Below are 121,896 nucleotides of genomic sequence, written 5' to 3'. Positions count from 1 at the left end.
ACCCTGTTATTGAAAGGAAATTGAATTACTGGGAAGTCCAGACTTTGTGATGAGCACTGACATTTAACTTTTCTTCCATTGTGACCAAATAACATTACCAACACTACAGTATATTAGATTTCAGGCACATCTGTCTGAAAGTGGAAATGCTACATGAATTGTTCTAATATGAGCAAGTATCTCAGGCAAAAAGATACTCTGAATAGCCACAATGTCTGCTCAAGTTAAAGTTTAAAAAATAATAATTTAAATTGGCAATACTGTCAGTGAAAAATAATAAGATAACAAACACTTAGCTCGACATATTTATTTTTCAAGGGCAATAAATAAATGTAAATACACAAATTTGGAAAAAATCTTAGTAACAGAATGTTTTTAAACAACATTCTGGCTTAAAGTCTTTGTTATTGACACTATTGAAATATTTTCTGATTTGATTAAGGTAGACAAGTCGTTATGTTGGTGATCCTCCATCACATTAGTTTGAAGAAGTTAGGCTGCTGCAAAGGAAAAAAGAGGTCAACCTTTGCTTTGACACAGAAAGTTAACTAAACTGCATACGTTAAATGTTAAAATGACTTTTCTGGGCGTGACTTTACTAAAGAATATAGAGAAATCTTTACATTTACAATTTGCATATTAGATAACTACCATTCATAACTTTGTTATTATTAAAAAAAAGTGTAACAAAATTGAAAAACAAAAGAAAAAAATGTCATGGAAGAAAAAGGTGATATAAACTGGCCCTTCAGTTAATAAGACATTCTTCCTTTACAAGTCTAACTTTCCTTCTAGGTTCGTAACAGATTTTATGTAATTACTGGTTGCCATCACCACAGCAGGTCTGCCTGAAATAACTGCAAAGCAGCTTTTTACCTGTGGACTTGTGTTTAAACACCCACTGTCTTACAGACATTCTTCAAACACCGGAAACCAGGAATGTCATATTCTATCCAGCTGCCTTAGCTGTCCTAGACTATTGTATACTAATGCACTTACCCAGGCCTAGAGCATGAATCGTAACTTGTCCAGGAGAAGCAGCCTTTTTCAAAAGTATCTACAAATTGTGAAATACAAATCTTATCAAAAAGGTTCAGCAAGAAGGTAATTCCTATTGACTTAATGGAAATGGAGGAGGATTTGCGGTTCCCTCATAATTCAGTAAATATTCTGTTTCTGTACGCTATAAATACTATAAGATGCAACACGTTTATTTGGTTCCCATAAATTAGAAAATTGTTTCCAAAAATTCTAAATTAGTGATTTAAAACACAAAATATTACACCTGACCACCTTTCTAGACAATCTCAGAGAGCAGCCTAGCTTTTCTCTCACCCTTCGGAAGTGTGCTTTTTAAAGATATATCATCTAGAAACAAAAAAGTGTTTTTAATTACAGTCCACTTGCTTAAATATGCAAGTGGACATGTTAATGTTAAAGGTACTTCTGGGAAAAAGAGGCAGATAGTTATTTTAACTCTGCATTCTTAGAATAAGGATTATTATAGATCTTAGTTTCCTCTCATCATTCGCCTATCATATAGAGAGGTCAATAAATAAGAAATTATCTGGTCCAGTTTACCTACAAGAGGAAAAAATTACTAAAAGAAAAAGAAGTTACCTATAAAATCACTTGTTTAACCCTGATAACATCTGAGTTGCCATACCCAGTTTATAACTGCAAGAAAAGCAAACAATATTCATCTTGCTCATTAATAAATGCCCCATTTTCTATGACAATTTTTGTATAATCAAGTCATATATTCTTGGGGCAAGAAAGCTGGCCAGGGGTGCAACAACAGCACTAACAGTATAAATCTGGGTTCAAAAAAATAATAATAAATGTACTAAATCCAGAAGCGAGGATATCTGGACACATTGAGGAGGCAGTGCCCATCTGTTATTTGGGCTCTTGTGTTACAGAGACTATACCCAACCTAAGATATAGTTTCTCATCATTAAAGTAACATAGGATTCTGTTGTGCTAGTGTACAGACTTCAGGAAAAAAGTCTTACACAAAACCAATTACCTCCTTTGTTTAGAGTAGAAGATAAAATAGCTTACTAACTGATGTAATAAGTAATGGATGTCACTATGACACAAAACTCGCCATGATCTGTGTGTTCAGCTACAAGGTGCAGTATAACTTATGACTAACTCAAAGCACAGCCGCATCCAACTGTGATTTGGAATTCCATCTCAAGCAGGACACGCGCTATGACTTTGAAGAAAGTCTGCATGATTGTAACAAAGTCACCCATCCTCTCCTGAAACATGAACAAAATCCGTGGGGTAATCAGGCACAGGCGGCATGTAACGGGTTTGTCTTCCTTTTTACTCCTTGCTTTTGCTTCTGAGGACATGCACTTGGCTCCAGAATAAATCCATTTTCTGTTACAAGAGAACACAGCTATTCTTCTCTTTTTCTCTCTCTTTCTCTCGAGGCTCTTTACGTTTGCGTTCATTGCTCCCAGATTGTCTTCCACTTGCTACAGAAGGAGCACCTTGCACCTGCTATGTAAAAAAAAAAATAGCATTTTGAATAAAACAAGCAGAAGCTATTGTATATGTAAAAAATGGAAGTGTTATTTAGTTTAAAGTATACAGAAGTTCATCTTTAACGCAACAGCAGAATTCAGGTAGAAGGTCTTTCAGTGAAAACTTTCCAAAACCTCCATGCAAACTTATTTCTGAAAAAACAAAATATATTTAAAGTCCTATGAGTCTCTTCTATTGTGTTCACGTATTTTATTATTGAAGCAACTGATTTGAATTTGTCTTCAAACATTTTCTGGCACATCTATATTTACTTGACTGTTTTTTTTCCAATTTCTTTTTATAAGAATATAATCCACATTTCAGAAGTTGTGAGTGAAAGTATGTTTTTTGACAGCTGAAATGTGGTAAAGCAGATGTTTTTTCTGACTAGGAAGTAGTTAAGAATTTGGTGAGTTGTAGACAGAAGGCAACAGAAGGTTTGCACATTCACCATCTTTTCTGGCTACTATTCATTCATAGCTGCAAAAGAGGATACTGTTAAGTCTTGTTAAGCAGGTTCCTCAGTTCTTTCCAACTTTTTGCAACCAGCAGAAATTAAATCCCCTTTCACTCTGTTTACATCTTTGTCTTAGAAGTAGTTACTGATGATTGTATATAAGCAATAAGCAGCAGAAATCACAGAATTTGGAACCATCAAAATTTATTGTTTCACATTTAACAGCTGTGTCCATTAAGGGTTCTGAACTGACACAGGCAATCCAAAGACTTGGCCTTCAAACAGATTGCTTTTATTTACAAATATGTGGAGTGTGTGTGTGTTTTGAAAATCTCCAGCAGGAAAGAACCCCCTGAATCCAGGACAACTTAAATATTGCCTCTGGCATGCAAAAAATCAGTTATATGGCCACTTCTTATATAGATGTGCATGAATCACATTTTCCACACATTCTGAACACAACTGCTTTTTAAGGGGGAGCAGAGAAGGCATACCAGCAGTAGCTGTTAATTTCAGGATGAACAGGACAAAATAGATTCACAAAGTATCATGACTAAAACATGTAGAAAGGTAAAACCATGAATTTCCTCAACACAACACAAAGACAATTTTGACTACTGTTGAAAAGCTCCTATTTGAATGCTATTTTGCAATTAATGTAAAATATTTTTAATGCAATCTTTGCAACCTTTAGTAGTAACTCATCCCATCATTCCAACTTAAACAGTATGAATGAAACTTTGATTTAGGTTAGACATGCTTTGAATATTTAAGTACCAGCAACTGTCATATCTGCATGCACACTGCGAAAGTTGTAGTGCTATTTGTTAAGATTCCTATATTCATCTTGTTACTTGCTGTTTACAATGTAAACAGCATCAGTCTTAACTGTCTGAAACATTTACAAAGGTAGATGTGTGTGTGTTAAGTATTAAGTTAATACTCACTAAAACTGGTGATCATATTCTGTAATGTTTTCTTACCTGGACCTGAGCAGCTGCTTGTTCTTGTTCTTGATAGTACTGAGAAGCTCGCCTGTCCTCCTCTTCCTGAAGCTTCTTTGCTAGCTCTAGATCGCTAATTCCTTCTGGTATCTGTTCCCAGTTAATTTCTTGATTTTGCTGCTCTTGTTGTAGAGACAAAGCCATCAGATAATCCTAAAGAGTAAACTTGCTTATTAACGCTCTTTCATGCAGAAAAGAGCCAAGTACATAACATAGTACATTTTTCAGCAAGGGCAGCTACACAGTATCATCCCTTTTCCCCTAGCCTCCATCTTCAAATCCATCCACCTCACAGAAACAAGCAGAAATTCTGTTTCAGAACATGTTCAAAATCTGAGCCACAGAAAGGCCGAAAACTCTACTTCGGCTTTTTTCCCTTCACTGTACTTATGTCACAGCACACAAAACACAAAAGCTAGTTAAAAGAATGGCTTTCAGTTTTAAATTCCCTTACTTGGACAGCAGCAAACGAAAGATAATGCCCAGCTCATACCCGTTTAAGGTAGAGATAACAATTTTGATGCTGTCTCATTGTTATTTGCTATTTCTAAGTAAAAATGGGATTTATGCTCATTAGAGCATCTGTTCCCACTGTACTGAGCTGCACTGACACCAAATCAATGAGGAACACTGACTCCTAAACCAAGGAGAAGATAATCAAGATAGTTTGGGATATATCCAAACAGACAGACAGCAGTAGCAGCTCAAGATTTTACCAGTTGTTATCTCTACCACGTTATCTACTAAAAGAGATGTACAGTGCCTAAGATGTTCGTTTTTTTTTTTTTTTTTAAGCATCTGCTTACTCTCTCTCTCTCTCTCTCTCGCTATATATATATAAAATATTAAAAAATGACAGTGATTATAAAGATAAATCTTACATTCTAAACAAGCAGAATTTCCAAGTGGTCTTGCTACACGCTTATGCATTAACACAAATAGTTCTTGTCTCCAATAGGACTTCCAGAAACTATTACTTATAGTTAGGAATAACATTACCACCATCACATGCATTCTACTATAGCCCTAGTCTTATATTCAGCAAAGTTGGCATCTGAACACAAAATTCCATTTTGACAATCAACGTGCTGAAATGAATTTATAAAATGAGGAGAAGTTTCATGGTACTGTTCTTGTTTCCATATACAAAGTAGATGTGACATTTCACCTGAGTAAATTCTTTGGAGACAGGGATGCTCAAAGATTAAAATCAGACCTTTTAAACTATTCAGGATTGGTCTTAGTCTTCTCCTCCCTTAAAGTTGTGATAGTATTTCAAAGGAGCACTTTTGAAAATCTCAATGTAGGTATCTAAAGATTTTTTTTTCTAGTCATTTTTGTATGAGTACACATATACACACATCTGTATGACTAATATGACACATATGACTAAAAATAAACAGTATTTACTACATATAGTCACCAGTGAACACAAAAATACAAGAGAGGCAGAAATCCAGTACTTGATCTATTTGATCCTGCTGCCCTCTGTAGACAGTTTCAGGGTCTGATGGAGGCCGTAGGTGGAATTCAGAATCACAGAAATTTCCATCACCATCCACATTGTGTAAGCTTTCCCAAACAACTTTCTCTTCTGTAAGAAAACCCTGGTCTGTCACCAGCAAGTAAAGTTGACCCTATGGAATAAAGAAAACCTGTAAAATTATGAAAATGCTTTATCACAGTCTGATATATAGTTATGATAAATGAGCCCCTAGCAACTGTTGCCTTCCAGTAAAACATTCATTTAGATTTTTTGGTGAGTTTTAAATTTAAACAAATCTACATATAGCATTAGAAGACCAGATATTAGTATGTAACTAGCCTCAGAACAAGTAGTTTAAAGGCATTATTTTTAATCACTTCATCTCCTCATGAAATTAACACAGGAAAAGGAGGCCTTGTAACAAGTAGTATCACCTGCAGCCTACATCTATTAGTATTTTAGAAGGTTTTTTGTGCAAACCAGAAGAACTGAGTTGTTCTGTAGAATGATTTCGCTTTAACTATGGCAAACTCAGACATCTTTTTCCTTGGGAAAAAAAATGCAGGTTTTGCTATGAAATACATTTTCTAGTTGAACTAAAGCCCATGTGGAGTATCAAAACAGAAATCCCACATTTATTTATAAATCTAGAGAGCATCATTGCAATATGCATACTCAAAAATTAAATCCCTTGTCACTTTTCAGGTAAAAAACTGCTAGGTTGTATCACAGGCACATCAGCGGGAAAAACTTTCCAACTGAACTAAGACATTCTTAAACTGATTCCTTCTTTACAGTTCTGTTTTTCCTTGATCTATGTAATTATCATTTGACATATTTAGTAGCTGTATAATGAAAAGCAAAGGCAAAAAGAAAACAACAGCCTTTAACTGCTGAAAATGATTACTGTATAATCACAAAAGCCAAGACTATTAATATCCAATTAAAGAGACAGGAAATAGACTAAATGAGTACTTGGGCAAATGGATAAATTGGATGCTTATTCCCTTTTGTTGTTATAACTGAACTACCATTAACACCTTCCATACTTTGCTATTTTTGCTTTTATCTTACATGAAATCATGGATATTTTTTTAAATGCCACAATTTTATATCAAAATAGTGCTTGAACTTTTCCAAATGAGAAATGACAACTTCATATTGTATCATGCAGTTATCATTCAACTCTTCAAAGAGCAATAGTGAAGTATTAATTATTCAAGACTACATTAAATAACTAAAGTGGATAAATGGACTGATGCTGTATTCTAAAATAGGATCTGTGAATCTTCAGTTACATTGTAATATCAACTCAGTAGCTTTACAAATAGGAAACTGAAGTCTTCAGAGGAAGATTTCTTCAAAACTTTTAATATTAATTTCTGAAAGAATGCACTGCTACCATTCTATTATTGCTACTTTATTACTCAACTTCCATCATTTAAGTTAATGATGCATCTAAAATTGAAAAACTATTAGATGCACCCTTTCTATTTGACACTCCTTGAATGAGGAATTAAAAAAAAAGCCAATTAAAAATCACATTACCTGCCTGAAGATTAACATTTTAGAGGTGTCTATATGTTTCATTGAACAGGAATATTTCAAAATAAATATTTTTAATAAAGCAGCAGACCAAATTAAAAAGTTTTCTTCCTTTCACTCATTCTCTTGTTTGTAAGTCAAACATTCTTTTTAAAATAACAAAAATTTTAAAAAGCATTCACATACAAACAACTTCTCACCTATTGTCTATGTCAAAGCCCAAAGTATTTTCATTCCCATAACTAGCATAGAATTACCTTTTACAGATCAGCTATCAGTGTTAATAATTTTTTTTTGAGTTAATAAATTGTTTTACAGTATGAAACAACACTGATACTTTCCTAATCTATGGCAGGTATTCAAAATAGTTATTATGAACATACAAACGTTACATTTCTGATGTTTCAAGAAGCACTTAATATTAAAAAATAGAAAGAATTTCAAACCTATATTGTTACTGTTAAGTTAGTAATAACGCAAAAAAAAAAGTTTGCAAGGAGTCACTCCACTTCCCTTCCTTACACGGAACAAATTCTTTTACTATACATGCAAAAACTATGGAATTCGGAGTACTGGACTGTTTCTCCATGTTTTCACATAACTCATTTCAGTAACATAGCCCTTTAAAGTAAGTAATCCAATAGCAAGGTAGACATCCTTCAGTCTGACAGCGCAATGCTCCTCTAAACTCAGTATATAATTGGGTAAAGTATTGGCAGTGTTGGTGAATCTGTTTTTAAATTGATAATGTGTAAAATAATGACAAATATTGCAAATTCTTTGAACTGAACATGTAAGAACTAGGAAGCTCTGATTATTTGCAGAAAGGATGTTACCAGTGTCTACAACTCCCCAGTTAAAACATCTGCAATACAATATCCCTGTATTAAAATATCTGCAAGATAATACCTTGTTGAGCAGTTATAGATAAATGTATATTATATCATAATAAATTTAAAGACAGAAAACATTAATTACCTCTAAAACAATCTAACCAGATAGGATGTGGAAAAAACTAATGCGCAACTTAAAAAAAAATTTGCTCAACCCAGCACCACAAATAATAAGAATTGCTCAATCACAATCATGTAATTGTTATGTGGCACCAGTACAGAGCAGAAGAAAGCCTATTTGTTCCTACCCTAAAGTTTTATGTCTTCATCTTTTTTGACATATGTTGCATCTTCAGTTCTCATAATTGATGGGCATTTCTCCATAACACAGCTACTGCTGACTACTGCTAGAACTCTGAAATAAAAGCAAACCCATTAAAAATCTACAGAGCTAACATTAAATCTAATAAAATAGTAAAGCAGTTGAGAAATCTCAACTCTGACAACAATGTATTTAGCACTCATGAGTATCCTGGAGTACAAAGATTTCAGATAGCTAATCTTGGCTAAAAGCCCAAGTCAAATCTGTTTCTGACTTCCTTGATCATCAAGAATATAGTTAGTCATACAGCTGCTGCAAATAACTAGGAAATAGATGGAAAGATTACTGCTAACTTTTTAAAATAATGAAGAATTTGTCTTGATTAAGACAGTTTCTTGATATCTTATATCTTGTAACATTATGTCCATGGAATTAGTCTTTTTTTTTTTTTTTTTTTTTTTTTTAAAAAAAAAAAGCTAACCAACACATAATTTCAATAGTTGTATACAAATTTAAGAACTCACTATACTTTCATTTGAGAGAAATATCTAACTACATGTAAGATTTTTATATCATAATCCTAGGAAAAATCTACTTCAAAATGCATGATTTTATCACTGAAAAGAAGGGAATGATTAAATCTTAGGAGGCAGCTTTATTGCAACCTGTTCTGCCTAACACTCAGATATGTAGAAATACACAATCACCTTAGAGGCAAAGTTGTGTTAAGAACAAAGATGCTCCATAAGTGACTATAAACTTGCCTGAGCCAGATTTTACAGTCCATGGAAAAAGGAGTATCAGAAACATTCAAGTTGTCGCCTGCTTTTAACATTCTGCAGTACTCTTTTCACAGTTCTCACCATTTTGTCTCCTTATCTTCAGACTCAATTGCCTCTCTAACAAAGGGAACAGATATTATGGCTCATCTCAACTTCCCCAGATACTTGGTATTCTGAACACCAGGATACATGTATAGAGCTACTCAATTCCTGGCCCAAATAAAAGAAAATCCCATATCCTCAGGAACAACAAATTAAATGAATCCATTAACCTTACCCTTGCCACTCACATACTCAAGTAAATTTAAACCACATAACAAAATCACGTCATTACACATAACCACAAAATGAGTTAACACAAGAAACAAACAGAACACAAAGGGAAAAGTTACAGTAAGATTTCAAGTGATAATGGATCCTCATATCTAAGACTGCAATCAATACATTGCAAGTAGCATTCGTGATAGACCTTACATTCATCCTTACTTAACAAGAACAAATTTATTTCTTTTTCAAGACAGAAAAATCAAGATTTGCTTTGAAATGCAAACAAAACCCACCAAATTAAAAACAATGAAAACACTGAATATACCTTGTATTTGGTCATAGTGCTAAAATGGTTATTCCTGAAGAACACGCAGAGCTCTCCTTCCTGGACAGCTGAAGTCAATTCACACAGCCCATGGTATGTCAACTGTGTAGCTGTGTTATTTAGAAATTGCTCAGCTACAAATCCTACAAAAGCAATACATACTGTTATGGGTCTGTTACATACTTCAAAGCATATAAATACCTGGTAATCTTCCCTGCCCCACTTTATGTCAAGTAAGCAAAAATATTTGCTGTGATGACACTAACAGAAAAAAGAGAGTGAAAACCCTACAAATTCATTTTTATCTGTTTTGTCTTGCTAAGGTTGAGTTAAAAACAAGTTTAACCTAAGCTTAACCTAGAGACCCAGGGTTATAACTACTGGTAGTGGAATGTGGACACTGCTCATTATATACAGTTGGTCTAATGCCAAGATATACAGGAAAAAAAAAAGGGGGCTGTGTTTTGTCCTCACCACAGTACTGTAAGACTGCTAACTCTCTGCCCTGGATAAGCAGGTGGTTCTGAACGTTGAGACTGCATTCACTACTCAATAACTAACCTCCGTAAAAGTGGGCCAAACAAAAAATAATGCAAGAGATATCGTTAGGATAATATGCCAAGCAAATATAACCCTAAGAATTCTTCCAAAACCCAAGACTAAACCAAGACAAAAACTACTCCTTTAACTATAGAGTAACAATAAAAGGGGATATCCTCTTCTTTGATTTCTAAAGACCTGCAATCACCTATTTTCACCAAATTTACACCTATGTGCAAATTTGAATGCAACAATTAAATTATTCTCACCCCCCCCCCCCCCCCCCCAATTTCCTCCCTACGAAAGTGCCCCCTTACTACAACAAATATAAGGGACCACATTCAGATTGAAGAAAACAAATAGATTAAAAAACCTGAGCATTGTAAATAACCCTCTCATATTTAAAAGTGCTGTATCCACTTCTGGTATCACTGAGTTTTTGCTTCTCATTGTGTAGTGTATAATTATATAATTATAGGAGATGATACGTTGCCAAGTTGAAATCTGAATGTTGCCCATATTACGTTTTTATAAAAGGAAGTTATATTCATCTTTTAAAAAGGCACATTTCATATATTGAGAGAACAAGGTTGATCCTTGTTTTAGAAATTGCATCAGAAAAGTTAAGATGAGCACAGTTCTGTTTGTCTACCCAGGGGAAGTAGATACCACGCAGCTACACACCTATATTGCTACATACCATGACCCACACTCAAAGTAAGAAGTTAAGAGTCAGTAGGGCAGATAATTAGATAAAGAACAGAAAAAAGTTACTCACCTTCACTAACCAGTTCGCTGTTGTCAGACTGTTTACAAGAAATTATCTTCTCCACTAGCTGATTGTAACTGCAGTTACCAACTGCTTTTACTATATCAGCAACCTGGAGCAGGAGACAACAGGAGAACTCATCTTTGTGAAGAACGGAACAAAACTGTAAGCTTAGACTAATTATTCTTAAGATATATATATCTATATATATCTATATCTATACCTATCTATATATATATATATTTTTTTTTTTTTCTTAAGTTTCAACAAATAGAGAACGTTATACTCCTAAGAATATTAGGCCAAAAAGATTTACATCAGACTGTTAAACATCTTGCAGTCTCACATCCCATTTTGGATCCCTGAAGATAACACTTAATATCAAAAGCTGTTGCTAACCTGGATAGAAGAGAGTATGGGATGCAGTTTGTTACAGAGATATTCTCCCTTCCAGTTACTTCTCCATTATGGTGTTCACAGCTCACGTTACAGAACCCCCTAGCATTCAGGTAAATGCTAACATCTTGAATATATGTTATACACATCAACATTGTTTTCTTTGTAAGCATTATACTTCATTAGAAAAATGGGTACTTCTAAAAATCAGTTTTTATAGGATTTCACCTCATGAACAGACACACAAAAATGTAAATAACTATAATTACAGTGAGCTTATTATCTTTGCAAAAAAGAACAGCCATCATTTAGGAATCCCAGTGGATCTTAATATAAAGCATCATTAAAAGACACTGTTGATACACTGCATTTTAGAACTACAGTTACAAATTGTGATCTGCTATGGTATAAGCCACGTAGGTCACATCAAAATCATGCATCCTGGGACAGAGTCCATTTGCCTATAACGATCTCTTCTTGATAGGCACCATTATGCTAAATTATAATAAAGCCATTTTCCAATAAAGAAAGGGGAATAAGAGAATAGTAGCTTTCATGAACAAGGTGTGAGAGAAAAAAAATAAAAATCTCAGAGGCGGATTATTCCAGACAAACTCCTCAGTTTCACCTTAAGTAAGCAGTATCATTTTTACTGTTTATTTAAATAATACCTGAATATCATGAAAAAATTTTTTTTAAAAGTTTTACTTTTGTGAAAGATGCAGTTCTCCTTAATTGGTTCTAAAGTCCTCAGTTCTCAAAAGCTGGTACTGGTAGATGTAAATCAAACGTAAACTGGAGAGGAAAGTAACCTTGCATTCCTTCCAAGTGCTCTCTCTTGAGCTTTCAAAAACACTAACTGGTACATTGTATCTGGCAACTTCTTATGTCTCTCAGAACAAAAAACTCTCATTTACACTGCTGTGATTTTAGTTTAGTGGGTTTGGAATGTTACCTTCAAAAAATACCTAACCTCTGCAAAGTTACTGTAGAAAAAAAACAAGTACCGTCTAGATTCACTCCTCTAAGGAAAATACTTTTTTTTTTTAAAAAAAAAAAAAACTAGATTTAAGAATATCCATTACCATATTCATTATTATTGACTGCAGTTAAAATTCTGAAACATCTCTCCTACCCCAATAAAATTTGGGTAATTTATTTTCTCTTGGAGTTATATGGAAAAAGGAAAAAAAAAAAAAAGTTACCTGGGGATCCACTAACCATCCATGGTACAAAGGGATATCAAGAAGATCAAACACTATGCATTCAGGTGTGTATTCAAATACTCGTACACCTGTAAATTTCACGTTGACATCCAGGCCTGTCTGTAGTTTATGTAGAATTGCCATTGCATCACTCATATTCTGACAACAGAAAGAAAAGGAAACAGGTGACCAACTAGAGCTTTGTACACTTGGTAGTTACCCTTGTAATCACATAGTTCTCAGCAACTCAGTGGTTCTTAAAAAAAATTAGAAAAGGAGAAATTAGCTTCAACACATTCACATTATTCATGCCACTGCCAAGTGCACACTTAAATGCAAGTTTGTCCAATTGGATTTGTATATAAAATGCTTATTTGAAAGGAAGCAGTGTTGCTGTTTGTATCATCACGGTACATAGCATCTCTCTGGTCACAGACTAAAACACTGCAATTTTGGTGTCTAAATGATGAAGTTCACACTTGCTAAGCCACACATGCCACAAGGACAAAAAAAGACATAGCTTAGAAGCCTGCAGTATTTTCTACCAAGTGAGAAGAATCCACAAAGAATATCTTCAGAAAGTACTTCAGTGTTTGCAAGAGATTCAGGGAAACAGAGTTTTTATGTTTGCTTGGTTTTGCAACATTTGTTGCTTAAGAGGAATTCAGGATTGCAACAATGGTTAAAAAGGCACAACAAAAATAGAGAAATACAGATCAGAAATGAAACAGAGACAAGATTCACAGACTAAGCCCACTGGTCATGAAAGACAGTTGCCTCTGTCTTCTTTTAATAAGACAGTTAATGGCAAAACAACAACTAATGGGCTCAATAAGGGAAGATAACGAGGAAACTATTAAAGAGCTAGATAGGCTAACAAGGTGTAAGTGGGGTACGTAGAGATGACATTTCATCACTCCAGAAGCAATTTGCTGAATTTGAAATAACTGGCTTCATGAAACAGTAACATAATCAATACATTGATAGGAACACTTGTTTCGGCAGCATATTAAAAGACAAATTAATAGATTGATAATTAATAGGGCAGGATGCCAACACAACACATGCCTGTACATTAGAACATAAGGCAGATCTTAGTATTTTTAAGAAGTCACTCCATGCATCTTGTAACTTGGTATTCTAAAGAATATACAAATTTCTTCAATGTTGTAAGAAAAAAACATATTGTTTTAGGCAGAGTGTTAACTGTGTGACATGATAAAAACAAAACTATGAGTAACACCAAGACTAGTTGCAATGCTTCTGAAATGTAATAATTTTATAAGACTCAGTTACCTAATTCCTTTTTCCCTCTCATGTAGTATCACAAGTGCATCTACAGGTATGTTTGAATGGAATGTAGAATACTCCTAGAACGGGAGGTTTCTTTAAAATTGTACAGTTACATATCTACCAAAAAGATTTGTGACATTTACTTAGTAAATACATATATTTAGCACAAGAAAGCCGCAGGGGTTGTAGTTTTACCAGGTATATAATTTTCTTCAACCTCCTGTAACTTGATTACTGCTATAATCTTTAACAGCGTAGCATTTTGTGGGGAAAAAAAAATATAGCTAACTCAGTTATCGCAAGGAGAATTCATGTAACTTGATATAAGCCATATTTTGGAAGGTTCTTAAAAGAATCCATTCAATCTTCATTCTAATTTAAATCATCCCAAGATATTTCGGTTTTCAACACTGAACATTAGCAAGAAAAGACAACCTAACAATAAAGAGAACTAGCTTGAAATACTTAAATTCAAATCATTTTTTACCCCACAAGTAATCAAAACGAAACAGCTGTGATCACAGAGCTTGAAACATTTGCTCCAAGATACATATATACATCAATATTTTTGGAAAAGAATAACATTTTCTTTTAATGTAGAAAGACTTCTGTGATAAAACAGTGGTCAGTGTAAATAATATTGCCTTGTATAATATGGAATCAACCTCTTTTTGTCCATCAACACTTAAAACCAGATCTCATTTCATCTGTTATCATCAGTGAAAGACTAGCAGAGACCACAGAGTGGAGCATGCTGAAGAATGCAAAATAGAAGACTTCAAAGAGCAGCCACCCTGTTACACACTTCCATGTGTATCCCCTGTTATTCCCTGTTATTCTTCCTCAATACGAAAAATATTTTTTGTTACACTCATTGCAAGAAGAAAAGCAGTAGTTTCTCATGTTAACGGGTAAGAAATTTTTCTTTGCTAATAAGAAATACTTACAAATAATATTCTACATCAAGCCTAGAGAAAAGGGAAGACTACTAATAACAGTTAATATGCCTCTGGTTCTTAACAAATCAGTAAACCTTAAGTGAGGAAAAAAATAGTACCTTTTAGTATCTTACATAAGCAATTGTATTTTAGGAGCAGCTTCTTACCTGCTCATAATTTAGACGCTGAATTTCAGATATCTCTTTTGGTTTTGCATCAAGAATATAATCTCCTAAAAAAAGCAAAAATATAGTTTATTCAACATTTCTTTGAACACTTCTGACTGAAGCTAACTGATCATAAATATAACAATTTAAGCTTTCTGTTAAATGAGATGCCATTGTTTTATAGCCTGAATTATAAGTACAAAGTAAAAAAAAAAATATTTTAAATATTCAGGTCATATATTCAGAAGTGAAATTCAAATGTCATTACTAAAACAGCATTCCATAATCACTTAGAGTATCATGCCAGTCTCTTAATTATTTACCTTCCCTCTTTGCCTTGATTCATAAAAAGTCCAAACTGTTCACAATAAAACATGTAATTGCATAACACAATTTAAGAATTGCAACTGCTCATCCTGACTGACACTATGGACATTTCTCAATATGTTTTCATACACTAATAATTATGAATGGCCTGTATTCCATCTGTGTCTGCAACATAAAGGTTATTAATCAGTTAATCAAGGTATAGGGGTTCAAGATTTGCAAAAACTTTGGTGACCAAAAATTGTAGTCTCCATAACCTGCCTCACCCAGAATTTTCAATTTTATTTCTATGCTTTTCATTTTTATTCCCTTGTTTCATTTCTAAAAACTATGTTTCTACACAAGGAAGTTCTATAGATTTAATAAAAGCATCATCATAGGTTTCTTATTTTATCACCTCTTCAAATTGTTCAGTATGGTTGAGGGGCTTTTCTATTTTTTTTTTTCCCCTCAAAGTTCTTTTCAAGCTGTAGGAGAACAATTTGGCAACTGCTAATCCTGTTGACTAAATAGGAATCTACACGATCTAAGAAAACGATTTTGAGATTCAATTTAATAAAATAATTCCAGAAAGTGATATGTCTTGAAGACAGAAGACACTTCAAGGCACATGTTTAGCCAACTGTGATTTCAGATAGCATTGTTCTATCAATACAATTAGAAAAGAGTGTTTAGGCACAGGAAATTAGAGTTCTTAAAAGATGTTGGTGTCTCTTTTTTTTTTTTTTTTTCCCAAGTTAAGTCATTAACTACTTTTTCAGCTATTGGAATATTCATCAGTAGGCTTTTGAGAAGCTTTCTTTACAAACAAAAAGAAAGAATATAGTAAGTTTTTCTTCTGTTTCAGAATACCAAAGCTAGTTAGTATATTAAGCTTAAATGTTTTACATTTGTTAGGCTACAAAGGCAAGGATCTGTGGTGCATATAGCTTAAGAACTAGGGCAAATGCACTTGTAACATCTGGATCACTCTGAGCTGTTGAAGTTAGACTTGTCAGATAGAAACAGCTGCAGTTTTGCCGAAGACTGAATCTGGTAATGGAACAGTGCCCACAAATGAGACCCCAGTCACCATGACAACTAAATTCATTTTTCATGTTATTTTAATTGGGTCAAGGATTATAGTTACTGCTGACAATTAAAGTTCAACTGACTTGTTCCATTCTGTGGACTGTAACAAAACATTAAAAGACGTGAATAAGTTTAAATCTACCGACACACTGGCATACTAAACTGCATCAACTGCATCATTAGGCTAACAACTTAGGAAAACAGTACAGAAGACTTAAAAACTGTTGAGAAAAAACGTGTTACTGAATACCATGAGTAATTTTCTTGAAATATGCATTCAAGTAAAGCTAGATTAAAAAAAAAATGTTAGTACATAACAGTCCTATCCTTCTACTCACTAAGAAGTATAACGTAAGCAAAAACTATCTATTGTGAGTAATTACTAACCCAAATATTCCATCAGCTGTTCAGCCGTTATGATTTCCATCATCGGTGGCAGCTTAACCTGTGAAAGTAAAAGGATATTCTCTTTAAAATTTCGAAACAATGCAGATTAGGAAGTATTAATAAGGTATTTCTAGCCTGAAGTCTTCTGATCACATTTGGCTCACCAATTTGTGAGACCATTAGCCTAGCAGGGCTTCTACTAAAGAAAAGCTATGAGAAGGATAAGGTTGCACTTCAGTTTTTAGAGAAACCACATGCACACAGTACTCTTTCAGTTGCAGCTCTGTCCTAGTGCTCCCTTCTCCCATCAAAACCTCTCACCAGCATCCCCCTCAACTTCACAGGAGTTTATGCTGTTCACCATAGCTCAGCTGCAAGCATGGAGGAAGAACAGTCTGAGAAATGTAGCCACACTTAGTTTAAAAACCAAACAACAACAACAAAACTACTTCTTTATATCTCTTAACTGGTCTTAACTCAAAAGTTCCAGCGAACAGATATGAGGCTGTAGAAAATCTGGGGGCAGCTGCTGCTGAGACAGGGAAGACAAGACTCGCACAGGTTTGAAGAAATGACCTCCCAGCCTCTCATCCCATGCTCACATTTCAAGGGTTCAGTTTAACTCCTTACAGAAAGGCCAAATACACACAACTCAGTGTGAAGCTTCCATTCTCCCTGATCCATTCCTGTCACCATCACGTACTACAACTGACCACCCTGGCAGCTGTCAAGACCAAAAACTTCTTAGATTCATCTCCTCCATGCAACATCCTGGGTAAATGCTTTGGTTGCTCGCTCACATTTACATATTTCCCTGCACCAAAAGCCCAAGCACAGATTCACACAAAACCATGCTTCTGGCAGTGTCAAGGAGTAACACAGCAGTCTTCTGTTTTTTTTTATTTTTTAAACTTTCTCATCAGTTTTTCATCTCATCCTCTCTTCCACATCTTACTAGAGAAAGTCAAGAAAGTCTGGTATTTGAGTATTAGGAGATGTATATACACACACACACATATATATATATAAAATCAAACTCCTTAACACTGATCACCATTCTCCACCAGAAAGAGGCTGACAGTACGATCAGGGATCTGGGGAAGGATAAGAATAAAAGTTGAAGGCATTGGAGTTAAAGATCAGGGGGCTATAAATTGTTAGTAAAGCAGGAAATTAGTGAAGCATAAGTTTGCAAGAAAGTTTAATTAGTTCTGCTACTTCCAAAAAAACTTAAAAGTATATGAATTAAACAAGAAAAAAAAATCAGTCATGCATTCATAAGCACATACATTTTTGAAAGCATCTTTTAAACGAGCAGCGACTGATTGCAACTCTCGAAATGCCTTAAAAAGTATGGGGAACAGGTTAAGTTTCACTAACACTATGCATGCTAAATGTTTCCAGAATCTTTGATCCTGTTCACAATATTCCTATTCAGTGTGCACATAAACACAAAGTATTTTGCCACATAGGTAACAGGACTAAAGGCTTAAAAAGCTGATTCCTACACATCCAGTTCTGAGCTGGTATCATTTAAACCCGAGCAACTATTAGCTGTGCACAGCCCTGATCCTGCCTGAGCTGGGGCTGGGTCACTACTGCTGCTAAGGCACATCCAACAGCACGAAACAGAATGAATGAGACTACCTCAACCCCAAACAGTCCTGGGATTACAAACAGTACGGTTGTATCAACATCACATCAAGAAAAATTATCACGCCACTTCAACTATTAGCAGGACTAATGTTATGATTTCTTCAGGACTGAAGATAGCTTGTTTGTTTTTTAAGCATATGCATCAGCTCAGCCAGCATTACTTGGGGATTTCTGCTCTGTGTCAATTTTGAGAATCTAGAAGCATGCCTACGTTACAAACAGCAGCTATAAAGCATAATTACTTGGTTTGCCCATATTTAAACTCTGCATATTCATGGCATAAATATATTACTGTTTCAGACTTTATGAATTAAGGGATGTATTTGTGTTATTGGTTAATAAATCTCAATTTTCCCTCAAACTGCGGTGGTTAGGAATTTATTTAGTTTTTAACTGAAGAACTGAATCAAAGTAATTTTGCTCATGTCTGCAGAATCTCCCAGTCAGATATTTTAACAAGCTAAATACCAAAATTAACAGCTTAATTAAATGCTAAACAAAGATAATGGATTAGTTTACAGCGTAATTTTAGGCAGTGCATGTTTCATGAGACCTCGATCACACCTTTACAGCGGGCTAATTGGGCTCCAACAGTCATGAGTACTTCTCAACAAAACTGCCTCGATACACAGAAAACACAACATTTCCTAACTGTTTAGGGCTTCGTTGCGAGCGCTTGAACTACAGGAAAGACAACACAACAAAGAGGAAAAAGGAAAGAAAAATACCTTAAAACTAAAGTGGGGAGACAAAAATCACGCAGGACCACAGCCATGCTCCACATGAATCAACAGAAGAAAACAATGTAAGCAGTAGTAGTGAAAGCTGTTGTCCACAACACTTCTTTGGAGGGACAGAAAATTTACAAATACATGCCCGTGCTTTGTTGCTGGATTTTACATTACTTTCATGTTTTAGGAAAAATGCATTTCCTCAGCTCCCACCCAGTTCCAGCACCCTTTTACTGCTGTTTCGTTGTCTTCCTCCCTAATCTCTCCCCCAACCTTGCCTAGTTTTCATTCGAGCTTCCTTCCAACCCTCTGGAGTTGGGGGGGGGGGAAAAAAAAAAAAAAAAAAATCTTTCTTAACCAACTATGTGAGGTACAGTTGAGACATTTTTGCAGTTAAAAAACAGTTCGTAAACAAATTTTCATACTGAACAGTTTGTTTGGCAAAACCTATGCCATTTCTATGCAATAGACTACAAACTGGGAAATGAAATAATACTGACTTGAGATAATTCCAACTGTATTCTCTAACACTTCAGAAGGGCCTAAAAAAAGTAAGTAATATAGCTCTGCACTGAAACTAACACTTCTGTAAATACTATGCATAAAGAAAGGGACCATAAACATTTCTAATTGGCTTTATTCATAGTCTCAAAACATACTTATTCACAGCATGCAACTCTCTCAACTCAGTGTTCTGGAAGAGAGAAGGGTAGCTTCAGCCTGCGCCAGCAAGAGGTGATGAGTATCTCCTACAAACATATCTCTTGCCTTGCAGGAAAAGCTTCATAAACTCATAGCCTGATAGTATGTGTTATCGCCTGGTAATCTCACATCTCCCCTCTCAAGCAGGGTTCCTTCAGTCCCTTAGAGCAGGCTTCCTGTCCTGGAAAATGCACAAGTACAGGCCCATTGATCTGCAAGCTCAACTCATCTCACAGATGCAGAGGAAAGCTGCCAAGGCGCCTGCTGAGCATTCATCAGAAACTCACTGGCAACTCATCTTAGAAGCTGAGCAAGTTCATCTGAGCAATCTGTGCAAATTCTGGCCATAAGAAGGTTTAGCTCAGTAAAAAGGAAAAGCAGAACACATGTAACGAGCCAATGCCAGACCTCAAACTAGGCACTGCCACTGCAGACTCCAACAAACCAAATGGATATCAGCAGGAGCATACTGTACGCAGCTCCTCTGAGAAACAGGCCATTTTTACAAGAACTTAACGCTAAAAATTTCTAACTAGCAATTTTTTTTTTTTTTTACTCTCTCTTCGCTGCACCTCAGTTTGGATACACGTAAGCATCAGTGGTTATATAACAATAATTTACAGAACTGCTACAGTCATCTAACTAGGAGTTCATGGGGTTCTGTGTAACTAGGCATGCAGGTACTGTCGCTCTTAAAACCTTCCAGTTGTTAAGAGGGCTGTGATCTATAAAACTTTTAAAGATGATATCAGTATATACTACTAGAATTATTCTCCTATAAAAAAAACTTGAACAAGATACTCCTTATGTATTCACCTCCCAGGACTTCATTAGTATTAGTTATTTATATTTCTATTTAAATATGTTTTCCCTTAGGCTTATTTTATGTTCCAATATGATTCGTGTTCTGTGTTGCCTGTTTCAGATATGTAGTTTCTGTGCCTTCTGTTAAAGTTCACAGACTTCCTTGGAACATTTACTAAGCTTCCAGCATCCAACAATCACCATACAGTAAGTCTTAACGAGGGCTATTCCACAACCCCACACAAAACTGCAGTCTAATACAATGCCAGAAGCTATCAGAAAGCAATGAGTGGACTACGTCTAACAAATACCACAAAAGGTACTTCGAAAAGCAAGCTTCACATTGCTAGCTCAAGTACACAGCAAGCCACAGTCCTGAAGGAAAACCGAGCAGTCTGCAGTTTTAAGCAAGCTGAAAGACTGTATCCAAAGCTGCTCTGTATCAGAAAACTCATGCTTTGACATACATTTTATATGCTTATTTCTATGCTCTACTTTTGTTTTCATTTTATGATTTTCATGAAAAGTCATTTTTTCATTTTGTTTTCATTCACGATTCTATGATTTCCATCACAGAAGCCTCAATGGTTTCCACATAGTTGTGCACAACAGTTACTTTTTCAACTTGGTCTCATACTGCTTTTGTTTTCCTTTGATTTAGAGCATTTCTGTAACTTCTTTTTAACAACTCATCAGCTCTAGCTCCTAAAGGCTATACAGGCAGTCTGCAGAAACAAGAGAAAAACAATGATAATTGTAACATTTGAAAGTGCGACTCGTACAATCTGCCACCTCAGAGTTGTACATCCAGACTCCTTGCTACTATTCCGGAATTTCCAAAAACCCACATATTGCCAAGCCACTGTCTCACAGCCAAGTACGTATAGGCGCAACACTCAATTATTTTCAAGCAGTCTTTATGCTTGCATCATTAAATAAAGATCTTAAATCTAATCTCAAAAATACCTCCCCTGAGACATAGTAAAAGCTGAATAGTGACTAGGAACAGAGAAGAATCTTGCTCAAGTAACGAACAAGATTTTCAAGAACCACTAGGAAGAAATACTTTGAGTACATGACGTGTTTAAGGTACAATACCTATTAGGTCTTCCTGTATCATAGCTATTGCAATCCTTTAAGCAAATTAATATCCTACCTATTGCCCTCACTGAGTTAAGAGATGCTATCTCAAAAAAATAATAGTAATAATATGTTTTATCGGAGGGCAATTGGGACACAGACAGGAGAACACACACCTGCTAACATTTAAAATGATAATCTAGCACAGGGGTAAGAAGCTTGAACTTTGAGGCACTGAAACATCTGGAAAAAGTGAGTTCTCCTTAATATATATTTGAGGTTAAGGTACAAATAGTGCCATGATTATGGTTTACATTATTAAGAAGTAAAGGTAAATTTTCGTTCTAAACAAATTGATTGTGTGCAACTCATCACAAACAAAAATCCAAATTCAACCTTCACTTCTGCGTGTAGTACTGGATCTCAAAATTATCACTCCCATTCTGGGATAAGCAATGTCCATATAACTGGACATCCAAAGGGAAATAATTATGAAAACAAGAACTAACATTTTGACTGTAACACTTCTCAACTCTGAGAACTTCCATGCATTATCTGAGACCATATTTACCTACAGCTTGACCACAACACTCACCCTTGTCATGACAGAGTTCTAAGAAGGAAGGTTAGTGGTGGATACAGGGAAGAGGCACTAAAGTGTAACTGTTTACATCGTTATACTCTATTCAAGTTATTTCCCCTCCTCCCCATTCTCATCTCCTTTTTTTACTGCATTTTTTCCCCTGCCACATTAATTCCCTTTCATCTAACACACGCTATGGTATTCTCGCTCTGCTTTTGCCTGTTTTCAACTCTTTGTCTGCTCCCTTGTTCCCAAATCATAATTACCTGACCCAATCTAGTGTTCATCTTGGTTCAGAAGGGAGAAGAATGTGGATGTCCATCCTCAGCCTTGGTATGTAGCTGGCTACTGTCAATGATGTGCAGGTGAGCTGCCAATAAGCTTGCCACTCCAAACAATGCCAACATGGTTCTTGACTATAAACTGGGGAAAAGAAAGGCTAATTTGGAGAGGCGCTAATTAGGAGAATCAATTACAGGCAGGGGAAATACACAACCAACTAACAAGAAAACACTGAAGCATATAAATAGTCACATATTGGCAGTTTCACCTAAACTGCTGAATTGCTGTCTGTCTGCAAATCATGTAAATTCTGCTGAGGTTTTATACAAACTGATAGAATTATAGAAAACCCTTTCTGTAATGCTAGCAACAAGAAGTGTAAGGACACTCCAAAGATGCATTTTGATTTCCACCGACTCATAAAATTTGATATCACATTAATTATTGCTAACATAATATTTGATCAAAGCAGACTGTCAGATAGAATTCTGCATGGAGGACAGCAGAAGAAAGTTATTATATAATTGTGGAATGAAAGGAAGAACGCTAAGGAAGAAAACCTCTCAAAAATTAAGAGCAAACAACAAGGACAGTGCAGTCCCATTTATATTCTTTCATTAAATGGACAATTAAAAAGGTAAATCCTTAAACCAGCCACTTCTTTCAAAATCCCACCACAACTAATGATAGAGAACAAGCTCTCCAAGGCCCTGTACTCATCTCTACACATTAAAGAGGGAGCATAAGAAGAAAGCATTAAATACTGAAGTCTATAAAGACCTTCACACCCTCTTGAGGTAGGCAGGACCTACTATATAAGATGATAGTTTAAAATCACACAGCTGCCCTGTACTGCTTTCACTAATGTCTAAATATCAATATTACAGAGTCTGAGCCCACAGCATTCCTCCTGACGCATGAGCTATTCTGCTCAGGAAAGCGTACAGGGACATCAACTTAGAAAACAAAACAAAACACACACCCCATCACTAATCTTCTGAAAAATCACTTCTGAACAAATTTCTTCTTATTGTTTTAATTTTGGTCTTCTTCTTTATCACCTGTTATACCTGCGAACAGCCTCCTACTCCTCCAATACCAAATTCATTCCCCTTCATACTACAACATAAGATCTACTCTCATAAAGCTTTCCTATCCTAAAACTTCATTCTATCATCTCGTCCATCTTTTGGGGTTGAATTGTAAGTATTTTTTGAAAAGGACCCCTTCTTGTTTTGCAATACACACAGCTCACTAGCTCTTCTCCAACTGATGTTCCTTTTACCTGTAAACGCTAATAATTATATTACGCCTTACGTTCAAGTCGCCTACTTTAAATATTTAGAAGTTGCTCTAAGAGTACAGGAAGTCGCATCCACGCTGGTTATGCAGAACACAAGAACTTCCAGGTCTCAGCAGTACTTGGTCACGACCTGATTTACAATCCCTGCCACGTAACTGTGCGAGCACATCCCTATCGCAAACCTGTACTTGTTAAATCCTGCATACACCTCGCTTCAGAATTAACCCATCTTCCAAAAACATTGCCTAAGTTTTCAATGCTGTATCTAGAAACATTTCCTAAAAACCTCGACACATCTGCCAACAACACGGCGTTTAGAAAAGCACCGCCTAGGCTTTGACTTCTCCAGCGAGGCAACAACACCGTGAGCCCCGTGTGCCACCCCCGAGCAGCGGCCGGGCAGCGCCCAGAGCCCGCCCGCAGCTGCCGCTCTTCATCCCCCAGCTCTCCGCGTGCTGGGAGCGGCAGGGGCTGAGCGCAGGCTCCCGGCCGGTGCCCCCAGCCCCCAGCCCGCCCCGCCCAGCGCCCGCAGCCCCGCTACCTTCCAGGCCAGGAGCAGCACGTTCATGATGGCCAGCAAGGGGCAGGGGCCGTTCTCGTTCTGGGTGATGACGGGCGTGTTCTCCTCCTTCCAGCGGACCCACTTGATGTGGTACACCGACTGGCCCGGGAAGCGCTCCTTGGAGGCGGGCAGCAGCTGCGCGCCCGCCGCGGGCCGCTCCCCGCCGGGCTCCGGGGCCGGGCCCCCCGGGGCGGCCTCCGCCGCCGCCGCCGCCGCCTCCTCGGCGTCGCTGTTGAGCTCGGAGCTGCTGGGGCAGCCGGAGTGCAGGTTGGAGAAGGACTCCAGCGACTCCAGGCTGCGCGACTCCTCCCCCGGCGGGCTGGGAGCCCCGCTGCTCCCGGGGCCGGCCCCCGCGGGACCGCTCTCCGAGCCCGAGCCCGAGCCGGCCGCCTCCGCCTCCGCCGCCCCGGGGCTCCCGGGCTCCGCCGGCCCCGCGTCCTCCGCGGCCCGCGGGGGAGACGGCGGCCGGGGGGCCGCGGGGGCCGGCCGCGGGGAAGGGCTGCGCCGCCCGCCGCCCGCCTCAGCGGGCCCGGCCCCGCCACCGCCACCGCCCGCCGCCGCCTCCTCCAGGAGGAGCTCCCCGGCGGCGCCCCCGCCGCCCCTCTGCGGCGAGCCCGGGGGCGGCGGGGGCTGCGCCAGGCCCTCCATGCCCGGCTCCTCCGCGCTCTACCGGCGCCGCAGCGGCCGCTCCCCGGCCGGCAGCGCCCGCGACGCCATGACAGCGGCGGCGGCTCCGCCCCGACGGGACGTGGGGGCGGGCGGCGGCCGCCGGGGGCAGGCAGGGGGGAGCCCCGAGGGCGGGGCGGCAGCGGGGCGCTGAGGGGCCGTGAGGGGCGGCGGGGGGCCGGTGGGAGCCGGTGGGAGCGCCCCTCCCCGCCGCTGCGCTCGGGGTTCTGCTGGGCTCCCCGCACGTTGTTGCATCAACTTCAGCCGCCGCACCCGAGGCGCCTTGCTGGCGCGGTGCTCCCTGCGCACGGGCCTGCACAACTTTTTGGGGGAGTTTGGAGACGAAGGGCGGCTTTCCTGGGAAACCAGTGTTTTGCCCCGAATTTGTTGTTTTCCTGAGTTCCTAAAGTGGCGCGGTGCGGGAGCCGGGCTCCTGTGAGCGGGGCGCCGGCCCCAGGTGCTGGCAGAGCGGAGGAACCGCCAGGCTGGCCCCACACGGCTGCGGGACGCGCGTTTAATGAAGTAAATAAACAAAGCACCGGGGGAAGGGCTTCGGGAACCGACCGATGCCGTCAGCGGGGACTCATTGTTATACGGAGCGGACAGCGAACCGCGAGGGGCTCGGCGGGCCGGGCACGGAGCAGGGCGGCCGAGGGGGAGCGGGGAGCGGGGGGCGGCTCCGGCCCGCCCGGGGGTCGCGGCCGCCGCGCCTCAGGCGGGGCCCGCCCGGCGCTGCCCGCGGCCGCCTCCCCCCTCCCCCGCCAGGGGGCGCCGCTGAGCCAGGCTCCGGCCGCCCCGCCCCGCCCCGCCCCGCCCCGCCCCTCCCGCACGCAGGGGGCGACCCCGCGGCCCCGCCCCTCCTCCGGCGGCGGTGGCGTCGGGCGGGGGCGGGCGGAGGGAGCGGGGCGGGGGCAGCCGGGCAGGGCCGGGCCGAGCGGAGCGGAGCTGAACCCGACCCGACCCAACCCGACCCACTCGGGCTGAACGGAGCCGAGCTGAGCCGGGCCGGGCCGGGCCGCCGCTGCCAGGCGATCCGCGGGCGGCAGCGCGGCGGGGGACAAAGCGGAGCGAGGCGCGGCGCTCGCCCCTCCCTCCCCATCCCGGCGCCGACCGGGGCGGATGCGCTGTGGGTAGGCGGCGGAGGAGGAGGAGGAGGAGGAGGAGGAAGAGGAGGAGGCGGCGGGGCCTGGGCCCGGCGAAGATGGACCTGGCGGGGACGCTGCTCCTGCTCTGCTCCTGCGCGGCGGGCGCCGGAGGTGAGCAGCGGGCGGGGGCCGCGGCTCTCCCCGGTGCCCGCTCCCCTTCCTTGTTTCCTTCCCTTCCCTTCCCCTCCCCGGGGCGCCGCGCCTGGGCGCCAGGCCTCGGCCGCGCCGCTCCCGTGGCGGGGCCGCGCCCGGGCCCTTTCCCCGCAGCCCCGGCCTGGGACTTTCCCCGCTTCCCCCCCGCCCCGGCCCCGCCGGCCGCGCTTCCTCGGGACTTTCCTCGGCGTCCCGGCAGCCGCCTCCCCCCCCCCCCCATCCCCCCTTTCCTCGCCCCGGAGCTTCCCGGAGCCTCCCCGCCGCTGCCCGTCCCCGTGCCCGGCACCAGGAAGCGCGGCGGGGGGGCCCCGGAGCGGCCCGGGGGGGGCCGCCCGCTGCTAGGCCGGGGGGGGGGGGGCGGCAGCCGGGGGGCTCCCGGCCCGGCGAGCGCTGCCGGGGGGCTCGCGGCTGGGTGAGGGGCTCGCTTCGGCTTTGGCTTTGGCTCTTATCGCGGCCGGGCACGCCGACGCCTGGGGCTTGTCAAAGGGATCCGGCCCCAAACCGGGCCTGCTGCGCCTTGTCAAGAGGTAGCAGGCAGGAGGGAGCTGGGGCAGGGCGTGCGGGCGGCCGAGCTGAGGTCAGTGTGGTAAAAAGCAGCGGGGCACACGGCCGGAGCTCGCCCCGCGGTGTGCGAGCACGGGACACGCACACAGGGTTTCGCTCGTGACTTTTCCCTCGTGAACTCCAGGCAGTTATTAGGGCACCGCAGGGTAACGCTGTGGGCACGCTTCTCAAGGCCTTCTTGTTTTCTAAACTAAACTGTGCTGGCATGGAGCTCGTTCAAAGGGGAATTCATTGCCCAGTTGTGAGAGTTGTTGTCACGGTTTAATTTCAAGCAGGCAAGTACGCTTTCCAGCTCAAATCATGGTAACGTGCATGTACTCCAGATATGTAGAAACGGGTTCATGAAATGTATCTTGGAAATTCATGATTAATTTTTTCTTTGAGAGAAAAATAGACACCTTCAACGTTACCGGCAGTAGGAAGTGCTCCTCACACTAACAGAAGTACGTGACTGCCAGTGCTTAGCAATATAGATCAGTCTCTAAACAAAGCTTTAACAGTGCTTGACAGGAACCTGGGAGCGCTGGCTGGTTCGCGTCTCAGAAATAACCTGTAAAGCTCTTTCCTCTTTTTGAAAGTCTAAACGTAATTATGAAAAAAAAAATTAACTTTTGATTTAAAATCGCTTTTTAGTAATAGAATTATCGGTTAGCTTTTACTTACATTTCTAGAATTTCTTACCAACTGCAAATGTTTTTGCTGAACTATAAAGTTCTTTATTTAAACGCTTATATTCTAGGAGTACAGTATTGTCTGTGGAAAACGCAACTTCATCCTTCTTAAGTGTTACTGCAAGAACAATGCAACCTGGAAACAACTGAAAAACAGAGTCTACCTGTGCTACATTTGTGTACGGTGCCTCTTGTGCTCACTAGTTTTACAAAGATCTAGAAGCCAAATAATAATATTCTTTGAAGATGTATAGTTTTAAGCTATATACACATGAAATAGTAATAATTTTGAAAATTACATGAATTTGTATTTTATTGAATGTGCTTCTGTATGGTGACACTAAGCTTGGAACGTTCGTCTGGGATACCAGAGTAATTCTTTCAGAAGTACTTAAGGCTTTATGCCTGTGTACCCTGTCTACACTCTGTTGTGGTATTCTTGGGGTAGTGTTAAATAATGGTAGATTAACAGAACTGATTACAACTTCAGTTCACAGTTAATAACGGATGACAAAGTCAAGATTTTTGTCTATTTTAATATTAAGATCCTACACAGCTTTTATGGTTTACTTGTTTGATGGCTCATTTGAGGAGAAAACAGTTTAATGCCTAAATGAAATCTGTTTCAATTGATCGTAAATTCGTTTACATTTACATAATTAAAAAAAAAAATAAACTGGAAAAGGAACATAACCAAAAGCAATTACTAGTGTTGCTGTACAGATGAAGTGTACTGCAATGCCTGTACTTTGATGCTTTATAACCCTCTGCATGGCTTATGGTTAGAACAGAAGAGTTATCAGTGATTAACTCTGATAGGACCTGATCATGCTTGGTCAGGTTCTGATATTAGATAACTTCAAGGGCTGTTCTAGAAATTTATTTCTTTACTACCAGTGAATAAATACAACCTTCCTAAAAACATGTATTCCAGCTGGTCATTTTGAATGTAGTTTCAATTACATGAGAAGAAAAGTCATGCCAATTTTCTTTTTTTCTTTTTTTCCTTTTTATTATTATTAAGAAACTGGGGAAAGGTAGAATTTACCTTAAGTAGATACACACATCTGAAGTTTCTAGCATATAGTGCCTTGAATTTTCAGACTTCCTAAAAAAAAAAAAAAAAAAAAAAGTGAAGTGAATCTCAGTATTTTCATCGATACCTTCAGAGTTGCTTAGTTTAGGGATCTGTTCATTGACTGATGTTATGAGTAATTTTGACATTTATAAAGCAGTCCTTAGGGGCAATATTCTCCTCAACTGTTAGGAACATGCTTCATTGAATGTTATGGAAATGCATGCAAATGTATTAAACACTACATAATTATTATCATGTCCTTTGAGGAATGGAAATAACTGATAAAATATGAGGGTGATTTTAAGAAGTGTGGGTATAGTATTAGAAAATACTGAAAAGAAGCAATGAGGCCCCCAAAAAGTTTGGAATTAACAAGTGGTCATGCTTTGCCTAGGCTGATCAGATGCTGAACGTCATTGCAAATCTATGACAAATTGTTTCCTGGTAGAGCACACCCTTCGATGTTGTTGGACTTCTGAGTTGTGTCGTAGTGGCTTGTGCTGCAGGATATCAAACAACCTATTTCCCGCTGTGCATGGGAGAAATTCTGTTTTTTTCTGGACACATGGGGGAGTTGTAGGAAGGTATTTATATGAGCTATCAGTATCTGAGAGATTAAATCTGCATCCTTGCTATAGATTGAGAAGAATACTACCCTTCATTAAAATGGCACTCAGCCTCTAGCACGTATCTGGGATTTAAAATTAAAACATTTAGGACTTTATACTGCTGGATGAGGCAGTGTCTGGCAAAGGTGATTATTTCAGAAGTGTACGTGGAAATTAAATAAAATCAGGTTTTTAAATAGTAACTTTGAAATACCATCACCCAGGAACCTAAGCCAGTAGTTTATCATTGCTTTTAGAAGGCTCGAGTGGTTCAGTTCTGCGCTATGGCAGAGCCACTCTCATGAGCTGCATCGTCTTGCCCTGGCCCTGAATTCCCATCTCTCGTTCACCACCTCTTGACGAGCCAATTCAACCTGCAAATTTAAATGAAAGAAATGACTGCTTTCCTGCCAGACATATCACCTCAGTTGGTTTGTTGTGCAGACCCAGGCCCAGCAAGGAGGAAGAGTTGAGACTTGTGTGGGAATGGGGAGAAAGAAAGGGAGAAAAAAGAAAAGAAAAAAAAAAAAAGCAGACATCAGTTAGTCTGGTGGTGCTGTACTAACTGTGCCTTAGATGCAAGTTTCCAGTCAAGGGGAATGATCCTGACTTGGCCTTTGTTTGCATGTGTGTTTTTTTCACCAAAAACTAACGACCAAAAGAAAACATATATTTTTCATCCCAATTGGCTGTAGTGCCAGCACAAGGGAAGAGCAAAAATAGGATGAAAGGGGGTGGCAGGACCTGCCCTTCTTCCAGCAGTCACAAAAAGACAGCCTAGATTCATTCTTCAGTGAAATTCTTGTTGGGAGATAGATTTTAGGATTACTGGCTTTTGATGTGCTTCAGCACAGAAGTACTACATTTGAATGTTACCTATACTTTTCAACAAGTGTCCCGTGTAAAGGGAACGTTTTTTTTTTTAAAGAGAATTAACCAAAAATTCAAAACAGCTTGAAAAAATACAATGTTTTGATAATTTTATCTAAATTAAAATACTATTAATCATTCTCTTAAAGGTTTTTATCAAATGCTGGCACTTCAAATCTGCAAATCAGTGATGATGCTTGCAGTAAAGAGTTGTCCAGTAGGTTAGCTTGAGCACTGAACAATTTCTGATAGTCCAGCATGCTGTATTTTGTGTGTTTCTTTTCCACTAACAAACTTGAGTTGTATTTGAACTATTTGCCATTCTTGTGCAAGTCTTAATCTAAGCGTCTTAATATAAGCTTCACCTTTTAGAACAGTGCGTGCTGGATTTATCCACTTAAAGGACAGTTAAATGTTATCTTTTACCATGATACAGATACACATAATAGATGCTTGTGTTGCTAAATTTTAGTGCTGTTTATTACTAATCTTTGTGCATGTGGAGCGAGCTTCTATGTGAATTTCCTCCATGGTGTTTGCAGATACTGAGGTTAGTCTGACCAGCATATAGATCTCCAGGTTCTGCTTAAACACAGGCGTGATGTTTGTCTGCCAGTTGTCAGGAACCTCGCTCTCCCAAAAACCTCTCCAATGTGATAGAAAGCCTCAAAATGGTGTCAGCCAGCTCCCTCAGTGCTCTGGGATGCAGCCCTTCCAGTCCCATGGACTTCTGTACATCCTCATGGTTTACACATTCCCTAACGCATTTCCTCTGCTTGTCTCTCACAGACTGCAAAGATTTTGTCTAAGAAAAAGAGTTTTGACAATCTTTGAAAAAAATAAACACTGTGAATGAGCAGCAAAGCCATTTAGCCCAGACCACCAAACAGCAGTTATATATAGCTGCTCAAGGTGTGCCAAGAGGCTTACAGCTCAAATCCAGTGTTGGGTACGTTTCACCCTTTGTATGATGTGCGGAGCTTAGGTAGGAGCTGAGAGGGTGTGCCTGTGACACCCTGTGTCCAGTGCGGTAGTGGCTGTTCAGGAAGTACAATAAAGTTCTCAAAGGCTGCTGAAAAGCTCTAGACCCTCACACGCAAGATTTTTTACAGCGACTATCACCTTGGGACATCTACCTAAACGTTCTGCGTAGTCTGTTTAGAGTGAGTCCCTCCTTGTATTTACTTCTAATTCCCTGAAAATAAAGCTTTGTTCTTGGAGGTTTTTTCTCTTGGGAAAAGCAACATCTAGTTTAGCAAGTCCATACATCAATCTCCTGTCAGCCTCAAAAGCCATCCCACTGCTACCCTCTGGTATCTGTATCCTGTGTTCCTGTCCTCTGCCCTGGCATTTCTCCGAAGTAAAATGGTGGCTGGTTTCACTAGGTTGCCTGGAAAGGCGTTGTGCCATCTTTGATGTTTGTTTGATGGCAACACGATACACGAAATTTGTAGAACAGCTCCCTTAAACTCCACCTGGGTACAGGTGGTTCAGTATTCCTTACTTCAGGTTTTCTGGTTGTGTGCTTATTTTAATAGAAGTCTTGAAGTCTCAATTCAAAAAACGATAGTTTTTCGATGGCAACAAAATAATCACAGTAGTTCATCCCAGTTTTAGGTCTGTGTGCTTGCAGTTGTAGGAGATTCTTGGGGTGCAAGGCTCTCAGATGCTGTGATAGGCATCTTCCTTTCTGACACAGACTGCTCCAGTTAGGGGAGCTGCAGCTAGCAGCTGTACCTGCCCGGTGGGCCACAAGGAAGGGCACTGAAGTGTCTGCGGGTGCGTTTGTGATGCCTCTGGCGATGATGCTTATGTGCAGCTTAAACGCCGAGTCTGGCAAGAGAAGAATCTGAGACATCTTGTACCAGGTACTGCATGGGAAGTACAGTCATCTTTCCAGCTCAACAAACTTTTGCCGTCGGCATCCTATAAATTCGTACCTTACGGAAGCTGAGTTGCTTATTGAGCTACCTTTGTGACGAGGAGAATCACTTTTGATTACTGGCTGGTTTTATTTAAAGGAGATCACAAATCGATTCGAGACTTTGGGCGCTACTGCAGTGTTACCATCATGCGTGTTTCTGGAAATGAAAGCTAACACTCATTTGGAAACTGCTTTCAGCCCTGTCTGAAGGCCATCTTCAGAAAGGCTCTGCAATGGCATGTGCCCTGCGTGGCAGGCAGCTGCTTTGGTTTTTTAAGAGGGGAGAGTGCTTGTGGCAAGTACTTGCCATGAGGGCCTTTTAAAAGGAGGTGTGGAGTTTGGGGTTTATGTTTGCATTTTGTTTTTTAGTTTGGGGGAAAGTGTGTGTGATTGCAGAATGTGTGTAACTTTGCTTTAGCAGAAGGGCTCTCTTTGTTTTATTTTAACTTTTGCTTAGCAGAAATAACATTGTAAGGCTTTTTAGTATCAACAGTCTTTTAATCTCTTGTCACATTCGCAAACTATTCTTTACTCAGCTGAGGGCAGCCTCAGCTTTCCAGGTGACCACGAGGCCTGGAGCAGGTGCAAAGTGTTTTGGGGCCTTTCAGGAAGCTGTTCTGCTTTAAAACCTTTTTCTAGGTGCCTGATGCTGTTTAAAAAGTACCTTGCAATGCTGAAGGAAAAAAAATAGCCTATAGTAATTTAAAGAATGCGTTAGTAGTAGTTACCTACCACAGAAAAGTTGAAGATAATTTAACTTGTTAAATAGTCCTGTGTTGAGAGAGCACAGAAATGTGCACCTTTGCCGCATACAAACTCCTTGGTTTTGACGTTTTCAAAGAGTATTCATATCATATTCCAGACTTACATTCATTTTAAAATTAAAACTTCAGTTAATTATTCCAGCAATTGCGTAACTTATGCCAGCTAATTCTGAAGTTTTTCTCTTAATGTTGATGCTTTTGGCTCACATAGCTGGAACTGGAAGGCATGTACTGGCAGTCAGGTGAATGCATGTTGTTCAGCAGGCTGATCTAACAACTAGGCCCAGGCTAATTGTGGTACAGAAGTCTCATGTGCAAGGAGGTGTTTCTGGTTTGTGTTGTGGGAGTAAGCCGAAAGTGATAGGAGAGACATCAGACAGGGACAACATTCCTCACCCCCAGTATTCTTCATGCTGGTTGGTGAAACTTTGGCTTTGTAGAGTTTCTTATTGGGATTAGAACTGATGTAGACATGCTTAAATAACAAATTCTGTGACTGGCAAAGGCACTTAAGAAGCCTCTGGTAAACAAGATGAGGATGAACTTTTGAGACTAAGAGTAAGATATGTAGGCCTTCAGTACCGGGAGGAAATTTGAGTGGAGTTTATCTGCAGTATATCATTACTTGAATTTTAAAGAGAGATGGCTGCATCATGTTGTGCACGTTCCTATTAAACGCAATTGACGCATTTGGAAGTGTTCATTTATTTGGTCGTCTTCTGTATCACTCTGAGGTGCGTGGAAATCAGACATTCTAATCCCTTGAAAAGGAATAGAGATGCTGAGAAATTCATTATATTAATTTAAAGAAGACCTCGTGGTAATAAATACAGGAAAAGGTAAATTTATATTTTGCTTACAAAATTTTGCTGTCAGTACAATAACTTTTCCTTGTGCAAATGTAACTATTTGTACCGTATTACTGAGGCAAAGTTTTGGGATACGCTTCTTTCCCTGAGCATGCCTGGGCCTTGTCAGTATATGTATCTGAAGGGAAATACTGCATGGAATCTCTGAGAATTCTCTCTTTGAGGTTTATCTGACATTAACTGATTATGAGATGTACTGTGTTATATGGAATTAATGGTTCTGGAGCAAATCGGGGGTTTGACTCTTCATGTGATCTCTCAGACGCTGTACTTCATTTCTTCAGAAAAAAAAAAAAAAAAAAAAAAGATCAAGTGTAAGGTTCCTGAATCAAGCATAAACTAAAGAATTGCTGTTTTTCCTGAAGCAGGAGGTTAAGGAAGGAAGGCTTTGAAGCTAGGTGGGGAGCCAGGAACAATGGCACAAATGCATACATGCAACTAAGAACAACATTCAGTGACTAAAGTAAATACCACAGAAAATGGGAGGGGAAGAAAAAAAAAAAGAGAGAGGGAAAAAAAAAAATACAACCCTAAAGCAGAAACTGGTGCATAATGTTATTCTATTGATTTTTGGTTGCCCAAACTTCAGAACATAGTAGTAGATACTGCTATACCAATGTAGATGCTATGATATTTAAACAAGTGCTATACTTTCAATTCAGGAAAAGTTTAAAGATTACTGATTAATCCTGGAAGTGAAAAAATAGCAACTTACAAGTTCTGTGTTCTAATTTTATATTGTAGTTAAGACTGCGTTTTTATACTGTAGCTTTCAATAGACAATTCAGGTTTATGTCAGCTCAATTTCTTCATAAATGAAGTTGTTGACAACTGAAATTGTGTCCTTTTTGTGAAAGGTGATGTGCTATGACTAGTAAAAACGATGACCGTGCATTTACTGTACTCACTTTATGTTTGTAGCACCACATTACATCTCAGTGCATTGAAAGGACAGAACTGCCTTGTTTCGATAAAGACAAATAGTTCAGCAAAACACCTTCTGAAGTTTTAGAATATGCTTTAGCAAAAGGAAGAACTTGTATAGAAATTTTTACTGAACAGTTCTAAAATGTTCCTTCTAGAAATAAATTTGGCAATGTATTGTTACAGATTGCGTAAAAGAATACTTCTGCATGATAACTGCAGGCTTACCTTTGAGTGCCGTGATCCACAAAGTAGTTTCTGTAATGAATTGTTGATTTGTTCTTCAGAAACAGTTGCTTCTGTGGAGTTACAAGAGAAAAGTTGGTGTTACGTTAGTTGTATAAAGTATATAGAAGGATACTGAAGCCTTTGTTTCAAACGGGGAGAATGCTTACATGCTAACTACTGATAAAAGTTATAGATCAAAACATACAACTAGGCTTTGAATGTTTGAAACAATATATGTTGCTTGATACCTTAACTCTTTCCAGGCTTCAGTGTTTAGTATATCAAGAAATAGGATACAATGTGGGTCACATATAATCTGGTTTTGAAACCAGAACCACTGAAGCGATCTTGCTGTTGACTGTAGTAGATTCCAGATATAGGTATCTAAGTAACTTCTTATGATTGGATATTTTAATTACTGAAAGTGTTTAAAAATATTTTCAGAAAGCATGTAAAAACAACAAAAAGAAATCCTATGTGCATACCTCTGTTGTAAAGCCACAGTGATCTACTTTTTTTTTTTTTTTTTTGTTCCACATTATATTCTATTGTTTGAATTTTAACTATCTTTTTGCTCTCTGACCACATTTAATGAATCACCTCTCAGCTCCTTCCCCAAGTCTGTGTTTACTTTTGGCAAGCAATGCAATATTTTCCATGTGTGGTGTTTTAGAGCAGGCCTTTGATATGGAAGTGCAGTCAAGTGTTGTTCTTGTGAAGAGAAGCACAGCCGGATGTGCAGCAGCAGGGGATGGAGGCTTTGGTTGTTGTTGGGATATGAAAGTACACTTCGCATTGAATACATGCTGTACTGTCAATTTACTGTGCATACAGTTCTGTGATTGCATGGGCTATGTTAACTAATAAGATCGTAAAATCATTTAGGTTGGAAAAGACCTCTAAGATCATCAAGTCCAACCATGAACCTATCTTAAAAAGAAGTATCCAAAATACACTCAACTCAATGTGCGTCTTTGGTGATGGCATCTTTAACACAACTCTTCCAGTTGATAGAATGTTCCATGTAATACACAACATATTGCTAGATGGCATGATTTGCTCTTAGTTTTCCTGGTTATCTGGCATCTAGAATATAAACCTGAGCAGGTGTTTCAGTGCTGTGAGAGTAGAGTGAAAACAGAAGTATGATTCTTTTAGGGAACCAGAAGAAAGAGGCTAAGCTGTTAACACTACTCATGTCTGGATCAGGAGTGAGTTTCTGAGACGTGTCTCAAGCATTCCCAATGTAGTTTGCATTGTTGGAGTAGTTTTGATTGAAATTAATGTGGAAGATGCCCTTCAAGGTCCATCTATTGCACTCCAGCTGCAAGTGTGCATTCAGTCTGTGGGACCACAGTAGAATGAATGTGAGGTATACAAGGGGGTAAAAAAGAAAACCAAAATGTATGTTGTGTGTGGGAGTCAGGTTCTCATTGTCACCATTTTGCTCCACAGATGTGTCAAGCTTTGTAATGTGGTTGTTATCTTAATAATTTCTCAGACATGCTAAACTTTCCTTATTTCTCTTTTCAGGCCAGTATGGAAATCCTCTAAATAAATACATTAGACATTATGAAGGATTGTCTTATGATATGGATTTGTTACACCAAAAACACCAGCGTGCCAAAAGAGCAGTATCGCACGAAGATCAGTTCTTGCGCCTAGATTTTCATGCTCATGGAAGGTTAGTGGTATTTTAAACATGTACTTGTTTTTAAATATTTTAGTCTTTTTTTTTTTTTTTTTTTTTTTTGAAATATAAATGGTGAAATAAAGTCACTAGGTTTTTAACTAGAATATACTAAAATGTAATGTTTGCAGTTTCTATGGAGTGTTTGCTCTGGTTTCCAGTATAAATGTGAAATTGTTACTTGTAATCACTCATTCAAACTTCTGGTGGTAACTGTTAATGTACTTCAAAGGTTAAACAGAGACATATTGGGAACAGAGTGGCACATGATTCTGAGCTGCTAGTGCAGCCTTGGCATGTTGGTTTGCAAAAAAGATGCCAAACCTTGCCTAAGCAAATTTAATTAAAGAAAAGTACACTTTCAAATTGCATTTGAAACTACAAAATTGGCCCCCAAAGTGTTGTTTGGTGCGTAGTAAAATGGCATTTGTTTCCTGTGCAGCTGTGGAATTTAGCAGTTATTTGACATGGGAAAAACATGATTGCTGCTACAAGATTTGCTTGGCTTTATATTTAACTTCTGACTGAAACTTCTCAGGTAGAGAAGTTAGATATCCAGTGTGAGCAGCTGAAGTATAATATGAAGATGTTATCTAGGCAATTCTGAAATAGAGAGATCTTTCTTTTTTTTTCTTTCTTTCTTTTTTTTTTTTATAATTAAGAAGGAAGTGAAAGTATGTTAAAATATTTGTCTGTATCTTTGTTTCTGTGTAAACTATCCCGTGTAGCACCACTGTCTTAACATTTTTTTTTAAGGAATATGTAATGCCCTTGGTTGTTTAGTGATTTAAAACAAAATTTAAGTAATTAGCACTTGCTAAATAATTGCTGTCCATATCTAGAAACATAGGAAGCTTGACAGAGAAAAGGTAAAACCAGGTCTTCCAAGTCCATGTTTGGAGTGTTTGTTTCTTCTGTGCCAGCAAGTAATTTCTTCAGGGAATGAAGTGTTGCTACAGGAGGTGTATGTTGTAATGACTGAATTTTAGTGCATGTTCCCAAAAGGTTAGCGTTAGCATTGTATTTGCAACTGCTGTAGAACAGTAACCAAAAACCTAAATTCCTGTCCTTAAGACCACATCTTAGGGTGTGATTTTAGTCCAAGAAATTTTATTATTTAAAGGAGAGTCACACTGCTGCTGTCTCTGCTTTAGCTTCACAGGCAATCATTAGTCTTTGCTATTAAATTGTTCTTATAAACAAAACTGCAGAGTAGAATATTGCAAAGGCTCCTCATAATGTAAACCTCTCTACTTTGTAATTAAATCTCCAGGGAAGTTACAAGACAGTGAAGTTCCATTGTAATGCTGCCACTCTTAAATTAACCGTCAGCCAGCTGTTTAGGCTTACCAAAGTGGGGAACAGGCCTGACAGCATTCCCAGCATCTTCTGTGTGCTAGTACAAGTAGTCTTAGAACTATGCAAGGAATAGTATCTGGGAACTGATCGAGCTGAAAATGATTTGGCAAAAAAAAGATTGATATGACTTGAAAGGGTAATGCAGGGAGGATCAGACTTGTTCTTGCTGGGAGCAGTCCACATTTCTGTCTGCTTGAGCAGGTTCATCTTGTCGTTGGTAAAGACTCCATAATACTCTTTGTAAAACACAGCTCCTGGCGTAGCCTGTGCATTCTCTCTGTGATAATAAGGTGGGCTGAAAATCCTCAAAAGAAGTTAACAGTACTGGCAATAACGAGGTCTAAAAATTCTTTTCTTTCACTTTCAGGATCTTAGTTTCACCTGGCCATAGTCGAGCAGGTCTAAAAAGATTTTGAGAACAGCTACTGTTACTCATGAAGGAAGCGGTTGATACTTATTTTTATATGTGGAACTGTTTCTAAGTCCCTGTGCTCTGAGGGATAAATTTTCCATTAACGGAGGAAGCTGAATGGAAATATAATGTAAGGGAAACCAGTCTATATATCAGGATTTTGGTAGTTTCCTGTGATACATGCAACACTTCCTGCCAAAGAGAGAATAGTTGCCAAGATATAAACCTAGTCCACAAAGTCCTGCTAATGAATTTGAATGTGTTCTTAAAAATTGTTTTCATTTTTCTTTAAAAGTGAATTAGGAAAGATCAAATGAATTGTGTTTTAATCTGTACAGTATGTTTAGTAACTTTTGAAGAAAGTATAATGACAGTTTGGAAAAAAGTGTGAAGAGGATTGCCGCCTTTTTGTAATTGGAATTGGCGTATTGTGACAAACTATTTAAGTGATGTGTATCATCATGACAACATTAAAACCTTTCTATCAGATATTCTAATTAGTTTGCAATAAGGTAGAAAAACACTTGTGCAAAATACTTAAACCATTTTGATTTAGCCCATAGACTCTCAAAGTGTATTTTTATTTTAATACAGCCAGTGAAACTTTAAAGCATTCAGTCAGCATGAGGCTTGAGCTTCTGAAAACTCAACCTTATTTTTTTTTTTTTTAATTTTATACTAAATAGTTCATTAAGACTTTGGGCAGGTACAGTGATCTATTGGCATACAACCAGAGCACTTCTGAGACCTCAGGGTGAAGTATTTGTATGAAAAATCTTTGCTCTCTGAAACTTTGTTAGAGTACAGTCTAGAAAAATTATTAATTATCTAATTTACTAATGCTGTCCAACCTGCATCTAGTTAACTTAATAAAGATAGTAAACAGCTATTACCTATGTCAGTACCCTGATGCTAATCTCTGTTTTGAGTTGGCTTCTGAAGAACTGCTTATCTTATGTGGACAGGAAACAGTGAAGAAACTGCCCTAGTATCTACAGCAGTTCACTGCTGGAAATAGCAAATGGAGCTAGCTGCGCCACAATGGCTTTTATGCTGCATTTCAGGTACAGGTTTGAACTTTGTAAGCCTAATTTTCCCATTTGGGCTAGAAGGGCCTGTTGGTCACACTGCTGGTCAGGATAGGGAAGTGATTTGGCTGTGTGTTTATCAGCCTGCCTAATTACTCATTCAATTCACTGTGTAAGCAAACTTGTTGTTGTCAAAAAAATGGGTGCAGAAATAAGCAGATGTGATAAGAGGGATGATGCAACACTACTTTTCTCAGTGGCAGTGCTGATGTATGCCAGAATAGTATTCAGCAAACTTAAGGGTTTGTTGTCCAGAAAATGGTTGGCAGCTACAAGTATCCTCTGATTGTAGAAGTTGCATCTGTTCTTTTTCAGGTTTAAGTAGACTGTTCAGGTTTAAGAGCTCTACTTCGCAGGACTGTTTTGAAAAAGATAAAAGAGAAATAATACCAAGTGACTGCGTAACCATGGCCTTAGGAACTGTTTAATAACGTGAAATAGATACTGTAGTGATAGAACTAAACCCACAGCTATCATTCTTCACAGCAGGCTACGTAGTTCTGCAAATGGGTGTATATCACACCATTGTTTGAGAAACCCCGCCTTATTTAATCTTCATCTGAAAGTTAAATGTTACACAGTAAGTCTGTTAAGAACACATTTTTCAAACTTCTTGTTGTTGGGTGATCTAAAATACAACTTGCTATGTCAGGTTGAATGCCTGTATTAAAACATACCGACCACTATCCAATGCTAAAACACTAGCTTAATAGGTAACTTAAGATCGCTGAAAGTAAGCTACAAATTCTTTTGAATCATAACCCACGTAGTTTAGATGAGTTGATGTTGTTGCTTCACCAGTGGTGCAGAATGTGCTTATTTCTAAAAGGCTTGAAATAAGAAGGAATTTGAAGTTAAAAACAATATAGTTAGGAATCATACTATATCAAAGGTGACATTTTATAGTCAATGTTTTAGTGTGAGTTAATTTAAGGTATCCTTTGAGCACTGGCAGGATTCACACAAAATTAATGAATGCATGGCATTTCTATTAACCAATTAAGTTCCTGTTATGTTTTAGCTTTTAAAAGAAAGCACCCAAATGGGATGGATCATAGAAGAGCAATGCCTGTGGTGCCAGGATGAGATACAGTGAAGTAGTTTAATGTGATATAACTTTATTTTGCGTGTCAAGGTAATGTCAGCAATTTTGAGAATGCAGTTCTTCGCTGAAATTGACGTAGTATTTTATACTTGGCTCGGCTTACTAAACCATAAAATGTGTGCTCATTTGCATACCGAGCACAACCCTTCTCATGCAGAGAAGTTTGAAAGTTTTCTTTACTTTATCAGTATAGATGTTTGCAATATACCAATTGCAGAATATCTTAAATTGAGCTCCCATCAACTGCAGAATGTCAAACATATGCTGGATGCTTCTCTATTAGGGATTCCATTTTCAGGACAGAACTTCAAAAACTTGCCTGTCCTCTGGTGATCTCTGAACTTAGAAACTGGGAATTGCTGAGAGCCTGATACATTCAGAGCAATAAAGGAACTACAGCTATGTAGTGTTTAACTGTACTCTCAGTCGTTTTACATAATGCTTTCCTAATAACTTATGCTTTCTAATTTTTTCCTAATTTGTCCTCTTAATAACCAGTCCACACCCATGTTCACTCTTTCACCTGGATTAGTTGATGACTCTTGCTTGGTAAAGTTGCCTCTGCTACTTCAGTGAGTGAACAAGTAGAATTTTTCAAGAGGCATTCGAACCCATAACACCTTACTACTAAATTAAAGGTACACCAAGAGCTTCCTTCAGATCTTTTGCAATTTAACGACCATTTTTCTTAGGTTTTTACTTAAAATTGCAATTAAAAAAAAATCTGTAAGTTAAGTTCCAACATTGTTGCTGTTGGAACATATAGCCTCTTTGTAAGCAGTACAAATGAAAAGACCTTTCATATGGTTATGCTTGTGAACACTTTAAATTATTCACTTCTTTGATATTGGTAGATTGTTTCTATAAAACCTGAGATAGCTGAACAATATGGGCTTTGGGAATAAAAGTGCTTCTCTGTGTTTTAATTTGGGCTTACAAGTCATGCAGCTAAACCCATCCCAACATCTTCAAATCTTAAAAACTAGCTCAAAATAGGAAAAAAATGACATAAAGACTATAAGGTTTTATGTCAGTTGGTGCAACTGCATTAACCTGATCCTCAGCCTTCACCTTATGCAGCTTGTCTGGACTCAAAAGTACTTCTGCTCTGGCATCTGCTGACTATCATTTCAGATTTCAGAACACTGCATAAATGCTTGGGGAGGCTTGCTGTATGCTATGAGCTATGCAGCATTTCTGGTGCAGTTGTGAATGGCAGGAGTGGAGCACAATTTCAATCTTCCTTCCAAGTGTTAATTTTTACATGTATATTCTTGGTTCTGTAATTCGTAACCCATTTTATTGCCCTCACTATTCAGAGCTGTTAATTGTTTGTGTTTAGGACAGTTGTTGACTGAGCAGATTATAAAGAGGCAAGGAGGCTACCCACAAGGAAGCCACATCTGATTTCTTGAATCTCAAAAGTGACATTCTGAGATGCTGTCGGAAATGGCCTGCAGTAACTGAGCTAGATTCTCTTGGATTAAAGAAGACTGTTTTGTCATCTGCTGGCTTTTATTTCACATTAGCCATTCTTTTTATAGCTTTTAATTTATTTTGAAGTACTCCTGTAATTTTGCATACGATATAACTCATGAAATTAGTCTTCTACTTTCTTCGAGTCTGGTAACGAAAAGCATATTCTTAGTTACTGGGCTAATCTAAAAATTTACATTGTGTCTTTGTTTTCCAGTTCCATGTGTACTTAAAATCCCAACTAAACAGACTAATTTCTTAAGTAAGCTGTTTTAGTGGTCATCCAATAGGGCTGGCTGGCTTCTGCGATTTATTTATTTGTTTGTTTGCTTGTTTCCAAGATTCTCCTCCTACAATTCATTTTAGGCTGTCCTGAATTAAAAAGCAAAAACAACCCCAAACTGCAGCATTTTCAGCATTATTCAACGCTCTGTAGCCATTCTTTCATTATCCTGTATCTATTATCACTTCTTTTAAGTTAAATAACTTTTAAAATATCTTCCTAGTCAAGAGACCAATGAATTAGGTCTCCCTTTTTACATCCATTTTGTTGAAAAATACCTGTAGGCTAAAGATTTGTCTTACAGAGATTTGATAAGCAAGAACCTAAGTTCTTACTTATTCATGGCTTAATCTGTTTTCACTGATACTAATTAAAAAAAAAAAAAAAAAGAAAAGGATTGATCTGTGGGTTAAATGTCTTGATTTTTATGGGTTTAAATACAGTACCTTGGAGTTTGTTTAGCACTTAAGGGAAAAAAAATATTTAGCATTTCAGTCAAGTTCTCCTGGAAAATCCAAGTCTCACTCTAATGTCTCTTGGCATCAAGGTGAGCCTGCCCGGCTGCGGCGCAGAGCTTCCCGGAGTGTGAAGGCGTTAGAACTCTTTGGCCAGCAAGCTTTGGTGTACGTAGCCAAATGAAAAGCGATAGGCTTAAATGAAAGTGCTTAGGGAATGTGTTTTCTATCTACTCATGCCATGCTACCAGCTAGCAGATTTATCCTGATGTCTTTCTTTGTTTCACTAAGAAAACTTCTTTATAAACTGGTTTCTTAGTTTGAATTCATGGAGTAGCTAACATTTTTCTTCACCTGTTTTTTTGGGTTTTGTTTTGCTTTTTTTTTTCCCCTCACCTGTTTTTGAAATCTGTTAGAACCTGGCACATATTCAAACCTTATGTAAATACAGATGGGAAGGTTGTTTTGGATGAACAGGAAACCAAGTGGCATAGAGCTTGTACTTTAACTCTCCTAACTAAAAGTTTGTACTGAAAGGAAAAAAAAAAAATCAGCCCTGGATAAAGATTATCTGCTCTTAAAATCTGAGCACTGTACTCTTGAGGACAGAGAAATGCTTGACCTACTTTCTAGGAGTGTACACTGGACAACATGCAGCTACTTGTTAGCCTACTTGGATGGTTTCTGCTATCGGAGCCAGCTGATGTGTTTACAGCTCGGTATATGAAGAATAATCAGTGGCACGTTGTTTAAGGTGAAGGCTGCCTCCTCAGTTATGTGCTTGTAGAATAACGAGCTTGGCAGGTCTGACTTCTGAAGGTCAGGAAAGAAGTCTCTGAGCAATTAGAAAAGCCACTGTAGGGGTGTCAACAGCAAACAAACACGAGCTGCAAGCATTCTAGTTGGGATTGCTCAGTGCACTGATGCTGTTGAGACGGGTTTTTATGTGAATACCTACTAGAGGCTGATATTGTCTACCTGCATCTAAGTAGTCAATAGAAAGAATGCTAAACCTGGAGACCCCGTCACCTGCTGTTTCAAAGATGTATTTTCTTTAGTGCAGGTAGACGGACCTTGGGAATTGTCGGTTAAATGCTGATGGATAGTGTTTGTAAAAACAGCGTAAAGTAATAATGTCCCTAAGTGTGGATTTCACCTGTAAGTAGTTTAAACCCACTATTCAGTTATTAAGCAGTCTCCTATTTCTTACAGTTCAGGGTTGGAATGAGTCGAACAGCCTGTAAGTGTTGAACTTAGATTTTGTGATGCCTCATGTGGAGGGCAGGTAGAAAGAGGGGCTTGAATTATTTTCAGCAATAGACTCTTTCAGTTTCTCAGAGATCTTTGAATTCTTAAATGGGAAAAAGTAAGGGTAAAAGACTTGCACCTCAAGCAGAGTAGTATCTTCTGGATCCTGCCTTGTGAGGAGACTCACAGAAACACATCTGCAAAGATTTGTTGTCTATCTGATTCCTACCAAGAAGTAGAATATGAACCTAAATGGTCTTTCCTTGTCACGCTGCATATTGCTGCAAGCCCATAACCTTCTGTTTCCTTTTCTCAGGCACTTTTTCCAACTGTGGAGTAACTCCTCCATCTTCCTCTTTTCGTATATATTTTTTTATTTAACAATCTCCTCTGGTCCCTGAGTGATTTTGCACCCTTAGCCTGCCACTGGTTGCTAATGGGAATCTGGTGGAGGAAAAATAGGAAAGAAAAAGCACTGAGTACCGTTTCTGCATGCTACTGATAGTGTCTTTCTCTGCAGACTTTGTCGGTATCCTAATGTTTTGAATGCTTCATCATGGCCCTAGACTCGTACTGAAAAGAAATGGAATAATAGATTAAACATTAATTCTTGCGTTTGCACCTTTAATGTTCTATTTGTCCTGTGCTGTCAGCATATGCACACAGCTTTTTGTTTAAAACTGCTTGCTCTGTGATTAGAGCACGAGATTCAAATAACCGGAGCCCATGGGAAAACAGTGGTTTTTTAACTAAACATGTCACTATCACCTATTTTTCTTCAATTATCACCAGGTTGCTGCATTATGTATTTGCAAGTCCCTGAGGTAAACTATGGTAAAATCAAAATCTACATCTTGATAGTCTTTAGGGTACTGCTGTTAATGAGCAAACAAAGCTGACTATATAACAATGTGTACAGTTTTACTAAAAATTCTGGCTTCGGTCAAATGAGCAGCCACACAGTAACTAAATGCAGTTGCCAGGTATGTGTAAGACAGAAGCAGCAATCAGTAAGCAAGGTCAAATCTTGGTCTTAATTGATTTATGCCTATTCTAGACACTCCTGCTGCTGAGAAATGTCTTACGCAAGTTAGTAAGTGTGAAAATAAAATGAGCATTATTTTTCTGGAAATAATTACCTTCTGCCTGGTGTGTAATTAGCCTAGGAAATAGCTTAGTCTATACTGCTACAGGTGCTAGCGCAGAGAACTCTACGTGCTGCAGATATGGTAATTACAAAACAAAAACAACTTTGAAGCTTCTTGCTTATTCCATTGTGGCTGGGTTTAGAAACCATATCCATGAGTGACACAGAAAAATCAGTTGCTCTTCTCTGGAGTCTTCTGTCCTCAGAACAATTCATGATGTTACTGGATCTAACCCAGGAAGGAAAATCGAGATGCGTTCTCTTCCATATAATTTCGAGAGGGATAGAGTCTAGTGTATAGTCCCTTTAAGAAAGGGGAAGAAATACTTACTTAGAAGAAATCTATAGTAAATGTTAGATCATCTTCTATATCAGGTGAGACACCAAAATGGATTTTCTGTAGGGTCTTTGGAAATTTCTTACTGACAATTCAGATGCATTACTGAAGTTGGTGGCTGCATTCTTAATTCTCTCTTTGTAAAGTGGGATGAGCTGGATTTTTTGGGGTCCCTGCCAGCCATGCATTTGTTTGGTGCAGCCATTACAATTTGGAGTTTCCCCAGCTATAAGCTGTCATCTTTCAGTGCAATTAATTTCAGTGACACTCATAAGAAGCGCATTAACATGTCTCTGCATAGCCATAAAAATTGAATTTACTTTTCCTATTATAGCTTTCATGTAATACACGGAGTTTTATGATTATTGTTGTTTAAAGTTTGGTAATCTGTTAAAGTTGTTAACTCTTGGAAGTAGAGACTAATTGGTAGTTTATTTTTCTTTCCCTGACTGCTTATCTTCTCCCTCCATTTTTGATGGGGAAGAACTAAGGGAAGAGTAGTCGTTTCATTTTCAGAATGAGAAGGGTCAGCAGTCCAGACAGATAATCCTGTTACCATCAAGCATGTTTGAATGACCAAGAGAAGACCTATTTAAAAATAGCTCTGAAGTGTTCAGGTTATCTAATAGTTTGGCTAAATTAAGAAATCAAATGGTTGAGAATTGTCCACATGAAACACATCTGCATTATTTTGTACTTGAAAAAGTTCTCTAATCCTGCAAAGAGAGCTAATTATATTAATAATCAGATAACTGGCAGCATAACAGACTTAGCATTTGAGTTACAATTTAGTGTTGTGTACCAATGCCAAAAGGAAGAAAGAAGAAGAAATGAAAAGGAAAATAAATAAACAAATAAAGGCTTCCTAGTTTTAAACCAGTGAAACTGTATTTAATACATCTAACTTCTAACAGCCCATGCTGAAGTGACTGCGTAATAGTGATGGGAAGGGGATGCCACCCAGGAGGAAGAACAATTTCCAGCTTCTATAAACTGTGCTCAGCTTCCCCTGGCCCCTCCAAAGGGGAAGGTAGCACAGGCCATCTACTCAAAACTGACCCTAACGCATGGTTACAGGATGGTCAGCAGTGGTAGTTCAGGAGTGCAACACAAAACATTATACTAATTTGTAAGATGTTTACTTAGGTGACTTGGTGACTGAGGAGAGGATAGCTTGGATGACTTCCAATCGAGGCTTAAGGCTTGTTCATCTATCTACTTTGTTATTTCAGGCTCAAATTGATAAATGATTCACTTTGTTCTATGGTAAAGTCCAAATTTTTCCTGCTCCACTTACATATACAGGAGTTAACATATAAGAAGTATTACGTTGTGTTATAAGGTGTATTTCAAACCTACAGAGAAGTTCCTGATGCAATTGGCTATTAGAAATAACAGTTTCTCCAGTGTCTTTTTAACTGAGATTTTTCTAGTGGTATTCATATAAGTTTAATTGCAAAATAATTGTTTCATACTTCTGAGCAAATATAATTTTTTGTCTGTTTTTTTTTCTGGAAGTTTACTTTCTTCACCAGAAAAACAAACGAACATACAAAAAAACAAAAACAAAAACAAAAAACCCACAACATAATTTTAGCCATATTAGATGTTCTTGGTGTGAGATTAGGAGAAATTTTGGCTCACCACAGACAAAAATATAGAATTATTACAGTAAGAAGTCTTTATCATATGTTAGACATGGGAGGAGAGCTGCTCTAAAGTACTGAGGGTCTCTGCTCATTTAACTTCAGTTCAGATGTACTTGGAGAGAGTCTGATCCATCGTCAGTAACTGCGGGGAGCTTGGCCACAGGGGAAATTCAAACTGAAGTTCAAATCTTTCTAACACACAGAGCACAGTATTACAAAGTGAGTACTTCTTCAAGTACTTGAGAGAAAATCCTTAAGTTCTTATCATTCCTGGTCTTACTTTTTTCTGCCTGTTCATTTCCAACTTCCTTGCAGAAAAGCCACACAAAATAGTGTTGTGTCATCCACCCATAATGTCTTGTATAATTTTGGATAGGGTGCTTTCCTGCGATGCTCATTCATGTTATTTCATCATCATCATTATCCTGTTATGAAAAGACAGCTTTTTAGAGCTAGTAAAGATGCTAACAGAAAGGGGAAGAACTCTTACTGCGTCTGTCTGTGACAGTGTCAGTACTACTAGCTTTTGTAAAGCACACACGGGTGGTTACCATCCCCATGTGGGTACTGTCTGCGTGTGGATAGATAGTGACTGTTTACTGACATGCATTTTTCAGTGACTGATATTCAAGTGCATCTGTAGTGAGTTGTTTCTTCATTTTAAGAGGAGAATCTACCCAGCTATATTACGCCCATATTGAAATAATAATGCGAGCACTGGCAGGTTTGGCTGTAAGCCTGAGTGTCACAGGGAACTGCTGAAGTTTAACCTTTCACATCCATTAGCTATATCTCAGAATTTCATAACCTATAACCTCATAGGAGATAACTCTCATGCATCACCAGAGGATAGTGGTTGCTTTGAAGGTTCATTTTCACTGTGGCCACAATAATAAATAAAGACGGTTTGACTGTAGCGTAATGTATGCATTATAGAATAGCCAACATGAGTCACTATAGAGCCCTTTCAAGCATAGGCATGCCGTTTTGCTTTGATCTTGAATTTTACATTTTAGCATACAGTTGTTTCAAAATATTTATACCTATAGTTTCATTATAATAGCTAATATGCAAGCAAAAATGCAAGATATTCTGTGTTTAATTTGGATAAAGCCTAATTACTTCCTAGTGTATCTAATTGACTTTACACTGTGGTCCTTAATTCTTTTGGTTATTCTTCCGTTAGTACAAATGGACAGAAGCTTTCCCTGTGGAAAGTCTGCTCTGTCATTAGTATACAGTGTATATTGAGAAACTGGTCGTGCCCTTTTGGATGAAGACTCTGACACAGAGCTAGGCATCTTACCAAGGCTACTCTTGATGTAACAAATTGGTGACATAACTATAATATTCCTTCAAATTCAAGATTGTGCAGATCTAAGAAAATCAAGGATAGAAGTTCACTAATCCATATTTAAACAGTGTGTTGATACAGAATTTAAGAAAATAACAAGTGAAATGCTGAAATAATGGATGTCACAGGTATGAATTTATCTAAGTGTTCCTGCTCCAGCAGGGGGATTAGACTAGATGATCTTTCAAGGTCCCTTCCAATTCCTAATGTTCTGTGATTCTGTGAATTCAACCTGAGTGTATAACACTCAGGTTATGATATGTGACTCTGCTGAATCAAACTTCCGTTTTCTTACAAAGATAAGAATGTCATATATTTCATACAAAGACTGCCAGTAGGAGTTCTGTCAAAGAACTTAGTGTTGTAATTTGGACAAGATAATTAAAAGAGTGGAGTTGTTTACATAGTTACATGTGTAACTCTACCAGTTTTAGTATTTCCTTCAATACAAATGTTTCAGTTTCAGATGAAACAGTAATTAGCTCATCTACATGTCATTTACATTACACTTAAATTTTGGCAAATAAAGTAAAATAAGCTGATAGTGGTTCTTATTTATTCTGCTTCTCATCTATATCACAGAAATAATTGATTTTTCCTATAGTTAAATCTGCATCTTCTAGAGGAGTGGGAAAGTCAGCATTTTAGATGTATGCGCTTAGGTCTAACCCTGTGTTCTAGCTTAAATCTTGTAGATTTAGCTTCTTGTATCAAAAGCATCTAAATAGTCTTGTTTAAGGAAATCTTTCTAGGCTATGGTCAAATTATTGGACAGTATAAACATTTTCCATAGGTAAATTTTACAGTTTTGCAAATTGTTTGCATGGCAGTGCTGGTCAGAAGTACTTCACTGAGTGCTTTTGTAACTGAAGCTCAAAGCCAGTTTACCATCTGTTTTTATTCACTTCAGGCACTTCAACCTTCGAATGAAGAGAGATACATCTCTTTTTACTGAGGATTTTAAAGTAGAAACATCAAATCAAGTAATTGATTACGATACCTCCCATATTTACACTGGACACATTTATGGTAAGTACTATGCTTTAAAATGGATTAAAGTGCAGTCATTTTAAAACAGAATTTTTTAAAAGTACATGCAGGAAGTGAATATCAATATGATTAGGTTACCTACATTGTTAAACTTTAATAATGCATCTTAATGAAATTCCCCCTGCTTTTATTCTCAAATGAGTGATAGTTAAATGATTTTTTTTACTTGGTATTTCTTAAACATCCATGTAACATGAGGCTCAACTATGTTTGTGAACTTATTCTTTATAGAAGTCTGATGCATTACAAAAAGAAAAAGCTGTCTGCATTTAAACAACAACAAAAAAAGTAAAATCAGACACTGTTCTTAGTTTAAAGAAATTGAACGACTATAGAGCTGCCACCATTAAGGGTAAAATACCTCATTTCTGTTATTTCAGTAAATATAAAAGAAAATTGATTAAAAGGGAAGGAGAATGAAGGAATTAAAAGTAGATGAAGAGGAGGATTAAGACTTGCTCTGTCCCGCTATACAGTCTGTCTCAGATCTGAAAGAAATCTGACTGGCTCCTGAAGATCTCTATTAGTAATGTCCTGCAGTCTTAAAGTGACTGTTTTGAACTGGGGAAAAAAAAAGTATACACAGTGCTTAATATGCATCTAGGTAGACCAGCGTGCTTGTTGACTTGAGTATGCCAGATGGCTTTTGAGGTATGGGAGTTGGAAGTACAGTTTTGATAACTTGATAGTGTGATTCTGAACCCTCCTCAGTGGAGAAGTGTATAAACGTTTTTCAGTAATCTTCTATGCTTTTTACGGAGATGGCTTCTGGGGATGTTGCATGCTGTAGTAGACAGTTGTACTTATCCAGATTGTAAATGTTTCAAACAAATAATCATTTCATCCCACATTTAAACCTAGCTACAGTTTTAAGAGGGTTATGCCTGAAGAGAAACATGGGTGTCTTGCATATAGGGAAATCTTCCTCAGAAAGCTTTCAGAATTCAATATACACTCAATGATTTTTTTTTATAATTGTATGAATAGGTGCATAATGGCAGCACTAGATTATAAGATTTAATGCTCCATACGTGACAATTCTGGAATATGGAGTTGAATTCTTCATTGTATGCTTTTTAAGTCTGTCACGTATGTATCTGATTTGTGCTGAAGGCTTGGGAAGCTATTGAACTCAAGAACTAAGATTTTGGGCAAACATGTCTTACTGTTGAATATTCTTAGCCTTCAGAGTTCAGACACAAATTTGCTGCAAGAATGTTTTACTGTTATTATATTGAATCTTACTACTGTATAATTAATAGGTTTTTACCAGTTGGAAACTGCTGCACTATTAAGATAATTATGCAAGTATCATGCCTTAGCATAGTCTGATTAACATCTTGTGTAGAGTGTATTCTTGAAGTTTGCACAGGACTGAAGGCTTTTAGGAAGGTATTAAAAAAGGTACATTTTTTCCTTAACAGGTGAGCAAGGGAGTCTTAGCCATGGATCTATTATTGATGGAAGATTTGAAGGGTTCATCCAAACTCATAGTGGGACCTTTTATATTGAGCCAGCAGAGAGATACATTAAGGACAAAACTTTACCGTTCCACTCTGTCATCTATCATGAAGATGATATCAGTGAGTATTTCCATTTTGTGCTACAGATGAAATATTTTTGTTATTAAATGTCAAAAACTGTAAGCTGTTTATAAGCATCAAGTGAGACTTTGGTTTGCATGCGACAATGTGAATTGTGCTGTTCTAACGTGATTAAAACTTATGGTGTGAAAAAGATTTAGTTTTCCTTATTCTGTCATTTTAAGCGATCCTTAGCATATAAGCAGTGTATTTTCTGCTCAGTGGACACACGTTTCTTTAGAAAAATGCCTTTTTAACACTCCTTGGTCTGATTGATCTTTCCTGTGATCTGTAAAATAAAGTGTACTTAAAGTTCAAGACCCTATGCGCTTACCAACAACTAGTAACAGTGGTGTTTGTGGAAAATGAAAGCTTCACCTGCATGTATAGGTCACAACGGTCTTCAGATAGCTTTCTAAAAGATGTGGTGGCACCCAGTATGTCCTGTTTTAAACAGCTCTGATGGGAGTTCTGTCTTAAGTCTATACCTTAAAGGACCAAATGATTTGATTTTATGAAAATCAGTATTGCTGTCTTGTAGGAGTAAATTCATCACTTGAGAGCTGGATAAAGCTAACAATGAACTTGGTTCATAGTAATGTCCTATTAAACTGAATAGGAGTAGGATATATATTCAATTATTTAGTTAGTTGATAGTATGTTGGCTTACACTGGTTTTGCTCTTGAATCTAGTGCATCAGTCATCAGTTAGAAACAAAATCAGATTATCAGAGAGAATTGTCTCAATCTTTTCCAAAGAGCCACATCTAAGCAATAGTAAAATATGACTTCCAAATCACCAAATGAGTGAACATTGGAGCTTGCTCAGCATGGTTGAAAATAGCCCATCCTGAAGTTAATTCCAAGCAGCACTATTTGAAAATGCACCACTCCTGGTGTTTACAAGGCAGAGTCTGATGTGTGTGCCTGATGGTTGTACAGTTTAATGCTTTTTTCATTGGTATCGTAGACTCTTCTATGATTTCTGTGGTCTGAAATATCTTTAAGTATACAACTGCTTCTGTCGCTTTCTTAATAGTGCTTTTGAAATTATTATTTTTTTTTGCACCTCCTTTGAGCTATTTTTGAAATGAACTGCATTAAAAAAGTAGGCTTTACAGTAGCTTCAAAAATAAAAGCAAACCCTAATCTGTTACTGTATTAACTTAAGCTAATTCTTGTGAAATAGAGGCAAACTTGTAGTATCTTACACAAGACAAAGGCAACAAAAATGCTCACATAGCTAATTTAGGAGAGACCGGGGGAGGAAAAATCTTTGCTTTAATTTGATATATTTTCTGGTCACCCACATATCTGCCTTTTGAAACAATATGCTTTTTAGTGCCTTTCAGAAATCACAATGCAACATATGATTAGCATCTCAATGAGCTCTTTTTCAGTATTTAAACAAAAGTGTTTTTTGTAAATGGGGATTATATTGTCAACTTTGTAAGGCTGCTTTTGTCTGTGTTACAGTAGATGTGGTGACCAGTGGAAGGCAGCCTTCTATTCATGACTTGAAACACAAGTTGAATGATTTTAGTTTCTAAGTCACTCCTGATCAAACAATTTTATAATTTAGTGCAAGAGAGATGTAAACTACTATTTTCATTAAAATGTTTTGGAAGCTATTTTCTTTTAAGGGTTAGGATTTCACTGGAGCTGTATTTACTGTATTTAAATCCCGTATGCTGCAAATGTATCCCTGAGTTCATACAGTCAAATACAAAATCAGTTGCCTGTTTCCTCGGATCAACAGTAGACAGGAAAATCCTGTTCAGAACTTCAAGGAAATGAAAGTGGTCATTTAATCTTCCATGGCCTGGGAAGAACTCTACAACTGAAAAGTAAAGGATTTTGTAGTTTTGCAAAGTAGTATCTGCTGATTGAACTGAGCAAGGATTGCAGACTGTGTATGATTTGAGAACTTGATTTCTTGGTGTGTTTTTTTTTTTTTTTTTTTTTTTTTTTTTGTAGGGTCATTGCTAATATTGTAATGAAGGTCTACTTGGCACTTGTCACGGGAGCACAGTGTGACAGACGGCCTATAATAATAACAAAAACAAAACAAAAAATACAGCTTTAATTCTATCTACTTAAATTTGGATTTTGTTCTGACACTGTTGCTTTTGCTAGTATTGGCCAGATCTCCATGGCTGTTGAAGGACTGAATCTTCATTATTTTTAGTGGAACCTTGTCATGTCCTTTCCCCTGCTGCCTAAAGCAGTATCCATTGTGTAGTTAACCTAAATACTTAAGAGATTACACTATTTGCTGACAAAGATTCTTCATCACATTTTTTTCGTTTTGTCAGATGCAAAGGATACCTGCCAAAGGTATTTAAAGGATAAAAATTCTTTTATTTCATCTGAGTGTCTATAGTTGTATATATCATTAATAACTTCTACCTCTCTGCTATCTACCTAGAATAAGATAATGAAATGAAAATGATTTTGTTGTTTTTTAATCTGTTGCTACTTTTCTTTTCTTTTCTTTTTTTTTTTTTTTTTAACATTGTGCCAGATTGTACTAAAATGGAAACACAGACTTTCAACAATAGAGAAATCAAGTATTTATTTTACCTGAGGATTTTTCCTAGTTAGAGAATTGATCCTGTAATTAAATTCTTCTTTGATAGGCTGTGTTGGAAAATAGGCTTCTAGTGTTTTTCAATTTAACATTGACTGTAAGCAGCAGTTTTGATGGTAAAAGCACGTGTGTTCTTGTGATCGGTTCATGAGGTTGTGGTAGGGATAAGCCAAGAAGCTCGTGATCCCAAAGAGCCAGCAGGCGGCTGTACCTCTCAAAGCACTTAAAAGCATCACGAGAACATAGATCAGACCGCTGTGATGGGGGGCAAAGTTGTCCAAGTCATCTGACACCAAGTAACTCCTGTCTAGCTTCAGCACTGGAACTGCTGCAGGGGATGGTGGAAATAAATCTTGGAAGATGAACAGGGAACAGTGCCTTCACAGTTCAGGGGTAATTCATTATTTAACAAAAGAAAGCTTTGTGTGTAACTTTCTCTGTAAACAAGGCATGCTCCCAAGCTGTACTACCCACTATTACCTGCCTCCTGTTTTTAGTGGAGTGTATTCAAATCTGTTCTTGGGATTTGTTTTTCCCAGCATATGCTAAATGGTGGCAATTGTTGTTGCAGCCTGTTTAATGTACAATTTTAATGGTCATCCACTTAAAGTGTTTCTTACCAAATTACTACTTTTTGAGGTGATAAATATTTGCTTGAATTGCAGTTAGTCAATATTAGAAATGTATTAAGGGATTTCCTAACCTCTTTGGGAAACAAGATGCAGAGGGAAGACTGCTTGTTTTGTGTAATACATTGGCAGCATTTTTTTCTAGTACTGTACTGTCAATTGTCATCATGCCAAAGAATGAATAGAAGTGTGCTGATAACATAAAATGGTGTTTTGTGCTGCTGCAAAATACGCTGTGCAGTCATGTTTCCAGTTACTTTCTGCAGATTCCTGCAGTTGCCACTTGCAATTGCTTTGAAGCTATGGTGGCTTTGCACAGATGAAGTGTGCTGAAGGTGAGACAGTATTGCCCATTAGCTTCTAACTCCTGCCTTGTATAACATGCCTTTGTCACAGGGATAAATAGTGATGTGAAAGCAGGCAATGAGAATCACAGATTGAAGAAAGTAGAATTGTTCTACAATGGAAAGGGAGAAGGGAAGAGTTGTATCTATGGTTCTTTGCTCTTAATAATTTTAGTATAGTGATGGTAGCCAGGGTACCACAAAGTGCAGAAGGTAGTGACTGGACAGTGCTCTTTGTTCAGTCTTGGTTGTAGCAAAGCCAGTATTACACCAGCTTGTTAATCAAATTAGTGAAGGGATGAAGTGGCTTGTAATATGAGCATTTTGGTCTCTTCATTCCTCTGGCACTGTGCTAGGGCTAGCCATATTGGGAGGAATGTGATGAGACAACCATTCAAAAATGGTATTTGTGTGATAAAAATTGAAATATGGGAAATAAATATACAGAAAATCATTAAATAAAGTTACCTGGTTTTAATAACTACAACTCATGGACACTTGTGTGACATAGTGAAAAGGACAATACTAGTTCTTTCATAAGTGTAAGATCATTTTTTTTTCAAAATACTAATTAATGCACACTTACTAAAGTTACCACTGAGGATTATTTTTTTATTATTATTTTAATTTAAACCATAATCCTTAGTAGAATCCAAACAAATTATCTTCTGTGCAAAATCAAGTTTTTGCTAACAATCTCATTGGCAAACACTAGTCAAAAAGAAAAAAGAAAGTTGACTGAAGAAAGTGATGTATTTTCATGTATTTTCATGCTTCTATAAAGTTCAGACTTAAAATACACTTTGAAGTACAATACTGTACTTGGATATTGTTATAATAGATAAAATTAATTTGCTAGTGAGATAATGAATAACTGTTTGCATGCAATTGTAAGCTTTCAATTACTCTTTAGCTGAGATTTTATTTGCAGAGAAGCTTGATTATTAAGAGGTTCTTCCCTACTATGCAAAGTTTACAATCACAGTAAAATATTTTGTAGCTAGTAAAGGATCCAACTTGAAAAAATGATGTTAACTATGTTTAAATTAGCCTAACTAGTTATAAAAAACAAAACAAAACAAACACATGGCTTATTTAAACATTTGTAAATATACATAGTTGGGAAGAAGGAAGGTTGGAATGCTACTTTAATTGTTGATTTATTTGTCCTTTTAAGCTTATCATTGTTTCAGTTGGATGTTGTACTGTTAGTTGGTATTTTGAACCATAAACTCATATGGAATGCTTTTTTTTTCAGAGCTCCAAGGCTGCATGCCAAGGATACAATATTTTAATTCCTATTGCTATTTAATTTTCCCCAGCTTTTAATTATTGAAATTTGAAATTCAGAGCTTGATGATGTAGGGAGAACATCTGAAACAAGTTGGGCTTGTATATTGAAAGAGCTTAGCAATATCATATAGTATGAATGCAGGAAACAGACTGAGAATCAAAGATAATTAAAGGCAACTTTCAGATGAAGCTGAACCAGAATACATAACGGTGCATGTACTGTGCAGTAATGGCTAGTGGGGTTTGACTCCACAGAACCAGCCTAGCAAAATCTTCATAGCAAACTTCATAGCAAAATCCCCAGAAATACATATAATGTGGAGATCAACTTCTCAAGATCCAGCTCTTAGGCTTTAGAGTTATACTGCTCCAAGCCTGTCCTATCTTCCTGAAAGGAGGTTGTGGTGAGGTGGGGGTCGGCCTCTTCTCACAGATAACTAGTGATAGGACCAGAGGGAACGGCCTCAAGTTGCACGAGGGGAGGTTCAGGATGGAAATCCCAAGGAATTTCTTCCCAGAGAGTTTAGGCATTGGAATGGGTTGCCCAGGAAAGTGGTGGAGTCACCGTCCCTGGAGGTGTTCAAGGAAAGGTTGGACCTGGTGCTTAGGAATGGTTTAGTGGGGGATACTGGTGGTAGGGGGATGGTTGGACCAGATGCCCTTGGAGGTCTTTTCCAGCCATATCGATTCTATGATTCTATTTACTCTCTGACTTTGGATCTTTGCACTTACAACAACAACAAAAACAAGGCATCTTGGTGAAGTTTATGCATTTCTGATAAAACCTGCACCCTTTTGTGCTGATGGTAAAGAGTTTGCCCTACAGAAACTGCCTCTGTAAGTATTAGTATATGTGGATCACCATCCCATAATCTTTCCTCTATTTGTTACTGGGGCACCAATTTATGATGGATTCCAGTTCGTAGAGAAACTGAAGGGGCAAAACCTCTTCCCTTTGGCAGTTCTCACCTCTGGAAGGAGTTTCTGCAAGCACAGTGTGCTTACAGATCTTCAGTAGGTACTAACATTCAAAGTAGATAAACCCAACTGTGTGTTTCTGAAGCACATTAACGTGTGCGATGAGGTCTGCATTGGCAAGTACTGAAAGAATTGCCCTGGGTAAGCAACCAGTTGTTGTAAAATCTTCTCAGTGAGCTGATTTAAATTTCCAGCATATTTAACTTTGATGTGTACCCAGATAATACTACTGTTTTGCTATTAAAATTTAAACAGCGAGCTATAGTAAAGCAGTGATGAAAATGTTTCTTTTCAGCCTCATTTTAGTTTGCCTGTTTTAACTTTTTGTAATCTCTAATTCTGTCATTTTTAACACATTTACATGCACACAGTCTTCTCTGTTACTGTTGTTTACTTTCCAAAATGGAAACCTGTGCCATTTACTTTCCAAAATGGATATCATGCATTCACCTTGTCAACAAAATGGTTAACAAACTGATAAGAGTTTGAGAGTAGTAGAGGTGAGTTTGAAACCAAGGATCATTGGAATTTCAGTTCGAATGCATTGGCAGTTAACATGCCACTAACAACACAAAAAATTGTGAAAGATGAATTAATTGGAATAATAGAATTCTATAAGAATGTTAGCAAGATTTTGTAGTTTTAGTTTAACAAACATCCAAGCTATCTCTTATCCAAGTTGTCTTTGATGTAATTGATCTCAAATTGTCACTGGGAGTTCAGTTTTTTTTAATGTTGCTATTAGTTGAAGATAATCTGTAAAGATGCCTATATAACAACTCTCCTTCTTACATTATATGTTGCTCACTTCCTAATTTCTTTTGCTAGTCGTAAGAAAACAACTTTAAGAAGCAGTCATTGCAATTTTGGCATGTTAAACTAAGAATGTATCTTAGTAGAAATGGTGAGTGGAAAGACAGCTGCTTGAATCTGAGAATGCTGCCTCAAAAACTACATGAGCAGTATTGGACACAAACTGAGAAAGCTGCAGAGATAAAGCTATTTTTAATACAGAATTGACGTTTACACATTTGAATTTAAAACCTCAGCCTGGCTTTCCTCTTTTTAGAATATCCTCATAAATATGGACCACAAGGAGGTTGTGCAGATCATTCGGTATTTGAAAGAATGCAGAAGTACCAGATGACTGGTATAGAAGAACCAACAACAGAGGTATAAAACCAAGCTATAATGCATTTTGTTGATTAGAAATTAGTGTAATAACTGCCTGTTTCTTTTTCACTTTTGGTCATTCATCCCTCTACTTTGTGAGAGACAATCACCTAAATTATTGCTAGTTATTTCTTAAAATATTTTTTCTATTTTTTTTCATTGCTTCTACAGCATAGATACGCTAGCTCATAGTCTTGATGAATCCTACATGGTCTCAAATTTTTAGACAGAACTTCAGATGAATTTTTAAGTAAGCTTGAGATAAGGAATATATTTTATTGCAGTGGAGAAGGAAGAGTTTCAAGTTCCCATGGTATTTAAGTAATATATTGGTCCTTGAAAAGCAGTAACTGTCAGATTTTCACGATCTGTTAGCGTGACACTCGTGTAATATCTGAGTGCTTTCTGGTAAATGAAGCCAATATGAGTGCGAGGGTCTTACTAGCAATGTTGAAAGATGGAAGGGCATACTACAAATTGCCTCTGAGAGGAGGTAAGTGGTCTATGGTAGGGATTTGCTTAGCTGTTCAGATTCCTGCCTTTTTATTTTTTGTCTTCAGGGTTGCACCACTTGTCATGACATCAGATATTTTTCAGCACTTTCCAAATTGAGTTCATCTTAGTTTTAGGTCTGTTATGAACTTTTGGCATCATTTTGTGGTGTTAAGTATATGCCAACAAAAAGACACACTACAGCCAATAAAATAGCATCAGTAGCTTACCATATTTATGTTGTAACTTCAGAGATTATCCACAGTATTATTCAGCTCATTGTTGGTACTGATAACAAACTTTCCCCAAAAATTTTATGAAGAGTGTGTGCGCTATCAACCAATGAATGTCATAGTGCAAAACTATTAGCAGATACTGCTGTAAATAGTGAGCATTATTTTAACTTAATGTTTGGTGTACCTTTTGTTCTATGCTGAAGTGCTTAAGTATCCCTGTTTGCTGAGGTAGCTGACTGAGGTAATCACAGGATGAAGTAATCTGTGTTAGAGAGGATGCATTTAAATTCCACAGCACTGTTTTTTAACCTACAAGCTGTTCATTTTTGAAAAGGATTATGAGGAAGAAAAATTCCAAAGATTGCATGGATGAAAAAATCTATTTCACATTGATTGCTTTTTGTAATAAAAACATAAAATGCGCGAAAGGTTTGGCTGAGGTATCATTAAAAATAGATGGCATACTTGAAGACTGGCTATAATAGACTCAGTTTAATTCAAATTTCATGAAACTTTATAGGTCTAAAATAATAATGAGAATCTGTTTATATTATTTGAGTGTGTTTAGAAAAATCTATTGCTATTTTTAGATAATCTAGTTCAGTATGTAGACATGTAAAACTAATATATTTGTTTCTTGTGTATATATAGAAGCCTTTTGAAGAACCTAACAGCAATGGTCCACAGCTTTTAAGAAAAAAGCGTGCCACTCAGGCTGAAAAAAACACTTGTCAGCTGTATATTCAGACTGATCATCTCTTCTATAAGCATTATGGAACAAGGGAAGCAGTAATTGCACAGGTATTTCCAAGCCCTCTATTTAAATAATCTGCTTTTACTTCATTTCTGACAGATTTAATTCAATTGGGTATATTATTGTTTATTTAGCTTAGAATGCATTGCTCCATTTGTTACAATGAACCTGGCATTATTGAAACAGCTTTTCCTATTTCACTAAAAGGATGTGATACACCATTAAAAAAGTCCTGGGCATTTATGCTTCCTTTAGCTAATAATCATGGCTGTAGTTTGTTGAACACTTCTGAGTAAGACTTGTTTGGTTTTTCTCCTCTCAGTTCTTACTCAGACACGTGCTTCCTGAAGACTTTTGTTCTGTTTAACAACCTACCCAGCCTTTCTGTTAACACCCCTGTAGTCTTCCATTTGAAATTCTGACACAAATTACTGTGAGTTCATAACACAGAGTTTTCCATACCTCTAGAGTCTGCTATAGTGGAAGGTCAGAAAAGCAGCAGTAACTTAAGGCAGATGCTTTTCACAGAATCACAAAATTGAAGGGGTTGGAAGGGACCTCAAAAGATCATTGGGTCTAACTCCCCTGCCAAAGCAGGTTCCTTAGAGCAGGAACGTGCTCTTTTCATTTGTCAGCATACTGTTACCTGGAAAACATTTGTTGCTGACCATTTGTGACTGAAAATATAAGTAGCACATTTAGCATGCTAACAAATCTGATTTACACTGTTTGTTCATTGCACTATATGTATACAGTTCAGTTGAGAAACATTTTCCAAAGCTCTGAAGTCACCTTCCAAAATCAGGAGTTCAGTGAGTTAGCATTTTTATGCTCTTGGAAAAGGTAAATGAATTTTTTTTCACACTTATTTTCTAACAGAAATGAAATAATAATGCTCTAAAAAGTATTTTTTAATACAAAGCTTCAAATAAAATTTTAATTGCAGGACTATATTGAATGAGTATCGCAAATAGGTATCTGAATTTCTAGTTAATATAAATATGTAAAAGAAAGTTAACTTGACTGCAAAAGATTTTACTTTTACCTGGCATGTTAGCAATGTAAATACTAGGGTTATGAAGTGATTTATTTCCAGTACTTGCCATTAGCATTTGCTTAAGAAGGCCTGTTAGAGTTCTATGGCACAATATTTTTTATGTAAAAGTATAGACTGTGCAGTTGTTATTTAAGATTAGTTGGGCATAGTGCATAGATCTTTGAACTGTGGGTACTTTTTTTGTTTTTGACAGATATCCAGCCATGTTAAAGCAATTGACACAATTTACCAGTCAACAGATTTCTCAGGAATCCGTAACATCAGCTTTATGGTGAAACGAATAAGAGTAAGTTGTGCTGGCAATGCTTGTAGCTTCACCTTTTTGCTTGGACGTGCTATTTGTTCAAAAGACCTATTGTGTTTCCAGGGCTGTTTAGCATTACTATTTACTGATAGTAAGTATGTAGCATGACTGTCTCTTTTGCAAATGGTTCCTTACCCCCTTTACTTGATTTGGCTTTAGTCTGTATTGTCAAAGGCATGCTATGTTGTTATTAAGTTGTAGTCAACTCTTACAAGAATCAACTTAGGTTTCACTAGCACTGGCTCCAGCAAATACTGTATTGCTCTCCAAGGACTTTAAAATAGGTAACTGTTATTTAGGTAAAACTTCCTTCTAAAAGCGATGATTTAAGAGGATAAATATAAACCTATGAATGCTGACGATAAGGAAAAAAAGAGTGATTAAAGGAGTGAGGATATATTACACAAGTGCAATTCTTTATTTTTAGAACATGTTTTTTGAAATACTGGGGTTGTAATATGTCATGGCCTGTAAATCTTTAGCAGCATCTTTAACTATTAACATAATAAGGTATTGACAATAGCACGCACCTTAGCTGGCATTTACAAGTCTAGTGAAAATGAATCACTTGTAACAGTTTGTTTTAATTTACTTTTAGATTAACACAACTATAGATGAGAAGGACTCTTCAAATCCCTTCCGATTTCCTAACATTGGTGTGGAAAAGTTTCTGGAACTGAACTCAGAACAGAATCATGATGATTATTGCTTGGCCTATGTGTTTACAGACCGTGATTTTGATGATGGAGTCCTTGGTCTGGCTTGGGTTGGAGCCCCTTCAGGTAACTATATCCAAACCTTCAGCACTATGACATTAAGAAAGTATTGTAGGTACATACAAAGAAGAAAAGTAGAAACTGTCCTTTAAGTTGACAGCAAGTAGACAAAGTCTCACAGCTGAAGCCAGTCTCTAGCTGACTTCTCACAATTTTGTCTGGATGTTCTTTGATTTTTGTTGTAATAGGAATAGAGTATCATATCTCACTTCAATTAGTCGTGCTGTCTTTCTGATGAGTAGTATCTCAACAATAAGGAAAGGCATATTTCTTTTCATGGACAAAGGTCATATTGGATGGCTTTTTATTTATGACAGGTATGAGTAAATTAACAGAAGAGAAAGAAGTATTTCTGCTATATACAAACAGAGCTCAAAACTATGTAGCTTGCATTTTGTGGTAGAATAACACTGCAGAATCCTTAGTTTTTCTAGGTCGTGTTGGAAGCTATTTGCTTTATTTTTATACAGAAGTAAAACCGGTGAGATTTTGTTCTAGGAGATACCAGAACAACTGTGTAACTGTTCTTGAACTGTTTCTCATTAGTTTCAATCTAGTTGTGTATTTTGAGTTATGTTGTAAAAATAAATAAAAAAAATGAATAAAAACTAGACCAAGTAATGGTTTCCATGTGTGCAGGATCTTGAAATGTTTGTCATGGATGTATTAGTTTTATGAAACGGTATATTTAATAGTTGTTAATCTTTAAATTCAAGTAAATAATTATGATTCAGCATGAATTCAAAGTTGTGGAAACTTCACAGAAATCAAAATCAAATTCGGAATGATCAGTCTAAATTCATTCTACAGCTTAATCCTTGATTACATGGCAGTCACTTGATGGAAGAAATAAGAGAACTCTGAGACTGCATGAGCCTTGATACTTCTATGAGAACATTATGAAGAGCTTCAACAGAGTTAAAAGTCTAAACAGAGTTTGTGGAAAAAAAAATTAAGCCTTTCATGAAATTTAGATATAAATTATAACCTCCCTTTATCTACTTCTGTATTTTCCCCTGAAGCACATCAGCTAAAGAGCACTGGAGATATGTGGGGAAACAGTCTGCCTTTCATTTTAGGAGAGTAAAATGCTCAAGTGTTAGTAGAATATTTGGAGTGGAGTAGGTATATTAAGATGACTTGTGTGAACTAATTTTAGTGACTGTGGAAAAATCATAGGAAGCATGCATTTAATACACAGGTGACCCATGTAAATAAGAAACTGAGCCTGTGATGTCTAGCCTAGTACACAGAATGAATTGGAGTGAATTTTTCCATAAACTCTCTTTCCAAAAAAGGAATTTTACTGGCAAAAGTGAAATTGCTTTGATTTATTTGCATCCTTAATGCACATACTGACAAAGGTTAAATGGGATATTTCATTAAAATAAAATTTTACTCCAGAAAATAAGGAAAGGCCTTTATAGAGTGTTTTTTTTTGTTTTGTTTTTTTTTTTTTGACACCAGTTCTGGCAGTAGTAGAATAGCTGAATTTTAGGATGTTCTTAGTGGCTTAGTACAAACCTCAATTACAAAAAATTTTGGTGAAATTAAAGTCATAATTTCACAACTTTTTCAAACAGTAAGTGTGATGTACTTGGTTATTGACCTTCTAAATAAGGATCTGGATAACCCACACATCAAAACCATTTTCAGCTTTAAATTGTATGGTGGAAGAATGAGTCACTTCTGCTGACAAGGCTAAATAGCTAATCTTAGGCATTTTTTATAACTGTTCTTGCTGTGATAGATCATTTTCTGTGATTGTACTGTTCATGGGTTTGTTGTTTGTTTTTTTGTTTTTTGTTTTTTTTACTCAGTGAAATCCAATTGGTATGTAGACTGAGAACACCTGTATTGGGCATTGCACCCTGCTAGTCCTGTACTGTGGGTATGACAAAATCAAGGCTTCTGCGTGCAGTGAAAGCCCAAAATAGGTCTGTTTTAATAGCTATTCTAAAATAGCTGATTTCTTGTGTGAATGTATTCATTCAGTGCTGAGAGCAATAGTGCGGATAAACTTAATCTACTTTCAAAGTTGGGTTAGTATTAATTACCCAAAAGGAGCCCTGGTCTGTAAGGATCCAATGCGGTAGTGAGTTGTTTCTTGTTTTAACTGATAGATGAAAAGTACACAGTGTTTAAGTGACTGTTATGCTTTGGTCTAAATGCAGGGAGCTCTGGGGGAATATGTGAAAAGAGCAAACTGTATTCCGATGGTAAGAAGAAATCTTTGAACACTGGAATAATCACTGTGCAGAACTATGGCTCTCATGTTCCTCCCAAGGTTTCTCACATCACTTTTGCTCATGAGGTTGGACATAACTTTGGCTCACCTGTGAGTATTACTATTGATCTGTTATTTTCAATAATTTTGAAATGCATGGTTGGTATGATTTGTGAATGGAGTTTTTGCTATTTATACATGTAAGTAAGGAAAACGTGAATTGTTTACTTCTACTAGTTCAATGTCTTATAAATAAACTGTATTATTATTCCCTGAAACTTTCATGTGTTTTTTTTTTTTTATTGAAGACTAGGGTTGCACACATCTTTTAAATGTATTTTGGTTTATGCTAGAGTGGAGGAAGAATCAATGCAAAATTGATTAAAATGACACTTTATTCAATGAGAAAAGATGGAACTGCCCTTTTTTGTTCAATTACTTTTACTTACAGGATTACAAAAAATAAATGAAGGGGATTAAGATACCTAGAGTGGCATTTTAGAGCAAAATTCTCCCCTCATTTAGGGATATGATTTGTTTGTGACAAACCAAAACCAAAAGGCTTTTGTGATTTTGCTGGACTTGAGAACAAAGTGGAGGGCTTTTTTGTTGGGGGGGTAGGAGGCTGTTTTTTTGTTTTTAACTTAAGTATATAGGCTTTCTACTCTTGGAAGTAAAATGGTATCAAGATACAACAGAAATAATGAGTTGTTCAGAAACTGGTGCTTGCGTATGTATCCTTACTTCATGTACCTTGAGAACATCCCTAATACAGCCGCTTTGAGAGGGAACAATAGGAACAAGCTTTCCAAGTACAATTGAAAATACTAGCATGTGAAACTGAAACAGTTAGTCCTACTGAGTGAAACGTCTTTTGGATTAGTTTGTAAGATGCAATTTACAGTGAAATTAAAAGAACCATTTTATTGCAGGAAATATAGGAAAGTACACATTTGGTTCTACCAAACTGTAAGTTACACAGGTCTCACAAGTATCTTTTTAGTTTTAACATTTACCTACTACTTTTAGAGACATAGGTTACATTTCTGGAAAGTTGGATACATCAGAACTTCATCAGAGGTCCTCTGCGCAATTTATTTTTCAGTCTAATGGCTAGTATGCTAGCTTGCAGTACGTCATACTGAATATTAGGCTTGTCACTGGAGGACAGAAACCAATTTCTTCCCTAATCTAAAGTTCTCTTTGCCCCTTCCTGAAAGCAAGCAAAAAGGACTGCTGTTTCAGTTGACTCCTCCAGTTTTTCTTCCTCGTAGTAGTGCACTCTTTTCTGACTATAAAGCCATTCTTATATCAAGTTTTTTTTCAAGTCTGTTTTCATTCTGGGACGTGCATATGGGGTATATATTCCCAAGAATTCAAATAAGCTAAAACTTGAAAAAATATATGCTTGTTGCTATTGTCAGTAAAACCTTTTTCTGTTTCCTTTTTATGATCTGAAAAGATTTAAGGTATAGGATGGTGTTCTATGATTAAGACAGTGAGAATTAAAGTTTCGTAAAGTTAGCAAATCAAGTACCTTGTTCACATGTAGAAAAAGCAAGAAATTGGAGAAGATGTTGCTATATAAATATTTTTTTTAATTTTGCAGCATGATTCTGGAATGGAGTGCACTCCAGGAGAATCCAAGAACTTGGGACAGAAAGAAAATGGAAATTTTATCATGTATGCAAGAGCTACATCTGGGGACAAACTTAACAACAACAAGTTCTCTATCTGTAGTATTCGAAATATCAGCCAAGTTCTTGAGAAAAAGAGAAATAATTGCTTTGTTGGTATGTATTTAGCCACCCTGAAAGCAGAACAGCAAAGTTGTTAATAATATGCTTAATTAGAAATCTATTTTTTTTTAATTACTGAAGGATTCTGTAAATAAAGAATTGAGTTTGAGATCTGTAGTTTTGTGTCAAGTTCTGAGCTCCAATGTACAGGAAACACATGGATGTACTGGAGCAAGTCCAGCAAAGGACCACAAATATGATTAAGAGGTTGTAGCATATGACGTGAGAAGACACCGAGAGAGCTGAGATTTCAGGCTGGAGAAGAGAAGGCAGGGAATGGGGTGGCTTGTGTCTAGCTGTATAAATTCCTGGTGGGAGGGAGTAAAGAAAACCGATCCAGACTCTGCTCAGTAGTATCCAATGAAAGGACAAGAGGAAAGAGGCACAAATTAAAACACAGGAAGTCCTATTTATATGTGATGGCTTGGGTTTTTGCGTATGTTTGCTTTCTTTTCTTTTTACTGGGAGCGTGGTTGAACACTGGAGCAGGTTGCCCAGAAGGCTGTGGAACCTGTTCATCCGTGGAGATGCTCAAAACACATCTAGACTAAGCCCTGGGCAATCTGCTGTAGTTGACCCTTCTCTGAGTGAAAATTGGACTATACAACCTCCAGAAGTGCCTTTCAGCCTTATCCTATTATCACTCTGGGCTTCCTATCTACGCAAGAAACTCCCATTGTTATCAGCAGAAACCTTTTACTCAGAAGCTTAAATTGTATGAACTGTAGGAATGACTAAACTGGGTGTTGAACAAGCAGTGCAAGTTGACTTACTTGAGTTGTAGTCTGCACAAAGTTCAGCTTGAGCAGATATTTTCAGTATTACCTAGTTGGGTGCTGTTGCAAGTCAGTATTTTCTTATTTTCATATTCTTTGTACTGCTTTATACAAAATGTACTGGCATTTTTCAGAGTCTGGTCAGCCAATCTGTGGTAATGGACTGGTGGAACAAGGAGAGCAGTGTGATTGTGGATACAGCGACCAGTGTAAAGATGAATGCTGTTATGATGCAAACCAATCAGAAGATAAGAAATGCAAGTTAAAACCAGGCAAATCCTGCAGGTATTGTACATTTCTGTTGTAGTACTTTTATTTAAAATATCTCATCAAGCGAGTGAGAAGTTGATCAGCTGTATGGTATACAGTTCTTGGTGCTAATTGTAACTTGCTTTCCCTTGGTAGTCAAATGACTGTTTGCTAGTGTTTTTATAAACTTACATGATGCTGAGTTGTATCTATGCTATTATATCCTAATACTCAGCACAGACATGTGTGTTGAAACTTGGTCATCTTTGTCTGAAATGTGTTGCACAAAAGTCTTTGCAAAAGCTGCATGGTTCAGAAAAAAATGACTAGGATGTTGTTTTTAAGACAGGTTCAAGAAAACGTTAATTGCTCAAATAATAAATGGAAGGATAATCTGAAGTTGGATCCTTCCTAGTACCATTTCTACAATGTTGCCTAACTGGAAGATGATTTAAGGCTACACATGACCAAATGTTTTTCTCTTTTTATGCTTGTTCTATAGATGAAATTATGTTTTTAAGTCACGTAGTATCTTTGCAATGTTCTACACACTGATTTATAAGAGCAACTTTTAAAGATTATAAGACATTGATGCTATGGTGAAGGTGAAGTACAGGTCAACTACTATCTTTTGGTTACATAACTTAGCACAGATGTTAAGTTTTTACCTCATCTAAAAACTTAGGTGGATTTTTTCACCCATGAGCTTTTCTTCCCCTCCAGAGACAGACACAAAATATAACATCTGGTTAGCCAAAGATGAAGAGAAAGTTACAACTGAAGTCTAAAACAGCTCAAGTTTTTAATACAACATGCAGAGTTGTGTTCTAATTAATCTTTCCTGCCTTAAAATATTACCTTTGTCGTCCCATGAGTGGAAGCAGAAGTTGCATCTGCTATGAAAACGTATTTGATGCTGTAGATGTGGTAGAAGGACAATTTGTGGTCACAATAATTTTGTATGCCTTTTTTTCACCTTGCCAATTCTTGTCATTTCTCCCGGGGAGGGAGGAAAGCCTTACATTGATTTATCATTGGTTTGAAAGATTTTCTTTTATATTGCACATAGGGTGAGTGAGGAGCTGACTGCTTCTGAGTGCACCAGGTGTTGCTGCCACCTTTTCTGTCTTCTAAAAATCTTGTGTTCAGCTGACTATAGTCTAGCTTTAAGCCCTGCTGAAACAGTCTTAAATATTAGTTGCTGCATCTTTTTTTTTTTTTTTTTTTTTTTTTTTTTTTTTTTTTAGAATTTCCTTTTTCCAGTTTTATTTGAGGTAGAAAACTTTGTGGTTCGAAGATGTTTCCAAAGACTTCTGAAATAAAATCCAGATGTATGAATGGGTCACATAAATTGCATGTCAAAATATATATTTTAGGAAAATGATAGTAGCTATTGTAGTAGTGTTGTGTATCTTGAAGTCTTTTCTGTGTGAAATGAGTGATTTTTATGGCATACCATAGTTTTAAAATAGAGATCATGACCTCCAGAAAGTCTGCACGATCTTCCAATGTCCAGTGAAGGCCAGTAAGTGCATTGTGAGTGGTGTTGAGTTATAGAATAATATGAAATGAGAACCCAGGAGGCTTTGCTTTAGTCAAGTAGTTATATATATGTTATAACCCTCACTCTTGTGCCACTTGTAATGACACGTACTTGAATATAACTTCAGAAAGAAATGGTTTTCCTATGGTTGCATCAGGTAGAGTAGGATGATACGCTGGTAGGCCTTGCTACAAGACCCTCACATACCTTCATGTCAGTGCCAAAAAGTTTTGGGGAAACCTAAGCTATGTGGCTTCTTCAAAAAGTCTTTCCTTCACAAAATCTTTGTAAGCTACCTCTGATTTCTGATATAAGCTCTTCTGACCTGTCTCCTTACCTTTTCTCATTTATTTAAACAGTGTAAGTGGTATTTCTGCAGAAAGTAGGAAAAAAAAAATTGTGATTGTTACATCAGTGACAATTAAATCTTGGCTTATTGATTGTAATGAAACTGATACTGTCAAACTCATCAGTTATTCCTGAACTAATTTTGTTAACTTGCTAATTTAACATTTTGTATACACAAGATTTGAGATGCTGTCATTTTCTGTATATCTTAAATTAAGATGCATTTGTACTGTTTTTCTTATATGTTGCAAACAGTTTGATTACTGCCATGAACTGAGAAGTTGGTATTCTGCGCAGAAACCTCAAGGGCAGAAAAATATTTTTCAATTTACCTTTTACTTGGCACAAATCATAAATTACTCTGAGAAGGTTTCAAGATGAATATTTCTTCATAAAAGTTCACTTTGTCTTTATAGTCATATTTTGTTTGTTTCTAGCCCTAGTCAAGGTCCCTGCTGTACTGCACACTGCACTTTCAAACTAAAGACTGATAAGTGTCGAAATGATTCTGACTGTGCGAGAGAAGGAATGTGTAATGGTGTAAGTGCTCTCTGTCCAGCCTCTGAGCCCAAACCAAATTTCACGGATTGCAACAGACGTACACAAGTTTGCCTAAATGGGGTATGTTTTTATTTGTTTGTTTACAATTATATGTAACTGCAGTTGTTTATTGCAAGGCACTAAACATTGTGCCTTGCAGTGATATGGTTTCAATATTTAATGGAGAACAATGTAAGAAAAATCTTCTTTTAATAGGAATGTTTTATTTATAGATTTCCGTCAAGATAACTGTGAAAGTACAACAAATATTAAGCAGCAGCTACTGTCAAGCAGTTCTTCCCTCCCTGCCATGTGCATGTAACACACGTGCAGGGATATGGAATTACTGTGAACTGCCATTAGTTTCCTGGGTTATACAGTCCATGGCAGTTACTATTAAAAATAGATGGGAAATATTTTGTAAGTTGGTCTACGCTTACTTGAAAGGAGAAACAAGCAAAAGTCATCCTTTTAAAGAACTGTAGCTACTGTTGCTCTAACTCTTCATTTTTCAAAGTTCACTTTTAAATGAAATAATTAGCTAAAAATCTATTAAAAATTTAAGAGTCATTGTGAAGATAGAGGAATTGGCTGTATAGAGTTACTTGATTTTGAAACAAGTTTGTAAATAAACTGATTTTTTAATTTGAGTTTATTTGAAGAGTCATCCCACAGTAATTGAATACACAATATTTCCTGCCATAAATTTTTTATTCTTATTTTCTGTGGGAAAGTATTTTTGAAGACATGCTCTTGATTTGTTTTATGAATCACGGTTTTGAGTAATCATGTTTGAATGTGAACTGCAGTGCATTCCAGTGCTATGAAGCTTTTGCAGAGCACCCTGAAAGAAGATAGTGTTAAAGAAAAAAAAAAAGTTAAACCACCTTTAAAAATTCTCAAGTAAGCCTAAGCATTGAAATTGGATAGCTATAATCATTTTTTGTTATAAAAACTTCAGAAGAAATTCAAGCTTTTTTTTTTTTTTTTTTTTTTTTTTTTTTTTAGCATCTCTGCAATTATGCTTTCGGCTATTAAAAATTAATATCTTTCCTAGTGTCAGTTTGCTTAACAGTGAAATTGATTTCTTGTGTTCTCTTGCTTTTGTCTCAAACAGCAATGTGCTGGCTCTATCTGTGAGAAGTATGGCTTGGAGGAATGTACGTGTGCTAGTTCAGATGGCAAGGACGATAGAGAACTGTGTCATGTCTGCTGCATGAGAAAAAGTAAGATTTGTCTGGATTGTATAAGTATGAATATAGCAGTAGGTATCTGAGGAATTTTCTGACAGGATTTTTTTTATAGTTATCGTTAGGCTGAGATCATACTATTGTTTTGGTTCATACTTATTTTCAGGTAGACATTGCTTTGTATTTTGTAGGAAATAATCTATTTTGTTTTACAGAATAACTTGAAAATTTTCAGAAGTAAATATTTTGAACAATTGAACACTAGGGTATTCATGCACATATGTTTTTAAATGTTTTGAACTAATCTGATTTGTATTCACTTTGCAGTGGACCCGAGTACGTGTGCAAGTACAGGTTCTAACCGGTGGGAGAAACATTTTGGTCGTAAAACCATTACTTTGCAACCTGGATCTCCTTGTAATGATTTCAAAGGCTACTGCGATGTGTTTATGAGATGTCGGCTAGTAGATGCTGATGGCCCTCTAGCTAGATTAAAGAAAGCGATATTTAATCCAGAGCTATATGAAAATATTGCAGAATGGATTGTGGTAAGTATTTTTGTCTTACCAGTCTAATATAAAATGTTCTTGCTAATCAGTGTTCACAGCTGATAAGTATTACTATATATGTGCAGTACTTCAGCATTCTTCAGAGTATAAACAGTCCTTGTTTTCACTGGTATTTTCTATAAGCACCTTGAGTGCAGCAAATTGTTTAACAGATGGAGGGAATGAAAACAAGTGTCTTGAGTAGATATTTTATCTTAATACATCTATTCAAACCACAATGTTTTTGTGTTGATGTTCATATTTTTTAACTCATTGTATTTTCACATTTTAACTCTTCATATTTGAATATTCTGCGTTGTTTTAAGGAACTGAGTGTATTGACCTCTAGCATTTCTGATGGTTCATTTTTCTAGTAATGGATTGGGTGGAGGAGCTATAAAGAAGCATATAGCTGCCAGGTCGATGGTATATAAACTATTGTTTTAGGCTTATATAGCTCTACCGTAGTGCAAGCATGTTCTGAGAGATATTCTTCTGATAATAGAATGAATCTTAAGGTGTTTTTTTGGTGTGTAAGGACTTTGACGACTTCTCTTCTTTAAAATGTAAGGCTCTTTTAGGTTATGTTTCGGTGCTTTTTGATGACTTTTTAAAGGCAAAGGAGAGCCATATTTAATGACTCATGTCTCATGTGCATGCATGCCTTTCCTTCATACAAAAAAACATTTTTTAAATGTTTTAGGCTCATTGGTGGGCAGTATTGCTTATGGGAATTGCCCTGATCATGTTAATGGCTGGTTTCATTAAGATATGCAGTGTTCATACTCCAAGCAGTAATCCAAAGTTGCCTCCTCATAAACCACTTCCAGGTAAGCAGAGAAATGTTTTATCAACTCAACTGTTTTATTCTGAAGGGGAAATTTTCTGGTGTCCCAACCTACACTTCATTGCCCGGCACTATGAAACTCGAAATGGAATTGTTCTCCTGGCATGAATTCATAAAAATGTAACTCTTACCTTATTTTCTTATAATACATTTCAAAAGAAAGCATTGAAAAGGTTTTCTCACTCTGAGTTCCTTGCATTTCTTATTTCATGCTACCTTTTGTAAGAATTTTAATGTTAAAGGAACTACTATAGAGATAACAGAATGCATTCTGTAAATATTCCATGCGTTTGATCATATATTTAAAACCTTGCAGGTCTAAATCTGAAGCTTTTCAGAAAAGTGGCTATATCTAACCTCTGTGGCCAGGGCAACTTTTTTGGAGATCGTTTCTTCCTTTGTATTTGTTTTAATAACGTGCCTTTCTTTGAAACAGGCACTTTAAAAAGGAGGAGACCACCACAAACCACTCAGCCACCACAGCGGCAAAGGCCCCGAGAGAGTTATCAGATGGGACATATGAGACATTGACTGCAGCTTTTTGCCTTGGTTCTTCCTAGTGCCTACAATGGGAAAACTCACTCCAAAGAAAAACCTAATATAAGTCATTGTCCCCAGTCAAACTCTGAGAAATCGAAGAAAAGGCATGATATGCCCTCAAAGCAAGTGGAAATGGTTAATTTTTGATGAGTGAATCTTCCAGCTCAAAAAGAAGAAAAGTGTTTTTCTTGCATACTTTTAATTTAGTGGCACAAAGTCCTAGAGCATCGTGGTTCTTTCCCCCTTCTGTGCTCTTCATTGCTGCATTTTCTTCACTTGCAGGCAAATATGGCTGTAGTAAAACTTCTATTCAAGAATCGAAAAAAAATATATATTTTTCAACTGCCAGACAAGGCTAGGAAGCTAGACCACCTCAACATTGGAGACATTACTTGCCAATGTATATACATTGTTATATGCAGACATGTATTTCTTACGTACACCCGTACTTGTGTGCAATTGTAAACAAGAGAATTGCAATATGGATGTTTCTTTGTATTATAAAACTTTTCCGCTATTAATGAAGAAATTACTGTTTAATTGACATACTCAGGATAACAGAGGATGATGTGTGTAATGGTCAAGGATCCTGTGATGCTTTACACAGCAATTTTGAATCAAACTTTTTATCATGATCGAAGTTGTTTCAAGCACTCATTTCATCTTTTATCAAACAGCTGCTAAGTGATAGCATACAAGATTGAATGATCTTTTAGAGATATATAGCAGGTGTGCAAATTTTGCTAATGCCAGAATGTTTCAAAATTGTTTTATATAAATGATTTCTTGTAGCTCAGCATAAATGTTTTTAATTTGTCTGATTATTCAGTTAAATAATGAATAGTTAGATGTAATATTTCCATGCTTTAGTAGAAAATTCTGCCTGTTATTCAACTTGTTTTAAAATTTGCAACCAGTTCATTTGGGATCTTCAGCTATTCTTGCAGTATGATAATTAAGTTCATGATTCCAAGGGATGTGGAAAGAAAGAAAAGCTGTAGTTTATTTTCTTTTTTAATTTATCAGATATTTGGATAACTTTTCAGCATGATACTGTTGACTGATAACCACTAAAGTAGTGATTTGCCCAACTATTGTGGCAGAGTTTAAATTGTAGTTAGGACTACCAACTTTCTCAGAAATGTTTTATAACAGTAGTGAAGTTCAACAGCACAATGTCCCATTCCAAAGTTCTTATCACGAATGTAAAATAATTGGCTTTTTTTAAAAAGTGAAAACAAAAGATGTCTTAAGGTGCTTACTGCTATGCAGGAGATGAAAGGGGGCATTACAAACAAAATGTTTAAGCTCGTGATATATTTATTGCTTGTTTTCCAAAAGCACCCAGCTAATTAGAGGCGCAAATGGCTATAATTTTCCTGGCTTTGCTTAGGAGAAAATTTACTAAGGGTTGGACAGGCTTCCTTTGTTTGTTTTTTTGTTTTTGTTTTGTTTCTTAAGAGTATAAGGTTTACACAATCATTCTCATAATGTGACGCAAGCCAGCAAGGCCAAAAATATTACTGAATATAATGGGATCTCTTCCTTGTAAACTTGTACAGTATGTGGTGACTTTTTCAAAATACAGCTTTTTGTACATGGTTTAGAGACAAATTTTGTACATGAAACCCCAGTCCAATAGACTATATAAATAATTCTAAATGATCTTAACTAGTTAGAAATGTATGTAGTTGCTTTTAAATCATTTTAAATACATTTGTTTTAAGACTGTGCAAAGATTGGAAGTGGGTTTGCATTTCTAAAATGGTGACTTTTCTTCAGCAAGAGTTCTTAGTAACTTCTTGAGCGTGGTAGACTTTAACATGTAAATTTTTTGCCTGTAATGTTATCCTGTGGTAGGGTTTTGGCAGAGAAGTGCTGCCCTATTTTATTTTGAGTCTAAGTTAAATGTTTTCTGAAAAGAGAAATGTGCACTGAACTCTCCACTGCAAGTCAAGATGTGGTAAATCAAAAAAAAGTTCAAGGCAATGGAATACTACTGTCAATTTCATGTCCACTGTGTTTTATACAGTATCTTTTTTGTTCACTTTGGAAATTTTTACTAAAATTGCAAAAAAAAAAAAAAAGTATTGTGCAAAGATATGTAAGGTTTTTTGAAACTTGAAATGCATTAATAAATAGACTTGATGAAATCATCTTCTGAAGATCCATTTACTTTTTGAACCCTGAAAGCAAAAAGGAATATACAGATTCTATTTTTTTGTCTTTCACTGTAAAGGGGCAGTTGCAATGAGAAGTCATTGTGCTACTTGTGTAATTCCAAAGTGCATCTCTGTTTACAAATCATAAAGTTAAATGCGAAAGTAAATATTCTTGTGTAAACCTTTTAAGGAGAAGCCCTTAGAATGTCTTTAAATTACTTCTATTATCACAGAAATAAAGCTTTATTCTCATCTTTAAATGGGAACACATGACTGTTGGGGTATTCAAGCCTGTCACCATAGCTAGTGAATGATACTTTGTGAAATAACTTTATTTTTGAAGTTGAATATCCCAACTGACATACCTACAGTGTTTTGAACACACAATTCAGACTATTTGAAGGATCAAATCTGCAAGGTGTTTTAAAACTGCCAAGCTGGGTCTTTGTTTTTTCTTTTGTATTGTATCATTGATTTAAGTGATAAGATGAGCTGACAGAATTTGGATTTTAAAAGCAGTCTTTCATTCTTACAGCTGTTTGTTAAGAATAGCCTGCTTAGACATCTGTTTCCCGAACTGGGCAGCATATGCTTTGATTTAATCAAAGCATATTCGGAGTTCCTTCCTTACAGTACTTGTTTTCCCCATGACTTTTTAATAGAAGTGTTTCCCCTTTTAGCTAAATAGCAATGTTAGGGCAAAAGGTATTAAAAGAATCACTTGGAGCAAATCCCTTCTGTATGTCAGTATCATATATACCCAATAGATTTGATTGTGGTTGTATTTAAAGTTCTACCTTGGATTTCAAGCCAGAGGGATACAAATAATGCCTGTCCATGTAGAACAAAAAATATGTGTATTTCTTTAAATGTGTTTGGGGAAACCAATGAGAACATAAGTAGTTGTTTAATATTTGACCTAATAGTTCCTAGTTATAACTATTCACTTAATCATATTTCTTAATGTTTTATTCATGAAACATCTCTGTTTGTTGTCGAAGCACGTATAGTCAGAATTGTATGAATGTGAGAAGCACATCACAAACTCCTCTTAAACAATGAAACTTTATTTGAACTGTGAAGACTACAAGTCAGTGAAATAGTTTGCCTTTTAATTAAATGTTCCAGTATTGCTTTCAGGGGGAAAAAAACAAAACAAAACAAACAAAAAAAAAACAACACACAGATTTACTTCAGAATATTGGATGCTGGTTATTACACGGAGGTGACTAAAAGCACAGCATTCTTTGTCGTTCTAAGCTGTGCTTGTGCTGACAGAGATAGGCCTCTGATGGCTTTCAGGGTCTCAGTTCAGTTTCTGGAGTGATACAGGGTAATTCCAGTGAGCACAAAGTGAGACACCACTGTAACCACTTGGAATCAGAGGTATGACCTTGATAATACGTTCTGGATATGTAAGACTATAAGTATGCTGCAACATAGGCTTAATGTCAATTTTATATTAGAAATTAGTGTAATGGTTATCAAAAACTTTGGGGCAGGATTTATTTGGACATACAATTTCTAAAACAAAACAAAACAAAACCACTAAAGACTTCAGAATAAATTTATTTGTATCAGCAAGAGTTTAAATATTGAATATTCTCTTAATTTTTGTTTTACTTTAGAGGAGTTTTTAAAGTGTGTTATCTGAGGATTATACTGGCATGTTGCAGTTGAACTAGAGAAATGTTTTTCCCCAGAAAATTGAATTCTGCAAAAGATCTAAGGAGAGGCATAATTTGAGGTATCTGGACACACTTCATACCATGCCCCCAACACACCCCCATCTTATTTTTCGTTGTGCTTTACTGCTCTGCTCTTGGAAAATCAAATTGCCTTCAGCTGCGCATGGAAGTGACCACACTGAAATTTGCTTTTTTTATTGTCTTCAGAACAGAGTCCATCTTAACTTCATTCACCTCAAAGTGCTGTCACTGGGTCTCTAGCAATTAACTCTGTCCAAGGCTGGTTTTGGTTTGTTTCTTGTTGGCGGTGTTTTTTTTTGTTTGTTTGTTTTTTAAATTATTTTTTATTTTGTTCTTCATAGTAGCTATAACCATCTAAAAACAAGTCTAATGCTTACATAGCTGGTTCAGGAATACTTGTACTGAAATATCCCTCTTCAATAATTTGACTTTCTGGTTTATTTTACTATGATTTTGAATAAAGTGACTGTAATATGTTCTGTGTTTACGTTAAGGAACAAAACAAATCTCTAGCAAAGCTATTATTAGATAATTGGAGTATAACAAAGCACAGAATTCCTTGCTTAAAAATTCTATTTTTGACATAGCTGAAATATGTTGGTGTTAATGAAGCACTTTTTTGAGCAAAATCTGTGAAAGCACAAAGCTTGCTTTGAAGATCTAAAGATTTTCTTTACATGGAATTTGTACATAAATCTAGAAGGATTTCTCATAGTCAAGATGCTATTCAGGTGTCCATTTTCTAATATCAAAGCAGCCTCTGAAGTTTACACCTCTGGAAGCACAGCCCTTATCGTGTGTAAAGTATGCTTCAGTTTACATTGTATTTAATCAGTCGTTCTGTTTCTGTTTTCAGTATTCCTGTTTATTTAAATAGAAGCTAGCCATTGAAAATGGCATTTAAAAGTTGGAAGTTTAGTATTCTAGATGACTGGCAAAGTTGCCTGCATTCACCATCTGATGATGGTTCATGCTTGCAGGATTGCCAGTTCAGATCAACTCTCCCATTTGTCATCCTTTTCAAATCAATCATTTTAATCCTGGTAAGGTGTATTTTCCTACGTATCTTGGTATGGAAAATATGCTTTGTTCCAGGTCTTGTGGCTATTTTACATTTTTTTCCTACTTAGAGAATATTTAAAATAAATTACATTCAGAATAGTCATAAACATAATTTTAATTAATCTTGTGCTTACCATTATAAAGTGACAAATGAAATACTTTGATGTACATATTTATTAATGCTATTGTATGAAGTATAAAGCATGAGTAATCTGAGATGATAGTGTTTCTTTATGTAGTTATATTCTGACATAGGAAACAATGGAATTTTGTATATTTGATTTTTTTCAATGTACATACACTGAAGATATTTGATAAAGTTTTGACCATTATAATTTATTAATACAGTTCCAAATCATGCTAAAATCTGCTATACAGTGATTTAAAATCTAAAAATCTCAGGCATTACATGAACAATATGATTTTAATTCAAAAGTTAAAAACTTAGTTGTGCTACAATTGTGTGTAGTACACTAAGCATCATTAAATTACTAGTAATTTTAATTAGTACTCTAAAATGGTTAAACAGCAAAGCATTTTCCAATAGGACATCTTTTCTAGGTGTTATAGTTATTTTGCTTGTCATCAAGTTATAATGGATAGCTCAAGCTTTCTATGTGTTGAGATGTTTTCTAGTTTATGAAGGTTATAAAGTTAGAAGTTCAAAATCTTTGATAATGTTATCTACTCGGGAGTATGTTTACTATTACTTAACTTCACCTTTTCCAGAAATAATTTAGGAAAGATTTAATTGATAGTAGTCACTATTAATGTTTCAAAGCATTTAATTGGAAATTAAAACTCCTTTTTTAAAAGATGTTTCTTTCAAATAGTAACCTTTGTACTTCTAATGAGTAGGCATTCTTACAAAGTTTTCAAGAATTTAAAGTTAACAGTTGCTGTTAATGAAATTGCTCATCGATCACTGAGAGTAGTCTAGCAGATGAACAAAGTGCATTTCAGTTACTCTATCACAACGTCTACGTTTTTGCGTTTTCTTCATCATCCCTGAAACTATCAGGGTATTTAAATTTATGCTTTACATAGCTGTGTGTTTTTAAAATATCTTACTAGATGTGTGGTGTTTTGAGTATGTTTTGGTAAGTAGTTTCTTTTTGTTCTTGCTCACTTTTCTTGTCTCCGAAAGCGATCTTCACATCTCACAAATGTTTTCTCTTGGGCTGGATAAAGGTGAACGTTTTCAATACTTTGAGAACAAAATGTCATTCTAGAAAGAAAATGCAGAATGTAAGTATAATATTATTTTCTAGGGATACTATATGTATAAAAGTGTGCTCTCTAAATACTTTGACTTTTACTGTCTTTATCCTTTGTTTGCTTTCACATGACATCCCAGATTGCACAGAAAGAAAACATTGTTTAAGCAATGCCCATTAAAATCTTGACAAAAACTCCTGCCTCTGCTTATGGCAAAAATGCTTCTAAATAGCATTAGGTTCCTGAAGATACTGCCTGAACTCCCCATATTAATTAACCTTTTTCCAGAATTTCTTAAGTGGTACATCAGTAGTAATTGGCTTGTTCTATGTTATTGACACAGTACTATTGGAGTGGAGTTTCTTGGTTAAAAAAGTGAGTATATCTGACATAAGCTGTGAAAGGGTTTCATACTTTTATCAAGGCAAAAAATCTGTTTTCACACAGCTCTCTAATTTGTACTGTGTAGTATGTTTAATTTCATTTGGCAGCTATGTTGGTACTGATTTGGGATCATCACTTTAAAAACAGCAAGAGATGTTAGAGAAACAATTACTTTTTATGGCAGAGACATGCAAAGTACTGAGTTAGGAGGAGGAAAATACCTACAAAATACATTTACAGAGAGGAAAAAGACTAAGAAAATATGATCCCTCTACTGCCCTTCCTCCCACCCCAACACACATGGATTACCTTATAAAAATCTCTTTAAACTGTCTAATTTGTCTTTTTTGTCAGCATCAAGGAGATGCAGCTTTGCCAATAAGTACTGTTCCACAGAAAGTCTGCAGTAGTTCTAACTGGTGCTGGTAAGAAAGGCACTGCACCAGGGAAAGGCCACCATCTGAGGCTGAGCCAGACTTACAAGGTAAGATGTAGTTTTCTCATACACCTTAATTAAATTGCTGTTAAAAATTCTCAAATGATTAAAGCAGTGGGAATCATTATTAATTTTATTATTCTGTCTTCTGACTGAAATGTCTCTGAAAAAGCAGTTTCAAAAGTGTTAATAGCACTGCAGTATGTAGAGAGCACTACCACACTCAAATTTGTGGATACAGTTCCAAAGCAACTGCGGCAGGGCAGGAAACTACCAGTTTACTTTGCCTTCAGAATATTAAAAAAAGTATATATTGAAAGGCAAATAACTGAGATTTGTCATACTTTGCAAGTAGGAATTTGAATTTGCATGGCCTCAGTGTTGAAATCAATATTTATCTTCTGTTGTATCTTGTTTCTTTGAAATTTCATGTCCTTCTGGAGTGAGATAGCAATTTATGGATAGGATATGATGATCAAATATCACTAACAATTGTGTAGAAAAATTGCAGTGCAGAACTTGAGTTCTTCCTTGTATCTGTTTGCTAACTCCTCTATCCTCTGTTCCTAAGAATAAATAAAATTGTCACCCAAGGTTTCATGCCTTAAATTCAGTTTAAATTCATGTTTTCCACTATTAATTTTTTTACCTTGGATCAAAGAAATTCTTATAAGTCACTTAAAATAATGCGTTGTAATCTGAGACAATAAAATTAAAAAAAATAATAATAATAAAAAAAGAAAATGTCAGAGGTGGTGTGTGGAAAAACTCCTAATAGGTTTGAGTCTGGGGGCTCAGATGATTGTATAAAAAGGATAGCTTGATTGCCAAATGTCTGCTTTATTACAGAATGAAAAATGATGTTTTCATTACACTTACTTCTGCTGTGTTTCCCCTGCTTTCACTCGTATTGTCTTCACTATAAGTCCTGGTCGGCGGGTGCCTTTTCTCCATGGTATTATGGTTTGAACTGTGTCCCAGATATTTTCCCAAACTGCAGTTCCTTCCCATTTGAATTTGATCATTATTAGTTCACCAATATCAGTGTCCAGTGTGATGAGAAAAGAGTAGGTTTTATTCCCATTAATTCCTTCAACACTGCAGCAAACAAAAAAGAATAATGCTATCTCAATGATTATTGATATTATGGATTAAAAAAAAATATCTATTCTCTTTGAAATCAAAGAAAGAACTCTTTCCTCTCTCTTCCCCAGGAGTAACATTACTGTCTCTAGCATACTCTTCCTCTAGTGGTGAAATTTGGCAACTTGCTAAAAGAATAAAAAGACAAAGTAAGAGAAGCTTGGACAAGGGGTGAAGCACCAATGGCAAGACAAAATGTATTCCACAATAGTACTTTTTTATACCTTCTGTCTGCTAGAGCAAAGGCTGGCCCACACTGTTGCCTGTTCACTTGTTAATGCAGATAATGTCTCCATTGTGAGAAATATCCAAAATTCTTTACCTTAATTACAGTGGCCTATTTATGTTTTAACTGATTACTACCCTGTGTTAGCCAAGGGATCAACTGAACATAAGTGGATTATAGCATTATAAGAAACTTCCAATATCACAGGGTTTGTTTCATAGAGATCTTATACCATATTCATGCATTTTTTGTAAATCAAAAATTGTGTTTTTTAAAATTGTGTTTTTTAAGGGGTATGGATGAAGAGAGGGTGATTTCCAGTTCATCTCCAACTAACAGTACTAAATCAGATCATTCACAGCTTGATTATCCAAGTAATATGGTAAATTGGCACCTTGTATTTCACTTCTACAGTGACATGTAATATCAATACTCACAGTGTGATGGGCAGATTTTTAGCATCCTCCTTTGTTCCTGTCAGAGAGATGCTAAAAGTTGGTTCTATCTGCTTGCCTTGGATTTCATTGATGAAGTGGATCTTGAACTGATAATGATAGACTGTAGAAAGGAAAAATTTAGACAGTGACGAGTTAAATGGTCAAAAAAGCAATAGATTTCTCAGACAAAATAATTATGCCTTTCAATGCATCAACTTGACTGATACTTCCATTTTATTTTTAATCAATTTTGTTAAAATTAAAGCTTTGTTTTTTTATTGTTGCTGTGTTGCATTACCCCTAGGGTCTTGGGGCCCCATTGCCCTATTTCAAAGGGAGGGAGGTGGGGAGGAGGAAACCTAGGCAGAGTTCTCTTTTAGAAGAAAACATTCTTCCTTGGGAAATATTTCACCTTTTCTGAACTTTAATTGTTAGAAAGTCTGGCAAGCTCTCTATCCAGCTAGCAAAGAATACTTACGACTGGACTTGATTAGGGATTGTACAGCACAGGTTGAAGACTTTATGCGATTTTGTCAGGCTTTTTCTCTGACTAGCTAGAAAATCTCCCTGCAAAACAGAGGGCTAGTGAACTTTCCTTGACTGCAGAATGATACATTGTGCTTAACACGCATCTGTTAACAATATGACTTTGTTCAAGCACGTTATTCTAAGAAAGTTGTCATTAGTGCTTTGAGGTTTGGTGGTTTCTAGAAGAATAGTGTTTAGGAAAGTCTTTGAACGGGAAAAAAAAAAAAAAAAAAAAAAAAGACATGCTTCTGAGAATAAAGAATGCCTAAGGAATCATCAGTGTACTGAGTATGAGTGGTTTGACATTTAGTAAATTATGAGGAAGAAAAACAAGAAAGAAAAAAAAACACCATACAATTAGAGACCATGTCCACACAAATATTGTCAGCTAGATTTGAAGGTCCAACACTTCTGTCTGGTGATTTACCAGAAGAAAAGATTTGGCAGTAACTGTTTAAATTTACTATGGAAAAGTTGTTGGGTGAGGATGGCACTTTGGTGTGTTCATCTTGAAGATATCCAAGCACGATGGCTCTTTTATTTAGTTTTGACACCAACATCAAATCTACTATTTTCTAAATAAAAGTATTAACAACCAATGCTTTTATTTTACACACCACTTATCAGGATATACTATTTGTATAAAAGTAAAGCCAGGCATTCAATTGTATTGGTGATAGTCAGCTCTAAAGCATTTCTGCAGAGTGAAATGTTGCTTTGCTCTCTGCCAATTGCCTTCTTGACGAAAGTGGTAGATTTACTTGTTAATGAAGGAAACCCTAAGTAACTTTTATTTAACAAAGACCAGAGAGCACTTGGTTAGAATTAAGAGGTGATGTGTTTATCCTTGCACTGTAGTCCAACTACACACGGAAACTACACACTGTTCTGTTAAACATTGTAGCACAGTTGTTTTTGAGAAGAAAGGTGCTCTGTCCTCATTTCTTCTCACCCACTCCATGTTTCACTGATGATGCTACTGCTCTGAGTGGCACAGCTGTCCTACTAAGGGAATAATCTTTTCATGTATAGTTTACAGATAGATTTTTGTAGAGCTCTGAATTCTCACAATGGAAGGTATTCTCTAGAAAAATTATGTTTTTGTATTGTTTCATAGTTACTGCATGTTAGTGAACAATGTATTTTCTTTTGAGAAGGTGCCACTGTGCAGAAAGCAAAATGGATGGTTCTTTGCTGGCAACCACAAAAGCAAACCTGATGAGGACAAAGTGGGCAGACACTTGTTTATGGATCACTTATTACTATCTTGCCTTGCTCTGAGTTTTCTATTCATGTGAAAGTTGATTGCTGTAACATATGTTCTTAATGCCTTATAAAAGCTTAGCCTTTTGCTGTGGTTATTATGATGCTTGCTCTAAGGAAAAAGGTGAGTGTATTTGTATAAAAGCTCTGGTTGACTCAGGGTCCCAATCATGGCCTTATTATGAATGTTAACTTCTTTGTAACAACCGCTTTTTTGTTTGTTTGAGCTGGATTAACAAATGCTTCAGAATATAATCCATTAACTTGAAAAATCGAATGTCACATTTCATGAAGAAATATAAAGCATTGTGAGATTTAATGCTGAGTTTCTCAAATTTCTTCTGTTTGAGTCTTTCTCATGATCTTCAAACATTTTTTTAAGAGTATTACAAAGATCACTTTATACACATCCTCCCGCAGTTGCTGCCTTGTTTTGGAACTTTTATGAAAGGAAACTATTGTCTGGGGGTATTGGTATTTGGGTACATGCCAACAACTTTTTTTCTTAAAGGAAAACCATTTCCAAGCATAAAAGTGAAACATGTTTGAAATGGAAAACAATGCCAACAAGATATAGTTGCAGCTTGTGGTAAAATACCTATCTCCATAGCCAGAGAAAAAAAAATTGCAGAGATGGTATTTCTGTGTCCAGGTGTGTGGTGGTGGATTCAGGTTCATCAGAGCAATGCACTTTCCCAGTTCTGATGGTGACTTAACTGTGCTGCAGCAAAATAACACTGAAAACTAGGCACGGCCTTTAAAAATATGTAAATCTACCACAAGCAGCTTCCTGTGGCATTTAAAAAAAAAAAAAAAAAAAAAAAAAAAAAAGTGTAAGGAGATCCAGCAGGTTCAGCTGCTCTGAGTTTCAGTCAGGGCTGAGCAGATGTCTCTGTGGTCATCACTATGTAGTTCACAGCTGTATGTGGAAGACTTCCAAAATTATTTTAATAGTACATTAATTTTAATAATTTTAATCTGTGGTATTGCAGTTGAGCACCAGGCACTGTGGGGAAACGAGCTGTGTAATAGAAGCAGGATCATTTTACACTTCTCCTCAGGATCCCTCTGGGCCCCCTTTCTGGCTGTGCCCTGCTGAAGGGGCAGGCCTTGGTGTGAGGCGCTGAGGGGAACCCGTTTGGTGGTTCTGGGTTGGGGGAACCTGAGGAAGACGGGCTGTTGTGGTGAGCGGGCTGTGGGATGGCACCAGCCTGAGGGGCCCAGGCAGCGTCTCCTCCATGCCTGGTGGCCTGTGGCTGTGAGCGGTGCCCTGAGCCAGGGGCCAGGCGGCCATTTCGTGCTGCCTGCCTCAGCCTCATGACTGCCATGGGAGGAGGTGGTGAGGGGAAGCATGACGCACTGAAAGTCCCTGCACCAAAAATAACTTGGAAGAAAGACATCCTGCTGTTGGTCACACACGGTCCTGCTTTAAAACGTATGTAAAACCTCCTGGTGGCCTGTGGAGGTCTGCTCAACAGCAGGAGTGGCCTTGTGGGCTCCCTGACAACCGAGGGTTAACTGGCCTGCAGCCAGGCCTGGGCCATTTTGTGAGGAGATGGGCAGATGGGCGTCATTTCCCTGTCAGACTGCATCCTTCTATCTGATTGTGCAGGCAGTATGGATTCTCTCTTTGAGCCTAGATAGTTATGGTGCTCTTGACGAAATAATTTAATAGAGATAAAGCCTGGAGTACCGGTCACTTTTAGTGCCACAGTTCTGCCCTGTTAAAGGCCATCTATTCTGCTCTCTGTCCATTGTCTGAAAAGTAATAATTTGTGTGTAGCCTTGTAGACCATCTACAGACAAAATTTGGGCAAAGTTGGAAGAGAAGGTTTTACAGGCTTCTCAGAGCAATTGTGCTTCTTTGACTTGGCTGTATAGCTCCATATGCTGTAAGCAATTCACACAAGCCAGTTATAGGAAAATCCTGTAGATCAGGGCCCTAAGCAGCCCCGAGGCCCCAAAGCAGCTCTGAGGCCCCAGAGCCACAGCAAGCTTTTTCCTGTAAAAATATTAAGAGTCAAGATCTTGATGAAAGGGCATCAGGAAATCCTACTGGGATTCTTAATTGTCTCAGCAAATTGATTATTACCATAGATTTTATAAGCTTTAATAAATGAGTAAACAGAATCACAAAGCCTAGGCTCATTATCCCATTTTGTTATCAGTCTGGAGACTGCAACAGGCATTCCCACGAACCTTTGAAAGGCATACGTGCTCTTGTTTTCAAAAAGAGCCGTCTGCTTTTTGGGAGCCGTTCCTCCCTGATGTTGTAGCCCAATGTGTTGCACCGGTTCTTCCTACAGCTGAGGCACATTCCTTTGTCAAAAGTGTTGATGTCGTTGCACCAGTATGCTGTGCTTTGCTTGTCGTTGTGAAGCAGAGAGTCGATGAACAAATGAACTGACCTCTCATGGGCACATTTCACGGTTTGAGTGATGCCTGAAAAAAACATGACCAGTAATTTTGCATGCCCTTTTTAGCATTCCAACTACAGAGCAGCTAACTGTTCGTATATCTTACTGTTCTTCTCACATCCTTCATGCTTACTAAAACCTCATGAATTTGTCTCAGAAGTCATACATGTAACAACCATACTTCTGGGATCATCCAAAGATAGCTCGGCTGAACCAACAGGTTAATAAAATTGAATAATTTGCTGCTTAAATTTTAGTCTGCCTGTACAAGACTCTAACTATGAGCCTTGATTTCATTGTCATGGCTGTTCAGTTAATAATGAAATACAGTATGAGACTACATGCAGTCTTTCACCATACAGTATTAAAGGCAGCAGTCTCATTCTGAATGATTGAATACTAACTTTTGGATGCTTACATGGTAAAGTCACTTTGGCCTCATCAGATTGACAGACTCATGTTGAATTTTGCTAGCTGCTACTACTGGGGAAAAAGCAAAAAATGTATTAAATACATTATATGTATTAAGTACATAGATATGCTTTTAAGAAAAATACATGTTTTCCTCTTTTTCTAAAAGGAAATTTTACTTTTAAAAGATTTCAAATTAGAATTTAATGTTCATTTTTAATTGAAAAAAAAATATAAAAATCAAATGAAAAATGGAAAAAAAATAAAATTATGAAAGTTATTCTGTGCAATTGGGATATGTCACTGTGGATTTTTTATACACGTCTTCACTGATAAGGTTTCTAGACTTTCACATTTACTGTGAATTATTTTCTAAGATGGTCTACTTTTATATAGTGTGATAGTTGAGAAATTTTTGCAGTGTGTTATGCTCCTTGTACTCTTCTTTTTTTGTTGTTGTTCATGTTTGTTTGTTTGTTGTTCAGTGAAAAGTTCTGTTTGTCACAGTGCATCAGTACCTTTACCTTTTTTCAGTATGTTGCATCAGTTTCTCTGTACATTTATGTTCAGGTACATTGGAACTCATCTTCTATAAATATAAACCCTATAAACCTGGAACGCTGGTAGTTGAGTCCCAGAAAAAGCATCACCCGCTGTGCAGTTGAAGGACAGTGACGTGGGAAAAGGTGAATAAAGGTGAGTAGTACAGCCCTGTGTCTTGATTTGAAATAATTAATTGCACACTAGATGAATCTGGCTTAATTAGAATAAGTTTTCTCATTTCCTCTACCACCACAACAAATACCTTTTGAAAATTATTCAAAAGTGCTTGACACCAGGGTGCTCACTGCCTGATTTTCAGAAGTCCTAGGCAGCCACGTTTCTTACCAGTCAGTAAGAACAATTGGAACCCAATACATGTAAAAATCACCAAATTCTAGAAAAGAAACTTCCTTGCATATAAGGCAAGACAATTCTCCCATTAGATACTGTTTTAAGACCACAGGTCTATGCAGTTTCCCCAACATGCCGTTAGTCCAGCTACAGCGCTGCTTCCCTCATGGCCCAATTTGTTCTTACCAGTGATTCCATATTGTGCAATGTGGTTGTAGACATGCATGATGTGACAGCCAGGCTGAAAGGTGCCTCCGTTGGGATAAAAGTCAAAATGGGCCACAGGCTGTTTGATGCCGACGCTGAGACCCATGTGCTGTTTAGTGAATGTATGAATTGCATCTACGAAGTTTGCATCATCTGGAGATAAACGGTCTGTTGGTGACATTCCTTCAAACAAGGGGCCAGCAGGGTCAAGGCCTACAATAAATGCAAATAATCCAATTGTGATGTAGTACAGGTGGATTTTTCCTATACTGTTTTGAGAAAAGACTCTGATAAATATTTAAAAACATACAGTGCTGGTAGTTTACAAGGTCTTTCACTGACAAAAACAATGGTAGGAACACTTGTACTGTGTGGTGTACATGGTTACACCAAAAGGTAAAATAAACACAGGCGCTGTAATAAACAGTAACTGCTGCATGCACAAGGACACAGGCTCAGAGATAGATATGTTTGTTATAGACAAACCATGCTTGCTACTGCTTTGTCTTTTGAGGGATGTTTACTTAATTTTGTTCTTTGATACTCTAGAGGTCATGCATTTCAGAGGCTCTTTTGAAGACAGCAGTCCCACAACAAGGGTGACTTTTAGCCCACATTTGAGACTTGTAATTTTATAAAACTTCACTTGTTGACTCAAGAGCTCTGTCTGGTAGATGCTGTTTATAATAGTTTCTCAGTGTTAAAAGATTTCAAATTATTACAGTGTTCAGGAAAATAATATTCCAGTTAGAGATGTTGATTTTAGTCTACTGGATGCTTCTGTATAGGGCCCTTTTTGGGAACTGATTTATGGAAAAAGACTTCCTGCATAGTTTAAAGCTGCTTTTTAGTTTTGAGAAGAAGCAACTAAATTTGAGATTCTTCAGCTGGTATTATGGAGTAATGTACTTGCATTGATGTAACAGGACAAGACTAATAGCAGAGGATACAAGTAGAGATGCCACCCCAAAGTCATGCCTTTTCCTTTTAATAGCTTTAATCAGTGTGATTTTTTTTCAGCTTGTTACAAGTTGGAATAATTTTTGATGAAAAATGCATAAATTTGTAATAATAAATTAATGGTTTTGTTTAGCCATTATTAAGGCTTTACGTACTAATATGGTCTGAACAATCTGTGCTGCTGAGCTCAAGTTCTTCAGTGCGTACACAGGTGTAATATCATGACGTATCACGTAAAATAAGCTTCTTGGCATGCAGGCACCATCACAAGAACTGACTGAGCAAGGGACTATGGAATGGTGAATCAGGTCACAACTGGGACTTGAAGCTATCCAAGGAAGGTAGGGCTGGGGAAGGCAGCGTGAGCTGGAGGCAGGACTACTGAGAGTAGCCAAGGTTGGGTGGAAGCTTGAAGTGGATGTTACCTTATTTCTAAATCTTTCATTGTAATGGCAAACCCCAAGAGGGACTTGCGTTTGGACTTTAGATAATGTGTGGATTATGTTTTGGTCGTGCAGGGACACAGTGTCAGATACTGTAAGTTCTTAAGGCCAATTAACACGAAAGAGATTTTGTTTCAGGAAGATGCTTAGGATCTTGTTCTCCGGATAGTTTGGGGTTATTGGTCTGACCCAAACCTTGGATCTAACTTTTTGTTTTGTTTTTGTTGATGGTGGGTTTTCTGTTGTTGTTTTGGTTTATCCCCCCATTGCTTTTTTCTTTTATTTTCTTGTGTACAAATTAAAATGCTGCATTTCTAATCTCTTCCAGTATTAGATCATGAACAAATGCATCTATCTTTAAGGGAACAGTAAAGTTATTTACATTCTTCTGTTTATTAAAATCAATCCTTGTTAAATGCTTTCTCGCAACACACACAAGGTGGTATGTATTTGCAGTGCATGCAGTTAGTTGTAAATGGCTTTCCATGCATGGTTTCCTTGGGTTTTAAAATATTATGCAAGTGGATTAAGTTGCCTATCCATGTGAATATTTTAACTTTGGAGAGGATGCTGTTAGAAAAGGTGTCTACATACATTAATTTAGTTAGGGCCATGAGCCTAAAAAGACTTCATAAATTAAATGCAAGCTTTTAGCCAGCAGCTATAGGTAAATTTCCAGCAAAAGTAACACCGTCAGTGTGATTTATAAAAATAGGATTGAAGAGTTCTTAGTTCTAATATAAACTATAATATGCCAAATATCTGTGTAATGTATGCAAAGAAATCAGTTGTCTGTTAAGCTTATTAAAGTAAGTAGTTTTTTGTTTTGTTTTGTTTTTTACCTGTAATTCTTCCAATCTTGGTTGTACCACTGATATAACTGCCGGCAAACCCTGAAACATGAGCTCCTAGGCTGTACCCAATTAGATGAACATTGCTTCTGGAAAATTGAATGGATTCCTGGAAGATAACAGCAGCTTGATTTAGATGGAGAAAATGTAAAAGGTAAACTAGTAAAATAGTTACTACAAGCCAGGTATACCATGAATTATAACCCAAGAAATTTGTACGTATGTTGATGCTGGAGGTGAAATGAGGTGTTTGGATCATGCACTAAATTTCTTTGCTGGCTGTGTGTTATTCTTTGCCTCCTTCTTATGCATCAGGAAAATGCATCTGGGCATTGCTGCTTATGTGGTATGCTCAGGAAAGCCATAAACAGAAATAGTAGGGTTTTTGTTGCTGTTGGTTGCAAATGATGCAAATGTGCATTGCCTTTTGTATGCAGCATTTACTTTCCTATGACTGTAATGTGGATATAATCTATATGGCCTTTAATTTCAGTGTAAAACACTTTTATAGAAGTGTATCGCTTCTTTTGCCTGAGATATTAATATATGCCAAATTAGAAGCCAAAGTATCACAACATTGTTCTGACATGCTAAGTGATACGGTGATGATATTTCTTGGACTGATTTTTACAAAACTGGGTATCTGTTGTGAAACAAACCTAAGAAGCATTGGCCTCAGGCCCTTCTTTCTACCTAATCAATACTATCTAGTTCTTAAGCTGTCCACCTGAGCAGTGTAGCTCAAATTTGTTCTGGCTTGTAAAGAAAAATGTGTAATATTTTTCTTGCAGGAAAGGCAAACCTCTGTTTTAATTTCAGTGTGGATACTGCCTGTCCCAGTGGAGAGCTTTTTCAGTCTCAATACCTATCTGTTGTGAAGATGAGGTGAAAGCTGACAACCTTCTTAGAGATCAGAATATCCATAATGACTTTCTTGGCAGCTGTTATTGAGATGGCTGTTATTGAGACTGTTATTGATCATGCCCTGTTTACTCTTACACTAGGAGTGCTAAGATTTACTTTATTTTTATACTTAATTAAAATGTTGCACAGTGCTGCAGCTTTTGTTACATCCGCTGAGGATATTTCAAATCAGGTTGAAGCACAGTGGAAAGATAGTTGCAGGAGGGTTTTTTTTAACTTTTAAACACTTGAAGGGGTGCTTCTCAATGGAATTAACCTTTACTACTTGAACACTCTCAGTTGAGTGGTGTAAAAAGTTATGGCATATTTAAATCCTGGAAGATATCATGGTACAAGAGAAGATACCTCCAATGCTATAGCAAACAGTCACTTATTCAAGCCTCGATTTTATTTTATTTTTATTTTTTGCTGACACTGGAGAAATCACAGACTATCTTTATTGTTGACAATGTTGTGTATCCTGGGAACTGAACAAAGTCCACCTTTTGATTCATTCAATAATTAAACAGCTTCAAAATATGATTTTAAGTCTCTAGCAACTTACACTACATTTGAGCAAGAGCTAAGCTCTCTTGTCACAAGGAAGAATGGTGACTCTGTCTCTTCTGCCTTTTCCTTTGTGCCTGCTGTCCCTAACTGGCTATATTGTCTGGTAACTCCTATCCCTGTCTTTTCCATTGAAAGCAGCTTAGTCCTTCAGTGGAATTTGCTGCAAACCTTTCATCTTTGCAGCGTATTTCCCATCTACCCTAGACCTCACCACATTTAAATTAATGTATTAAAAATTTCATTGTAAGGTACAGAAATATAACCTCATTCCAAGTCAGGTAGCTTGAATGGATAGGTGAAATACAAGTTGCGTAGGGTACATGCTTCATATGTGCAAGTCTCTTTCTAGTGTTTTGCTCTCTGTGCTTTCAAAAATCGTGCTGGAGACCAGTGATCCCTTGCAGACTCTTTTATAACATTTCTAGTCTGGCAGCTGCAGGTATAGCTAAAACTGCTGTAAGACATGGCCTCTGCTTCCTACCTAGTGGGAGTTTTGATGAGTAGTCACTAGATTAGCATGGCTCTATGCTCATTACTGCCTCTGTGCCATCTGCTTTGCTATGTATATCTGTGCTCCTAAAATGTCCACCTTTACACTCGATCACCAAGCTATTATTTTAGAATAATCTATGGGAAACTAAGGCAAAAATCTAACATGATGTCATGCTCAAATTCTGCATTAGGCATAGGTCACATAACCTTGTGCTGAACTAGCTACTTGCAAATGCCAGCGTGCCTATTTGCGAAGTGTGGAACTTGCTCTGACTTTCTTCTACTAACCAGGTTCTGAACTTGAAATATTGAGTAGCTTTATAATGCAAAGAATGCCAGCTCTCTGCACACATGCTAATTGAAAAACTGAAGTAGCATGAAATGATCTCAACTGTAAAGACACATCAAAGTATTCTAATAAAAAAGACTACTTGCTTTTTTTCTCTAGAATGATAAAAATTTTTTAGTCATATGAAAATTGATGGAAGAAAAATGTACAGCGTATTGCAGAAACGTAAGTGATTGCAATGAACAGCATTAGCCAGCAGAGTATTTCAGAAAGGTGTTAGAAGCATAAGAGCAGGTAAATAGGTCTTTTCAAAAGAAACACGTTTTGACCTGGGTGCCCTTACCTCCAGCCATTCCAGGAAGTCTGCTATCTCCTGCCCTATGTGGCGGGTGTTCTGTACAGCAATGGGATAGTGCTGGTGAGCAAATGTAAGCCAATCTGCAATGATCACGTTAATTTGTTTATCCTGAGACTTCAGAGCTGCTGCCATTTTCCAAATCCAGTCTTCTAATATCCCATCCACCTGTTTTGTTTTGTTTTTTTTTTTTTTAAAAAAAAAAAAAAAAAGTCTTAAGAAAAAGCAGTGTCTAACAAATATTCTGTGTGAAAAGCTCAAGGAAACATAAAACATAAAATAAACAAGGTGAGTTAGTTCTGATAAATAGATTTTAGGGGCTTCAACATGCTTCATTGCTGAGAATCCTTGATTTTGGGTGGAGAAAAATCAAGAATTTATATGAACTGTATAATATTTTAGGTAGATTGATGTGAGCTCTTATCAATGAAATTATGTCCTTAAATATTCTTACAGATCCTGAGATAATTGGTATTAGTGATTAAAAAGAAAGACAGAAATGCCCAGCTACTTTCTGATTTCAGTAAGGAGCAGCTGTCCCTGTAAATTTAAGCTGAAGGGAAAAATGAGGAAAGCTGAAGTGTTGCAGACCAGTGAGTGTTTGCCTTCTATATTTGTTCTGTTATGAAATCCTCTTTTTTCAAGGACTGGATCAAACTTTCTTTATTGCTTCCAATTTGAAGGACCAGAATTACTATTTAATAAATCTCAGATTTAAGCTGAGCTGGTTGTGCATATTTCCTCAATCAATGGAACATACTAATCTCTTCTGGTCTTTTAACAGAATTTGGATGTGTTGGCTTTGGGTTTCCAAACATACTTCTTTCTCTAAGAGCCTAATACTTCTGTAGATTAAGTTAATGTGAATGTCGAGTGTCAATGGCAGCAGCCTCAGCTCCATAGTTCTTTGAGAAGGGTATAGGCTTTAAACAAATTCTTGTTTGGGAGGCTTGGCTAAATGAATCTGGGCAATATTCCATCTCTGCTGTTACACGCACTGAGAGTTATGCACATCAAGTGTGTTGTTCAAGGTTTCTTTGACTGTGCATTTGCAGTGACCCAGTTGTATTTTGCCATCTTAAGTGATGACATTGGTTCTATGAGAATCAAAGATCTGTTCAAAGGACATGACTTCCTATCCTTTCTTTTCTTTTATTTCTTCTCCAGCTGAAATCAGATCAAAATTCACTGTAGCATAGCAATTCTGTTCATTTGAAGAAGGTTTTTGGTGGATTTTTTTTAACCATTTGAAGTAGTTCAGTGGTAATTCATTGACATTCAGGGCTTCAATTTCAGCAGAAAAAGCTTATAGAGATGTTCTCTTTAAAGCTGTACCTATGAGAAAGATGTGGGGAGATTGTGTGCGCTTTTTTCAGTAAGCGCACACAAAGCTTATCTGGCAGTAAACATATCAGAGAAATGAAACTATATTTCAGTCCTCCAGAGGCACAGCACATTAATTCAGCTGCTTGTTCGAACTCTGGCTTTAAACCAGGGATGAATCTAATTCCTGACATGGGACTCCCATATGAAAAATTGCTTGTTGAGTGTTCCTTCAGAATCTCAGTGGGGAACATCCACTTTGTAGTATTTCTAGCCATGATTGCTACTAGGGAAATCCACCATATTTCAGATCCCAGTCTTTCTTCCAAAGTTGCTTTTGGCACTAGCATAATGAAGAGGAAAGTATATCAAATCAGGTGTAGTTCGAATTTAAAAAAAAAAAATGTGAGTTCATACCGACCAGCCATGGACTATCATCACCAGAGGAAGAGAGGCATTGAAACTGCATTTGTCAAGAGTCTCCAACTGATTGAACAAAATCTGACATCCTTCTTCAGTTTTATCTGTATAGAGTTGAAATTTGGTTTCTAAGCTTTGCTGATCTTTCTTTGTTCTGGTGTACTCAGTCTGAGATCCCAGTGCCTCTGAAATGAAATTCATAATAACAGTCAGAATAGGATGGAATCTAAAACCTGGAGTAGTTACTAATGAGATAGTTTATAAAATAAAGTAAACTAGTAAGACTCTAGCTACATGTAATAGCTACCTACTCCAGATGGCTCTAAACTGTACATTAGGTTAAAAAGTGTTTGCTTTTGATGCTTGAGGTGGTCCAGGTGTGCATCCGAGTCCATCTATTTGAACAATAACAAACTATTCGAGAACATAATAAACTATTCTTCTAAAAGCATGTAAGCCTTTATTCTGCAAGCACGTTTGGTGATGGGATACTCCCGTGATTATGTTTTTGCAGTAGTGGCATCTTATACAGCACAAAGAACCCTAACATGAAAGCATTCTGGTTTTAGATTGGGCTATTTTTGCCAAATGTCAATCTTGTTAGAAACTTGATTCAAGTTTTTATTTTGGTACAGTAAAAAACATGATCCAAGCAGCATATTTAATTTGGTTCAGTGAATGATTATCCTGGCAATAAAGCCCCCAAACTGAACTGAACTGGATGTGCACTGTTTTCCTTCTTACACTAATTATTGTACATTCAAAGTAATGCCAGACGATGTTATGTTTCATAGCTAGGAAATATTAGAGAATCCCTTCAGCCAAGTTAGAAATCTCTTCAGCCATCGACAAGAGCTGGAATTGAAAAATCTTCAAAGTTAGTGAAGGTTTGGGCATGAAAATTCTTAGCTTCAGCGTTTAATGTTTTTCTTTAATGGCACTTCTGTGATAGCTATTTAGGCTAAGAGTGATAATTTCTCAGTTAAAAAGTCTACTTAGGAGCATTTCTATTGGATTTTTTGCTGGGAGAGGACTGCTTCTGATGAGAGTAATATCAGGAGAAGGTGAAGATCTAGCTAAAGAACAGAAAATTGGAAAGAGGTTTAATGATGTTGGTATTCTTAACCTCTAATGACTTCAGGGCTTGGTGAGTAGTCTACACAAAAATAAGCACTGTGCTCCATTTTTTAGTACAAAAAGAAAAACACAAAAAATACGTAATTTGTCTGTTCCTTTGTACACATCTTTTCTTTGGTTTATGCCTTATTTTCACCTTTTCTCAGTGCTTGTTACAATGCTAAGACATTTTGTCACTCTCTATTGTTTGTACATACTACAGAAAGAAATCATAAAAAGCTGCTTTCTTTATACATCCACTGTGAAAATGTTTTTGTTGCTTTAATGGATTAGCTTTTGGCTTGCCAAAAGCAAAGTAAGTCTGAGAGAGGGAATTAAAAATACAGTTTAAACTTCATGGCTGTCAAAAGTGAAAATTTCCAATAGGATCTATTGTGGTAATAGACAAAGAACTGCTTCAACCTATTAATCCATGTAATGACTTGGAGAAAGAAATATTGTCTAAAGAGGTTGGCTGCTATAACACTTCAGCTAAAAATGTCATGCCAGTGACTCAGTGACATGATCAAAGGGAGCTGCAAAGTTTCATAGGTCAGTTTGCAAAAACTGTAAAATAAAACTGCTGAAAATTTGCCTGAACTAGTTGCAGCTGAGAGTGCCAAGGTCATCTCCAACTCCAAGAAGTTTCCTTTTGGAAAAGTAGCTCTTACCTAGATTGAGTGACTTGCTGGCTGACTTCCCTGGTTCTCTGAAGATCTTAGTCCAACATGAATCCTTCAGGAAAGTCAGCCCAGCATGGGCACAGTAATCCATGTGCTATGATAAATTAGCTTTGTGCAGAGCAGCATGGTAATCACAAGCAAGAAAAGTTGTTATGACTTCTTGATGCCCCAGAGGAGATTCAGCCTTTTACCTTTCCTTTGTGTCTATGAGATCTGGTAAGACTGCAACTGAAGACTGTCTTTGTAAATACCACTTAATTTGAAGGTAGCAAGGTTTCTTGTATAACATGTTGAGATTGGTTTTGGTAGAGGAACCAAAATGCTATTAGATTTGAGCTGGGATAATTACGTTGATTGTTTGTTTGTTTGTTTGTTTGCTGAAAGGAAACCAAAGGACTGATTCCCAGTTGAACAAAAACATTTTTATCATCTGAGATTATAAAGGAAAAAAAAAAAAAGAGAGAGAGAGAAAAGAAATTAAAAAAAAAAAAAAGACCTATGTTCCTGGTAGTGGTCGCTCTAGTAGCCATCTGAATGCTATGCACATTGGCATGTGCAAGGTAGAAATTCATTTATTGTTTCCCGCTACCTTATTCCCATTATTAGAGTTTATTGCCTTAGGTGATTGCAGTCCTGCTTCTAATAACTCCAAACTAAGAAGAAAGGACCATGTGAAGAATAATAAGAAAGCTACTAAATGTGAAGAAACAATTTCTGACTTGGATTGAATCACCTCAGCAGATGAGAAGTTACGTGTTTTTCTTAACTGCAGAATTTTTGGTTCTACTTTTGCCTACTTTACTGGAAAGTATGCAAAGGTCTGTACACTGGCAATGATTTGAAACCATGAAATATTGTATGCTTTTTTGGGAGAAAGAGATCCAGAATCTAAGTATTAGTTTCTGCATCATGTTTGAATGGGTATAAAAGTGCCACACTAAAATACCTGTTTCATGTCACAAAATCTGCCTGAAGATGTCTTGGGAATGAGAATGACAAAATACTGTGGAACTATTTAATGTTAGGAGCAAAATTTTAATGGTTGCTAAATCATAGGTTTTAAATTAATCTCACAGTACAGCATTAAAACCTTTGATTTAAATTATCATTCCCAATTACGGAAAGTGATTTTTTTTCTGAGAAAAATGAGGTTCGGCATCCTTCTTCCTGTCATGGAATTCTGCAGGAAGTGTTTCTTAATAAGAGCTAACTGAAGAGGACTGAAGAGAACTTCTCAATGGCACTCACCTAATCCATAGGTAATTGCAAAATTAATTAAGTAAACCTGAACGGAAGCTGAACTTTGGGCTGTTGGTATGTTAAGGATACTTGAAAATCGTATGTGCAAGCATACATACACACCCCACTACCTAGACATGATACATTTTTCTGAATTGCCTTCTGACTCTTGCTGCAGTCACTCCTTATGTTTGTCAGGGGATTTGTCTGAGCCTTAGGAAATCTACAGTCATCTTATAGGTGGCTTGCCACTTTTCCATACGTTAAAATGTTTCCAAAAGAGTGCTTACATGTATGTATTATGATATTCCAATGTGACCACTTTCCAACACATTTGAGAAACAAGTGACACAACTACTGCAATTCCCAGAATTAGGCATTTCTGTGGAGAAATTGAGTGAAGGCATTGGCATGTTGGTGATCTTTCTTTGGGTCACGGCAAGTGGATTGTACCACTGCCTCAGTTCCAATAGCCAGATATTTATTTATTTTTAATACTTAGAAGAGAAGCTAATGACAAGGAAGCGTTCAGGACCCTCAATTTAATAAATGTTTCCCTTATAGGTATTCTTGCCAGAACCATAGTTGTCACATAGCAGTTGGCTATCAGAAAACCTTTTCACTAACCCCCCTTACTTTCTTTAGAAGCACCTGTCCTAATCCCCAGACTGCGGTTTCTAAGCAAATCCATTTGGTAAAGCTGACACAAAACACCACAAGAAAATGACAGGCTCTTAGAACAAGCATGAAAGTAGTACAAAATTTAAGCAACATTATGTAAACCGTAAAGAAATGGTAGGTTTCTTCAGGTGTGTATTTACCTAAGCATTTTGCATCTCTTTGAACAAGGTTTCCTGTACAATAGATGACACAAATAGAAAGGTACAACACACAATAATCATAGATATTCTGCATCAGGACTGGACTTCTGACTTTCAAAAATGTGTTGAACCAAAAACATGATAGGATAGGACTGGAAACATTAAGAGAGCATTTGTTTGCTTTTATATTACTGATTTACAGCCATATATTGATGCAGGATGGGCAGAACTGTCAGCAGAGTCCCATATCCCTATTATTTTCTAGTTACTGCCTTTCTAACTTAATTTCTGGCATGCAGGGTATTGGAGAAAGCAGAAAATGTAATGTTTGGTTCAGTAGTAATGGAACTGTGATTTAAAAAGTGCTATTAACATGTTAATAAGGAGTTAAGACCTAGAATAATAGGTCTCAGTCTGTCTTTCTCTCTTCTTTAAAGTCAGAACGCTTTCCAAAGGAAAAGTAATTTGGAAAAAATACCCAGCACTGAATTTATGGCGTATACAAGAACTGTAAAATATGTTCAGAATATTCAGTGCAGACCATTGTTTAGTACGATTTGTTTGCTTGGTGGCCTTAGACATAAAGGAGTGCAAGTAACTCAGAAATTGCTTATCAAAAATAATTGCTAAGACCCATGTCATTCCTTTTAAATTCTATACTTATGTACCTGCTGCTGCTGTTTATTTAAAATTGCCACTCTTGCAAGCATTTGAGCAGATGGTAGAGATAGATACAAACAGTCTTCTGTAGAGTGCCTTAAATGGCAGTATTTGGGGATCTGGAGGGAAAAAATGAGAACTTCAAAGCAGAAGTTTTGCTAAGAAGAATTTGAAAATATGATGAAACACATGAAATAGTTATCATAGTTTGATTTCCTCTTGCTGCTGTTTGCCTCAACTATTCAGTTGTGTCTCTTGTATCAGTCAGTTGTGAATCACATAATAGATTTATTGATGGTTTCAATAAAGGAAGGAGTAAAGTGAAGTATAACTTGTCTTTCAAGAGACAAAAATTAGCAGATTTTTCCTGCTTTCTTCTAAATTGATTGTTTATTATTTACATGTATTGGAGCATACATTTTTATTCCCATTCTTGCTGAATTGTTTCTCTCATTGGTTTTGAACACTCAGTTGCTCTAAAACACTCAAAAGAATCACTTCTTTTTGGCTCTTCTCTTACTTTTCTAATTTTTTCTTCCCTGTAATACCTCTCTTTACTATGTGAAACTTCAAAACTTATTTTCCACATCTCTTATTTAGAATCGAGTATCAGAGTGATGATTGGAGAACAAGGCGAATAAGGGGATAAGACCCACCCCCAAACTCTCCTTTTGCCTTTGTATATCAGGTGAAAACTTACTGAAAGAATGCTGATTGTAAAATGCTTGATATTATTTTTCTTGTCCCGTTAAGTAAGGTCAATTACTTTTCCCTCTCCTCCTTTTTATTGTGAAGTAATGTACAAATATTAGTTTGTTCACCAGTAAAAATGTGATCTTGAGTACAATAATCAATAAGCTTGTGAGGCAGTGGTTGCAAAGAACAGGGAAACCAGCGCACAGTGTCACCAGTGTCTCTGGGTTTATAAGTCAGCTCCTGGGTTCTGGGCTGATGCCCTGTGCAGAACAATGCACACAATCTCCCTTGCTCTCCTCTCCTGAAAAGGAAGCAGAAGGATGCACCAACCACACAACTATTAAGCAGCATGCATTATTTATGGGGTAACAAATATGCTGTCCTCCTTGTTTCCTCATCTAAAGTAAAATGCTTCTAAATATGAACGTTTAAGTGCTGCTTGCACAATGCATGATTGCTAAATTGAAATTAGTACCCCAAGGGTTTCATCTGACCTAATCTGAATTTTATGAACCAAAATACTGGGAAATCATTAGAATCACTGGTCTTTCCAGGAATGGTTTGGATTAACCCATAATATAGATCTAAAATTGTTAGTATACATAAATGCTAACAACAACAAAAATAAACCTCCATCTGTTACCTAACCAAAACTTGCATAGATGCAAGTAATATTTAAAAGTAGGTAAATCTCAAAAAAATAAAAAAAACACTTGCAATGTGTTCCAGTCTTAAGCTTTGTTTACTTTGACCTTTTGTTATCTGCAGACTTTCTTTCCAGTACTGTTTTTTCTTCCTTCATGGAAGTGCTTGTTTGCAAATATATGCATGACTAAAGTTTTGGCCAGGGTTTCGGCCAAAATATTCAGATGCCTGATTTAGGGTTTGCATTTCCTTTTCCTTGATATTAAAAGGAAAAAGGAGAAATGGTCACAAAGTGCCTGTATAAAATATATTTCTTCACACAGTGTTATCAGATAGAGGGGGGAGCAAATGAATAAAGACAAATGTAAAGCTAAGCAGGTTAGGACAGGAAATGAGACAACTAAGAGAGTGATCCGGTATGGAGGTCTAGACAATCATAACCTGTATGGAAAAAATAGAGGGGGGATCAGTTATTTAAGTCTCTTCTAGTACAAGTTGGAAGGGTTATTTTGATAGCAATAAAGGAAGAAACAGTTCACCACAAGTCCTCTAGTTAATGTGTGCAGTTACCTGCTGGGTGTGAAGCAGCTATTAGGGGGTTAGGGAAGGCCAGTTGGGAAGTGGATGTGTCTATGTCAGAGAAACCTAATGAGGATTACTAAATGGATCAGCACCACCATTTACTCAGAAGATCCTCAAACTGCAAAAGGTTGATGACTGAGAGTACGTGCTGGAAGTGCGATGGGTACATGAAAAATTCCCCTGCTCAGCAGGCATCAGCTTTTGGCCACAGCAGCAGGTGCCTGAACTAGGTGGACCTTTGGTTTCATCCACTCCAGCCACTGTGTAATGCTTGACACAGAGCTTTCTGCCACCACCTTTGCTTTTGGCAGCTCTCTGAAACAGGAACAATCTGTGGAAAATAACAGGCTTTAAAATATCTCAGTTGAAAACTTTCATTCCATCTAGACATCTGCATTATCTGCGTTCGTATTTGCTGCTGCTGTTCAAAATTATTAACTGCCTGGAAATACTTGTACATTTTTTGTAATTAAATAATCTTGAAATCAGAATTGATCAACAGCATATTTTGGCTAATTTACTTCAAAATCCTTGGAGCTTTGATTTGTGGTTTTGTTGCTGTTGATGTTTTGGCTTTTACATCCAGTTTGGGCTGGGAAACGTTCTTAGGATATGAAAATGTTTTTCTGTTCAGCTCCAGTGAAAAGCCAAATCGGCTCTAAACCTGGAAGAGGTAGACAGGAGCTAAATAGGAAATGTAGGTCGAAGGCTTCAAACTGTGCATGTATCTTGCTTATAACTTCATGATTCAGAATATTGTTTTCTTCAATTTTATTTCTGAGGGACCAAGAAAAATCCTCTATTGCTCATATTCATTTTCCTTGCAAACATTTCATGTATACTGACACTGTCGTGGCAGAAGTAAATTGAGTGAAGAGTGGTGGGGGGAATGGACAGCTTAGCAAGAGATAATACATTCTCTGAGATGTATTTTTAGGAGAGCTGTGCTGGAAGTGGGAGTTCATTTTCTGCTTATGGCCTCACTTTTTTTTTTTTTTTTTTTTTTGATCCTGCAGTGAAGTCACTTGTCTGGTGCCAACTTCCTAGGTCAGAAATTCAGCATAATTTCTGGATCACAGCATTTGTTAGGATGAGGAGAAATGAGATTCATGCAGCATGAGCGCACGAAACTCAGAAAAAATAACGGGGAACTCGAAAGAATGAGAAGATAGAAGCCTTAGGATTTTTAGACTATTAGGAAAGGAAGGCATTGCTGAGTGAAACTCGATGAGCCATGGGACATCGGAGCAGCGTGCTGTGTAATAGCTCCGCTCCCTGCGAGGTGGAAGGCGGCTCTCTGCAGAGCCGGGCTGGTGGGCAGGGGCAGGCACAGGCGCAGTATTCATATGCACAGCCAGCCTTGTCTGCACAGCCAGGGAAGTTAGTGAATTGTTAGGTTTACTTATGAATTTTTGGTACTAGCTACTCTGACAAAGTACCCTTGTGAATATTTATGCTTGGCACCATTCTGGTACTCCGAATAAGACAAACGTCTGTCTCGGAGTTTGCAGAAAGGCAGTGGGAAATAAAGAGGTCAGCGGTGCATGGAAGATGATTGAGTGTTGCAATGGAAAGGAAAAATGGACAGAATTTGGATGAGTTTTTTCCTTAGGGCTGAAGTAAGAATTACAAAGAGATAATACATCAACACCAGACAGCCCATTGGTTCAGTGGGGGAATCTGCCCAGTTTGAGTATAATTAAATCCCAGTATAAGTGGTCTTTGTTCATGGCAGCAGATAGGACAAAGCATCCAAAAGTCTCAATCTAAGAATGGCGACTTGGCATCCGATCCCACAAAATGTTTGCACTTCCAAGAAATCTATTCAAAAGAAATGATGGGAAAATATTAAAGGATATGTTCTTAGGAGTTACATTTTGCTTTAATAGGCTTCTCCCTTTCTTTCCTCTTCTCTTGCCTCTCAGATGTGATCCTGTTTTGTGTTTTCATTGTGCCTTTGATATTTTTACACAGAGTTGTTTTGTTTTTACTGTTTTTGTATGAAAGCCTTAGTTAAGCCAAAATAGCTGAGCGGAAATCCTGCTTTGGCAGCACGTTGGAACTGTTTGCTTTGAGAATTACTAGGTGTGTTCAGCTAAGCAAGAGTTTGATGTTTTCACTAGTACAGTATTTAAAGGCTTAGATAATTGTAAGTGTATCCTGAGTTTCTCCGAACTCATGTTTTATAATGGCTGCATGTAGTTCCTCTGAAACCTCTGCAGTAACCTCTCGGTGTGTGAACCACACTGTTTACAAAAGTATCTGCATGCAATAAGGTCTAGAAATGAAACAAACGTTGATGTTTGATGTTATCAAACAAGGACTGGAAATTTAGGGAAAAAAAAGGAGCCTTTAAGAAGATTTACTGTGGACCTATTTTGAAGTAGATTTTGCATTGTGAACCTGTATTAGGGTTCTTATTGTTGCTGTCATACAATTTTTGTTACAACTTTGTGTACAGATGAACTCGGTCCTGATTAGAAGAACAACTGCTATCACTTGAGCTGTAGTTCACAAATTGGGTACTTTTGTCTAGCGCTCTCGTACTGCTTTCTCTTTTACTGAGAGAAAGAGAGCGATTTTATAAAGAGTCATCTCACAGTGGTGTCCTACACAGATTTGTTAGCATGAGTGGGGTAAGCAGCTATCAAAACTGGCAAGGCTATAGCTGAGCTCTGCAGGCTATTGCAGGTGTCCTGTGAAAACTTCTATGCACAATATTGTTTTGTAGAATACTTAATACAGTGTGCCCTGTACAATGCAAAAACTCATTAAAAGATTAAAAGCATGTGAAATTCTTAGTAGGAGTTATATCCCTTAGACCTGTAAAGCCAGACAGAATTATTCAATATCATTTTCTCTCTGACCAGATCTTTAATTTTGGTTTGATCTGTTAGATCGCTTAAGTAGTCTGAAGTGCTTGGGCTTTGGCGATAATGTGTCAGACTGTTCACCTTCATCTGGATTATTATTTACCTATGTGTGGCTTATTAGTTGTAGAATGATATGAACCAAACTGATGAATGAAGTTGCTTTCCATATTTTGAATGCATAGAAATTGGCTAACAACAGGACTATATTCCAACATGACTTATGGTACCATTATTATGTAGTTATTTTCTAGAACACCTGACAGCACTCACATTTTTTTCAGGTAATGTTTTAATTATAGATTGCTAAATCTATTGCAAAACAGTTGGGAAAATGAATAAATGTATGAACCACAAGTCTTATTTGAAAGCTTGGAATGGAAAAGTTCCCGATCTAAAAAATGTCCCAGTACTTTGCCCTAAGTAGGAGCTGTCAGCAGAACAATCTGAACTGAAAGCCAGGGAGAGACAGAAAGAGTGTGCTGCAGGGGCAGAACAACTCAGGGATGCTTGTGTTGCTGTGATGCTCTTGGTCTGTGAGCAGAGTTTTGGTCTCCCAGTCAGCCAAAGCTTTGTTTTAGTTAACAAGTTTCTGATAATAAACAACATACTTTCAACGAAGTTACTAACTTTCCCCATGTCATATTTTCCTAGCTGGGGTGGGAGTTTCTTTTATAACTCCTTCCTGTGTTGGAAGTGCAAACTGTCTGAATTTATCAGCTGCTCTTGCTCATTCTCTCCAGACTTCACAAATGTATGAATATGAGAAGAAAAATGGTTCCCTTGAGTTTCTTTGATCTCTGCTTGTGATATTTCGCCAGGGAGAAATTTATCATAAATTAACTGAACCATGAATGAATGAGCTGCTGAAATTTTTCACGTTATTAGATTTGCTGGTGGATGGTTAATGAAACAGCCTCATGTTCTGCCACCAGGAGCTGTTTGACAGAATCCAACGGGGCGGCACAGTGCAAGTATGCTGAAGCCAGGTTTGGTTCACAAAGCAAAATGGATCTGTGTTAGTGGAGAGAGTCCAACGAGCATGAAAAATATTAAATTTTACTGTAAATGTTTAAATTTATGGGCTTGGTAAGTTGGATATATGAAATTTTTCCAAAATAATTGTCCATTTTACTTCATGTGATCTCATCTTCAAGAAGTAGAAATGTAAGGGTGTTTGTTGGGATATTTGCTATGATTAGAACAGAAAAATCCTCCATAAACTTACTTAAAGGGGAGGATGGGATCATTAACCAGTGGACATATTAAATCTGACAGCCTGGAAAGCACTAACAAAGAATTAAGAGTTCAGTTGCCAGATGGTGAAAAGGAAGTTGTTCAGAGTTGATCACGCAGCAGCAAGGCTAACAAAGGGCCTGCAGATTTCCTTTTGAAATCAGTGGGAGCTGGGAGTGCTTAGTGTCTTGCGTAGGCTGGGGCGAGTTTGTGGACTTTCCCCTCAGGAGTTCTGTGCTCTCGCAGTGCCCAGTGCCCTACAAGCCGTAGTCCTCTTAACGCTTTGCTGGCTGATCGGTGACACAGCTTCTGACCATTATACTCTTGTTAGGTTTTAGATGTCCTATTTTCTTTCGTGCCCAAGAAGTATGCGTGACCTGCACAGCATGTGCACATGGGATATTACTGAATTACAACTGCTTTGGTGGAGAGTGGATGACAATTAGCAGCTGGCTAATTAGCGGACCTCAGTGTGGGGATGCTTTCCTGTAGGAAACACGTGAGGAGTTAGCTCATAGCACACTTGACCTATGACAAATGCTGATTCTAATCATAATGAACTCAGCTCCTTAATAAGTAGTCTGATTTACCAAGTTTATAAGTATCCCAGCTCTAGCTTAGAAGGAAAAGGACAGGCAGACAGGTGATAGTGGCCTTGAAATCTCAGTAAATCAGCATCTGAGTAGAGTTAGGGCACGGAGCCTTGAGAAAGTGTGTTTTATGAGATGCCATCACTAAAAGCACTGCATGCTGACCGCCTGAACCAGTAAATTTTGCGCTCAGGTAATTAGCAATACCTCTTGGGAAGGAAGCAGTGGGGTATGCTTGTGGATAAGAGAGTAGCTGATCAGTGAAGTTACTCATTTAATTTTTCTATTTGTCATGGACGTGCACAGTAGCCTCTCATTAGTCAACATTAACCTCTCTGTAGCCTCTGCATTGTGTCCTGCCATGTCTGTGTTACAAAGTAGTCACCTTTGTGAACAGCTCAGATAACGTGAAAATAAAATTCATAATAATGCCTGTAATTTAGAATGTATAAGAGAAATCATCAGATATAGGTGATAGCTACTGATTCTGTTTAATAGATGCAGTGGCAAGGAATAAATCTGATAGCAAATGAAATAGACTTGTAGAAAATTTTTGACTTTGAAAAAAAATGTTTTGTTACTGAGACTTTACTGCAAGGGAACAACATCTTGGGTCTAGTGTCCAAATTCTGTACTCTGCAGCCCTTCTGAGTGTTTTCTTACATAGAAATAGTCATGCACCGAAGGGTAGCACATTAGCTAAGTGGAAAAAGTAAGGAACAGTATCACTGTTGAAATCCCTTATAGCCTTGCACAACCATCTCATGGTGGTTTGGGAAGAAGGGAATGCGGAAAGAAAAGATATGATTGTAGTTTAATACATTGCAACCATTGTAAAATGAAATTGATGTGTTTATGCTGTGTTGTTCTTTCTTAAGTGTAAAGTATTAGATTCTTATCTACATTCCACTTGCATTTTAAGCTGTTCATTTAACAAGCCTTTCTGGCCTCCTATAAAAATAATCCATGTAAAATACAAATTAGTACAGCAGAGTAATTTCCCTGCATGTAATAACTGAAAATTATTTGTATTCTATTCATACTCAAAGGCCTATTCAGGATATGAGCCCCATTGTGGCAATTGCTACTGTGCATCTGAGAAGACTGGGGGAACAGATCTGTGTTCCTCTGAGAACTATATTGATTCATTAGATTTTCTTTTAGGAGCTTGGAGACAAGTCCTTATGGCTCACTTTTGAGGTCTATAAATATTGTGTAAAACAACTTTATGTGGCCTTAAGATAATCTCATGTATTCAGCTGAAAGATTGGAGCTAATTTAAAAAAAAATAATAATAATAATAAAATGCAAGACATTGTACCAAAATAAAATAAAATAACAAAGAAGTGAGAAGGCGTATATCACTGGGAGTGGAGATGTTCAGAATTAGAAATCACTACTTGTAGAAATACTAGCTGGTGGTTGCATTAACATTTTTCAGCTGGTGAGGATCCCTGCCGAGATTTGCTGGGCAGGGGCAGTGTTCTGCCTAGGTGCCAGGAGGTGCAGTCATACTTCGTAGGGAAATAGCTCCTTACGACTTAGACACGCACAGTATTGGTGACGGGGAGCCCGCTGCTGCCAAGGGGTCCTGGGAATTGCACATCCATGGAGGAGCGCTCAGAGGTCCCACCGCCCTGTTCCTGAGCAGTGCAGCTATGCCTCGTGCACTCATCTCATTCAGTTCACTCAGCCAACATGTGAAAATTCACTTTTCTTTCCTCTGGATTAGCTTGCCGTTGACTTAGCAAACTGAAATAATTTGTGCTGAAATCAGATGAGTACTAAGTCATCATAAGGGGTGAGAAAGAAATGGGATCACACAACTGATTAGGTAAGTACTCCCTGAAACTCCACATATGAAACTCAAAACAGAGGTATGGCAGAAAATTGAAAGAGAGGTTTCCTGAAGACTAGCAAAAAGCATGTAAGTCTTCCAGCAGCAATGATTACAGAAAAATTTACATTTCAATTTACTCAAGATTATTCTGTGAAAAATATCAATGTAGCTAGCTCAAATCTTCCCTTATTTTTCTATTAGTATAAGAAAAAATATCTTTGAAAGTGTCTGGAAAGCTGCTTTCATAATCTCTGTGTTCAGTTAACTAGCACAAATTATGTAGGCTCAGAACTTAAAATTCTCCAAATAGTTACAGACCAATCTTATTTGGGCAACAATGTGAAACTTTAGAGAAGTGGCTGGGAGGATCTAGTGAGACATCTGGAAACACAGCCCTCTTCAATGCTTGAGAGGGGACACAGAGGAGCCAAAATGTCTTATGAATGCAATGTGGGGGAAAGGAATGGATTATTGATCCAGAAATTGCTCTCTCTTACATTCACAAGCCCAGAAGAGTGATCAGTGTCAGCTCAACAGCCAGATAGCCATTTTTGCTGCTTGGTGAACAGCTGCCCTTGGTAAACGTGGCAAGCATACAGAAAGGACTAGAACAATGTTAGAATGACACTTTCCAACCTTTCTGTGAAAAGTATAGATGTGACAAAGGCATCAGAAGATGAGCAATCAGAATTGTCTTGCAATCGGCCATGAGAACGGCTGTATGAGTAAAATCCTAATGGCTGCTGCTCGGGTGCTCATGCCCAAGTAGCTGCGTTAGGACATGCAGTAAGAGGAGAGGCTGAGCTCTGGGCTTGATTCTGCTCTGGGCAGAGGCAGGTGTACTCTGCAGGGTACAGCAACAGCTGGATGTAGTTGCAGATCAGAATCCCATTTAGTTCTCTGGGAATGTGAGGAAGCAGCAGGATCTGGAGAGAAGGAACCCTGAATGTGCAAATATGGAGATATCTCTCCTTGCAGAGTGGAATTTCTGCCTAGGATTTCAATTTTGCATTGTCCTAACTACTCTAGTTTGTCAAAAGCTTCTTTCCAATCTTCCACACAGGTGGTACATATAGCACTAACTCATGTTCCTGATTTGGTTTGGCACATTTTATCTAGAATCTGTCATATTTTGTAGGGCAAAGAAAGTGGGACTGCTATCCACGTGTAAAGCATTAAAGACTCAAAATGGGAGAAAGCTTGTATAAAACTGTAGTTAAAAGTTCTTCCTTTAAAGTCCTTCCTTCCAGAATGACTCTTTGCATTTACTGTATTTATTTTCCCTTTGCAGTTAAAAACACTTTTTTCTTTTTTTTTTTTTTCTTTCCCCCTGTAACTTCTGTAACTGTATATACAAAGCTATTTGGATGCAGAGTTTCCTTTGTACATAAGAACCTGAATGTGCTTCAGAGGATGTAACTCTGCTCTGGAAAACCAGTACTTTAACACCCATTAGAAAGGAGCATATTATGACAGTGGACACGCACCCTCGGCTGCATCCATCTGTGCCAGCAAAGAGGTTGCCACCTCCAGCTTTTTATCACCTCCCACCAGACAGAGATTACCACCACCCTTACTGTTCTGTTGCCAGTGCTTCAGTGTTGGACCATTGCCTAGTTGTTGCAAACAAAATAAGCTGGACTACCTCAGATCACCTTTTCTAACTGTTTAAACTAACCTAATTTATTTTGATTGAACCAAAAGAGGGCATGCTTACATGAAGGGATCTACCTCATGACTTACATGAAATGGTAGCTTTCAGGAAATGATGAATAGCTGGGGGAATGCTGCAGGCTGGTACCCTTGTGAAAAAAGATGTGAAAAAAGAAGTTTGTTCACAGCCTGAGACACGTGCGTGCAATGATTCAGTAACTTCCTGAAGACCACTATTGAATTTCTTAATTCCTTAGGATTTTGAAATGTAGATCAGATAAATTAGCTTGTATATAATGCTCACTTGGTCCTACTGTGGACATTATAGTCTTTTCACTGTAGTCTAGATATGTAAAATAAGTACAAATAGACAGAACCTATGCATTTTATCATATCCTCAGCAAGCAACAATATAAACTTATAAAATTTTTGTGGCCAGAAGTAATTTTGAATTGTTCCCAGTTGTTAAACTACAGAAAGCTCTATAATGATCCCAATGTGCTCTTTCGTCTCTGTAAACCATCATGTGATTCATCTCTAGTGACCAACTTGGTAGCATAGTCAAAAGGTTACACAGATAAACAGAATTATTTGCTTCTGACTGTCATGCCTGGAACACAAAGTAGGTGAATTTACCCGCTTTGTTATTCACCATTATACCCGAGTTCAACCTAGAATCCTCAGAGCTGAAGTCTTACATTAAAAAAAAAAGAAAAAAGAGCAAGCTATACTATACCATTGTTTATGTAGATAAGCCACAGAAGGTGATGATACATGTATAATGCACACTGAACAAAACATCTTGTTTTCTCCGTTCAGTTCAGTGCATAATTTCCTTTTCCCTTTGGTCCATCTCTTCAGAACTATGATCATACCCACTAAACACTCATATCAGCTTACTCGTTATTTGAAAAAGCAAACACCATTGTGTTTAATATTTACTTTATAAAATGCTGTAGCCTCCTATTGTATTGTGTTGTTTTGTATGGACTCAGCAAATCCACATCCTCAGATATGCAATTGAAATCTTCCCTCTCTTACACCAAAGCAACCAAACATTAGACCAGTACCCTATGTTTTAGCCAAAAAGAGGCTGTGCATGCTGCTGCATGTAGGAAACATCCTGTCACTGAAGCAAGTTCTAGAGACTCCAGTCTCCCTGCATGTCCCCATCTATTAAAAAAAAAGAATAAAATTTTTAAAGTCACCTCCTGTCTTGGTCATTATAGTTGTGCATGATAAGAGAAGTGATCTCTGGTTGGGGACTGCTTTTCAGGCTGGAATGATGTCAACGTTTCAATGTCAGCTGCACCTTGACATTGAAACAGCCAAAAGATGCTGATATCAGTTCCCAGATGAAGCAGAGAGGCTGTGCTGCCAGCATGGCCTCTGTCCACTGCAGAACCAGCTTCAGCCAAGTTTGTTCTCATTCCTGTCTGCCTTTTGGCTGAAAATGGCATTTCTGATCTGGTAAAAAATAGAAAATAAGCTGAACATCCTCAGCATACTAATGGCACCCAAATTTCCTTACAGCTGGTGGCAGCCTAGTGAATGCTGCTGAAAGAATCCCACAGTACTATGGCAGGGGGACACCTACTGAGACCTATTCACCATCCAGTTCTTCTCAGGTTCTCCTTGGAGACCACTGTGGGAAAACACAGAAAAATAAGTAGGAAAAACCTTTCTGTTCTAGTAGTGTGCCAGTTGCCTTGGGTTATCAAAAGTTCATAAATCTAACAAAAACAGTATGGACATTTGGACATTTTGTCTGCCATATAATTATTAGCTAAGGAAATCATCAAACTCTGTATTCTGCCCTTTACTGACAGGGAATGATGGCAGCAGAAATATTCCCTAACAGTCCTTCACTGTTCTAGGTCTTTATATTGCTGTGGGAAGAGGGATATGGATAAAGTGCATTCACACCGGTATCTCGTACAGTGTGAGAGTTAATGGTGTATTAGCAGAGAAGCAAAAGTCTAAGCGTTCACATTCCCCAGCTCAGCATGTTGGGTGCTTCTCTGTGCTGCTGGATTTTTTTCCTTCTGCAGTGCCCATTATGTATCTCAGTTGTGTTAACCATTTTCTTTCTATTCTCTAATAACAGAAGAAATAAACGCAGGATGGTTTTCAGTCCGGGAGCTGTGCATCCTGTTTTGTTTTCTTAAAAAGCTAGCACCTGATTTTATTTCAGGAGTTTCAGTATTGCTAGAGAAAATGTTGATCAAGATTGCTAGAATCCTTTAAAAAAAAAAAAAAAGTGAAAAATATTTTTAGCAATAATTGTTATACTGTGTGACCAGGCAGTAGAATAATTTATTTTTCTCCATGCAGAGTCTAAGGAAAGAAAGGATATGTTTAGAACTGATTCATCACTGAAATAGTTCTTACTAAACTGAAACTATTGGGCAATAGATTTGGAGGAAGCTAGGGGAAATGTTGGTTAGTCAGTCACTTTGTATTAAATGAACAGGTGGGTTTAGCCATGGATCACAGCAGAAATGAAATTAACTTTGGAAGGCTGCTGCTGCGTTCCCTTTCACTAGGCACCAGTTCCCTGGCCAGTCCAGTTTTAACTGCACATCCTCCTTAGTGATGGCTTTTGCAAGGAAGAATTGTCTAGTGGCATGTCATGCTTCTGGTTTTCAGAAATTTAAACAATTGAACTTTGTCATAATAGAGTATTCTGATAGCTTCAGCTATAATAAACTTTAGCAGAAGTTGAGTGTTGTGTGTACTCATAAGTGTATTGATTTTGATGGAATAAGTATGTGAAGAAAATAAGTAAGGTAAGCCTGAATTAAACATTAGGGGCATATAATTATCTAGCTGGACACCTAGGTAGTAACTCTCACTGTTGATGATAACGTTTGGGAACGAGAGCTGTTACTTCCCAGCAAGAAGTTCAGATTAATAAAAGCCAATGAACTGATTTGACTTGACAAATTTAAGAAATGTAAATTTTACAAGAAAATAGGAGGTAAGCAAAGTCATTGCACAATAAGTTCTGTTATTTTTCTTCTATTTTTAGAAGAATTGTGAATTTCCTAGGAAATATTATATGAGCATTTCTCATTGGGATTTGGGAAGTTATATTTATTTTCCTGTGTATTAAAATGCTGACTGTATTTCTGCTCCAAAACGTTGGGAAGATACTAAACCAGCTATTTTTTCATTATTTACTCTTAAGTCTTAAAGTGACTTTAGGAACCTAAAGGAATGAAAAAAAGTTCATTTCTATCAGCAGGTGACAGATGTGGCTTATGATGGTTCAATCATATGTAAAAGCAACTTGTACTGAGCTAATTGAAGAAGACAGACAAAGAAAACTGGAAAGTAAGAAAAAAAACAACAACAAAACCACCTTCCCTCCCCACTGTCCTCCCTCCCATCCACCCCATCTTAGTTTGGTGCTGTGATTATTGCATATTTTGAGAGTGTTCCTAGCTCAAGCTGGGCAATACAGGCAATATGAGAATTTATAACCAAATGCAACGTGGAGAACATGCTGGTTGCTATCCTTGGCAGAAATGGACAGCCACCCTGTGCTATACTGCATGCCTATTTCCTATTGATCCATTCTTCTCAGTGGGTCTGCTTTTGCCAACCATTGTTGTGACTGTTGTGATTGCATTTAGTGATTAAATTAGCATTTCAGGCCTGGTGGTTCGGTGGATTTTTTTATTTCTTTGTTTTGTTGTTGTTTTTGAAAAAGTGTGTACCTGATAATAGATACTCTGCATACACGTGTGCTAGGCACTGGTGGGTATTGCTTGCTTCTCAGGCTCCTGTAGCCACCAGCTGGAGATATATCAAACCGTTTCGGGGGGTGGGTCACTTGTGGGAAAAGAAAGTGAATCAATTTGTCCTCTTTCATTGCATTTTGCAGCAGCATCATGGATTTTGTTCAGATTTATGGGAGACTGCCTAAACTGAACAACTGGCACCGCAAGCAGGAAAAGTCACTCTCTACTCGGTTCCTTTTGAATTAGGAACCCCTCTGCAGTGAGTTTAATGACTCCCAGGATTCTCTCTATGGATTCACATAGTGAGCGTGATGTTTTTAAAAGAGAAAATACCTTCTCTTCTACCTAGACCTAACAAACCTATTAGCAAAACCCTCCATTAACTGAAGGAAGAGTTTCCTTTATTTTGCAGAAGTTCTTTCCTAAGCTTTCAGGTAATTAAATGCAATTATGCTGTTATGTAATTACAGTGTTCTGAATTCTAACTTGATACAGCAGTTATTCTAGCTTTTCAACAAATGTTTCCTCTGTAGTTCTGTGCAGTCCTGAGCTGATGCTCTGTGTCTGTAGCCACCCTTTGGGAAAAGTTTGCTGAAAGGTAGTTCCTTAAAATGAACGCTCATTTTATATTAAGCACACTCCCTTCACGATCTTTTTTTGTAAAACCACCCTAGGAGATGTTCACCCACCTTTGCCAGCTGAACTTTGCTAGTCTGCCACACTGAACTGATCTGGAAATTTCACATCACGTTTTTGTGTGCGCGTCCCAGTACATCAGGCCGTGAATTTTGAAATGCACTGGAAGCCTCCCAGAAATCAGGCAAGAGGTATCACAAGGGCTGCATTTCTCGTGGTGCTTCAGCATGTTTGCAGTTCTAGCTAGAATCAAGTGGAAAGGAAGTAACAAAATTGTCCAAAGTTCTCAACATTCCCATTTCGTTTTGGTAGCTTTTTATCTGTTAGATTCTTTTGTCATCTGCAGGACGGTCACCAGTGGAACTGATTCATAAGTTTGCTTCATGTGTGCCGAATATTTTCTATGTCCCTAATATAGTTCTCCCAGCTCAGCATTTCCTGATGCATTTCAGATACTGAAAAATTATTTATCTGAAATGTATACCTGAAATATTCATGGAAGAGGAACAATACTATTTAAACATTTTCCTCCAAATTCTAGATAGAATTAAAATAGCCATTTTATTGCATGAGAAGTGGAGAATAAAAGCATGCAGTTAGAAAACAGAATTCTGGTTCACATTCACCTATCTCTTTTGTCCCTGGCACAAAGGTGAAAGAAGTTAGTCTTTTTGTAGGCTAGAAGTTTTCAGCTGGCGCCTGTCAAACTGTGTGAGTTTCTGCCATTCTGAAGTCCTGATGGAAACAGCATAGGCCACAGTTCAATCCTAGACCTTTAAAGGGCTACTGCTATCTGCTGTGACTAAGAACAGTTCCCAGGCCAGTCTGTGCTGGGGCTGGAATGAATGCAAAGTGGGAAAAGGATAAAAAATCTTCAGAGATTCTTCATTCTCTTTCTCCAATGCCTCATAAATAAAACAAAAAATCTGAGTAATAACCTTGCTATTGTCAGTTCTGTTTGGCCCGTATATTCCTCTGGACAGGAACCATACCAAGTGGTGTGTTTGCAGCACAAAATCATCCCAGAGGGGTAGAGGGCTGCCTAGGGCTGGGTGCGGGACAGAAAGATACAGCGAGCAGCAGCCACACTTCAAAACATCTTCTAATTCAGTTCCTTGATTCCTCCAATCAAATAACCGTTACGCTCTGTTGAATGTAGCTTGGCAGTAAAACAGATAAGTTTACTGCAGCATTTCAGCCTAGGGTAGAAAGTTGTTCTCTGGCACTGAAGTATCAGATCTCCCAGGCAACAGATTACAATTGAGCGAGCTTTCGTAATCTTGTCCTTGGCTCTGCCAGGTGTGAACGTTTCAGCAAGCAAAATGTTTGGCCAGCATGCAGGGAACGTGCTTGGACAATCCAGCACGGTTCCACATGTGGTAAGCGTGGTGCCGGTGCAGAGACACGGTATTGGTGTGGGAAACCAGGGCAGCCGCCATCCCTTACAGCAGCAGTCCTGGGCCTCGGGGCCCTCCCACGCCTACCAGGCTTTTGGCTTTGTAGGGTTGTGCTTTTTTCTGCTCTGTGCCACTCCGAAAGATAACATTGTCCAAAGGCATAAATTAAAAGCCAATGTAGTCTTGGAATATGTGTAATTTCCCTTAGAAGTTTAAATCCTGTTAGTGCTGTGTTGGTTTTCACCGACCATCGGCGGCCATTTAACAAAGCGCTGCAGTGGCTGTGCACGTGGTACGGGCAGTGGGAGCAAGACCTGCCTGAGAAAAGCTGTATGCAGAGAGGACACAGTAGCTGCTCTGTTTAAAGCAAAGTTACCTTTCAGCAGGACTGCAGACTGAATATGTTTCCTAAAAATGAGGGCAGGGTGTCTTGCAGGGAAAGCAATATGGAGCCTTCAAGTCTGGAGACACAGGAAAGCTTCAAGTTACTTATGGCATCCCAGATAAACTATTGCTCAGCAAAATAAGGGCTTCATTAGGAGAACCCTCTGTTGTATTTTTCTGTTTGTGATTTACTCGAGCTGTAAATCCTACCGCCTGTCTGACATGTGTCACGGGATCTGTTAGCCGAGGCCAGTCACCTCTGGATTTTCTCTGCATCGGAGAAAATAGGGCATGGGCCACAGAAACAAGAGAACTGCAATCTGAAGCGATGGTGGAGCTGGAATGAGAGAATGAACATCTCTTCGAATACCAAATTCAATGCAGAATGCCGAAAATTTGCCTACTGGATTGAGCTTTCCACTAAAAACTATCTTCCAACAGACTAATTAACGCAGACTTCGAGGTATCTTTCTCCTTATTGCTATGGCAACAAATCAGTTTCTTTATAACAGCTTCTGATGTTCCAGACAGCCAAAGATTATGACAGGATGAAATACTTCTCTGTATTTAATTATCATGTTTTTAATTTGAATTTATCAAGAGACTGGTTGAGTAGAATCTGCAACGTTGTCAGGCAAAGGAGTCTCCTAAAAATAAAATGTAGCTAGCAAGATGTTCAGCATGCATAACGTGACGGAGTTCCAATTTATAAATAGGTTTAGGACGAATTGAACTCATTAAAAAATAAATCAAAGATGGATTTTTAGGGATATGGCCCTGTTTCAAAGATATTTTAAATGAGCCTAAATCCTGGCTGTCAAGGCTTGGTCTCGCTCTTCCTACGGTTCCAGGTATCCTCCAGAGCCCCGCAATGAAAGGGAATTATGTTAGGAAGCATGTCGGGTGGAAAGCAGGCAGAGGGCTGCCTGCCAGCAGGAATCAAGTGGTTTCATCCACCCTGTGTTAATGTGCAGCTTTTGTCTTCCCGTTTGTCATCAGCAGTGGCAAGCCTAGCCTGCCTAGACAGACAAGTGCATGTTCTTTGGTCGGGGGGAGCTCAGGACGGGGGGTTTGCAACGCGAGCTGCAGTCAGGTTGTGCCTGGCAGAGGGAGGTTGTGGGAGCTGGCAAAGGGAGGTACGAGACGGCTTCGGGGTGAAACAACTCAGGTTTGAGACAGTTGTGTTTCTAAGGGACTGGGAAACTTTCCCAAACAAAAATGCACTTTCCAGGAGGTGGAAAGGATTCTGGGTAAATATTTTTCTAGGCCCATCACGAAGAGGGGGGGAAAAGAGAGAAAATTTGCACATTTATGTTGTTACTAGAACAAAATGTTTTTCTGACAATGATATTTCCTCAACAAAATTTCATATGGTCTCACGGTACTGAAAGTAAAACTATAATAATACATTGTATCTAATGTCTTGTCACTTGTTTTAAGCATGTCAGCCACCAGAGTATAAAATTTGTTTACATGTTGTAAATATAATCTTAAAAAAGAACATTATCATATTGGTTTGATATAACATAGTTTAAAAAATGTGGAGCCCTGACTGTTAACCACTCACTTTAATTATGAGAGCTTATAAAGTTGCTTGTGAATTATAACAAGCTTCAAACACAATGATTATGTGCGGGTTTTTTTGTACCATTTCAATTTCTTCTCCAAGCCCCATTGTTACATTCCTCACAATTCACAAGGTAAGCCTTATTCACTAACGATCTGGAAAATAAGGGGCTGTTTGTTAAACCCAGCTTCAACATAAAGTTTTGAATGCTGCATGAGTACCTGTTTTCTACGTCTCTGGCTAATTTAAAAAATCTTGCAAATTTTTAATAAGCAAAAAGTGATCTCCTGATGCTTCCGAGAAGTGTTAATGAAGTGGCTTACTGTGACCTGCTGAACACGCAGGATGTGTGAGCAGAGTGGAAGTTGTGTTGGGAGCAAGCTTAGAGTGTGGCTGGCTTACTTTATTGAAAGTGATTTAGAGATAAGGTAAAGAACCATTAATAAGTGAAATTGTGAGTGAAGCACTTATCAATTCTCATATTCAATTTAGTTGAGCTTTTTTTGCTTGTAAGTATGCATTATAAATTTGATTATTTTCATTTTAAAATTGTCCAGTGAACAAAGTAGGACACATGCTTTCTAGTCCTGAGATACCAGAACCATGATCTCTCAGTACAGAATAGTGGCGTTAACAAGCAAAACAAAACAAAACAAAGAGATAGATTTAGAGATTTCTGAAAGAATATCTGTATTTGTATTCAGTTCTCAAATTTTGCTCAATTGGAAACCATCTTTATGTCTCCTACAACAAACGCCATCTTCATTCTTTGAACGTGTCTAGCTTTGATTTATCTGGTAAATGACTCGCTAAATGCAGACCCCCAGCATCCCAGGGTCCTAGTACACCACCAGTGCTTGGGAGCCTTCACTTCACTTTGTAATGACTTCAATGAGCCAGTTGTGTTAGGATCATTACTATCAGTTCTCTCTCTATATATATTTTTCTCCTTTCTGAGAGTTGATTCTGAGTCAGCAATGCTTGTTCCTGTAGACGAGTTTGTCTTATTGCATCAGTGACGGAGAGGGTTCCTGATGCATTTGATGCTAATTTCCATCATGGTGTTTAAAAGCCATGATTTTAGTTAGCTGTCTGGTGAATTAGTTCCACAATTCCCATTATACTAATTAGTTTAGCAACACTCAATGCACTTGCTGGCAATTATTTCACCCTTCAGCTGGTGACATAATATTGAAGGAAGAAACTCCTTTGAGCATGTTCCCAAAAATATACCTTCTAGCTTTGCCCTGGTGTCAGAAAACCAAGTATCTAGCTAATGAAAACAGTACAAAAACGCGCTGTAACACATTAGTGAAAATGGCAGTGAGATTAGTGAACATTAGGGAGATTTCTTTGGCAGCTACTCACATGCTGCAGTTTCTATTCAAAAAGTAGTACCCTAAAACAACACTGGCCTTGATTCATCTTCCTAATGGTAATGTTACTGGGGGATAAGGCCAGTATTTGATGCTATCTGTATATTAGTTTTAGAGGAAATTGCTGTCCGTAGCATAACAAAGAAAATGGCAAGTAGGGGCTTCAGGAATGGACCTGTGAGGTTAAAGGGATGGATTCCGCTCCTGGCACCAAGGACTTACTGCCTGACAGTAGCCAAAGCTTGATTTAGTTTAGTTTAGTTTAGTTTTGTTTTATTTGTTGTCTGTTTTGAAGCAAAGATAATAATACTGGTCACTCTAAAACACTGGCCGTTAATATTACAGGGGCTTTGGAGTTGTGCTACTGTTCTTTAAAATGTTGGGGTGGCACGTTAAGGGTGGCAGAAAGTCGAAAGGGGCTGGCTGACCACTGCAGCCCCAAAGCCTGCTGTGCTGCATCGTGCAGGAGTCCTTGGGTCTTTGTTCCCAGCTGTCTGATCTGACATTGGCTGTAGGAAAATGAACATTAAAGCACAACGGCAAGTGAAGCTTGTGGTGGAGATGTGGCCTTGGCTCTTTTGCAAATATGGCAGCATTCGGTCTGGTTTTCGCTCTCTGCTTTTCACTTGTGCAAGTAACAGGAATTAGAGATAGGTCTTGTCTGTATCTTTTCAGACTTCCTTCTTGCTCTAGAGGATAGTGATGTTTGATTTTTTTTTTTTGGAGATTAATCCTTTCTGTGCCAGGTTCCTACATATTAGGTAGGACTATATTAGGTGAAAAAAATCATAGTCTGTTTTTTCATTCTATGTTGCTTTTCCTGTTAGAATTTTGCATTTTCTTTGTAGAAAATTTATCTCTAGACTGTAGATCATATTGTAGACCCAAAATGGCTGATTTTAACCCATTTTCTCTCTCCCCTCTTTCAAATAAATCCTTTTAGTGCTCTGTCTTTAAAGTAGCAGTGCTTCTTACTAATGAGTGCAATTGCCAGGCTTCCCTGTTACAGTACGTTGTTAGAAATGTGCCTAACATACAGAAGTGATGGCTTACTGAGCTTTCATCAGTTCTCAGCCAATTTCACAATTAGGATCAGCACTTTCTTCGGAGCCCTGTGATTCAGTTCAGATCTCTGCAATTCTCAGGGGGAGTGGGGACTGGTCACAAGAGGAAAGAACCCAGTTTTCGTACAGACTTGTCTTCAATTTGCTACATAAATCACTAACTTGAAAGAACAGTATTGTAACTGAGATGGAGATATGAATTATTTGTCTGTAACCTGCTTCTAGTGTACACTTTGTAAGTATAAAATATAGCACAACTATAATTAGTAAGGCCAGATGTCTTCCTTTTCCCCATTAAGATTCTGTTTAGACATTTGTAGCGTTCTTTTATTTTGGAATAGTTTCATCATATCTCTGCTTCTGTAGATCACTTGGTACACAGATCAGATATCATTTTACCAAAAGCTTATTCACATGTAATAGACCCGTGTTTCTAAAGAGGAGCTATTTCTCTGATTCTTTCAAAGACCTTCGCAAATTCTGCACCATATTGAGTGCCCTTTGGCTGCAGGTAAAGAATTCAACAGCTTGTGGGAGTGCTAATTAGAGCTAATAATAACTTCAATGACCTGCCTTGGCTTTAAAATGCCTAGCAGAATTTACTCTGTCCTTGAAGGGTAGAGATTTTGTTTCTGTGCACATGGCTAGCTGGGGACGCTCATGTCTTCATGTTTCTGTGTTTAGTGATCACACACAATTAACTAAGCGGGTGCTCACGTGTGGATGAAAGAGAAATGGGTCGTGTTGAGGAAGCAAAGAGGAAGAAAAGGCAAAGAGGTTTCTCAAAAATACTACACCGGAACACCATTATTAGAGGGATTTGTACTGTTAGCTAAATAGCCTTCTTAAAACTAGAAATAATAAGAAAACAATTAGAATAGGATTTGGATTATTCATAGTTAAACCTCTTCTCTCTAGTTTTGGTATATTTTTCATGGTTAGTTTGCTGAATTATATATAAAGAGTTTGAGTGAAATCAAAGCTTTAAATTGAGCAAGTACCCAAAAAGCTCTGAGCTATGAGATTTTTATTTTATCTAACTAATGGGTTGTGGATGGTGCAGAAAACAAATGTATTTTCAAGGAGATTGCCCTAGACCTTTCCAATGTAAATATTATTAACACCAGCCAGAAAAAGAAATTTACTTTCTTTTATGAGCTATTATTGGAATGACAAATTAGGCTTGTTTTCTGATTTTTCTTTCTTTTCCTGAAGGAAAACTTAAAATAGAAGAAGGGCTCCATGATGAGGGTCTTTAGTTCCTGATTAGACAGTTGGTTTCAGTGCTGCCAGAGCAACCCTAAGCAGATCCCCATCCTGCTGCCACCCACTCACTCCTGACCTCCTGTGTGTCCCATCATTGTCCCCACAGAGCTGTTTGCTTAGTTGCACTGTGAACAAAATCAGGGAACTAATCCGGCTAAAACGTAGGATAACCATAGAAAAATAGGATAGTTTTTCACCTGGATCAGTTTCCAGGCCGTTTTGCTGCAAGCAGCTGTACTGGCACAATGGAGAGGCTTATGAATTAACTGCAACCAGTGGCCTGAGGCAAGGGTTGATAAGTTGTTAATGTCGCTAAATGCATAATGAACTACAGCCCTTCCCTTTGACTTTGAAAGGTGCTGAAGATTCATCTGCCATCTCTGAACACAGGTTACATAAAAAAACACAAAATCAAGTATCTGAGGCTTTGGGTTTCTTTAGAGGTGGACAGTTTTGGAATGACAGCCCTTCTTCACTATTTATATATATTGATTAGTTTAGTATATTTGTTAAGTTCTTAATGTGGCATAACTGATATCCTTAGCCACATTTTGATTTTACTGTTGAAGGGCATTCCAAGACCCAAGACTCATTTGTTCAGATCTTTCTGGAGTTGGTCCAGAATGACTAAAGAGGTATCAGAAGCAATGACCTGCTGGGGCTGCAGAGCACTAAATGCTAATCTGATGCATACGACGTGAGAAGACCTCCCGAGTAGCCTGTCCCTGAGCAGCGTTACCCCCAGATGTCTGAGAATTCTTGTTCCTTTCTTCGCATCAGGATTATTATATTCAGAGTATCCGAAGCTGGAAAAGTTTTCTAATTTCAGCCAGTTTAAGAAGAAACATTGATCCTTCACAGATCAAAAGTAACCAGTAGCTTCAATAGTTCTGGTAGGGCCATAAATATCAGCTATTTGATGGTATTCAGAAAAGTAACATTTCCTTTAAGTGAATAACTAGATATATCTTAAGGCTACGCATATTCCTCAGCAGAATTCATTCACTTGCACTTCTTAATGTTATGTTAAAGTGAATGTGTTTTCTTCTCTGGTTTTTGTGTTTGTTTGTTTGTTTTCTTTTGTTAACTGATACATACAGTCTTCATAAACTGGACTAGAAAGATAGAAAAGGACACAGAATCACAAGAGAAAAAGCAAACAAATCCAAAGTGCAAATCCTATGGATTTACTAAAATTGCAGAACTAGGTTTGGAAGAATGGCGGTGCAAAGATTTCTCTTGGATGGTACGATCTGGCGTACTCTGTTTTGTTTTGTTTTCCTCTCTGTGTAGCTGAAGCTGCAGTAATTGTATTCATTTCTGCTACCGACAATTGCAGATGTCAAGGTCTCTATCCTCAGCAAATTGAGTGAAAGAATTGCCGGTATAATATCATTCCAAATATTTGGTTTATGTTGAATAAAAAATGCCAAAACAACAATTCCCCCTTAAAACAAGATCAAAATTTCTCCTGTGTTTCTCCTTCTTCCCCTTGCCACATTGCCAGCCCCTGAATGCACTGGCGCAGTCATCTAAAGTTAAAAGTGTAAGTGGCATAAATGTGAAAATTAACAATTCTACGTCACCACAACACAGAAAATAATCAACTAGAAATAGAGCTAACCAAAATACTATCCTCTTACATCATAACAAGTGCTCATTAACATGTGGTTTGGTTTTGTGTTTTTTTTTGTGTTTTTTTAATTTTTTATTTTTTTTCCCCAAAAGTCTGTAAAATGTAATTATTAGTATTTTTATAAGGTCACATGAAATTCCAAATGAAGATTTGCAAAAACAGCGTTAATGGATGTCCATCAACACCCCTTACTGACTCATTGTGGCTGAAAGGGATAATAGTGGCACTTGAAATACTGAATAAAATCCTTCAGTTGGATACTACAGATTATTTTCAGACTGAGCTACATAAAGTAAAGCTACAGGTGGTAGAATATACACAAGATTTTAAAATGAAAAATTTAATCTCAGTAGTGTTTCTCTATGTTTGTTTATAAAGTTGTATAAAAATGTGGGGTAGTATGGCACAGTAGCAGAATGTTATTGGAGTTTGTCAATTCCAGAGGCAAAGCGAAATCAAACATACGAGTATATTCTTCTTTTTGTCCTTGGACCTGCTCTGTCATCATTTTGCCCACTGGTCAGTACTTTCTCATGTAAGTAGTCTCCATCAGTTTCACTTACTGGGTGAAGTAATATGCAAAATTAGAAAAATGATGTTTGGATCAAATAGAAGAAGTTTTGAGGGTTTCTCTGATAAAAAATGCTGTTTCAGACAGGGCATGCTGGCTTTATTCCAGAGTGCTACGTGTAATAAAATACTTTCTTTACTCATACTCCGTATATCTGGATTTCGGTTTTGTGCCTTCCTTTCAGTTATTTTCCTGGTAACTCTTTGTTGCACTTGGAGCAACACCATGAAG

General features: G+C 37.6%; 3 protein-coding genes across 4 annotated transcripts; 1 reads left to right on the top strand and 2 right to left on the bottom strand.

The window, feature by feature from the left end:
* Positions 1-333: 333 nt before the first annotated feature.
* Positions 334-25,003, bottom strand: MINDY2 (MINDY lysine 48 deubiquitinase 2). Of its 2 annotated transcripts, none has more exons than XM_032194767.1 (9): positions 24,335-25,003; positions 16,653-16,710; positions 14,868-14,932; positions 12,470-12,628; positions 10,878-10,980; positions 9,560-9,702; positions 5,463-5,636; positions 3,979-4,152; positions 334-2,514 (listed from the first exon to the last, which is right to left on the bottom strand). In XM_032194767.1, exons 1-9 carry the CDS (start codon positions 25,001-25,003, stop codon positions 2,395-2,397), a joined length of 1,665 nt encoding a protein of 554 aa, XP_032050658.1. In that variant the 3' UTR covers positions 334-2,394. The 2 variants fall into 2 exon arrangements, with proteins under 2 accessions (XP_032050658.1, XP_032050659.1); XM_032194768.1 differs by lacking the exon at positions 24,335-25,003 and adding an exon at positions 22,475-22,597.
* A 965-nt stretch (positions 25,004-25,968) lies between these two features.
* Positions 25,969-74,444, top strand: ADAM10 (ADAM metallopeptidase domain 10). The gene is made up of 16 exons (XM_032194526.1): positions 25,969-26,277; positions 36,353-36,503; positions 49,333-49,451; positions 50,897-51,055; positions 57,959-58,062; positions 59,442-59,591; positions 60,795-60,887; positions 61,504-61,687; positions 63,856-64,019; positions 65,518-65,701; positions 66,618-66,768; positions 69,061-69,244; positions 70,281-70,389; positions 70,681-70,901; positions 71,605-71,731; positions 72,185-74,444. The coding sequence occupies exons 1-16, from the start codon at positions 26,223-26,225 to the stop codon at positions 72,277-72,279; spliced, it is 2,250 nt and encodes a 749-aa protein (XP_032050417.1). The 5' UTR covers positions 25,969-26,222; the 3' UTR covers positions 72,280-74,444.
* Positions 74,445-78,009: 3,565 nt separating this feature from the next.
* Positions 78,010-95,281, bottom strand: LIPC (lipase C, hepatic type). The gene is made up of 9 exons (XM_032194949.1): positions 95,179-95,281; positions 93,389-93,576; positions 91,637-91,816; positions 89,031-89,148; positions 86,765-86,998; positions 85,056-85,298; positions 81,066-81,186; positions 80,139-80,357; positions 78,010-78,449 (listed from the first exon to the last, which is right to left on the bottom strand). Exons 1-9 carry the CDS (start codon positions 95,279-95,281, stop codon positions 78,347-78,349), a joined length of 1,509 nt encoding a protein of 502 aa, XP_032050840.1. The 3' UTR covers positions 78,010-78,346.
* Between the last annotated feature and the right edge of the window lie 26,615 nt (positions 95,282-121,896).

Source organism: Aythya fuligula, chromosome 11, assembly GCF_009819795.1.
Source record: "Aythya fuligula isolate bAytFul2 chromosome 11, bAytFul2.pri, whole genome shotgun sequence".
Taxonomy (NCBI): domain Eukaryota; kingdom Metazoa; phylum Chordata; class Aves; order Anseriformes; family Anatidae; genus Aythya; species Aythya fuligula.
This window is presented reverse-complemented; position numbering and strand designations above follow the sequence as displayed.

Excerpts from the sequence above, each read along its gene's own strand:
- MINDY2 (XM_032194767.1), bottom strand. The coding sequence starts at position 25,003 with ATGGAGGGCCTGGCGCAGCCCCCGCCGCCCCCGGGCTCGCCGCAGAGG. Across the intron at positions 14,933-16,652 it reads ACAGCTGATGGAATATTTGG|GAGATTATATTCTTGATGCA; the intron begins GTTAGTAATTAC and ends TGCTTTTTTTAG. Across the intron at positions 4,153-5,462 it reads AGCAGGATCAAATAGATCAA|GATTATCTGATGGCTTTGTC; the intron begins GTACTGGATTTC and ends TTTACTCTTTAG.
- ADAM10 (XM_032194526.1), top strand. The coding sequence starts at position 26,223 with ATGGACCTGGCGGGGACGCTGCTCCTGCTCTGCTCCTGCGCGGCGGGC. Across the intron at positions 60,888-61,503 it reads TTATGGTGAAACGAATAAGA|ATTAACACAACTATAGATGA; the intron begins GTAAGTTGTGCT and ends ATTTACTTTTAG. Across the intron at positions 66,769-69,060 it reads AAACCAGGCAAATCCTGCAG|CCCTAGTCAAGGTCCCTGCT; the intron begins GTATTGTACATT and ends GTTTGTTTCTAG.
- LIPC (XM_032194949.1), bottom strand. The coding sequence starts at position 95,281 with ATGGATTACTGTGCCCATGCTGGGCTGACTTTCCTGAAGGATTCATGT. Across the intron at positions 93,577-95,178 it reads CAGCAAGTCACTCAATCTAG|AGGCACTGGGATCTCAGACT; the intron begins GTAAGAGCTACT and ends ATTTCATTTCAG. Across the intron at positions 80,358-81,065 it reads AAAAATCTGCCCATCACACT|TGTTGAAGGAATTAATGGGA; the intron begins GTGAGTATTGAT and ends TGTTTGCTGCAG.